The 144,179-nt window shown below is 41.0% G+C and overlaps 1 protein-coding gene across 1 annotated transcript; it reads right to left on the reverse strand.

Annotated features, from left to right (window-relative positions):
- Positions 1 to 2,222: 2,222 nt before the first annotated feature.
- LOC124775624 (brachyurin-like) lies at positions 2,223 to 100,048 on the reverse strand. Its single transcript, XM_047250453.1, has 6 exons — positions 99,979 to 100,048; positions 56,570 to 56,738; positions 51,344 to 51,489; positions 35,898 to 35,996; positions 11,960 to 12,096; positions 2,223 to 2,395 (listed from the first exon to the last, which is right to left on the reverse strand). Exons 1-6 carry the CDS (start codon positions 100,046 to 100,048, stop codon positions 2,225 to 2,227), a joined length of 792 nt encoding a protein of 263 aa, XP_047106409.1. The 3' UTR covers positions 2,223 to 2,224.
- Between the last annotated feature and the right edge of the window lie 44,131 nt (positions 100,049 to 144,179).

Below are 144,179 nucleotides of genomic sequence, written 5' to 3' on the forward strand. Positions count from 1 at the left end.
TCAGTGTAACGATAAAGTATATTGCTTAGAACTGAGTGCGGAATAGGTTGCTTGTCTGACCGCACGTTTCGCGTCACTTGTAATAATTAGATAAGTCTAATAGTCTACATGTTTCTAATTAATGCTTATTTTCATTTCAATTGATTTTTCAGAATTTTTGTTTCACAGCTTTTTATTTTATTATTTTTATTTTTAGCTATAGCATGCAGCGATTTTCGAAGAGCTGATGATGATTTCTTTTTGTGGTAGCTGGTGGTCACCATGAAACAGTGTGTGATACTAGTGAAGAAAATGCTTTACTGGAAGCAGAGCCGGTTTGGTCCTGTGCCACAGAAATTATTTACAGCAAACACAGTCTTTCATAACAAAGAAAATCTCAAGTGGGTACGTTAAAAGTCCATTAGAGCAACAACAACGCCTCAAGACAACATTTTTAAAGGAGGAATGCTTGGACTAAAAGCAATAATCGAATTTTGGTGCAAGCGCCTACCGAATCTCGAATGCAGGAGAATTATTTGATGACGACATGTTAGAGGTATACCAACTGACAGAATGGAAAAGAGCAAGACGTGTATGAAGTGTCCTGCGTCAGAAAGAATGGCTCTGAGCACTATGGGACTCTACTTCTGAGGTCATTAGTCCCCTAGAACTTAGAACCAGTTAAACCTAACTAACCCAAGGACATCACACACATCCATGCCCGAGGCAGGATTCGAACCTGCGACCGTAGCGGTCTCGCAGTTCCAGACTGCAGCGCCTAGAACCGCACGACCACTTCGGCCGGCAGAAACAATGGAAAGGGCGTATAAGCAGTGGCATATGTTCGCCAAATGTGGTCAGCCAATTTGCCTGAAACGTGGTAGGGAGATGTGCGTCGAGCATGCAAACATTCTGCGAACTAATATTCTCAGTTCATTTTATTACTGCGTTTGTTTACTTTTCTGCAACTTTTTTAATTTATACTCAAACACTCATAAGCATCGTGACTGGTGTTCATTTTAAATATCGTAATCAATGAAGTCTGCAGAAGCGCTGAATAGTATTTCATATGCTTATAGTATGAAATAGTTCACTATTCACTTCACTTTTATCAGCTGATGTCGAATCATGTGATAAAAAATATTAAGATGTTTACAAGACCGCACGTTTCTAGTTACACATACACTATGTGATCAAAAGTATCCAGACACTCTCCAAAACATACGTTTTTCATATTAGGTGCATTGTGCTGCCACCTACTGCCAGGTAATCCATATCAGCGACTTCAGTAGTCACTAGACATCGTGAGAGAGAGCAGAGTGGGGCGCTCCGCGGAACTCAGGAACTTCGAACGTGGTCAGGTGACTTGGTGTCACTTGTGTCATAGGGCTGTACGTGAGATTTCCACACTCCTAAACATCCCTAAGGCCACTGTTTCCGACTGTTTATTTAACCAATATGCTTACGTAAAAACACAGGGTATTTTAATAAAAGCATTTTGGATATTTATGCTTTCAAATTTTGATTTTTAATTTTACATAGAATATTTATTCTGTTTGTTTCTTGTGTTGACTGTAAGACAAGCACTGCGACGTCAGACACTGAAGCGCTCTACACTGCACTGTATAGAACTTCATAGGATAACTTATTTAGCACACAGTCTTAAGTTTTCTAATCAATTTTGGTAAAAGTTATTTGCAATACAATTATACAGTTTCAGACGGATTTGACGACTCCTTTTATCAAAAAGCGTTTACATAAACATTGTTCAGGTTTACCTTAAAACAAAGACACACACGAAAGTTAAGGAACAGGGAAACAGTTTACATATACAACAGCAACCAACAAAACAATTACGCAGTACGTACATCATTTGCGAAACTAGCAGGGAAGTATTCCATCGAGTTGCTTCTGCCTGTTTCCAAGATTAGCTGTGTGTGATTAGTAATGACGAATAGCGTAAGGACTTTTTTTGGCGTAATTTGCGGCTTCAAAACAACATGGCTGCCTTCTTAAGTGCCGTTGTCTATATGTTTCGTACATGGAACTGAAATTATGGAACTCATAAAGAAGTTTCCAGATGAACTGTGTGCGTAATTGACGCATTCATACTCTGGCTAATTAACGAGCAATAAATTAATAAATAAGACACTTCATATACTGAATTATTTATTTGGGGCTCTGTATTGTTCACAGTTTCTTCTCTCGAGGAATCTGGAAATAGCCGGTGATGAATGTGCTGCCTTTACGGAATGGTGATGCCGGCGGTACTTGCGATCCAGTCGAGGACGTAGGTGACCCTGGTGAAGCCGGATGGGTCTCCGCTCGCACAGCCATTGCCCGAAGCCCAGCTGACGATCCCGATCTGCGTGTAGCTTCCCTGTGAGCCGACCACCAGCGCGCCGCCGCTGTCGCCCTGAAACGTGACCACAGTATTATCTCTGGCTGGTGGGAGCCCCAATCAGGTATTCCCCAACACAGTAAAGTGTCACTCACTCAAGATGTAGCGCTGAAGGTAAACACATACATTCTAAAGTAGCACCTCCATAAGTTCTTGAAATAGTTTCCCTGGAATGCAACTGCCATTGTGGCGGATATTCACTATCTGTCCAAACGTACCCGTGCGTGTCCGCCATGTTCCTTTACTGTGCTAGGTCACTTTCAGTCAGGTGTCTGAACGTATGTGGAGGAATGCTAGCCCAAAACTAGAGGAGGTTGTGCTGTATGACGCTGCAGTTTGAAGTAATGGAAGTCGACCAAAAAGTGTTCCATTGTGTTCAGGTCAGGACTCTGCAGGCTAATCCATTTCAGGAATGTTATTGACCACAATCTATTGCCCTACTGCAGCACCTTTATTATAAGGTGCATTGTCGTGCTGAGACATTCATCGTCTGCTAACTGTTCTTCTACTCTATGAAGTACACGATGCTATAAAATACACTGACGAAAAAATACTGCAACACCAAGGTGTCCTGCGTCATGCACGAAAACTGGTAGTCGTGTTTCTACATCTGAAAAACGATGTCTACTCAAATTTCGAGCTATTCGTATGAGAGTGCCGCTAGTAGCGTCACTGTGAGCATGCAATTCAGTTTTGCTTTAATTACACGCTGTAAAGGTCGTGAGACTTAGTTACCTTTCAGATTGAATGTGAGTTGATTGCAGTCAGGGATGCCTTTAAGGCGATAAAGACGCCAATATCATCACCTCACTGAAATTGAACGGGGTCGTGTAATAGGGCTGCGATAAGCTGAATGTTGCTTCTGCGATGCTGTAGAAAGACTTGGTAAGAGTGTAGCCACTGTGCATGATTACTGCCAGCGGTGATCAGGAGAATGTACAGTCGCGAGAAGAGCGGACTTGGGACGGCCACGTGGCACTACCGGGAGGGAAGACCATCGTCTTCGGGGTATGGCTCAGGCGCATCGTACTGCACATACAGCAGCAAACTGAGCAGCAGTTGGCGCCACAATGACACATTAAAGAACATTCGTCTGTCATTGCTTCTCTACTGACAAAACACAGAAGAGGATATTTAAGAATATTCGCTTCTTTGTGCAACAAAATGACGTGTGCACAGAATCTGGGAGAGCCCAAATTTTTATTATCGTCAGCAGACCGTGATTGGCAAAATGAAATTTGGCATTTATACTTACGCCTTTTTCGTTACTTGTTTCCGTACCAAAGTCCAATACCTGAAATTAATACATTTCCCTTTCTGTACCACGGCTAACAGTATGCATCCTCATCACAGAAATACCCTGTAGAGAACCTTCCCTATCGTCAACCCTAGATGAACTTACTTTCGTGGTTCGTTCACATTATGGAAGATCTGCAGTACGTTTAGCTTCACACACAGTGTAGCCCATAAGGCAGGGTAAACTCCTACTGGGAGTAACATCAGCTCGGCATCGTGCGAACAAAGGTATATCAGATTCGGAAATATTTTTCATATCTTTGGACACCGAGGTTGCAGCATCAGCTTTTCATGAACGATGAATGTTGTGAAGTATTTCGAGGATCTTTAGTAATTCGGTATTGTGGATCATTCGGTGGAGAGGAACGATCTTCATGATTTCAGACCATGAATATAATACAGATACGCAGTGCACTGTCTCCACTACTGTTCATCACTTTTATGGGTGATGGAATAAAAAACAACCAGAAAAGTTTTATTGAAATTAATGCAATTGGATTTGCATATGATATGATCTGAGGCAAATCAGAGGAAGGAGTTCAGAACAGATTCAACGTGTGGAAATCAGCTCCTAGAATACCTTCATATCAGCGATACCAAGGCAGAGGCGACGGCATTCAATATAGACGAGCATCACGCAATTGTGAGACTAGGACATCATCAGCTACAGTTCTACAGTTTGTGGACTGTTTTTCGCACCTCTATAGCATAATCTCCAGGGATAATTCGATGGATGGAAGACAACGAACAAAGTTCAAAACGGTGCTGAGTTTTACCAACAATAAATATTTTGACATTGAACCATGCGCCCTCACAAAGAGAGGCATCGAGGTTCCTGGCATCACAAATGAAACTCCTGAAATCCACCAACCTGAAGACCAAGATGGACAAGAAATGAGACGAAGAAAGGCAAGGTCAAGATATCCCTTTTAGACCGTATCAGCACATCGAGACTACGGTTGTACAGGATGTAATGAGAGTGGAGGCTGCACGAATAGCTGGAATAAATTCGGGCAGACAAGTGGAAGGGGAACATCCTGTAGGAAGAAGCAGAACTCATTGGTTGGCCATGATCAAGCATGACAGGTGTCAGAGGAAGGTCAGACGATGATATTCTCCGCTACAGGTCTTATAGGGACAGAAGGAAGCAGAAGTGGCTCATTAACAGCACTCGATAAACGGGTATTGAGCTTTGATGATGACGATGACGACGACGACGATGATATAGCAGAACAAACTGAGAAGTACTAAGAGTCCACGATGATGGATAAGTGTCAACTGGCGAGACGCAGTTGAGCTTTTCCTAATGCGGCTGTCTCATGTGTTTCCAAATCGACAATTAAAACCAGTGACCTCAAAGGTTCATCGAAAAAAGAGACAGCAGTGTGGGCATGCGAGACACCTCAGCGTCACTGAATAATGACAGGGTATCTTACCAGACTAATATCGAGCTGTGCTGCAACGAGCCGACCGGTGGTATCTAATGAGCTGCACAGCTTGCAACTTCACCAGACTTAAACAAGGTTTAAAGGAACACTGGCACTATTACAGTATGGCGGCGACTGATGCCAATATAAAAGCATCAGCCTTCGTTTTGGATACTCAGCGATCCCGACATCTAACAATTTTCTCAAATTTTTTCTAACTATAGTGGCGTACTATGGAAATTAAAATTACTACAGGGTACCCATAAAAATAAGTGGAAGACAGCAAGAATGTTATCGAAAGGCTGAAGATCAGCAAATGATAGGTTTGTACAAGAAGTGGCAACCGTCAATGAGCCTTGTTACTATGGTATCACAGCCAGCTGACACTACACAAGGGGCAATCACGCTGTGTTCAAGGACTGGCACCAGAGATCGCGCTGTTGCCCGACTGCGACAGCGACGCAACCTTCGCCTCCCAGTCACCGGACGCACGAGTGCCACGCACCCTGAGCTTAGGCGCCACCGTCGCCAAAGATCACCTTGGTAAGAGACTGCCCGACCGTAGCTCTCATGGAGGTATAAGGAGGGGAGATGCCATGACGTCACAAACTTGAAGCCGACAGACACCGAGCTCCGCCATTGCAGTTTGGTCAGAGGACTCGTTTCCGATTGTGCTACTGTGTAGAGCTGCGGAAGTTTTTTCATTTTATAATGCCGGTTTGTGTTGTTTACGGGTGTACTAACCGTTGGAATAGTGATACCAAGTTAAAAGGAATCACGTTCCATGCGTAAGTGGCCCCCTTCGTAAAATATTTGTCGTTTATATTCGTAAGATGTGCGGCCTTTTTTACGTTTCATGAAACTGTTTCCTTCTTATTTTATTTCAGATTTCCGATCAGTGAAGCTCGTAGAGCTCTGTGAGTTCATATGGTAAGAAGGAAAGACTGGATACCTAACAAATGGAGCAAAATATGTTCCCAGCATTTTCGAGAAGAAGATATTGACCGAACTTCAGTTTCGAGTGTTCGGATCAGGGAAAATGCTGTACCATCAATTTTTCCTGCCTTTCCACCTCACTTACAAAAGGTAGTCTATGTGAAATCAGCATATTGATTCTGAATTCCTGTAAAACTAGGAAATAAACGTACAATGCCAGAAAGTATGAATGTTTTAATTAGGCCTCTAATTTCAGTTGTGTTTTTGCCTATAACCAGTAACATGTGCGGATTACAGTGGAGTTAATCCATGTAACAATATTTTCATAGTTTTATCACATTTTCGGGCGTACATTTCTATTTTTTCATGAGAGTTTGTGTGTTTTGTGTAATTTTATTTCTGCGTAATAAGACTTCAGGCATTAAGTCAAGTTATAATTGTCATAATCTGCTCTTCCTCTTTGTCATATTTAATTTTACTTCTTTCGGTCGTTAATTACTTAGTCATCCATTTTGGAAAATTCAACAAGTTGAATCAGTATTCTTTGATAATAGTTTCACACCTGTAAGCACTGGTGTCTGTAGTGGAAGAACACTACTTAAATGCCCCAGTAACAGCATTGCATTTACTCTTGCTATGGGCAGTGACAAATTATCATATTGGAAAAAAGTGCTTAATTGTGTAAGATAATTTGTCTACTATATCATATGTTCAAGTGTATATTGTTACAATTTCAAAACATACAGTGGATCCAAAACCACCTAATTGGCACTTTCTTACTGCACTGAGAATACATCGACCCCCCCCCCCCCCATGCAGCTTTTCATAAAGACAGGTTTCTTACCCCCTCACATCCACAGGTGTTTCTGTACTGTCATTGTAGTGCAAATAAATGGTAACAAGTCCAATCAGAATCTACAAATATTGTAAATGCATTATGGAATGCAAATAATTATAAGTAGGCTGTAAGATGTAATTGAACAGTTTTGTTTTCAATCTTTGTTTTCTGTAAGAACAGAAAAAGAGACGACCACCAACACAAAGGCAGCAGACATCAAAATGTACAGTTAATTTAACTTCTACATGCAGAACTCAAGATGAAGCCACTACCAGTGGCTTTCAGGTTGAAGCTTCTCATCCTGCTAATCCCACCACACCATTGGATGTAAATCCTGAAGAAACACCAATAATGAGGAACCTTAAGATGGATGTGTCTGTGCTGCTGACAAAAAATGAAAATTATAGGAAGAAAGTCAAAGTTCTTCAGCAATCCAAGCGCCGTTTAATAAAAAAGTGGCATGTTTGAGTACAGTGATGGAAGAACTGAGAAAAAAACATTTTGTGGATGAAGACAGTCTAAGTGTTTTTGCAAGCATACCTGGAATGCACAAGCAGCTGTTGCAACGACAGGCAGCAAAGACAAACTGTAAGAGTGTTCCTAGAACTTACAGCCCTGAGCTACGTTCGTTTGCTCTTACATTAAGCTTTTATTGCCCACAAGCATATAAATATGTTAGACGCTGCTACGACACGTGTCTGCCACATCCAAGAACATTAGCAAGGTGGTACCACGGTGTGGATGGTGCTCCTGGCTTTACCACGGAGGCATTTGCCATTATTAAAGCAAAAGCTTCTCATCAGGACCAGACTAATAAAATTCTATGCAGTTTGTTAATGGATGAAATTGCAGTCAGGCAACACATAGAATATTATGGGTACATAGATATGGGGTCCTCTGTTGCTATGGATAGTTTACCTGTAGCTAAAGAGGCCTTTGTATTAATGTTAGTCGCAATTAATGGGTCATGGAAGTTACCAGTAGGGTATTTTTTGACATGTGGATTGACTGGGGAGCAGAAAGCTCATTTAGTTAAACAATGCATTAGCCTTGCCAGTGCCAGTGGCATTCAAGTAGTGTCTCTCTCGTGTGACGGTTGTGCCTCCAATATGTCTATGGCCAAATGCTTGGGGTGCAATACTGACGTTGACGGATTAAAGACCACCTTTTTTGTTCAGGGTAACAATTTTGAAGTTGCATTTCTGTTAGATCCACCCCATATGCTAAAACTTGTAAGAAATGCATTAGGGGGGAGAAAACATTTTTGGGATGGGCAAGGTAATGTAATTTCATGGTACCTATTTGAACTACTGCATAAGTTACAAGTGAAAGAAGGTCTCCACTTAGGCAACATCATTATGAGTAGCCACATCAATTTTGTGAATAACAAAATGAAAGTTAGGTTAGCAGCCCAGCTGCTCAGCACTTCCGTGGCAGACGCAATGCAGTACTGCTGCGATATGAAGATACCAGGCTTTGAAGATGCTTCTGCTACAATAAAATTTATAAGGATATTCAAGTGCCTGTTTGAAATATTAAATTCCAGAAGCCTTCTGCAGAATAAGTGGAAGCAGCCTTTGAACGTTCATAATTTCAAGGTTGTTGAAGAATTTTTAATGGAGGCTCAGACATACTTCAAAACACTTACTGTGTGCCAAGGACAAAGAGTTGTGGACAGTAACAGGAAAACAGGTTTCATTGGCTTCCTAGTGTGTATTTCTAGTGTCTTGCACCTCTATACAAAGCTTGGACCACAATCCTCTGCACCTTCGTTGAAGTTCCTCCCCATTTATAAGTGCTCCAAAGATCATTTGGAGATGTTTTTTAGTGCAATCCGTAGTCGTGGTGGGTGGAATAACAATCCAACAGCTCGACAGTTCATATCTGCCTATAAGAGACTCCTGATTCACAATGAAATTCGTGAATCAGACAGAGGAAATTGTATAGCCGTGGAAGAGATCCCTATTTTGATGTACAGTGGTCAGACTATAGAACAACAAATCAGTTTCACCACTGAACGTAGGCAATTATTAGATATGGAAACCCATTTGGTGAGCCATGATCATGATTACGTTGAAGCTGAAATGATTCTCTCTGAACTGGCAACCCATATTGTTGTTTATATTTCAGGATTTGTGGTTCGTCACTTAGAGAGAACTTTACAGTGTGAAACATGCTTGTCAGTGTTGCGAGGGGAAGGGAGTCATACTGCCTATTCTCTTATACACAGAAAGAGTAGAGGTGGTTTGATTTCACCATCTGACGATGTTGTGGACATTTGTATGTGTTCTGAAAAAGTATTTAGAAAATACAGTGCTGGAAATAGGAGGGTTCCTTTGAAGAATCTTAATACTAAATGTGTGTCAGAGGTACTTGGCACTTTTCCGTTCAAGCCTGTGTTTGAGGAATTGGGAGAGCACATGAAGGATTAGCACCCATTAGATAATCACTTGGTACTGCTGATCAAAGCTATTGCAAAAAGGTACCTGCTGACACGTCAGAAACATGCTGCGAAATGTGTAACAGATTCACTCCATGAAAAAAAATTGAGAACAGCATACACCAAATTAGTTCTTTTTAAAGGTCAATGAATTTGTGAACTTTGCTTTCCACACATCTTTCCTATGTTATTTAATTTTCCCTTTTAAAGCTGTGTTTGAGGGTACATATGAAAGCTTTACCCCCTTTTGGAAACATTTCTGAAGTATTTTAATGAGGTAGTGTGTGCTTCTGGTGGCAGTGCATTAAACAGTTTCTTCTCCAGGGTATATATAGCCGTTGTGAATTTTGTAAAGGGCTGGCCAGTTTTTATTCGTGGTTTTTTTATGGTGAAATGATTACCTTAATTTGTAGCTACATGTAGTTTAAAGAGTACTGCATTTAGTAACGGAGTTCATTGTAATGAGAGTTTACTGGTTTCAGAAGGAAAATTGTGTTTCTTGACTTACACCACTAAGGCTTTCAAGGGCTCATTTGTAGATTGATCCAGGAAATTGGACCACTCCTATGATACACAGCTGTGATCTGAAAGTGTTTTTTTTTTCACATTGTTCTGTGGGATTTTTTATCACCAATTCTAGCCATACTACTTCATGTTCTGATAGATACATAATATTAAAAAGCCCATTCCATACTTACTTATTTTTACATTTGTTATAACACTGTCCAGATATAATTGTCTTGTTGGCTTGTTATTGGCACAAAACATATTGTGTAACCTGAGGACATTGAACACATGTAAGTGCTTTGTTGTAACCCAAATGTCAATATTAATATTGTACTATATCGCAAGAGATTAAAATGTTTCTCAAAACTACATTGTTTATAACTTTCCCTAAAATTTTGTTAGTCCCACACTTCACATATGATTATATGGAATGTTAGTGGATAAGCTATAATGAGATTGAAACACTGACGATTCGATAATGCAAGAACAGAGCTTGATAATTTGTACTTTAAAATGTGTTTTAGTGAGATGAAATGTACAAAACATCATAGTATGCCATGGAAGTCTGTGGTATGTTACAGTAATTGTAAACAGTAAGTGATAAAACATTGTTGTGTAAATGTAATGCTAGTTTAAATGCTATGTGCAAGAAATGGTTCCAAGTGTAGCACTGGTTTAAGATATTTTGCTTGATCCAACATTGAAGCAAATAGAAAAAGAGGTAGGTTAAATCAGTCAAGGTGCCTCACTCTTTTCCATTATGTTTTATACATTGCAGTGAAATTTCAGACTATTGCACATAAGTACCTATCATCAGCAAGTGTTTAGCTTGACTTGCAGGTTGAAATTTAAGCAAGCATGTTTGCAGGGCATCATAATTTAAGTATTGGTGATTTTAATAGCAGTGTTGTCCTTTACACAAATTTGTGTAATTGAGATTTGTTTAACAGTTCATGATTAGCATCAAAACTGCTACTTAATGACATGTATTGACTTATACACTAAAGGAAGGTTTCCTAATTATCATCTGACATGTAGGCCTATTGTGCTGTTAATAATCACACAGAGGAACAGTTGTGATTTCATAGTGTTCAGATGTTTAAACTACAATGGTACTGAAAATCCCATTGTGTGTACTTGTACAAGTTTGCTGTGTTAAATTCACAAAAGCACTATCATATGCTTATTTTTCTTGACAAAACACAAAACGATGTTTGTATTTACAAATGAAATTTTCTATAAGTGTGTAAAAGAGTAAGAAATATCATCCGGTATGTAAACTAGCGTAGCTTTCGGGTTCTGCTTTCAGTTTACATCGACACAAATACAGTGAAAGGTGATCTGAGTTTGAAAAGAGCTTTGTACACTATTATTTTTCATCATTCGAAGTTCGTATCCAAAATAAATACTTAAGTTAACGAGACCAAATCAGTTGTATTGCTGGGGCAAAAACGCATTAAAAACAAAACGAAAACGCCTGGAAAAGCTATTCTGACGTTGTGTTACGCATGTAAACATTGTAACACTCAACATCATCTGAAATTATTTCGCAGACATAACGTTAAATATGAAGAACACGCAATTCTAACAAGAGCCCTGTCACTGTTTTGACCAATCAAACATGGCGGCCGACCACGCCCACCGCCTTCAAACAGACGTACAGCACACGGCCGTAGTGCCATCTCCCCTCCTTATACCTCCATGGTAGCTCTAGCCAGTTCCTGCTGAGTTGTAGTCCAGTTCTGGCATAGTTGTTACCCAGTTGTCGAATAGCTCGGGTTAGCAGCAGTCGAGGATAGTTACAGTGCAGTCGTAACTTGCTCCACGAAAGTAGTGCATCAAACTGGCATCAAGACTTTAAGTACGTATATTTCTATGTAGTCAACTATGAACGTGATAACTTGTCCCTGTTTTGCTAAAGACTTTTATATGGATTTCAACAAGGAAACTTTGTACCAAAGTGTCATACGATATTACGCTGAGTGATGGTGTTCACTAGTTCTTTTGACTTCTATCCCAGAATCCACGTACCGTCCCGACTGGACATGGTACTCTTGGTGGTCAGACTACTCCGGCACTTCAGTTACCGTGTGGAATCAATATCCGTTGCAGTGAAAATGACGGTAGGTACTTACGCCGCAGATGCTCTGTCCGCTGGAACCGACGGCGCAGAGTGTGAAGTCGTAGATGGGACCGCCGAAGTATTGGCTGCACTGCGTGTTGGACATGACGTTCAGTGTCGTGTACTGCAGCGTGTCTGGGATGACACCGTCTGAAAACAAACAACACGGCCTCGTGTACCCCTAAATGCTTCCATGACTGACAGCTTCACTAGATGTGCGAATGTTCAGTTTCCAAGAATGTTCATTATCATGTAACGTTACGGAATTACACAGATAATGTGTAATGGAACTAGTAGGCCGAACATTAAACATATTCTATGTATTTTGTATTACATGTTTCTCTTCACATATATAACTTCATTGTAAACTTTTATTAGGGTAACAAGTGCCACATTATATGTGCTTTTATTGAGGCATGTACAGGGTGACAATTATTGAACTATGTGAGAAAAAACCATGAAACATTGACCTTCCCGTTGGTAGGGTGGCTTGCGTGCCTCAGTGATACAGATAGCTGTACCGTAGGTTCAACCACAACGGAGGGTTATTCGTTGAGATGCCATACAAACGTGTGGTTCCTGAAGAGGGGCAGCAACCTTTTCAGTAGTTGCACAGTCTGGATGATTGACTCATCTGGCCTTGTAACACTAACCAAAACGGCCTTGCTGTACTGGTACTGCGAACGGATGAAAGCAAGGAGAAAGTACAGCCGTAATTTTTCCCGAGGGCATGCAGCTTTACTGTGTGGTTAAATGATGATGGCGTCCTCTTAGGTAAAATATTCCGGAGTTAAAATAGTCCCCTATACGGAACTCCGGGCGGGGACGACTCGGGAGGACGTTGTTATCAGGAAAAGGAAAGTGGCGTTCTACGGATCGGAGCGTGGAATGTCAGATCCCTTAATCGGGCAGGTAGGTTACAAAATTAAAAAAGGGAAATGGATAGGTTAAAGTTAGATATAGTGGGAATTAGTGAAGATCGGTGGCAGGAGGAACAAGACTTCTGGTCAGGTGAATACAGGGTTATAAACAGAAAATGAAATAGGGGAAATGCAGGAGTATGTTTAATAATGAATAGGAAAATAGGTATGCGGGTAAACTACTACTGACAGCAAGGTGAATGCACTATTGTGCCCAAGATAGATACGAAGCCCACGCCTACCACAGTAGTACAAGTTTATACGCCACCTAGTTCCGCAAATGACGAAGAGATTGATGAAATGTATGATGAAATAAAGGAACTTATTCAGATAGTGAAGGAAGACGAAAGTTTAATAGTCATGGGTGACTGGAACTAGATAGTAGGAAATGGAAGAGAAGGAAACGTAGTAGATGAATATGGAATGGGATTAAGGAATGAAAAAGAAATCCGCCTGGTAGAATTTTGCACAGAGCGTAACTTAATTATAGCTAACACTTGGTTCAAGAATCATATAGAAGGTTGTATACAAGGAAGAAACCTGCATATGCTAGAAGGTGTCAGATAGATTATACAGGGTGAGTCACTTAAAATTACCGCTGGATATATTTCGTAAACCACATCAAATACTGACGAATCGATTCCAGGAGAGGGGCTAGTGTAATTGGTTAATACAAACCATAAAATGCACGGAAGTGTGTTTTTTAACACAAACCTACATTTTTTTAAAAAATGGAACCCCGTTAGTTTTGTTAGGACATCTGAACTTATAAACAAATACGTAATCAGTGCCGTTTGTTGCATTGTAAAATGTTAATTACTAGCGGAGATATTGTAACCTAAAGTTGACGCTTGAGTACCACTCCTCCGCTGTTCGATCGTGTGTGTCGGAGAGCACCGAATTACGTAGGGATCCACAGGAAACGGTGATGGACCTTAGGTACAGAAGAGACTGGAACAGCACATTACGTCCACGTGCTAACACCTTTTTATTGGACTTTTTCACAGACGCACATGTACATTACCATGAGGGGTGAGGTACACGTACACACGTGGTTTCCGTTTTCAATTACGGAGTGGAGTATTGTGTGTCCCGATATGTCAGGCCAATAGATGTTCAATGTGGTGGCCATCTTTTGCTGCACACAATTGCAATCTCTGGCGTAATGAATGTCGTACACGCCGCAGTACATCTGGTGTAATGTCGCCGCAGGCTGCCACAATACGTTGTTTCATATCCTCTGGCACATCACGGTACACATTCTCCTTTAACGTACCCCACAGAAAGAAGTCCAGAGGTGTAAGATCAGGAGAACGGGCTGGCCAATTTATGCGTCCTCCACGTCCTATGAAACGCCCGTCGAACATCCTGTCAAGGGTCAGCCTAGTGTAAATTTCGGAACGTGCAGGTGCACCATCATGCTGATACCACATGCGTCGACGCGTTTCCAGTGGTGGTGGTGGTGGTGGTGGGTAATGTTTAACGTCCCGTCGACAACGAGGTCATTAGAGACGGAGCGGAAGCTCGGGTTAGGGAAGGATTTTGAAGGAAATCGGCCGTGCCCTTTCAAAGGAACCATCCCGGCATTTGCCTGAAACGATTTAGGGAAATCACGGAAAACCTAAATCAGGATGGCTGGAGACGGGATTGAACCGTCGTCCTCCCGAATGCGAGTCCAGTGTGCTAACCACTGCGCCACCTCGCTCGGTCATTTCCAGCGGGACATTTTTGAGTAACGTTGGCAGATCATTCTTTAGAAACGCGACGTATGTTGCAGCTGTTTGGGCCCCTGCATTGAAGTGAGGACCAATGAGGTGGTCGCCAATGATTCCGCACCGTACATTTACAGTCCACGGTCGCTGTCGCTCTACCTGTCTGAGCCAGCGAGGATTGTCCACGGACCAGTAATGCATGTTCCGTTGATTCACTGCCCCGTGGTTTGTGAAACCCGCTTCATCGGTAAACAGATAGAACTGCAACGCATTCTCTGTTAATGCCCATTGACAGAATTGCACTCGATGATTAAAGTCATCACCATGTAATTGCTGACGTAGCGACACATGAAACGGGTGTAAGCGGTGACGATGCAGTATGCGCATGACACTACTTTGACTCAGTCCACCGGCTCTCGCAATGTCCCGTGTACTCATGTGTGGATTCATGGCAACAGCAGCTAACACACCAATTGCACCCGCTTCTCCTATGACGGGCTTGTTACGGACCCGTTTGCGTGCTACGACCATACCTGTTGCATACAGTTGGCGGTAGATGTTTTGCAATATGCGGCACGTTGGATGCTCTCTGTCCGGGTACCGTTCTGCATACACCCTGCAGGCTTCAGCTGCATTTCGTCGACACTCGCCATAGATGAGTATCATCTCCGCCTTTTCAGAGTTCGAATACACCATGATCACAGTTCCTACAACACTACACTATCACAGACGTCTGGTAACACGGTGTACTACAGTTGGTCTGCGTGCGGAGACGAATGCAGAATAACAACAGCAGCAAGCGCTACACGCGGACACTACGACAGCTAGACCAAACGACAACAGTGCACTACAGCCATACTCGTAAACACGGTCGTCATCGTAAACATGTCCCTGCAGATGCTGCTCGCCGACCGTGGTCCGTGTTTGTTACAACACGCAACTGAACGTCGGAGGTTTCAAGCGTCAACTTTAGGTTACAATATCTCCGGATGTAATTAACATTTTACAATGCAACAAACGGCACTGATTCCGTATTTGTTTATATGTTCAGATGTGCTAATAAAACTAACGTGGTTCCATTTAAAAAAACGTAGGTTTGTGTTAAAAAACATACTTCCGTGCATTTTTGTATGGTTTGTATTAAACAATTACACTAGCCCCTCTCCTCACGTTCGGTCTGTGGAATCGGTTCGTCAGTATTTGATGTGGTTTACGAAATATATCCAGCGGTAACGTTAGGTGACTCACCCTGTATAATGGTAAGACAGAGATTCAGGAACCAGATAAAAATTGTAAGACATTTCCAGGGGCAGATGTGGACTCTGACCACAATCTACTGGTTGTGAACTGTAGATTAAATTGAAGAAACTGCAAAACGGTGGTAAGTTAAGGTTATGGGACCTGGATAAACTGAAAGAACCAGAGGTTGCAGAGAGCTTCAGGGAGAGCATAAGGGAACGATTGACAGGAATGGGGGCAAGAAATACAGCAGAAGAAGAATGGGTAGCTTTGAGACATGAAATAGTGAAGGTAGCAGAGGACCAAGTTGGTAAAAAGACGAGGGCTAATAGAAATCCTTGGGTAACAGATAAGATAATGAATTTAATTGATGAAAGGAAAAAATATAAAAATTCAGTAAATGAAGTAGGCAAAAAGGAATACAAACGTCTAAAAAATGAGATCGACAGGAAGTGCAAAATGGCTAAGCAGGGATGGCTAGATGACAAATGTAAGGATGTAGAGGCGCATATCACTTGGGTAAGATAGATACTGCCTACAGGAAAATTAAAGAGACCTTTGGAGAAAACCACTTGCATGAATATCAGGAGCTCAGGTGGAAGACCAGTTGTAAGCAAACAAAGGAAAGCAGAGAGGTGGAAGGAGTATGTAGTGGGTCTATACAACGGCGATGTTCTTGAGGACAATATTATAGAAATTGAAGAGAATGTGGATGAAGATGAAATAGGAGATATGATACTGCATGTAGAGTTTGACAGAACACTGAAAGACCTAAATCGAAACAAGGCCCCGGGAGTAGACAACATTCCATGAGAACTAATGACAGCCTTGGGAGAGCCAGGCCTAACAAAACTCTACCATCTAATGAACAAAATGTATGAGACATGCGAAATACCCTCAGATTTCAAGAAGAATATAATAATTCCAATACCAAAGAAAGCAGGTGTTGACAGATGTGAAAATTACCCAACTATCAGTTTAGTAAGCCACAACTGCAAAATACTAGCAGGAATTCTTTACAGACGAATGTAAAACTGGTAGAAGCCGACCTCGGGGTAGATCAGTTTGGATTCCGTAGAAATGTTGGGACACGTGAGGCAATACTGACCCTACGACTTATCTTAGAAAACAGATTAAGGAAAGGTAAACCTACGTTTTTAGCTTATGCAGACTTAGAGGAAGCTTTTGACAATGTTGACTGGAATACTCTCTTTCAAATTCAGAAGGTGTCAGGGGTAATATACATGGAGCGAAAGGCTATTTACACTTTGTACAGAAACCGATTCTTGAGTTTCTCCCGGCGTATTTGATAGTCAAAATATCCACGGGTGTGCTGCCGGTCTATAGTGTCCAACGGGCACAATATTTCGGCGATCATACATGTCGCCATCATCAGGTGAACTGACGGACTGAACTCCTGTGAGCGTACCGGCACGGAGATCCGTACGCTATGGCTGCTCAGAGGGAACTGGGTTCGGTCGCGGCGGCGGCCGATTTAAATACCCTCCGCCCGCGGCGCGCTCCCTCCGCCGTCCGCGCCCCGCGCCACGGTCGCGCGGTGGAACAGATTGCGACGGCGTCTGAGATGACGTCGGAGTGATGGCTCTGTCCGCCGTGGTCGTCACAACTATACGTTTGCTCGATTTACTCTTTATTAACCCGATCGCTGGTTCCCAAGCCTTGCTAAGATTATAGCCACAGTCACGGTTTATGAGGTCGTCATTGGTGCGAATTTCGATGGCCTCTCTAACAATGCTGTCCCAGTATCTCGACGTCTGTACCAGAATCCTCGTGCGGTCATATTCCATGGCGTGATTTTCCGACAAACAATGTTCAGCGACCGCCGACTTGCTCGGATACATCAGGCGAGTGTGCCTCTGGTGTTCACGGCATCGATCCTCGACGGTACGCATCGTCTGACCAATATACGACTTGCCACATTGACACGGAATCTGGTACACGCCGGCCTTCCTCAAACCGAGGTCATCTTTGGCGCTCCCCACCAGTGCACGAGTTTTATTTGGAGGACAAAACACAGTTCCGACCCGGTGTTTCTTCAGAATGCGAGCGATTTTCCCCGAGAGTGCGCCTGTGTATGGAATAAATGCAGTGCCTACCTCCTCCCTCGTGACTTCATCCATCTCAAGAGGTTGTGCTGCAGTGGTTGGGCGGAGAGCAGGTTGAATCTGCCACTCTGAGTACCCATTTTTTCGAAGTACAGTTCTCAGATGTTCCAATTCCTGGGGTAGACTCTCTGCGTCAGAGATAGTGCGCGCCCTATGTACTAGAGTTTTAAGTACCCCATTCCTCTGTGAAGGGTGGTGGCAGCTGTCTGCGTGCAAATACAGATCAGTGTGCGTAGTCTCCCGATACACCCCATGACCTAGGGTGCCGTCAGCCCTTCTCTTGACCAAGACGTCAAGGAAAGGTAATTTACCCTCCGTTTCAGTCTCCATAGTGAATTTGGTGTAGGGGTGTATGGAGTTTAGATTTGTAAGGAAGTCAAGGAGTTTATCCATACCATGTGGCCAGATGACGAACGTGTCGTCCACGTAACGGCAAAAACAAGTAGGTTTCCATACGGATGACGACAGGGCTTCCTCCTCGAAGTTCTCCATATACAAATTCGCTACCACCGGTGAGAGTGGGCTACCCATGGCGACTCCCTCCGTTTGTTCGTAGTATTCTCCATTTAAAAAGAAAATACGTGGAAGTCAAGACATGCCTAAAAAGTTCAGTGGTATTCTCGTCAAACTTCTGACTAATCAATTCTAGTGACTCTCGCAGGGGTACCCTCGTAAACAAGGAAACGACGTCAAAACTCACCATGATATCTGACTCATCCAACCTGAAGCTGTCAAGGCGTTTAACAAAATCCACGGAATTACGGACGTGATGAGGGCATTTACTCACATAAGGACTTAATTTTCCCGTCAGGTATTTGGCCAACAAATATGTAGGTGCCCTGATGTTGCTGACAATGGGGCGTAATGGTATCCCCTCTTTGTGAACCTTCGGGAGTCCATATAGTCTAGGCGGTACCAGACCTTGGGGTAACAATTTCTTAGCGTCACCCTCCGGTAAATCTGCGTCCTTGAGAAGCGCCCTCGTCTTGTTCTCCACCTTCTTTGTAGGGTCAACGCTGATCTTCCGGTAGGAATCGTCATTTAGCAGGCTCTGCATCTTATCAGTGTAGTCCTTATGGGAGACAACAACTGTAGCATTGCCTTTGTCAGCCGGTAAGACAACAATTTCAGAGCGCTCCCTCAGATCACGAATGGCCGCCCTCTCTTTACTGCTGATATTTGACTTCATCGGCTTGGATTTCGTCAACGCACGACAAGTTTCACGACGTATTTCCTCGGCTGATTCTGGCGGAAGTCGAGCTGCAACCTGTTCAACAGCACTAACAATTTCTGCGACTGGAGTGAACTTGGGGGTGGGAGCGAAGTTGAGACCTTTCTGCAAAACCGAGACTGCATCATCACTCAACACCATGCCACTCAAATTGATGACAGTCTTGCACGGAACCTGCAGAGATGGTTTGTCAAAGAGACGTGAGAACTTAGCTGTTTGACGTCCCGTAGCCTTCTTATGGGCGGAATCAGCTGACACCCAGGTGACACCATCAATCCAATCCCAGGAACAAGAAGTAAACTTACTAGCCAGTTGCAAATGTAGTTTGAGTAATTCCTGTGAGATAAACTCAAGTCTCCGGCGGGTGAATTGCACTCTCTCACGTACCAATGCGAGGCTGGCTCGTTTCTTGATTCTCTTAGCTGCTGCAGAATCGATGTGATGCATAACCTTAGCAAAATTTGGAACAACATTCTCGGAACGACATCTCTTTAGAAAGGCAAGAGTACTTAGCAAACGACATCTACGGTGGCGCAACTTTTCAAATTTCTTCATGCTGCGATACATCTCCTCCCCGTAAAGGCGTATGATGTGATTCTTGAGTTTCTCCCGGCGTATTTGATAGTCAAAATATCCACGGGTGTGCTGCCGGTCTATAGTGTCCAACGGGCACAATATTTCGGCGATCATACATGTCGCCATCATCAGGTGAACTGGTGGACTGAGCTCCTGTGAACGTGCCGGCACGGAGATCCGTACGCTATGGCTGCTCAGAGGGAACTGGGTTCGGTCGCGGCGGCGGCCGATTTAAATACCCTCCGCCCGCGGCGCGATCCCTCCGCCGTCCGCGCCCCGCGCCACAGTCGCGCGGTGGAACTCCATACACCCCAACATCAAATTCACTATGGAGACTGAAAGGGAGGGTAAATTACCTTTCCTTGACGTCTTGGTCAAGAGAAGGGCTGACGGCACCCTAGGTCATGGGGTGTATCGGGAGACTACGCACACTGATCTGTATTTGCACGCAGACAGCTGCCACCACCCTTCACAGAGGAATGGGGTACTTAAAACTCTAGTACATAGGGCGCGCACTATCTCTGACGCAGAGAGTCTACCCCAGGAATTGGAACATCTGAGAACTGTACTTCGAAAAAATGGGTACTCAGAGTGGCAGATTCAACCTGCTCTCCGCCCAACCACTGCAGCACAACCTCTTGAGATGGATGAAGTCACGAGGGAGGAGGTAGGCACTGCATTTATTCCATACACAGGCGCACTCTCGGGGAAAATCGCTCGCATTCTGAAGAAACACCGGGTCGGAACTGTGTTTTGTCCTCCAAATAAAACTCGTACACTGGTGGGGAGCGCCAAAGATGACCTCGGTTTGAGGAAGGCCGGCGTGTACCAGATTCCGTGTCAATGTGGCAAGTCGTATATTGGTCAGACGATGCGTACCGTCGAGGATCGATGCCGTGAACACCAGAGGCACACTCGCCTGATGTATCCGAGCAAGTCGGCGGTCGCTGAACATTGTTTGTCGGAAAATCACGCCATGGAATATGACCGCACGAGGATTCTGGTACAGACGTCGAGATACTGGGATAGCGTTGTTAGAGAGGCCATCGAAATTCGCACCAATGACGACCTCATAAACCGTGACTGTGGCTATAATCTTAGCAAGGCTTGAGAACCAGCGATCGGGTTAATAAAGAGTAAATCGAGCAAACGTATAGTTGTGACGACCACGGCGGACAGAGCCATCACTCCGACGTCATCTCAGACGCCGTCGCAATCTGTTCCACCGCGCGACCGTGGCGCGGGGCGCGGACGGCGGAGGGAGCGCGCCGCGACCGAACCCAGTTCCCTCTGAGCAGCCATAGCGTACGGATCTCCGTGCCGGCACGTTCACAGGAGCTCAGTCCGTCAGTTCACCTGATGATGGCGACATGTATGATCGCCGAAGTATTGTGCCCGTTGGACACTATAGACCGGCAGCACACCCGTGGATATTTTGACTATGTACAGAAACCAGTTGGCAGTTATAAAAATCGAGGGGCATGAAACGGAAGCGGTGATTGGGAAGGGAGTGAGACAGGTTTGTAGTCTATCCCCGATGTTATTCAATCTGTATATTGAGCAAGCGGTAAAGGAAACAAGAGAAAAATTCGGACTAGGGATTAAAATCCAGGGAGAAGAAATAAAAACTTTGGGGTTCGCCGATAGCATTTAAATTCTGTCAGACAGCAAGGGACTTAGAAGAGCAGTTGAACGGAATGGACAGTGTCTTGAAAGGAGGATAATGGAAAGGCGGATAACGGAATGTAGTCGAATTAAATCTGGTGATGCTGCGGGAATTAGATTAGGAAATGAGGCTTAAAGTAGTAAATGAGTTTTTCAATTTGGTTAGCAAAATAACTGATGATGGTCGAAGCAGAGAGGATATAAAATGTAGACTGGCAATGGCAAGGAAAGCGTTTCTGAAGAAGAGCAGTTTGTTAACATCGAGCATAGATTTGAGAGCCAGAAAGTCGTTTCTGGAAGTATTTGTGTGGAGTGTAGCCATGTATGGCAGTGAAACATGGACAATAAATAGTGTAGACAAGAAGAGAATAGAAGCTTTCGAAATGTGGTCCTACAGAAGAATGTTTGAGATTAGATGGGTAGAGGAGCTACTGAGCAGGATAGGGAAGAAGAGGAATTTGTGGAAAACTTGACTAGAAAAAGGAATCGGTTGATAGGACATGTTGTGAGGCATCACGGGATCACCAATTTAGACCTGGAAGGAAATGTGGAGGATAAGAATCGTAGAAAGTCGTCAAGAGATGAATACAGTAACCAAATGAAGAAAGATGTAGCTTGCGGTAGTCTTTCGGAGATGAAAAGGCTTTCAAAGAATAGAGTAGCATGGAGAGCTGCATCAAACCAGTCTCTGGATGGAAGACCACAATAACAACAACAGACTGCTGCTCCCATTCTGACAGACACTCAACTCTACATCCAAACGTGCGAACAGAAGGTACAGATTGCTCAGTGATCACGCACTGATAAACGAAGAGAACCAAAGAAACCCTTAAAGCGTGGATTTGCTTTGGAACCAGCTGGAGGGTGAAATACAAGGGACCTCAACTCGCAGTTTTAGTTTCAACACGCAAACTGGGAAGGAACGACAGTTTCGGAATATGACTGGCTACTATCCTGTTCACAATAGAACTGACGGTTGTGATGCGTTTGGCCTTATACTTGTGTCTACTGTTTTCAAAAGACATTCCCAAAAAAAAGAAAATTTGGCGCTCTCCACAAAAATATTTAGGTGAATTTCAACTGGACTACGTCGCAATATCTAAATGCGATGTTAAGGAAATAGAGAATGTAGAAGTGAGGAAATGTGGCATTTTTAACCTATCACTTTCTGCCGCGCGGTGTAGCTGTGTGGTCTAAAGCTCCTTGCCAGTGTTTGCGCGCCTCCCCCCATTGGAGGTTCGAGTTCTCCCTCGGGCATGAGTGTGTGTGTTGTCCTTAGCGTAAGTTACTCGAAGTTAGATTAAGTAGTGTGTATGCCTAGGGACCGATGACCTTAGTTTGGTCCCAAAGGAACTTCAAATTTCCTGCTGAAGCAGACAGCAGAACTCCTCCGTAAAGCCCAAAGTTCAGGAGGGCAATGTTAATGTGGCAGTGAAGAATTAAGAAAAGTGAAAGACGTTGGCTGTGTAGTGATCTTGTGGATGTTGCAGTTCTTATTTGGGTGCTGGAAGAAAAACTCGAGACGAATTCCGCGTTATTCAAGACACTGCTTTATAGTTTTCTTACCCAAAAATGTTTCAGCACTTTTGTGCTATCTTCAGTGGATTATTGTTTATTTTCTTTCTGAAAAACTGTTGTTTCATATTAACCTCTCAGGTGGATTATTTGAACTTCTGGTACAAATGTATTTGGATTTGTAAAAGGAACGATTGTTAAGTGTCAATTGTTTTTCATTAGTTTACATACAGCACAGAGTTGAGACATACACACATCAAAATAAGTTTTTCATCGACCCGGTTCCTAGATCTCCTGAAGACAGACGTTAACTGTGGATATTGTATCACAGACACAGTCCCTTGAACTATTCAGAGACGTCTCTAAACCCGCGCAAATATGTAAACAACCATGCATGAGCAGCACCTATTAGACGGAGGAGGTTCGACAGCCGATAAGTTCCAGTCATTCCAACAGGAAGGAGGTACACGGCTCGTATTGTCTGTAGTTCAGTCACGCCTAGACAGTCAATACCGTGCGTGGTTCGATCACGTCCGCATAGTTGCTTTGTGCTAGGAAGGGGTCTCAATAAGCGAAGTGTCCAGGCGTCTCGGGGCGAACCAAAGCGATGTTGTTCGGACATGGAGGAGATACAGAGAGACAGGAACTGTTGATGACATGCCTCGCTCAGGTCGCCCAAGGCCTACTACTGCAGTGGATGACCGCTACCTACGGATTATGGCTTTGAGAAACCCTGACAGCAACGCCACCTAGTTGAATTATGCTTTTTGTGCAGCCACAGGACGTAATGTTAGACTCAAACTTTGCGCAATAGGCTGCATGATGCACAGCTTCACTCCCGACGTCCATGGTGAGGTCCATCTTTGTAACCACGACACCATACAGCACGGTACAGATGGGCTCAGCAACATGCCGAATGGACCGCTCAGGATAAGCATCACGTTCTCTTCATCGATGACTGTCGCAAATGCCTTCAGCCAGACAATCGTTGGAGACGCGTTTGGAGACAACGCGGTCAGGCTGAATGCCTTAGACACACTGTCTAGCGAGTGCAGCAAGGTGGAATTTCGCTGCTGTTTTGGGGTGGCTTTATGTGGGGTGGACGTACGCCGCTGGTGGCCATGGAAGGTGCTGTAACGGTTTGTACGTTACGTGAATGCCATCCTCAAAGAGTGCAACCACATCGGCAGCATACTGGCAAGGCATTCGTCTTCATGGACGACAACTGGCGCCCGCATCACGCACATCTTGTGAATAACTTCCTTCGCGATAACGACATCGCTCGAGTACAGTGACCAGCATGTTCTCCAGGTATGAAACCTATCGAACGTGCCAGGTATAGATTGAAATTGCTTTTTATGGACGACGTGACGACCAACCGCTCTAAGGGATCTACGCCGAATCGCCGTTGAGGAGTGGGACAATCTGGACCAACAGTGCCTTGATGAACATGTCGATAGTATGCCATAACGAATACAGGCACGCATCAACGCAAGTGGTCGTGATACTGGGTATTGTAGGTGCTGGTGTGTACAGGAATCTGGACCACCACATCTGGAGGTCGCGCTGCACGGTGGTACAACATGCACTGTGTGGTTTTCATGAGCAATAACAAGGGCGGAAATGTTGTTTATGTTGAGCTCTATTCCAATTTTCCGTACAGGTTCTGGAACTCTCGGAACCGAGGTGGTGCAAAACTTTTTTTGATGTGTGTATATCACAGAGTTGAGACTTTAGGAGTAGTTTATTTACCGTATGCCTAAAGATTTTAGTTTTATAGTAAATTTGGAAATGACATAAATATGTACATGTGTTCACATACCTCACGCGAAGCTGTTAATTGCGTATGGTGGTAGCTTCAAATCTGCTATACAATCTACAACTTTCATCTGCAAACATGTGAGCACGCGCATGCGAAACAGAGAGCGAGCGAGTGGGACAGAGACAGACAGATAGAGAGAGATAGAGAAGGGAGAGAGAGAGAGAGAGAGAGATGGAGGAGGGGGGAGAGACAGATAGAGGAGGGGGGGAGGGTGAGATAGAGGAGGGGAGAGAGAGAGAGATAGATTAGGGGAGAGAGAGAGAGAGATAGAGGAGGGTGGAGAGGGATAGATAGAGGAGGGGTGAGAGGGAGAGATAGAGGAGGGGGAGAGGGAGAGATAGAGGAGGGGGGAAGGGGAGAGATAGAGGAGGGGGAAGGGAGAGATAGAAGAGGAGGGGAGAGGGAGAGATAGAGAAGGGGGAGAGGCAAAGATAGAGAGGGAGAGATAGAGGGGGAGAGGGAGAGATAGAGGGGGAGAGGGAGAGATAGAGGAGGAGAGGGAGAGATAGAGGGGGAGAGGGAGAGATAGAGGGGAGAGGGAGAGATAGAGAGAGAGAAAGAGAGAGAGAGAGAGGTGGAAGTGAGAGAGTTATGGGTAGCTAGTAGAGTGAATGGTGTTGAGTATAGGGAAGAGAATTTATTTTTACAGGGTGAGCGTATATATATGATATAATTTGCCTAAAAGATGAGTCACACTTTCGTATGAAAGAACTTTAGAATAACTTAAACACTACCCACCCACAAATACGAATCACCATTGAAAGATAAACAAATCAAATGCTTAATGTCTTAAACCTCTCCATACACAAGAGAAACAGTAAGGCTGAGGTCGAAATTTATATGATATCTATAAGCAGCAGCGCAAGCCTTCAAAACCAATCTAATCACTCCATAACTTACAAAGAAGCCAGTTTCAAATATTTATTACACAGACTGAACAGTACATCTATGAACAAACGTGACTACACAGAAGAACTGAACGTGATAAAATGAACTGCACAGGAGAATCGGTACGATGCAAAGCCAGCAGACAAAATAAACAAGAAAATACAAAAACGGCGAACACGTAACACAATAGACAGAAACACACACACACACACACACACACACACACACACACACACACACACACAGGAAGAGATGGAGAGAGAGAGAGAGAGATGGTGTGGGGGAAGGGAGTGAAGGAGATAGGCGACATTACTCACATACTGTCAGCAGATAGTAAGTAACAAAAGGCACTTAATGACTTGCAGCAACTGAGTAGGCAATATGCTACAGATACCGAAAAAACAACACAATACAGAGGAGACTTGGAAGGCATAATACCGACGCTGATAAATATAGTCGGTCTGGTATGTATCGATTAACATGCAATTACAATCAATCTGCACATGTTGGTCAAACGTGCAGGAAGTTTGGAACCAGATATACAGAACATGATTGCATTTGCAATTGTAGTGATGTTTTGGTGCCTTTTGGTTATTGATTACACCTTCTCTCCCATCGCCCACAAGCGCAATGACCATTTGGCATCCGTGCACGGCTTGTGCTGCAGTCAATAAGTATGGAGCATGTACAACCACAAATCCAGGATTTTAACCGATTGCCACCATGGTTACTGCAGAGGCCCACAACAATATTAGATTTAGTGCCATACAGGACTGTTTGCATTACTGCGTATGTTTTTAACCACATTATTTTATGACATTGCAACTGGGCAACACAACTCTACAGCTGTCTTTGCGGATTCGTCGAAACAGGACTCCGTTGGTTGCCCTGTTGATCGAGTTCTCTAGGGCCAGCAGCCTCGGAACTTAACTGCCTTCGACGGGGAATTTCATACGTTCTTGCGGGCACTGGAGCAGATACGATGCTGCTTCAAGTGCAAAATTCCTTGTCTATTCAGTTTCTCTGAGCGACCGTCATTCTATATAATGCTTGTACCCAGAAGTGAAAGTGGGACAGAATATACAAGACACCTCCATTAAGTACAATGGCTGTGGAGGGAGGTCTTTTTTCTTGGTACCAAGGCACATGAATATTGCGGGGAACGAAAGCGCAGATGTAGCAGCGAAGGAGGCATGTCGTGATCCTCAGTTATTTCACTGTGCCGTCCCCTTGCACACTGTCGCCTCGCTGTTGACGTACAGAGTCATGCCGCAATGGGAGTAACTGGATGTGACAGCTAACATGGTGCATCTAGTAAAGCGCACTACGCGGCGGTGTTTCAGCCACGAAGATGGGGTGAGCTTCTCCTTGTTCGTCTTCGCGTAGGCCACAGTCCTCTCACGCCTGGCTTCTTGCCCCAGCACGGCGACCCTCCAGCGTGTGGTACTTACGGTGCACAGATCACTGTACGCCACATTCTGTTAGACTGTGTTTTATCTTCGGGCCAGAGGGCGACGGAAAATTTACCAGCAGTTCTGCCCTCCGTTTTAAGTGTCAATGAAACGAATGTGGTTAGAGTTGTAACGTTTTGTGATCTGTCCACCTTGTGTCCCAAATTTTAGGGAGATGTTCTTAATGTGTTAACAGTTTGGTACTTTATTGTGGCGCTGTTCGTATTGAGAAGATTTCATTTACGTTCGTGCACTAGAGACACACTTGTGCTCCTGGCCAGTGTAGGCAATCAGACTGCAGAGTCTCGTAAACGTCTGCGATAACTGAGTATCTTCAATCATAGGAGTTTTCCGACTCAATAATACGTCTATAGTGTAGCCGTATCTATTTTCTGGACGTCACACTGAATCTCCACGGCGCCGCCAGTCTTCTACGACGGGGAAGATCGACACTTTTCTGATCACTTGGGTGATGTATGCTAATCGAAGAAATATAGGGAAGAGTAAATTCACATAAGTGCAGTCTCACTAATTTGTATCTGAGTTTTTCGTTGTCTACTCCAGCTTAGGTGGTGGTCAGAGCTTACAAAAGGGTTACAACATTAACCTTTGCAGTGTTCTTAACGAACTTAAGAGGGGAAGCATTTTGACCGCTAGGTGTTGTGCCAGTCTTGGATAGGGTGTATACTAGGATTTATGATTGTATATTTGTTAGGATTCCATGTTGTGTGTTTTGCACTTTCATTCTTCTTTTATAGTTAAATATTCATTAATAGAATTCTCTTTTCTCGTTTAACTATGTTTTGTCCCTATTCTCACTCTGAATACATTAGATAAGGATTAGAAATAGAAGGAAGGATCAGAGCAAGGAATGTCAGAGCGCTGAATCGGACAGGTATGTTAGATAATTTACAAAGGAAAATGGATTGGTTGAAGTTAGATATACCGGGAATGAGTGAAGTACGGTGACAGGAGGCACAAGAATTCTGGTGCATTGAATACGGGGCTATAAATAAAAAAGTGACATAAGGGTAATGCAGGAGTGTGTGTCACAGTGAATAAGATAGTATTAATTCGGGTAAGTTACTATGAGCAGCATAGTGGACGCATTATTGTATCCAAGATACAATGGTTCAAATGGCTCTGAGCGCTGTGGGACTTAACGTCTGAGGTCATCAGTCCTCTAGAACTTACAATTACTTAAGCCTAACTAACCTAAGGACATCACACACATCCATGCCCGAGGCAGGATTCGAACCTGCGACTGTAGCGGTCGCGCGGTTCCAGACTGTAGGGCCTAGAAACGCTCGGCGGGTATCCAAGATAGACACGAAGTCCACACCCACCATTGTAGAACTTGTTTACATATCAACTAGCTCAGCAGAAGATGGAGAAATTGAAGAAGTGTATGACGACATAAAAGAAGTTATTCAGACGAAAATTTAATACTGATGGGGTACTTGAATTCGTAAGCAGGAAGAGTAGGAAAAACGTCAGGTGACTATGGACTGGGGAAAAGGAATGAAAGAGGAAGCCGTTTGGTAGAGTTTTGTACAGACCATAATTTAATCGTCGCTAACACTTGGTTTAAGAATCACAAACGAAGATTATTTACGTTGAAGAGACCTGGAGACACCGGAAGTTTTCAGATTGAGTATGTAATGACAAGACAGAGTTAGGAATCAGGTTTTAATCTGTAAAGCATTTCCAGGTGCAGACGCAGACTCTTACCACAATTTATTGGCTACGAACTGTAGATTAAAACTGAAGGTATTGGAAAAAGGTAGGAAATTAAGGAGATGGGACCTGTAGAAGTTGAAAAAACCAAAGGTTGCTGAGAGTTTCAGAGGGAGTATTAGGCGACGGGTAACTAGATCATGGGGAAAGGAATACAGTAGAAGACGAATGGATAACTTTGAGAGGTGAAATAGCAGCAGAGAATCAAATACGTAAAAAAACAATCCCTAGTGAAATCCATGAATAACACAAGAGATATTGAATATAATTGATGAAGAAGAAAATATAAAAATTCAGCAAATGAAGAAGGCGCAAGGGAATACAAAACACTAAAATATCAGATTGTCAGGAAGTGCAACAAGGCTAAGCAGGAATGGCTAGAGGACAGATGTAAGTATTTAGAAGCGTATTTTATTACGGGAAAAATAGATACCGTCTACAGGAAAGTTAAAGAGGCCAATACAGATAAAAAGAAGCAGCTGTTCGAATATCAAGAGCTTCTGTTCGAATATCAAGAGCTTAGATGGGAAACCAGTGGTAAGCATAAAAGGGAAAGCTGGAAGATTGGTGGGGTACATAGAAGGTCTGTACAAGGGAGATAAACGTGAAGGCAATGTTACAGAAATGGAAGTGGATGTAGTTGAAGATGAGATGTGAGATATGATACTGCGAGAACTTGACACAGCTCTGAAAGCCCTAAAACGAAACAAGACCCCGGGAGTAGACGATATTCCGTCAGAACTTCTGATAGCCTTGGGATAGTCATCCATTAAAAAACTCTTCCATCTAGTGTTAAAGACGCATGAGACAGATGAAATACCTTCAGACTTCAAGAAGAATGTAATAATTTGAGAGAAAGCAGCTACTGACAGGTGTGAAAATAATCGAACTATCAGTTTCATGTCATGGGTGCAAAATACTAACACAAATTCTTTACACAATAATGGAAAAACTAGTAGAAGCCGACCTTGGGAAAGATCAGTTTGGATCCCGGAGAACGTAGGACCACGCGAGGCAATACTGACCCCATGACTTACAAGAAAGATTAAGGAAAGACGTACCTACGATTATAGTATTTGTAGACTGAGACAAAGCTTTTGACAACACTGACTGTAATACTCTCTTTGAAATTCTGAAGGTAGCAGGGATAATATACTGGGAGCGAAAGGCTATTTACAAAAGAAAACAGAAGGCAGTAATAAGAGTCGAGGGGCATGAAAGGGTAGCAGTGGTTGAGAAGGAAGTGAGACAGTTTTTTAGCCTATCCCCGACGGTATTCAATCAGTATACTGAGAAAGCAGTAAAGGAAATAAAAGAAAAATTTGGAGTAGTAATTAATATCCAGGCAGATGAAATACAAACCTTAAAGATTGCCAATAACATTGTAATTCTATCAGAGACAGCAAATTACTTGACCAGTTGAACGGAGTGGACATTGTCTTGAAAGGAGAATATGAAATGTACATCAAGAAAAGCAAAACAAGGTTAATGAAATGTTGTCGAATTAAACCATGTGATGCTAAGGAAATTAGACTAGTAGATGAGTTTTGCTATTTGGGAAGCAAAATAACTGAGGTATGCGGAAGTAGAGAGGATACAAAGTATAGACTGGAAATTCCAATGACAGGATTTCTGAAGAAGAGAAGTTTATTAACATCGAGTATAGATTTAAACATCAGGAAGCCTTTTCTGAAAGTATTTGCCTTGAGTGTTACCATGTGTGGAAGTGAATCATGGACGATAAGCAGTTTAGACAAAGAAAGAATAGAAGTTTTCTAAATGTGGCGCTACAGAAAATTATTGGATATTGGATGGGTAGATAACGTAACTAATGAGTAGGTACTGAATATAATTGGGGAGACAAGAAATTTTTGACTTAACTTGACCAAAAGACGAGATCGGTTGAGAGTACAGGTTTTGAGACATCAAGGGATCACCAGTTTAGTATTGCAGGGGAGTGTGGAGGATAAAAATCGTAGAGGGAGACCAAATGATGAATAGAGTAAGTAGATTCAGAAGGATGTAGGTTGCAGTAGTTATTCGGAGAAGAAGATTCTTGCAGAGTATGGAGCAGCATGGAGAGCTGCATCAAAGCAGTGTTGCCACTGAAGATTACAACAACAATAAGTGGAATTTTCTCGAAGCGTTTCGAAGTTAAGCATTACATGTCAATTTTGCCTAGTGCCACCCCTAGCTCTAGGAGTCAACTGTCACTGGAAGTGTCACCATTCGGAAATCCCGGAAACTATGGACGAGATATTAATATAGATCATTTTCGGGCTTTTTTTCTTTTTTAATGTCCTTCGCTTAACCACCTATGGCTCTGCCCTAGATTAGATTAGATTAGATTAATACTAGTTCCATGGATCATGAATACGATATTTCGTAATGATGTGGAACGAGTCGAATTTTCCAATACATGACATAATTAGGTTAATTTAACAACATACTTAAGTTAATAAAACAATTTTTTTGTGTTTTTTGTTTTTCTTTATTTTTTATTTTTATTTTTTTATTTTTTTATTATTTTTTTTAATATTTTGTTTTTTTTCTTTTTTTCTTAATTTATATCTAAAAATTCCTCTATGGAGTAGAAGGAGTTGTCATTCAGAAATTATTTTAATTTCTTCTTAAATACTTGTTGGTTATCTGTCAGACTTTTGATACTATTTGGTAAGTGACCAAAGACTTTAGTGCCAGTATAATTCACCCTTTTCTGTGCCAAAGTTAGATTTAATCTTGAATAGTGAAGATCGTCCTTTCTCCTAGTATTGTAGTTATGCACACTGCTATTACTTTTGAATTGGGTTTGGTTGTTAATAACAAATTTCATAAGAGAGTATATATACTGAGAAGCTACTGTGAATATCCCTAGATCCTTAAATAAATGTCTGTAGGATGATCTTGTTTGGACTCCAGCTATTATTCTGATTACACGCTTTTTTGCAATAAATACTTTATTCCTCAGTGATGAATTACCCCAAAATATGATGCCATATGAAAGCAATGAGTGAAAATAGGCGTAGTAAGCTAATTTACTAAGATGTTTATCACCAAAATTTGCAATTACCCTTATTGCATAAGTAGCTGAACTCAAACGTTTCAGCAGATCATCAATGTGTTTCTTCCAATTTAATCTCTCATCAATGGACATACCTAAAAATTTGGAATATTCTACCTTAGCTATATGCTTCTGATTAAGGTCTATATTTATTAATGGCGTCATACCATTCACTGTACGGAACTGTATGTACTGTGTCTTATCAAAATTCAGTGAGAGTCCGTTTACAAGTAACCACTTAGTAATTTTCTGAAAGACAGTATTGACAATTTCATCAGTTAATTCTTGTTTCTCAGGTGTGATTACTATACTTGTATCATCAGTGAAGAGAACTAACTTTGCCTCTTCATGAATATAGAATGGCAAGTCATTAATATATAATAAGAACAACAAAGGACCCAAGACTGACCCTTGTGGAACCCCATTCTTGATAGTTCCCCAGTTTGAGGAATGTGCTGATCTTTGCATGTTACGAGAACTACTTATTTCAACTTTCTGCACTCTTCCAGTTAGGTATGAATTAAACCATTTGTGCACTGTCCCACTCATGCCACAATACTTGAGCTTGTCTAGCAGAATTTCATGATTTACACAATCAAAAGCCTTTGAGAGATCACAAAAAATCCCAATGGGTGGTGTTCGGTTATTCAGATCATTCAAAATTTGACTGGTGAAAGCATATATGGCATTTTCTGTTGAAAAACCTTTCTGGAAACCAAACTGACATTTTGTTAGTACTTCATTTTTACAGATATGTGAAGCTACTCTTGAATACATTACTTTCTCAAAAATTTTGGATAAAGCTGTTAGAAGGGAGATTGGACGGTAATTGTTGACATCAGATCTATCCCCCTTTTTATGCAAAGGTATAACAATAGCATATTTCAGTCTATCAGGGAAAAATGCCCTGTTCCAGAGAGCTATTACACAGGTGGCTGAGAATCTTACTTATCTGTTGAGAACAAGCTTTTAGTATTTTGCTGGAAATGCCATCAATTCCATGTGAGTTTTTGCTTTTAAGCAAGTTTATTATTTTCCTAATTTCAGAGGGAGAAGTGGGTGAGATTTCAATTGTATCAAATTGCATAGGTATGGTCTCTTCCATTAACAGCCTAGCATCTTCTAATGAACACCTGGATCCTACTATATCCACAACATTTAGAAAATGATTATTAAAAATATTTTCAACTTCTGACTTTTTGTTCATAAAGTTTTCATTCAATTTGATGGTAATACTGTCTACCTCTGCTCTTGGTTGACCTGTTTCTCTTTTAATAATATTCCAAATTGTTTTAATTTTATTATCAGAGTTGCTGATTTCAGACATGATACACATACTCCTGGATTTTTTAATAACTTTTCTTAATATAACACAGTAGTTTTTATAATTTTTGATAGTTTCTGGGTCACCACTCTTTCTTGCTGTCAGATACATTTCCCTTTTCCGGTTACAAGATATTTTTATACCCTTAGTAAGCCATGGTTTGTTACAAGGTTTCTTATGAGTATATTTAACTATTTTCTTGGGGAAGCAGTTTTCAAATGCATTTACAAAAATGTCATGAAATAAATTATATTTTAAATTGGTATCAGGTTCATGGTACACCTCATCCCAGTCTAACTGCTGTAGGCTTTCCCTGAAATTTGCAATTGTTAAATCGTTGACTGAACGTACTACTTTGGAGGACTGTTTAGTATTGCTGAATGGAGCTATGTCATATATTGTAACTAGCTGTGCACCATGATCAGAAATACCATTTTCAACAGGCTGAGCATTTATCTAGTTAAACTTATCTTGGTCTATAAAGAAGTTATCTATCAGTGAGCTGCTATCCTTTACCACCCGAGTAGGAAAATCAATAACGAGTGTCAAATTGAAAGAACCGAGTAATACTTCAAGGTCATTTTTCCTATTACCCTCTTTCAGAGAATCTACATTGAAGTCCCCACAAATAATAATTTGCTTCCCCCTGTCTGACAGATAGCACAACAAGGAGTCCAAGTTTTTCAGAAATAGATGAAAATTTCCTGATGGGGACCTATATACAGTTACAATTATAAATGTGCCTTTATTTAATTTAAGCTCACAGGCACATGCTTCTATATGTTTCTCTACACAAAACTTTTTTGTTTCTATACTTTTTGCACAATGATAACGTTTGACATATATGGCAACTCCTCCTTTCTCCATATTTTCTCTCATTACATGTGCAGAGAGCTTATAACCACTTACATTTACCTTATTCATATCAGTAACAATGTGATGCTCAGACAGGCATAGTATATCTATTTCATTCTCAGCTTCTAAATCTTCTAAACAAACCTGAAGCTCATCTACTTTATTCTTTAAACTCCCAATATTTTGATGAAATATACTTACATTATTTTTAATTATACTTTTATGAGAACCTTTCCTTATTCTAACATTTGCAGCACTCTCCTGTCTGAGTTTCTCATTGTGCTTAGGCCTAGTTCCTATACCAGTGGTCACATGGTGTTCAGAGAGGCAGATTATGTCAATTGGGTTGGGTGACTTTAATTCATCAATGCAATTACCTAGGACTGAGATACAACTTGGTGGAGAAAAAATTTCTCGTGATTGTTGAAAATTTATAATTGATAGCTGTGTTTGGTGATCCAATGTGCTAGAATTGTGCTGTTTAATTTCTTTCCTAAACTGAAGATTTGTTTCAATCCTGACCTCTCGTAGAACTTGACATCTTTCTGTCTTACCTGTCCTAAAAAAGGTGCTGCTCCTACACCTGTAACCACTGGTATTTTACCATTCATGGCAGTGCCTCCACCCCTTAAATTTCCTGCTATTACCCCAGCCAGTTTCCCCTTCCCTTTCCTGTTGAGATGTAGGCCGTGCCTGGTATAGTCCCACCTACTGAGATAATCAACAGGAACCACACCAATATGAGCCCCCGCACCCGACCCAAGCAGCCGTTCCAACTCCAAATTAACTCTCCCAACAGAAGAGTTCAAATGAGGCCGGTCATGGCGTCTCAGGACAGATACAAATTCAACATTGGTGTCTTACCCCACAGCAAACTCTTCTAAATGATAAATCACATTTAGCCAATCTGGTTCGAACTTTTTGCAGACGATCCAGTGCTAAGGATGTGTATTCATATTCAGACGGTAGTTGTCACGTTGTACTAACTCATATGTATCAAGTGTTTATAAAGCACTGCAGGCCTTCCAGAGCTATGCTCGAACAGGACACTTACGCAGTACGTAAAATATCTCGTAGGACAAGACTGTCATCCACGAACCTCATAAATGACACCTATATATTCTTAATTGGAACTTGCATTGAGGTTCGTCTTTCCCTTATCCACAAAAAATTTATGCTGCAATGTTAATGAGCTGTAGCACTCTTTTACAAACTAACTTCAGTTAGCTTTATGCGGTTTCGATAGATATTACACTAAAGCATCTCTCCTGTATTACATTAGGTTATCTACATTATTCTGAATATCTTATTCAAGCTGACACATATGACGATTTTTTAAAGATAGATATTCAAATGTAAATTTCGAATAGCTCGTGATTTTCTATCAGTACCTGATGGATATTCTTTTCTATTCTCCTCTGGATGCATCCAGTCAGCAACTTATGAAATTGCCATGCCTTGTTGATCATGTGGTAGGTATTAGCATTATCTGCTTTTAATTTCTGCCGCAGTACGAGTACATTGCTTTCCTGGAAACCTGATGGCGCGTTTCATATCTCATACGCCACTGATTTTAGTGATCCAGAAGATACTTCCATGAAACTTGTTGCGTTGAGAACATTACTCAGTTTACATTAAATTTACTCAGATCGTGCAAAATTTGACGTATTGTATGACATGAGACAACCTATACAATAAATGCAAACTCACATTTTCAAACGTATTACCACTAACAACATTCGATTCTTTTACACCAACTTTCAGGACGAGACGGAATCAATAAAAAGCATAAAAAGTAGTCACCACCTACGTAGAACGCGTGTACTTACTGTCGGTATTGAGGCCCCAGCCGCTGACCGTAGCGGTCTGGCCTTCGAAGCTGTTGCCCGCCTGTGAGCGAGAAGGCAGGTTCACCAGTCCGATGTAATCTGTAAAAATAGAAACATATTTTTATATTTCTCGTTATACGCCTGGAACAACCAAGACGGAGGACTCTCTCGAAGAATGAAGTCACAGAAGCAGTGAAACTACTCTCTGAACTACGATTCTAGTAATCAAGATACATATGGACGCATTTAGTACGTAAATGAACGGACGTCTCTATAACGTAGTTGATCGGGATAATTACGATGACTTCGAAAATGTGAGCACTCGACCTACGGTTTCTGAGAAACCAAGTGTACTTGGCGATAAAATTAAGACAGTTATGTGCGTACCACCGTGTGCGGTCCCTATCTTATTGTGGAGAACTGCTTTTGCCGAAAATTTACCATGGCATTTACTCAGATATCAGTGAATCACAGAATATTATCAACATAGACAAATGATGCCCCCAACAGACATTCGTTTTGGTATTCCTTGTGACCGATCTTACTGCTCAAAAAAGAACATGAATATCCTGTTCTAAAAAGTAGCTTCATGTTTAGAGATATTTTGTATAATTGACTTGGCTCAGTCAAATAATTCAGAAATCTATGCATAGAAAAGCATTCCAATAAGCAAGACATTATGCTAAAAATGACCGTGGAAGAAGTTCTCAAGTGCGGAAGTCGAAACTAATCGTACTGTTAAATTATACTGAAAACGAGCCATTAAAATCGACTGAAATGTACATTATGATCTCTGTAACTGTAGGTAATAATTATCAGAATACGATGAATGAGAAATCCACGACATTGGTGCAATATTCCGCAAGATTGTACTGAAATCGATTTTCGGCTGTTACTCTATCGCCAGGAACATGCGTAAATACATGTGGTTGTGATATTACTGCGCGGTCAAATATGTGAAGCTTGGTGTATCTAGCGAGTATCTAAGTTTGTTTTCAGAGCTGACAGTTGGTAGTATGTGCTTTAGCACTAAAAAAAAAAGAAGAGTTTTTCAGTGAAATGCGATGTAAAACTATTTAACTTAGGTAAACTATGTGACAAATGAAATGACAAACTACATAACAAATTATAACAATTGTTTTAAGAAAAATAATTAGTTGCACAAAATATATAATCCGTAATTGCTTTATTCTTCATAATACGACCGACCGACCACCAACCAAAGTCGTCCCCACTCCAATCATGTGTGTTGGCAAATGTCGGTCGAGTCCTGGCGGTCCGGACCTCACTGCTGCCGCGCCCCGACTGAACTTGTGCCGCGTGCCAACTCAAACACTGCCATGTCCGAACTAACTCCAAACAGACGACGACCGGGAAGTAATAGCAGCCCAGCAAAGATAATACGGCAGGGCCTCTATCGATAAGTGCTACTGCTGCCGCTCACGGGCAAGCAAGACAGCACCTCGTTGACACTAGTAATTGAAAATTAACATAACGAGGTGGCAGTACGGAAAAAACAAGATGTAAAATAAGAAACGGCACGAACACCAGCTACGCACGGCTCAGTGCCTTATCGTGGCGATCTTCTACAGTGGCGCCTTACGACAGCGTCTAGGTCGTGGATGAAGTTACCTCTTAATTCTCTGAAGTGAAACTTCTCCCCTGAAACAGTTGCAATTTGCCATAGTGTTACTATTTATCTCCGGAAACCTAAATGCTACCACTTTTGCTTGCTCTCCACTTTGTGTCTCTGATTTCCTATCTTAGAATGCCCTTGATTGCTCCAAACAGCCTTAAGCGTAACAGCGTAGAAGTCATTATGTCGTCAATATATGACAAAATAGTCTACCAAGAACAATGAACGGTCAGTTAATGCAATTTCTCAGAAACTATAAATGTAGTTCAAGCCAATGCATTATCAGACCATCAAAAATAAAAGGATTATACCTCAAACGTTGCATTTCACTGGTTATACAGAACGACGGGAACAGAGATGCCAGAATTTTTCTTAAAAAAAGTGCTTTTTGGAATTTTTACACAGTAAAAACACAATAACCTCTGTCTTTAACAATCTTCACGTTTTAAACACTGGGAAATTATACACGAAAGCTATATGTCCTGCTGCTACTTACAAAACGGAAATGGGAGTACGCTTAAGTTTCATCCAACTATGCACCCTGCCAGTTGTGTTAACGTTCGAGAAAGGGAGACGTGGATGTGTAAATCGTATGTGCTCCGGTACAGGCAAACGATTAACGCCGAAAAGGGCGAATCGAGAAGTGAGCGCCGATGTGACTGCCTGACTGCTGTAAAAATTCAAAATAGCCTTTTCTTCTCTTTGCTGCTCACTTAGTAGCCATTTTCTGTAAGATGTCACGCTTTTAGTCACCTTGAAATATGTATCTGTCTGCAGTCAACCGAGCACCAGTTACTTTTGTGATTATCTTTCAGACATGAGCCACTTTTTGTTTATGAAATCGTTGTTTTGTCATCAGTCAGAGTTTGCATTATCCAGCAACAGTCTCACAATAATAAAATTTACCGCTATAGACTTGACACAGCGCCATTAAAAGCACACAGCGTCGCTGGTAGTGTTGTGACTATGAAAAATTATTTGGAAGACTGCAAATACGATCAGCTGCATTTCGCAATAGTGTGACTGTATTTGAAGAGTTCAGATACAATGATGCGAAAATGCTTAAACCGGAAAATCAGCTTAGCATAAACTAATACTGAGTTGGCGACAAATTACGAAATAATTTCATACATTCTCTTAACTCGAAAAGTTAAATTTTTATGATATGCTGGCAGACTGTCTTCCTGCAATCATGAGACCCAAATTAATTGACTCTTAAAATAAAGATGGGGCTGCTTAAGGCAGTTGACGAAGAACGGAATTCGAAAACGTCTTGTTAAGGCAGTTATCAGCTTGTAAAAACTTAATAAAATGCATGACACACAAATGTTGGCTTTATTTATATTTTACTCCAACGGCTTTGGACATAAACTACATTCACAGTCGTCGAAAAATTATTCTGCAGTTTTTATATGTAATATTGACTACAGATTAATTTTTCGACGACCATGAACAAGGTTTTTTCCCGGTTGAGCGCACAATTTCGAGTCAGAGACATGTATGAAGTGTAGACTGCGTTGCTTGTTGGTTCAAATAAGCTAGGTCGCAGAATGCTCCTGTACCAGGATCGTTTTGAGTGGAAAAACTGTTGAACTGGAGAAAAACAAATGGATATCGAATTTTCCGCATATAAAGGCTGATTATAACGTTCATGAAAACGAACAGCATAGAGTTGAAAATTTCTGGAGTGATGCTAACCAAGGTTTATCGACTACGACTACAGATATGACGCGGCAGATGTTTTCAACGCCAACGAAACTACGTCAATTTGCGCCTGCATACCCAATAAAACTGTATCGCTTAGGGGTAAATCGTTTTCAGGGAGGCTAACCTCTAAGGAAAGATTTACGTCATTGGTAACATACATGTCAGATGGATCTCTCAAACGATCCTTATTTGTCATCGGGACAAGTTTAAAGCGATTATGTTTTAAAAATATACGGCCACGAATTAAACGTGGGTGCTGACTGATATGTTTACCGTCTGGATTCTCAAATTCGGTTTACGAGAAAAGCATTATGCGTAGATGTTCTTGATAATTTTCTGCAACCCCGCAATAATAAATTAAAATCTATAAAGCATACAAACTTCCCTACGAACACCACAAATGTATTACAACCGTGAGATTGAAGTATCACACAAAGCTTGAAATTTCACTATCAAAAGAACTTACTTGCAATCGTAGCAAATAGGAGCACGCGGGGATTTCTCCCCAGTCTTTTAGATGCATTACATATGTTGCGATTACGGACGTTGCGATCTGTATGGAAGTTAGTGACGCCAGAGCCATTTAATGAAATGTTTGGGAAAGTTTTTACATTATTGGGTGGTTTTACACCATCACTATTACACTCACCTACACTATAAATACACGACACACCTCCCACATTTCCGCAAGAGAAGGGGGCAAAGTGAGCCGAAGAACAACACCCTTTCCGACAACCAGAAATGCCATACGATACTTATTTTACCGGGCGAATTTGTTGCAGTCCATGAGGACCTTGTTTTCCTACTTTTAGTCGCGGAAATACGACGCTAGTCATGCATACATCCCCAGCCCTCTCACTCCTAATACTAACCAGCGTTACATTAGAACCGACAAAATGTAAGAAACTTGACCTCGGCAGTCTCATGACATCTTCAAAAATTTCAACACATTGAAATACCCACCGCTCAGCTAAATCATTCTACGCCCTAAGAAAGATCGCTACCATGCCACCAAAACAATTCTTATTTTAGTATTCTTTAAGTATTTTATAATACAACGCGGCGGTGTGACAAAATGGATTTTAAATGGACGACGACGAATATGACGATTGAATAAACACTGCAGTTTCTGTCCCTAGTACATAAAGATGCGAAACACCATTCAAAACACTCGCAGCTATTGAAATGCTCATTCGAGTGGTGACGTGAAAAAATGGTGGACGATATCGAGCAGTTTGTCGAAAATTATTTATATAGAAAGACATTTTAAATTACAACAACAGATTTTTTCCGAAAAAAACGAAAACATATTGCTTACGGACTTCCGGTCTTCAGTTTTTGCGTACAAGGGTAAATGTCAGCAGGAGATCGAATTCTCTAACAAAATTTGACGAGATCGAAACTACAGCATTATTGGACTCTTCAGCGTACACCATTAACACGGAATTCTACTAACACTAAAAACAATTTCGGTCCCCTCAGTTTCGTGGTATGAATTTTTCATCATACTCTTCTTAGAAAATGTCCTTGTCCTTTCTAAAATGCACAGAACTAGCTACATTTATCATACGTTGCCTGGCACAAGTAAATAATTTTACTTTACCGACACTCATTCAGCGCATAATGTGTATTGCGTGAATGCATATTTCAACCGAGAAATGCATTTTTGGTTTGAAGTTTAATTTTTTGTTTTATTCATAAAAGTTCAGTTTATCAGTTACTATCTGTTTTCAGCACTTGGTCACAGCTGTATTTTCGCACCATTTAAAACATTAGCTCACTGGGAAAATAATTTTTGTGTGTACTATTGAGGGCGCAAGCTTTTATTGTGATGGCAAGTGCGAAAATAAAACTTTTTTTTCTTTTTTCTTAGTCATCAGTCTTCTGTTTGGTAGCATGTAAGATCTGACTATTCTCAATTAGTTTCAGCGTACATCACACGAACTGAACAGTTGCTTCTATTTGCCAGACCATAACAAAACATGGTGTCTGCCATTCCCTGTGTGTAGTAATTAGCTTACATTGTGATGGCAAGTGCGAAAATAAAACTTTTTTTCTTTTTTCTTAGTCATCAGTCTTTTGACTGGTTTGATGGTGCCCGCAACGAATTCCTCTCCTGTCCCAAACTATTCATCTCAGCGTAGCACCTGCAACCTACGTTCTCAATGATTTGCTGCATGTTTCCAATCTCTGTCTTCCTCTACAGTTTTTGCCCTCTACAGCTTCCTCTAGTACCATGGAAGTCATTCCCAGATGTCTTAATAGATGTCCTATTATTCCTTTCCTCTCCGATTCTGCGCAGAATCTCTTCATTCCTCATTTCATCGGTCCACCTAATTACCAACATTCGTCGGTAGCATCACATCTCAAATGCTTCGATTTTCTTCTGTTCCAATTTTCCTATAGCCCACGTTTCACTACCACACAATGCTGTGCTCCAAATGTACATTCTCACAAATTTCTTCCTAAAAGTAAGGCTAATGTTAGATGTTGGCCAGGAATGCTCTTTTCGCCATTGTAACTCTGCTTTGATGTTCTCCTTGCTCCGTCCGTCATGGGCTGTTTTGCTGCCTAGGTAGCAGAATTCCTTTACCGCATCTACTTCGTGACCATCAATCCTCATGTTTAGTTTCTTGCAGTTCTTATTTTTGCTACTTACTTCGATTTACTCACAATCCATATTCTGTACTCATTAAACTGTCATTCCATTCAGCAGATCATGAAATTCTTCTTCACTTTCATATAGGATTACAATGTCATCAGCGAATCGTATCATCATATCCTTTCACCTTGAATTTCAATTCCACTCTTGAAACTATCTTTCCTCTCCATCACTGCTTCTTCGATGTATAGATTGAACAGTAGGGGGAAAGACTAGATCCCCAGGACACACCCTTTTTAATCCGAGCACTTCGTTCTTGGTCCTCAATTCTGTTTATTCTTTCTTGGCTGTTGTACAAGTTGTACATTACTCGTTTTTCTCTATAGCTTATCCTTATATTTTTCATAATTTCGAACATCTTGCACCATTTGATATTGTCGAAAGATTTTTACAGATCGACAAATCATATGAACGTTTCTTGATTTTTCTTTAGTCTTGCTTTCATGATCAACCGCAACGACAGAACTGCTTCTCTCATGCCTTTATCTTTCCTAAAGCCAAACTGATCGTCATCTAACACATCCTCGCCGGCCGCGGTGGTCTCGCGGTTCTAGGCGCGCAGTCCGGAACCGTGCGACTGCTACGGTCGCAGGTTCGAATCCTGCCTCGAGCATGGATGTGTGTGATGTCCTTAGGTTAGTTAGGTTTAAGTAGTTCTAAGTCCTAGGGGACTAATGACCACAGCAGTTGAGTCCCATAGTGCTCAGAGCCATTTCAACCATTTTTAACACGTCCTCAGGTTTCATCACTGACACGTAAGTCGTCCCATATGATAATATACAGAACGATTGAAAAGAAAATTAAAGGTAAAACTGCAATGTAATAAAAATATTTGACAGTCTAATCACAACACAGCCTGGTTCCAGCAGAACTAATGTATGCTCTGCACTTACCCAGAACTGTGAATACCGTTTACAGTAACAACACTAACAAATGTTTACTGCACGCTGTATCCACAGACAGTAATAAAGGAGTGTGTTCTTATTTGCTCACTGCATTCCATACGTTATTCGTAGTAACCAAGAGCTTGTAGAGAAGTGTTTCACCCTAGCGAAGATAAACAAACATTCATAGCTCTGAAGGTACGCATTTTGGAGGCTGTATTTAGTGGACGTTTTGTCTTGTTTTTGGTTCTTATACCTCCTCTCATTTATACTATATTCCAGTGACACACAATTAGCGCACAAGGCGTTATTTTGGCAATGTCATACAGTCCAGGGTGTAAAGTTAAGTTCTAATGTGTTAATTTGTAAATATTCCCTATTCAAACCCCCCAACCCCTAACCCCCCCCCCCCCCCCCCCCACAATCCCTCCTCGTATGATGACGTTAGTCGGAACACAAGCTCCGATATGTCAGAAAACCTGCAATGGCTTTGTCAATGATTCATAACATTCCCAAGTTAGCGTTTAATGATTTAAGGATTATGCTTAGATCCTCGCTCCTCTCGAATCCCAGACCATTGCCTCCATAGGAGGAACTTGCTCGTCCATTGCCTCCATATGAGAAACTACCTCGCTGAAAGATGGATGCACAAATCAACATTCCTGTATTCCATTAGTGAAGTACAAGAACCGCCAATAGCTTCTTCAGATCAGTAACCGTAAATTTTTTGACTGGAATGCGTTAAAATTTTTCGAATGTTATATTTATTGTTGCTTTTCTGGTCCTCAGTCCAGAGATTGCAATCAAGAACAGCTGCCAAGATGAGAAACATAGAAGAAGATATCCTCGGTGTAGAAAAACAGCTTTAATCACTTAATAAAGGCACGGCCTCCGGTCCAAATTGTATACCAGTCAGGTTCCTTTCAGAGTATGCTGATGCAATAGCTCCATATTTAGGAATTAAGTACAACCGCTGGCTCACGGAAAAATCCGTATCTAAAGACTGGAAAATTTCCCAAGTCACACCAATACGAAAAAAGGACCATATCACTAACGTCGATTCGCAGTAGGATTTTAGAACATATACTGTGTTCGAACGTCATGAAGTATCTCGAAGAAAACGATTTATTGACACAAAGCACGGATTCAGAAAATATCGTTCTTGTGAAACACAACTAGCTCTTCATACTCATGAAGTAATGAGTGCTATCGACAGGGGATGTCAAATTGATTCTATATTTTTAGATTTCCATAAGGCTTCCGACACCGTTCCTCACAAGCGTCTTCTAACCAAACTGCGTGCCTATGGAATAATGCCTCTTGTGCGACTGGATTCGTGGTTTCCTGTCAGGAAGGTCACAGTTCGTAGTAATAGACGGAAAGTCATCAAGTAAAAGAGAAGTAATATCCGGCTTTCATCACGGAAGTGTTATAGGCGCTCTGTTGTTCCTGATCTATGTTAACGACATAGGAAACAATCAGAGTAGCTGTCTTATATTGTTTACACATGTTGCTGTCATTTACCGTCTTGTGAAGTCATCAGATGAACAAAACGATTTAGATAAGATGTTTTTATGGTGCGAAGAGTACTAAAAGAAATCAGCTAAATTCGATTCCGCGATAAGCCACACAAATCTGAAGGCTGTAAATTCAGTTAAAGTCTTAGGGATTACAATTACAAATAACCTAAATTGGAACGATCACATAGATAATGTTGTGGGTAGAGCAAACCAAAGACTGCGATTCAATGGCAGAACACTTACAAGGTGCAACAGGTCTACTAAAGAGACTGTTTACACCATGCTTGTTCGCCTTATTCTGGAATATGCTGTACAGTGTGGGATCCGCATCAGGTGGGACTGACGGATGACATCGAAAAACCTCAAAGAAGGGCAGCTCGTTTTGTATTATCGCGAAATAGGGGAGGCACAGACATGATTCGTGAATTTGAGTCGCAGTCACTATTTTTATCGTACATCTTTCACTTCCATACGTGGATGCACTCCATACAAGTACTTGCACAAAAGACCTCCTCACACTTAAATCTGTACTCGATGTTTACAAATTTCTCTTCTTCAGAAACGCTTAACTTGCCATCACTAGTCTACGTTTTGTACTCTCTCTACTTCGACCATCATCAATTATTTTGCTGCCCAAATAGCAACACTCATCTACTATTTTAAATGTGTCTCATTTCTTAATCTAATTCCCTCTAATCTTCGTCTTGCTTTTGTTGATCTTCGTCTTGTATCCTACTTTCAAGACACTGTCCATTCTGTTCAACTGCTCTTCCAGGTCCTTCGCTGTCTCTGACAGAACAACAGTGTCGTCAGCAAATCTCAAAATTTTTATTTATTCTGCCTGGATTTTAATTCCCACTTTGTTTCCTTTACTGCTTGCTCAGTATGTAACGCCGGAAACGCATATCCTCCAATTTCCATCTATTGTACTATAAATTTTTTCCTTATTTTGTTACCTGAAGATTTGACATTTCTGTATCTTAACATATTGTAATTGTTTTACAATTTGTATATATATATATATATATATATATATATATATATATATATATATATATACACAAATTGTAAAACAATATATATATATGCATTTATGTCAATGTATAATTGGTTTGTTTGGAAATATTATTTGTATTTTTACACTGGGTCTTGCCTAGGGAAAACTATGCTATCGAATGACTACATCGATAGGTCGGGTGGAGAACCAAAGTGTTTAGGATCATGGGGAGTGTTATCTCTGGCGTGTGGAGCGCGGGCAGAAGGAAGCTGGAGTAGGGCGGTGGAGCAGGTGTGTTGAGTGACGCTCACGCGAGTTCCCGCGCTTTCGGGGTTTGGCAGCATGTAATTGAGCTCGACTTGCTGTGATAGTTTCTGGCACGGTGTCGCGGACGGGAAACATTAGCTGGCACACATCAAGAGCCCGTTTCGCCTGGTTACCATGTCAAGAAGAAGGCGCGCCAACATCCAGCTTGTGCAACAGCGACGGCCGAAAATAAGTGATCGTCGCCACCTCCTCGATTGACGACTTCAAACCTTCAATCACTCAAGAAGGACGACTGAAAGCACGTGAAGGTTTAGAACTGTATGGCAGACCTCAGCTTTTCAAACTGTTCCATTTGCAACACTAAAATACAGCAACTTAGCATGAACCTTTGTTGCTCACTGTCCCAATTGCATTACCAAGCAGGGTCCCTTCCTTTTCCGAAATAGACCCGAGTGTCATTGGAATTCAAACGCCAGCATTAAAGTAATATCATTCCATTTCACTGCTTTAATTTCAAAGTTCAGTTAAGGTATTCATAGCTGGCTACAATAACCAAACAGAACTATATTTAGATTACACAAGCACAAATTAAGAGCGCGAATTTTGTTACCATGTTTTAGCTTACCTGTGACTGCAGCTCAGCTTGGTACATACTAAATGTTACTATTGTTAATTGTTCAAAATCATTTGATTCAAGTTCACAGTTAAATCTCTTATTTCTAAATTGTGTAGATTCAGGTAGCTTTTGAGATGATTGTTGAGGTAGCCCAAGACTAACCTTATTTTATTTAATTTCGTAGTGCTTCAGAGAAAAAGTTCACTATTAATTTTGGACACTAAATTAACTTTTAATTTATTAATTCTTTTGCTAAATTAAGTCAGAGTGTAGCGAAATTTATTACTTCTGACAAACATTCAGTTTTCACACAACACGTGTGAACCTTCAGTTGCCACACTTTTAGTGCTAATTATGTGTGCCGTAACCTTTCTTTTTCAGTTATTATAGTAGTTGTCCATAGGACTGGCGACAGTAACTTTCCCCAAATCTCAAATATCTCATTAACGCCAGTTAAATGTTAACGTAACGACCGCACATTTACTTTCTTTATTAACTTTACCCTTTTTCAAAATTAATTTCCACCAATTTCATTCGCATTTTTCCTTTCATTTAGATGTAACCCTTCCTTCCTCTTTACCGACAGATTAACTTTGGTGACGATTGCTTTTCCCAAATTTCCATTAGGTACACACAGTTTAATTTTTCACTGTCGTTAAGGTCAATAAGTGACGTGGGAGGTTACAAGTATACAGACTGAGTAACATTCAGGGATAGGCTACAACCCTGTCTCACTCCCTTCTCAGCCACTGCTTCCCTTTCGTGCCCCTCAACTCTTATAACTGGCATATGGTTCCTGTACAAATAGTAAATAGCCTTTCACTCCCTATATTTTACCCCAGCCACCTTCAGAATTTGAAAGGGAGTATTCCAGCAACATTGTCAAAAACCTTCTGTAAGTCTACAAATGCTAGAAACGTAGGTTTACCTTTCCTTAATCTATCTTCTAAGATAAGTCGTAGGGTAAGTATTGCCTCACATGTTCCAGCATTTCTACAGAATCCAAACTGATTTTCCCTTCTACCAATTTTACCATTATTCTGTAAAGAATTCGTGTTAGTATTTTGCAACCGTGACTTATTAAACTAATACTTCCCTAATTTCACACCTGTCAGCACCTCCTTTCTATGGAATTGGAATTATTATATTTTTATTGATTTATGATGGTATTTTGCCTGCCTCATACATCTTGCTCACCATATGGAAGAGTTTTCTCTTGCTCTCCTGTGGCTATCAGTAGTTCTAACAGAATGTTGTCTCCTCCCATGGCTTTCTTTTGACTCAGGTTTTTCAGTGCTATATCAAATTCTTCATGCAGTGTCATATGTCCCATCTCATCAATATCTACATCCTCTTCTATTTCTGTATTATTGCCATCACTTACAGGGAGCCGGTACAATGCATCTCCTCCATGTTAAATTTAGCAAATAGAAGGAACATTTTTTCTAAAACCATTAAACATATTGCTCTGAAATTTGGACTACGTGTTCAGTGACTAATTCTCTACAAAGTTATAATGCCATGTTAAGAAATATTTATTGGTTTCTGTTTTACAATTTTATAAGCAGATGCTTATTTTTTTCTGTAAAATTTTACACTTTCTCTTCAATAACTCTTGAATTATACAATATTTTTTTACAATTTGATATAAAAATGAAGGAAAGGAAGCAAACAATATTGTTATAAATTTCATTGATATACTGTTTGCAGTTTTTGAGAAAATGTTCCCCAAAGATGAAAATTTTAAAGTTACAGGAAATGGCTTCCAAAATTTTTTTAATACATTCCTGGCCCATATGATGGATTATTAGTATCCTCGTCTTTTTCCAGTGTTAATTTCCTTTCACTGGTCTTTTCTTCCCTTTTGCTTCATGTTGTAGGCTTTTGTCTCTTCTTCCTGTACCTCTTAGCCTTTCTTCATCAATTAGGCGCATTGTGGAAATGGTGTTGTGTCCTGGTTGGAAATCTTAACGTTTCAGCACATCGCATTTGACAATGTTTCCTTCATTGTATGTTGCCACTGCATCATACACTCCAAAAGGCAATGTTTTTATCTGAACAAACACTCTTTTGTAAGTCCAAATAGAAATTAAATTACTTACACTTTCATTTGGATTTTGTGTTTTCCCTTGCAAACACTTTTCCAATAAACTTGGCTGTGATAAATTGCTGAATATCGGCTTAATTACATCAATTACAGCATTTGTCAAACTGTTTTTATTGGCATATTCCTTTCCTGATGGTACTTACACCATGAGTCATCACCTGTGGGGCACAGTGCTTGTTGTGGTTGCTCATTTGTTGATGCAGTATGCAAAAATAATGCCCATACTGTTCTCCTCATATGCTCAACGCTTCTTGTATTTTGCCTAATAGCACACTCATACTACCTCTGCAATCTATTAATTGCTTCATCTGTCAATCTTCCTCTTCCTCCAAGGGTCTTACTATCACTATGCTTTTGGGATCCTAATGTCTGCTTTAGTTGGCACAAGCAAACCCGCATGCGCTTCTGCATCTACATCTACATCTACGTCCATACTCCGCAAGCCACCTGACGGTGTGTGGCGGAGGGTACCTTCAGTACCTCTATCGGTTCTCCCTTCTATTCCAGTCTCGTATTGTTCGTGGAAAGAAGGACTGTCGGTATGCCTCTGTGTGGGCTCTAATCTCTCTGGTTTTATCCTCATGGTCTCTTCGCGAGATATACGTAGGAGGGAGCAATATACTGCTTGACTCTTTGGTGAAGGTATGTTCTCGAAACTTCAATAGAAGCCCGTACCGAGCTACTGAGCGTCTCTCCTGCAGAGTCTTCCACTGGAGTTTATCTATCATCTCCGTAACACTTTCGCGATTACTAAATGATCCTGTAACGAAGCGCGCTGCTCTCCGTGCACTCCTGTTTTTTAATGTGAATTTCATTGCCATAATGTTTGAGTTCCTCTACAGCTTTATCTCCTAGATAGTTATGTGTATCATACATTATACCACTCCTGTGATCTGGAAAAAATTGCTTTCACTCTCTCTACTTCCATCGCACCACTTGTGCCGTGAAAATTTGCTTCACAACTTTCACTCTGTTCGGCCTTGGTATTGCCCTTTCATCTACAATGTTTTGAGATAACAGCAACATCTATTACTTTGCAACTGTCTCCACTGATAGATGTCACAACTCCATTTAGAAATTTATGAACTCTACGTTGCCATGAACGATCTAAAGCAACAGTTAAATCTCTACAATTCCCATTATATGTCACAGCTTCTTCAACTGCTTTCTTCATTGTTGCTTGAGAAATATGTTCAGCAGAAGATCCCATCAGTTCATTGTAAAATCCAAACTTGGTTGGTGATTTTGGCAAGTTCATAACTCCACATAACATTGTACCTGCAGCTCTGCCCTTGCAAATGCAACGCAGGCCATGCACTAGCTTAACATTTATATCATACACCTTCTTTCCACTGTGAAATTATTTTCAATTCCAGTCCTCTTTCTTTGCATACTTGTCATAATATGTTATGTTTAAAAAAATTAGAGAGCAAGAAATTGTAAATTATTTCATTCACATCATTACTGTCACTTTCACAGTGTTCCAATTTTTCTTTGCAGCCACAAAGTTTTTTGCTGGAAGAAGGTATATCACATTCATTTGGAGTAGTCGGTGAAGCAGTCTGAGCAGCATCTCCCTACGAAACAACAAAATATTTCTTCTTCCACCCATTTTCTTAAACACTCGGTTGCTGAAACGGGGCATATTGATATCCACAAACCAAATACGTAAAACAGGTAAGAGCAAAATTCGTCCAATACGCAAAATTGAACAGCTAAACAACTCGAAGCAAACTCCACAAGTCAACGCACACGGTATAGTGTTTATGTATAGTGATATGAACAGTCACTTGTCACAGAGACAAATCCATACAACGTTGGAAAACGAAACACTGTCCAATTCCTCAAAGAAACCCAGCTTGCAGCCAGCGGGCGGCGCCGACAGAGGTGACACACCAAGTCGCTACAACCGTTTAAGCGGCGCGTCAACTGTGCAGCGATAAAAAACACATTTAGAATTCACTTAGAAGGGTGAAACTTGATTTGTTTTATTCAGAAAACTCCAAATCATTTTATAATGAAAAAACCAAGAAACCCCGATTCTGTCATATTCATCGTTCCGGCTCCACTTACGTCTCCCTTGTGTAGACCTTCTACATACTCCTTCCACCTTTCTGCTTTCCCTTCTTTACTTAGGACTTGTTTTCCATCTGATCTCTAGATATTCATATAGGTGGTTCTCTTTTCTCGAAAGGTCTCTTTAATTTCCCTGTATGCAGTATCTACCTTATCCCTATGATATATGCTCCTATATTCTTAAATTTGTCCTCTAAGCATTGCTGCATATCCATTTTGCACTTCATGCCGATCTCATTTTTTAGGCGTTTGTGTTTCTTTTCGCCTGTTCATTTACAGAATTTTTATATTTTCTCCTTTCGTCAATTAAATTGAATATCTCTTCTGTTACCGAAGGTTTTCTACTAGCTTTCGTCTTTTTACCTACTTCATCCTCTGCTGTCTTCACTATTTAATCTCTCAGAGCTACCCATTCTTCTTTTACTGTATTCCTTTCCCCTGTTCTTGTCGATCATTCCCTCATGCTTCCTCTGAACCTCCTTACAATCTCTGCTTCTTTCAGTTTATCTAGGTCCGATCTCCTTGAATTCCTACCTTTTTGCAGTTTCTTCATTTTTAATCAACAGTTGATGACCAATAAATTGTGGTCAGAATGCACATCTGTCCCTGGGAATGTCTTACAATTTAAAACCTGCTTCCTAAATCTCTGTCTAACCATTATATATTCTATCTGAAACCTTCCGTTGTCTACAGGTCACTTCCACGTATACAGCCTTCTTTCATGATTATTAAACCAATTGTTAGCTATGATTCAGTTATGCTCTGCGCAAAATTCTACCAGGTGGCTTCCTATTTCATTCCTTACCTCCAGTCCATATACACCTACTATTCTTCCTTGTCTTCCTATTCCTAATGTCGAATTCAAGTCCGCCACGACTATTCTATTTATGCAGTGTATACAGTGGTAAATTTTTGGGTAGTGTTGGAAACTATTTGTCTATATGATAATGTATCCACATATGTGTTGGACTTACTGTTTAGCGGGACGTTGGTACCCAGGAAGAGGACGGCGACGTCGTTTTCAGGGTGCACCGTCGCCGACGTGGTGTAGATGGTCACGCGGCTAGGCTCAATAATGCTGAGACTGGTGAGTCCAAGTCTCACCTCCCACGTGCTGAACCTGTCGCAGCAAAAGAAGGTTACAGCACAGGTTAGCGTGACGAAGTAAGAATATGTTGACTTAATAGTATTCAGGAGAATTTTCTTCCTTCTTCTTCTTTTAGACAGCGTTAATCTATACCATTGTAGGCTCTGCTGTACTCAAACTTTGGCAACTTTATGTCTGTTTTACTTTTGTGGCCAGATACTCTTCCTGTCGCCGAAGTTGTTTGTTACCTCAGGGAGGGAAGACGTGTGCCCAACTAGTCTATGGATCATGTATTTTGTATCTGCACAGGGCGTAAAAACGCAGCGAACCGTCACTGTCGGCACAAATGTAAACTGTGCTAGCTGGCGGTGGCTCGACTACATATCCGGGGAGCTGAACCTCGGAAGAGGGAAAGGAAACTCGGCATTCGAATCGATCTACCGGTAATGCAAAGAGTCTGAACAATGCGTAGAGATAAGCATAGAGAAAAATACAAAACGTGTCCAGCGCGAGGAACTGAACAACCAAGCACCAGAAACAAAGCACGGTGAAAGGTGAACGCCCCAGCCAAGGAAGTGTAAATCAGCTTAAAAACGCAGCACCCGTCTGTCGCTGCCGACAGGTAAACTCCTGGGTCAGTGACTCTCCCTACAAAATGCTTTGAGCGCGCCTTCAGTGGCAGCATGGTCCACTATTTTGCAGTGAAACCTATGCCATATCTGCGTCCACATCGATGTCCACAGGCGGGATTGCTAATTCTGTCACCCTTGTAAAGGCCACGGAGCGGCGGGAGATGGTGCACCCTGGAGTAATGGATGGTACGTCTGCATCATTGGGCATGAGAAGAAATCCACAGGCGGGTGGCAAAAAGAAGGCGCTGGTTCCAATTCCATGTAGTCCGAAGTGGGAGTCGCGGGATCAACACCACACTGCCCTATTCTGTTGGTGAAAGGATGGCAATGGAAACGGTGAGGGCGGTATGCACGCAGTATCAATTTATTCTACGGGTAGAAATATGCCATGACCGACACTGTCGCCCTGCTGACACGTAAACTCATTTATACGAAGCAAGTGCTGTTGAGGGCTCTGTGGAGGGGGCGGGCACGGGTAGAGGGGACGCTTCTCTCTAGGCACTTGGCCCGCCTTCAGAGCAGAGTGTGAGAGCAGAGCTACTCGGCATTCTGTTTGAACAGGTTCTGCTTCTGCTCGTGCTGCAGCTTTTGCCGCCGTTCCTGGAGGCGCAACTGTTCCTACTAGCACTGGAAAAACGCCATCTCCGTGATGGTCACCAATTTAAACTACAAAAGAAACAAAAGTAAAAGCGTCACACGCATAACAATATCCTACCTCGCCACTTTTCCACCAGCACAGAGGTGACACCTCCGCAAAACCGCCACACTCGGCACAAATTGTTGCAAACTTTACTAGCCGACTACTAATCCCGTGACCTGAACCCTCAGAAGAAGGAATGAAAATTCGATATGTGAGCTGATCTATCGGGGGAACAGAGTCTGAACACTGCGTATAGACAAGGGTGGAGGAAAACACAAAACGCGCGGTGTAAATAGCACTGAACATACAAGTAAACGGAAATAATGGAGGACAGGTCCGAGGTAGTTTAAATCACTGCAAGAACTGACGGACGTGGCTTATTGCCACCGACAGGAAAACACATGGATCAGTGGATCTGTAAAATTGTGAACTTTGGATGATGTGTATCGCTGAAGCGCAATTTCATCTTACAGGCGGCAAGGGTAGTAAACATGGGACATTTCGATACCAGGACATAAAGTCTTTGTGAATTTCATTCCGTGTACTCAATTGGACCGTAAATACGCCTCGCACACAGACATGAGAACATCATATCCACATGTCTGCATTTGAGGAAGGGCGCGTAGGTGGGCTCAAAGAAGACAGTTGGAGTAATCGAAGCATTCATCAGGTTGCCCTCCATGGGGTGGGTGCACGCAACGACTGTGGTTATATTGTGTTAGATAGAGCAGCAATCAGTCGTGGAATTAAGTTGTTTTAATATGACATTTATAGTCACAACGCAGATCAGATTTCGACCTGTGTCAGGTCACTATCAATGCAGTGCGGAATTGTAGCAGTTGTTCGTGCTCAAGTGAATGCTTACACAGTTCAACCATGTGTTCAACTGTGTAAGAATTCACTTGAGCACGAACAACTGCTACAATTCCGCACTGCATTGATAATGACCTGACATAGGTCGAAATCTGATCTGCGTTGTGACTATAAATGTCATATTAAAACAACTTAATTCCACGACTGATTGCTGCTCTATCTAACCCAATCGAAGCATTGTTCGACATTTGAGTAGGAGCGATGCTATTATTCGATGATGGTAACAGGAATTGGTGAACCAAGGTTGAACTGCATGCTAGGTGGGTAACCTTAAGTCTGTAAGTTGTCTTAGTGTCCTGTGGTTAAGTACAGAAACTATAAAACTACAGTGCCGTGTATTGTAATTATTATTGTGTCTCCCAGATTGATTTATGTTTGTTTGTGTCGAAATCATTTAATTGTTAATTTCTTGTTTGAGCTCTGCTTGTAGAACTAAATTGGGTTAAAAACTAAGTTCTGTTTAACTGATCTTGACCTATTGCAAGAAATTTTATGTATATTTGTTAAGCTGAACTCACGAATGCACAACCCCCAGTCCTAATCCAATGACACTGAAATGCTATGTATCCATATATAAATAGTGGCAACTAGAATAGCAACACCGGGAAGGATAGAAAATAATGAAACTTCCGACAGGTTTTTGAGTATGAGATAGTAGGGGACTGGATGTAGAGCTATGGGCTGGTAGTCCAAGAAGCCTGCTGCCAGCGCCGCTCTGTCGAGGCAGTTCTTGCCGAATGACTGTGGGAAACCTGGATGAAAACTGTTGTCTCGCTTGACAAGAGCGTTCTAGTTATTGTGGTCTTCAGTCCTGAGACTGGTTTGATGCAGCTCTCCATGCTACTCTATCCTGTGAAAGCTTATTCATCTCCCAGTACCTACTGCAACCTACATCCTTCTGAATCTGCTTAGTGTATTCATGTCTTGGTCTGCCTCTAATATTTTTACCCTCTACGCTGCCCTCCAATACTAAATTCGTGATTATCTGTCGTTATTTCCACCGCCTCTTTGATCACAGACTCTCAGATCCCTTTGGCACTGTACTGCACTATGACCTGTTCGAAGTTGTCATAAGGTGTGTCCGTCATTGTTTCTCTGTTCTGCAAATTTCATTTAAAGGAACTCTTTTTGTACGTTGCACCCAGTGCCGCATGATAATGCAGAGTGTTTGGTCTATCTTCAACTGACACTGCAACGCCTAGTCGGTTTTAATGGACGGCACCGTAATTTTAATTCTGCTATTATTCGGAAAAACACAGTTCATTTACCCCTCTAGATAGCCTTTTTTTCCGGAGGTATCGAGCAGGAGTTATAGTTCGGTAGTTCAATAGATAGGCTGTTTCTCTCAGATACTCGACCTGTACATCAGGATGGGTAGCACGAAGCTTTAATTTGGCAAAGTCCTACAGCTCCAGAATTACTCTGTGGTGTGATAATTTGGAAATAAACGTTATATACGTTACCCCAAGTTCCACCCCTCCCAAAATGCGAGATACATAGAAACAAATACGAAGTAGGTAGACTAGACATCTCGTCTATGGCGATGTCGTCAGAGTCTGAACACAAGTTTTGATGAGACAGTAAATGTGTAATGGCATTGTCAAGGAACGATTTAATTCCAGAATTCACATGTAATGGCTTAAGGATAAAGACCAGACCCTTACTCCTGCCAAATTGTTGTCCAGTGTCTCCGTATGAGGTACTTTCTCGTTCAGGGATGTGTGTAGCGCACAACATTCCTCGACTTCAGGAATGGAGTAAAACATCTACCAGAAGCTTGTTCAGAATAGTAATGTGTTGATTTCAGTGGAGAGTTCTAGGAATTTGCTACAGTTTCTCGCACGTTCTTATACGGTGTCGAAAACGATTTGTTTTTATAAGTGAACTAGCGACACATTCCGGCTTCATACGGTTATTTACGATGGACGAGTTGTCGGGGTTAGCGGTAATGCCGCCACCGCGCGTGACAATGAATAATAATCAGAGAACAACTTAGACCATTTAAGCAGTGTACGCCAGGGAAGTTCTCAGGAGGCCTGAATATTGTCTGTTCCGTAGTTAATGGCGTTTGGAGTGATTTATCAGGGAAATGAAGGGAGAACATCATGGTTTGTTTGAAATGTTTATAACCAATGTAATAGGATCTACCTGAAAGAGAGAGACAGAGAGAGAGAGAGAGAGAGAGAGAGAGAGAGAGAGAGAGAGAGAGAGATCGTCAGAGACTTACATCTCTTTTTCTTTCTCTTATTGCGTGAATGCACATCCACACTAAGCATTCTGCGCTAATCTCTCCGCATGGTGGTACATCAAAGAGAGGGGAACGCATGCACTCTGTTTGAGTGCAGTGCTTCGCACTTTGCAGAACTGTGCTTCCAAAGAGTTCTTCCATTCACCACTAGATGTCAATGACATTCAACATGCTTTTCACAGCAGCGGAGGTATTTAATTCGTCGTAGTTGAATGAAGTATTTAAAAATTATATACGCATTCCTTCCTCATAAGTCAGTCTATCCATCAGTGAAAACCATATCAATATCCTCCCCTACAGTAGATCCTGATAGAACAGCGACTAAGCACTTCATTTTGTATGTCGATAGGTAGATGATAGAAGAGAGAGAGAAGATAGAACGCAGAAGACGGATAAATGATAAGTAGGCTAATACGGTAGATCGTGTTGCGCTGTGTCAGATGAGGACAACTGCCGGTCCCTCAAGGCAGGAAGAGTGCAATTAATAGTATATTGAAGATGACTTCATACAGGATACCAGTCCCTGTCCTGAAGTTGATAAGTAGGAAGCTTGTCGAAACATTGCTTCAAGGCAGTATTGTTTTTTAGATAATAACACAGGAATATTTCGTCAGTGCAATTCGACTTCAAGTCTTACAATAGCAAATAAACGTAGTCTTTTTTCGAATAAGCATGAGACCACCTTTTGGATCTTGGCGTTGGTACATTGGTTTTACTCACCCGGAGGCGCAGTGCCCCGCTGTTAGGACGACAGAGGCGGAGATCAGCGACCCACCACACATGGCGCCGTAGTCAATGATCAAGGACGCCTGGTGTGGGAACTGGCCGAGTGAGGCTGGGGCGCCATTTACAATGCGGCCAGCAGCCTTTTCAGCCTTTGGGTGTCCAGCTGAAACAGGCGGAAACTGGTCATGGGTTGGCAGTTTAGTTACACACTGAAGGAGGGGTTTGGGAATATGACAAGTTTTTGTTCTGGTTGTATCTATATAATCAGATAAAACTTGCACAAGTCACACAAAATGTACACTGCCCAACTTAAAAAATGAAATATCACGAAGAGGTGCTGGGATGACAATATAGCTTCATACACATAGAAACTATCGGCATGTATGTAAATGACAAGTGGAATGGCCACCAAAGTGAATTAGTATTCTTCGTGTTTGGTATTGTTGGTAGGGTATACAAGAAGCGGGATCAGCATCAGATGCTGAGTGATCACTAAGAAGAACACTGAGATGCTGTATACTCGCGTGAGACACCGTTATGAACAGCTGAAAGAGTTTGAAAGGGATCCTCATTGTTGGTCTCCATTTGGCCGGCTGGTCGAATCGTGTAATGTCTAAATTTGTGGGGCATTGAGGTATGACAGTGACCCGAAATTGGCCTGCAAAGGGTAGGCATACTTGTCTTCAACCCTCTGGTCGACGACTTCTGACCATCTCAAGCGAGGACCAACTTGTGAACCGAGCTGATTGTAACGCCTTCATATCAGCGCCTCCCATCCGAGCACAGGTAATAGACCCCCTCCAACATTCTGTGTCATCCCAGAGGTTTGGTCAGTGACCAGCGATGACCACAACATAGTCATTTGCGTCTGGAGGGGAACCATGCCCAGGAACACCACTTCGTTCAAAATGGTTCAAATGGCTCTGAGCACTATGGGACTTAAATTCTGAGGTCATCAGTCCCCTAGAACTTAGAACTACTTAAACCTAACTAACCTAAGGACATCACACACACCATGCCCGAGGCAGGATTCGAACCTGCGAGCGTAGTGGTCGCGCAGTTCAAGACTGTAGCGCCTAGAACCGCTCGGCCACTCCGGCCACACCACTTCGTCGTCATGGGTTATCTCTCAGGCGACAGTTGCTTGGTGCCAGCTTTCAACAAGACAATGCTCGTTTAAATATGTCATGTGTCACTGTGAACTGTCTGCCTGATGTTGACGTACTACCGTGGCCAGCAGGACCCCCAGATCTGCCCCTGACAGGACATTTGTGGGATTTGCGTGGATGTGCGGACCAGCTTGTCTCTCGGAGAGGATGCAATGGCTTTATGACAACCTTCCCAACAGACTCACTGCTTGCATGCAGGCGAGAGGGGGTGCACCGTCACACTGATACGTGGGCCATACTGACAAGTTCTTTATAAATCGCTCCAACAACATCACAAACCCTCTCAACACATGAAGTTTGAGCTTCTGTCATTTTTTCACGCAGTGTAATTCACTGTTACCGACTTTAGGATCAATGTTTTTCGTGGGTCCAGGACTTATTTGCGGTACATTTTTGTTTGATGTTTTCCCACCGTGCCTAATTGATTGTAATTTCCAGCGCTAACCTGTTTTTCCAATGAATAATTTATTCTCAGTCTGTAAAACAGAAATAGAGACAGTTCGTTATTCATTATAAAATGTAGCAAAAGTAAAAGCTACTTATTCTTTTTTTATTGGTACCTGCAGAAGAATCTCTCTTCCTTTATTTTGTTCTCATTTTCCGTCTCTTATATTCTATGTAATGGATCTTCATCTTCATCGTCTTCTTCCTCATTTGGGGAAAAATAGGGATCCACATGACTGTAATCGGAATCCCAATGTTTTACAACCCCGTCTTGCTTTTCTTCTTGTACTTCCCTCATTCTCAAATACTCTAACACGAATTCATTGACAATCTGACGCATACTGTCTTCTTCATCATTGATTGGTCCTTTCCATCATTCTGAAAATACGATAACGCTTAGGCCACTGGTACTCAAGGCTTACAAAAATAGTTTGCCACGTTCATAGAGCAAACGTATACAGTGAAATGTTTCCCATATATTTTCAGTGCACGAAAATGCTAAAGCATCTAAGCAATGCATATAATCTCTAACACCCGTTGATACTGATGATCCATATTCTTTGCGTAGACAGATTTCTTTAAACTCTAACCATACGCTTATTTGGAGCAGTTCCCTTGCTTTCAACTGCGTTGTTGACTCCAACGAGTATCCACGTCCGTTCCCTCTGGATTCCACTTCCTTGCTGCAATCTTGAAGCTCTTTGTGCGACCCTAACATTCAGTGCCGCCGGATATGGAACAATAATTTGCAACTTGCCACTACAGTATATATTACATATCATTAGTGTTTTAGTTACCAGCCATCAATGTTTTTGTTAATCATCCTTTCGCTATGTAGCTTTTATTTAAGAAAACGTCTACGGTCGCCGTGCACCTAAACGCCACTTGGACTCCGATTGTCGAGCTGTTAACACGTACTGTGGAAATGGCTGACACCGCTTCCCGCTCCCTAACGAGAAACTAGTTGTTCTCCCCATTTTTCACAACATTACAGAAAAAAAATCGGCTATTAAGTTTCTGGAGAACTTGTATTTACTGACATTAAGGGCTTGAGATAAGTGAGATGTTTGGCTTATACGGTGGCGCGGGACAACGGTAACTGGATATTGTACAGACCTTTGGTTCCAGTTGCGGTGGTCTCCTTTTCTTTTTCTTTCTTTTTTGTTTAGTTCGAATATCTACATCTTTTAAATATAAAATGCGTCAAATGTATACTACCTACAACATATCTAATCATCATTTTTTAGAAGTAATGCAAATCTTCTTCTTTCTAATTACCTATCACACGCAAAATTCCAGTTTTCATTGCAAATGTAATTTCTTAACCATCGACATTTTATAAAGAATTGTTAACAATTAAATTTTTGCGAAAAACGTAAATATACTCTTTATCTAGACTACCTTCATTGTTTTATATCACAAATGTGGTCTCACATGAGCCATTAGTTCTAGTACGCCTGGCAGCTTAAATGCATTGTTATTTCTCGCAACAAATCCCTTAATTAGGTTTCAGATCCATTCTATCTGGCTTAAACTGCAGTTTTACGACAGAAACTGTAAAAAAGCAGCATTTGTACGGTGTGCTCGATGCCACGAAAAATATTTTCCATGTTTCTGATGGAAACTAGAACGATATATCATAAAAGACCAGGAGAAAATGTGGCACTTGGGTGGCTTTGAGGATTTTGTTGTTGCTCGCCTCGTTATCAACGTAGCAGATGTCCGTTCCAGCACTGAAATGTATACGCCCGATCATAAATAATACCGTCTGCGGCTTCAATATTCAACGTTTCTGTGAAATCCCTGCGATTTGCTTTTACGTCACAGCTCACTCAGAAAGACTGCTCCTAGTTTAGATTAGCAATTTTCATCACTCTTGTTTTTAATTACAGTACTATGCCAGTTCAAAACGAGGTCATGTTATGTTTTCAGTCTGCAATTGGTCACATCACATTAGGTTTGTGGGACCAACTGGCTAGCCAGTGCTGTAGAAGTTAAATGTACAGGCTAAACTGTCGTCCCATATTATCGCTGAGTCGATGTGCGCATAATGTACAGCATAAAACGTACATATCCTTATTATCGTGTCTGACTGCAGACAGCTTGGCTTCCCCTCCACGTGAAATGAAATCTAATGAGGTGCCAGCAAACTCGGAAGAATACATATTGTAAAGTTTGCATCGGGTTCAATCAAGGTGAACGCATTATAGGCGTGAGCACAACAGACGTTACTGTCGGTTACAAATGTCCTATTTATTGGCTTCGCGAGGGGAATCTTTCCAAGGCGGGAGATATTACTGGACGATAAATAACAACCAGCTAGTGCTAAAATTAGGTAAAGTGCATGAGCGGCAATGAGAGTGGGACAGTACCACAACACGTCCCAGATTATATGATGTATTTTCAGAAATAGAGGAATGGATGCTCGTAACTCATACATAATCTTTTTTTAAGTTCCGTCTATTGACCCGCCTTTTAAATTAATTTATAGTGGCGTACGCCATAATTTTTAAAATACAGTAAAATTTAAAATATCCTCCAGCATCATGTTGTAATTATAAATATTGTCATTGCCATATTTTGTATTACTTGTATTCAGCCGCTTTTGGTAAACATCCGACGTTCTTTTTATCCGAGGTTGTCACTTCCCGGATTATTTCACGGTTTCTTTATATTCAGGACTTCACCTGATGATGTAACTAACGTTACCTGTCGTGCATTTGAAATAAGGCAACCATGCAACTGCAGATGTGCTTTTATTCGTCAAACAAATCCAATACAGACATGATTCTCTATCCGACACAACTAACAAATGGTACAAATGGCTCTGAGCACTATGGGACTTAACTTCTAAGGTCATCAGTCCCCTATAACTTAGAACTACTTAAACCTAACTAACCTAAGGACATGACACACATCCATGCCCGAGGCAGGATTCGAACCTGCGACCGTAGCGGCCACGACACAACTAACAAGCATTCGTACATTAAGTGACATTGTTAGAGAAAAACACAAATGGAACCTGGTGAATTAAGTAGCGATTAAAGTATCCTGGAGGGAACTTAGGTAATATTTAGGTAGTGCAAAAATTGAAATGGCTCCAAGCACTATGGGACTTAACATCTGAGGTCATCAGTCCCCTAGACTTAGAACTACTTAAACCTAACTAACCTAAGGACATCACACACATCCATGCCCGAGGCAGGATTCGAACCTGCGACCGTAGCGGCCACGACACAACTAACAGGCATTCGTACATTAAGTGACATTGTTAGAGAAAAACACAAATGGAACCTGGTGAATTAAGTAGCGATTACAGTACCCTGGAGGGAACTTAGGTAATATTTAGGTAGTGCAAAAATTGAAATGGCTCCAAGCACTATGGGACTTAACATCTGAGGTCATCAGTCCCCTAGACTTAGAACTACTTAAACCTAACTAACCTAAGGACAACACACACATCCATGCCAGAGGCAGGATTCGAACCTGCGACCGTAGCAGCAGCGCGGTTCTGCATTGAAGCGCTTACAACCACTCGGCCATTAGGAAGTGCAGCGAGGTGATACAAGTCATGCGACAGCGATGTGCACATATATACAGATGGCGGTAGTACAACGTGCAGAAGGTATTGGGGGAGATGTCATTTACACTCAAGCGATTCATGTGAAAAGGCTTCCGACGTGATTATGGCCGCATGACAGAAGTAACAAATTTCGAAAGCGGAATGTTAGTTGCAGCTAGACGCATCGGACGTTCCATTCCTGAAATCGTCAGGGAAGTAAATATTCCGAGATCCACAGTGTTAAAGTGTGACGAGAATACCAAACTTCAGGCTTTGGCTCTCACCATGGACAGCGCAGTGGCTGACGGCCTTCACTTAAGGACCGAGAACAGTAGCGTTTGCATAGAGTGGTCAGTGCTAGCAGACAAGCAACAATGTGTGAAATTTGCGCAGAAATTAATGTGGGACACACGACGAACGTTTTTGTTAGGGCAGTGCGGCGAAATGTGGCGTTGTTGGGTTATGGCAGCAGTCGACTGATTCGAGAGCCTTCTACAACAGTGTGACATCGCCTGCAGCGCCTCTCCTGGGCTCGTCATCATATAGGTTGGTGCGGTTCGAGTATGGTACAGGCTCGACGAAACCATGGACCCAGGTTGTCAGTAAGGCACAGTGGAAGCGATGGTGGTTCCACAGTAGTATAGGCTGTGTTTGCATGGAGTGGACTGCGTCCTCTGCCGCAACTCAATCTATCATTGACTATAAACGGTTATATTCCCCTACTTGGAGACCACTTGCAGCCATACATAGACTTCACATACCCAAAGAACGATGGAATTTTCATGGATGACAATGCCCTACGTCACCAGGCCACAGTTGTTCGCGACTGGTGTGAAGAACATTCTGGACAACTCGGGCGAATGATTTGGCGACTTAGAATTCCCGACATGAACCCCATAGAATATTTATAGCATAATAGAGAGATCAGTACGTGGACAAAATCCTGCACTGTCAACTCTTTCGCAATTATGAATGGCTATGGAGGCAGTATAGCTCAATATTTATTCATTGGACTTACAACGATTTGTTGCTTCACTACGCTGGGCAACACGATATTAGGAGGTACCGAATGAGTCACCTCACTGTAGAGACACATTAAGAGAATGTCCAAGTGTTGTACGTGCAAGTGCTGATTCATCGACGCAATAATTAATTCCTGCTCAGAAGACGACCAGAAACCGCGATATGTAGTAACAACGTGGCATCTATGGCAGACCGAGCAGAATGAATGATAGCTTTGAGAACAATGTGAGTCTCCGACCAAGAGCAAGCTGTGGGACTGGGCTGGCGGATCCGTTAAATCCCGCTGGTTAATCTCAGAGGGGTTGCTGATGATGGCGCTAGCTCGCCCGTCATCCATTCTAATGGCTGACGCACGTGGATGCGGAATAGTTAGGGGCTGCTATGGGTTGCCTAGAACTCCGGTCCTAGAGAAGTGGCGGTGTTGCGCTTCACTACCGTAGGTCATAGACATATAATTCTGCGACAGGGCCAGCCAGAAGTACGTAACTTCCTTAACCCTGAGCTGCCCTAGTGGTAAAGATCAAAAACTGCCAGTTACTCATGTAATGCTAGACTAGTGGAGATGTTCAACAAATGAAGGACCAGTCTGTAAGAGTTTTGGGTGTTTTTCTTTCTTATATGACATTCAATTTAAGCAGTTACATATCTTGAGGCGAATACTTAGTTCCAGTTGTATACAACTTCCTGTTGCTTTGTGGAAATACGACCCGCAGAGCATTCCAAGTGGCATATACTCCTTCTCAATCCTATGTGATATTGATCCGACACACATGAGTGATATAGCAGAATCGGTTGCATTACGAGTGTTCTGTAAGTAATATACTTCGAAGGCTAACTGCAGTTTCCCTATATTCTATCAATGAACTGAAGTCTAACACCTGTTTTACTTACAACTGAGCCTATACGACGATTTTTTTTAACAACTCGCAAACTGTTACGCCCATATATTTGTATGAGTTTATTGGTTCCGATCATGAGTCATTGATAGTGCACAGGATCTGGTAAAAAGTCCTCCCGTATTTCAAATATGGATACAAACAAAGATAGAAAGATACGGAGTTTTATTTGTGAACAACAAATACTATGCCATTTTAAGTTAGTACGTGTCGTCTTCCATTGCTGACACATTAAGGAAGCCATAAGGAGCTGTCCATTTTCGTGTCATTTCCTGTGTAATGGCAGCTATTTCCTGGGTGATTGCCTCCTTCCGTGCTTGCAGAGTTGTGGGTATATGTCTGTGCACTTCAGCCTCCAAGTGTCCACAAAGGAAAAAAAGAATTAGAAAGTAATAAATCAGGTGACGTAGGGGGCAGGCGATTTCTCCTCAAGAAGAGAGAAGGCGCCTGCTGAAAATGGCATGTACGCTACTGATCGATACCTCGTCCACATCAGTAACCCCATGAAAACTCACACAGTGGCCTCTGCAAAAACAAGAGGTCTTTTTGCCGCACCATATTTTTATACTACCTGTTCCCATTTTGTGAAATTCCCAATTTCAACGTTCTGAACATTTAAGGTTCCGATTTTAGCACAGCTTTGAAATCTTATTAATATCTGACATGATTTTGTGCGGCATTTTCCACACTGTACTTTATTAAAGGTAAGTATATCATCTACATAAATCTGAGATAACTATTAAATTTGACTGCCAGGTAATTAATATAACAATATTAACACTAATGGTTTCCAAGCACTTCCCTGCGGCATGCTTGGAGTTCTACGTCTGTAGATGACTGTCCTGTTAAGGTAACATGATGTGCCCTCCATACTAACAAATTCTCAAAAAATGTTCAAATGTGTGTGAAATCTTATGGGACTAAAATGCGTAGGTCATCAGTCCCTAAGCTTACACACTACTTAACCTAAATTATCCTAAGGACAAACACACACAGTCATGCTCGAGGGAGGACTCGAATCTCCGCCTTGACCAGCTGCACAGTCCATGACTGCCGCGCCTTAGACCAACAAATTCTCAAACAAGACACGAGTTTCACTTTATATCCTATACAATCGCAATTTCGTTATTAACTGCTTGTGTAGTAATGAGAAAGAAGCATTTCTGAATTCAAGAAACACTGCATTTGCCTTCATCCATGGCTATCCGTATGTTATGTAAGAAGGGCGCATTCCGAGTTGACGAAGATGCCACCTGTATTAATCGGTAACTAAAAGAAACATTTAACCTAACAGCCAAATAAGCACAGAGTTTTCAGTTGATGGTGGACAAGAGATCAATCGTCTCGGGGAGATCTTACGATGTAGTTCCTGAAGGAGATGAATTTTTTCCGTTCTCAATGACCGAACGCGCTTACGACGTCATACCGCAGCGTCAAGTACGTAGTAAAACAATAGTACGACTTATCCATTCCCCACACTTCTTATATTATCATTTTGTAAGCGTTGTCCAGAGTTTGTTTGTTTTTTGTCAGTTTCTTCTTACATATGTCGCAGAAAATCCTTGCTCCACATTGTGTTCACTGTTGTACTTTTGTTTCTATCAAGGGCCTGTCATCATAGCACATGTCTCTAGTTGTGAGGATAGAGCCCCCAGCTTTTACTTATAGTACTATAGGCACCAGGATACTACACATGTGCCGCAGAGGCATGACACACTGTATTTTCCGCTCAGAGGACCTGGCGGAAATAACAACTGATCGATAATGTAGGGAGGCAGGTAGCAGCGTGCGAAGATTCTACAGTTATTTCATGGGTACTTTGTATGAGACCTTGGACATGAAAAACACGTATGCAAAGAACGTTTGCTAGAATGACCACGCAGAAAAGACTTAAAGGAGATTTTATGTACTGAACTAGTGTATATGCAGATAATTTTAAAATTTATGTTAGTTTCAACAAATATGATTTAGAACATCGTATCATTTCTGAACAGATAGATGTACAATAGCTAAATAATGATAGGCACAATATGGAGTTAAGCAATGACACACAATTTGCGACGTATGACTCTGCTGCTACGAGAAATACGTATTCTATGATACGCGGATTTAAAGGTCGCCAATAAGTAAGCAACCAGTTATAAAATGTCACGGATTCGAGGATTAAGTAAGAGTGAATTAAATACTGCTATGAAACATAATTTTTCTCTGGTACTCGTACATTATAGAGATACTTACGCAAAAGTGGCTTTGTCTTCACCATAGGTGTAAGATTGCGCTGTAGCGTCGCATACTGGGGCAGCGCCTGTCAACAAAGGAGTGTTATACATTTTTGTTGATATCGTGTTCAGCAAAACCACACGTCGAAAATACGTCATCATCTATATCTGTATCTATACTAATAATGATGCTGTAAACCCGTTGTGGCTGTCTCTTTATTTTAAAGACAAATTTTAGTGGTGTTTTCACAGGTAACTTGAGCGTGGACTGCGGCTACATACAGGTTATGTTCTGTCAAATCAGATCAAGAAAAAATATCGTAATTTAATATCTGTAACTATACTAATAATGATGCTGTAAAACCGTTGTGGCTGTCTCTCTATTTTAAAGACGAATTTTAGTGGGGCTTTCACTGGTAGCTTGAGCTTAGACTGCGGCTACATACAGGCAATGTTCTGTCAAATCGGATCAAGAAAAAATATCGTTATTTAAGGTGCAGTAAATGCAAAAGGGTGTTTGTCTGTTACTTTTCCACGACTTAAGCGCTGATTCGATTTTGATTATATTTGGTACAGAGATAGCTTGAACGCCATGGAAGAACGCAGGATACTATAAAAAAAGTGTGTAATTTAAGAAATTTATTGATTTGAGGAATATTAAGTGAATTAGGAGAAAATATTTGCTCTTTGAAAAAGCTGTTGAATCTTTGACTTGTGAACTTTATCGTACTTGAGAAAATGCTTTTTTTGGTTGGTTCAATGTAACGTAGACAATGCTTGCACAATCTTCAATGTTTTTAATCCGTGCTGTACCATAATATGCGCGAAAGTATCTGAGTTATGGTTTCACGACTAAACTGCTGAACCATAAAATGTGATATAGAGACAGCTTTAATCTCGAGGAAGAGCACAGGATATTTTAGAAAATAAAAAAAGCCTGCACCTAAAATGATGAAATAACGGATGGAACATGCCTGCACCACTCAGCAACAATGCTGTATGCGTGCAGCCTTGTTGTGAACTGGAGTAGCGGATGTGATGGAGGGAGGGGGATTGGGGACGGCGTGTATGGCACACATCCTGAGCTAAACTTACCCAAACAAGCAGACACGTGAGGGCAGCTGAGGTTATTTCATGTACAGTAGCTTACTCACCATCACTCATCCTAACAAAACTACTGATATGCAAGCACAGGCAGAGGAAACAGCTAGTTTTCAAGTAATCAACTAAGGCAAAAAAAATGGTTCAAATCGCTCTGAGCACTATGGGACTCAACTGCTGAGGTCATTAGTCCCCTAGAACTTAGAACTAGTTAAACCTAACTAACCTAAGGACATCACAAACATCCATGCCCGAGGTAGGATTCGAACCTGCGACTGTAGCGGTCTTGCGGTTCCAGACTGCAGCGCCTTTAACTGCACGGCCACTTCGGCCGGCCAACTAAGGCAGCAAATTATTTCATGTATTAATACTGAACTAGAATCGACCAAGATCCGGTCTGTGGTGACAAATTATTTTACAATTTGTTGCGAGTTACATGCATTACCAATCTACATGTCCATAAACAACCAGAATTAATGAAGTTAAAACAGTAATCACTATGAGTAAATTGTCCACACAAAATCATTGAAATTGATGTGGTTGGTTCTTCACTTTGTATTACCAGATAAATCTTCAAAGGATGTGAAGCTCCACACAAACATGAGGGAGCCTAAAGTAACTGAAATTAATACGGTACTGAAGCTGTCATGAAGTAATAATAGCAGATCTAATGTACAAAACGTATTAACAAGTGCGGAATGGCAGTGATTGTGGATACCCAGTCGAAACTGCGTCTTTTAGGGGAGCAAAGGGCCTGCAATGCTCAGAACATTTCCTTCAGGCTCTTGATTGATGGAAATCATGAAATGTAATTAAACAGAATTACTCAATTATAAAATGGGAGAGCGGGGATTGCACCTTTGCCTGCATGAAAGATGCAATATGATTAGTTAGGACATATGCTTAAAAACATTCAATAGAAACAAAGCATTCATGAAATAGGTGTTATGTTGTGAAAATTATGACAACATATGAAATGGTTTACATTACAAATGTTGTTAGTGTGCATATAAAGTCTGTAAGCTCTCATTCAGTTCTCTTAGCACTGATGTGCTTCTAAAGTTATTCAACTACCTGAATCACTACATTCTAACAAATCATTTGCGATAGAATTCATAGTTTATTCACACAATTTGCTGCTAAGAAACAGTGAAATTTATTGGAGAAGTTTGAAAAATTAAAATAATAAGAGCAATAAAATTTTCGGAAATTATTGAACGTGTTAAAAATTGTACCACATTCAGAAATACTCGATAATTACATATTACATTGTCGCTGTAGATTCACGCATGTTTCCATTCTTTATCATAGACATTGATTCTGGACTTTGTACACAAAAAAGCCTGCTCTCTTCATATGATGTGGTATTTTAATATTTAGAATGTGAATTACTTCAGGAAGTTGGAGAAAAAAGATAAAAAAATTGCATTATATGTGACCGAACTAGAAAAAGGATAATACTTCCTTAAGCTAAGCTACATTTTCTCTTACTTAAGACTTTTAAATTAAATTCGTAAAGTATAGATCAGTATTTGCAGTTCTGGCTTAGATGAACAAAATTCTATAGTCATAGATGTTTCCTAGCAAGCACATTAGCTCTTTGAGAAATTTATATTATTTGACAAACTGCCTATTGGCTTCTGTCTCGGGTTCTTTGGCCGACGTTCATCTAATAATTTTTCTGACGTTTCGCCAGCACGAGTGGCTGGCAGTGTCAAAGCTTCACCCTCCATTGCCGGCAATGGAGGGTGAAGCTTTGACAATGCCAGCCACTCGTGCTGGCGAAACGTCAGAAAAATCATTAGATGAACGTCGGCCGAAGAACCCGAGACAGAAGTCAATAGGCAGTTTGTCAACAAGTGGCCACGAAAGCCTTAACAAGTTTTATATCATTTGATGCACTGTGTATCTTTGAACTCTATGTTTTTATGGAACTGCGTATTTTGCATATTTTGACAGATTCTTATTATTATGATTATCACGTAAGTATGATTTATGTGACATTAACCAGTGAATCTCAATGTAGTTCATTCAAAATTCCACGAATCTTATTGCGAAGTTACGTTGATTATGAGATTATCAGTTAGGATAGCTAATAAATAACTTGGGAGTATAAATCAAACCCTGTTATAAAAAATATACCAGGTATAACCTTAACCATTGTCAAATCGACGTATTTCAGCACAGCTGATCAGTACACAACTGGCTTTTCGACTACAGTGTAATCTTCTATTGTCTAATTGTTTCAACCAGTCTACATAAGCTCTGATGTAAGTTTGGTGGTAAGATTGCTTAAAAGCAGTAAATGCATTGACGGTAGCCTCAGAACAATCTACACAATGTTCAAAATCGCCATTGAATGACTCAGTCCGTTTGCTGCACTTATAGTATATGTGCTAACGTGACTGCAACACATTTTACCTGGACGGCAGCGGCCACTGCAAAAAGCAATATAGCCAACGCGTTCATTGTGGTCTTCCACCCACACCTATGAGTATCAGACGCATCGCTCCGTTTTATACTCGATATTGTGCAGACTTGTTGACAAATGAGTTATCAAATTCAGATTCAGATTTCAAGATAAAGCTAACAAAACGGACTTTGAAACTCTCAGAGGGCTCTGATATCTGTAAAATTGGAAAGATAACAGTGATTTCCAAATAACAGGTCGTGGTACAGGATCGAAAGAACAAGGTGTGATTTACTGGTTTAGCACACAGTCGACAGCATTGTTATTTGATATGCATTTGCTATGATTGAGAGAAACCGTGGAGCATCCTGATTGGGGCAGCCCGACGGGGATTTGAAACCGGCTCCTCCCTAATAAGCAAACAATGCATTAAGCAGCCTAATCTACGTGCAGAAACAATTTATATTACCTACCAAATAATTTAAGCAACCAGAGTGGCAGGAGCATAGGAATAAGGGTATGTGACAGAGTATGTGATGTTATGTTGTAAGAAGTGTGTATTTCTATTGTCTATTGTCAAATCACAAGTAATGAAAGATGTTTATATTTTTATTATTAGGATTAAGTAGGAATAATTAATATTTGTCATGTTGGAAATAATTGTGGTTGCAGGGAATGTCTGCACCAAAGTATTGTTAACATAATTTTAAAAAGGACGGAGAAACCGCATATGGATACATTTTAACAAAAGAGCGGGAAAGACCGCGCATTGATACATTTTGTAATGGTAGCAGGGATTGTCTGCACCAGAAAGCGTTGTTGGCAGGTGAGACCGCACTTTAGCGTTCGTACGAAGTCAGTAGTAAGCGAGAAGTGAAGCGAGTCAGTAGCAGGTCTGAAGCGAGAGGTTGAGAGGAGCAGTGTGGCTGCCAGCCACTAGCTATGATTTACAAGAGGTTGTAAACGGATGTACAGTGACATCAGCTAACTATTATAATAAGAGGAACTAATATTATTGAATTAATTTTTTGAGAAACTCAAGACTACTGAAGGTATGTTTGCGCATTGCTAGTTGTAAGATTATTGTAAAAAGTAAGTCCCATTTGAACGTCTGTAAAATCATTTCATGCAGAATATACGAGGGCAGTTCAATAAGTAATGCAACACATTTTTTTTCTCGGCCAGTTTTGGTTGAAAAAACCGGAAATTTCTTGTGGAATATTTTCAAACATTCCCGCTTCGTCTCGTATAGTTTCATTGACTTCCGACAGGTGGCAGCGCTGTACGGAGCTGTTAAAATGGCGTCTGTAACGGATGTGCGTTGCAAACAATGGGCAGTGATCGAGTTTCTTTTGGCGGAAAACCAGGGCATCTCAGATATTCATAGGCGCTTGCAGAATGTCTACGGTGATCTGGCAGTGGACAAAAGCGCGGTGAGTCGTTGGGCAAAGCGTGTGTCATCATCGCCGCAAGGTCAAGCAAGACTGTCTGATCTCCCGCGTGCGGGCCGGCCGTGCACAGCTGTGACTCCTGCAATGGCGGAGCGTGCGAACACACCCGTTCGAGATGATCGACGGATCACCATCAAACAACTCAGTGCTCAACTTGACATCTCTGTTGGTAGTGCTGTCACAATTGTTCACCAGTTGGGATATTCAAAGGTTTGTTCCCGCTGGGTCCCTCGTTGTCTAACCGAACACCATAAAGAGCAAAGGAGAACCATCTGTGCGGAATTGCTTGCTCGTCATGTGGCTGAGGGTGACAATTTCTTGTCAAAGATTGTTACAGGCGATGAAACATGGGTTCATCACTTCGAACCTGAAACAAAACGGCAATCAATGGAGTGGCGCCACACCCACTCCCCTACCAAGAAAAAGTTTAAAGCCATACCCTCAGCCGGTAAAGTCATGGTTACAGTCTTCTGGGACGCTGAAGGGGTTATTCTGATCGATGTCCTTCCCCATGGTCAAACGATCAACTCTGAAGTGTATTATGCTACTCTTCAGAAATTGAAGAAACGACTTCAGCGTGTTTGTAGGCACAAAAATCTGAACGAACTTCTCCTTCTTCATGACAACGCAAGACCTCACACAAGTCTTCGCACCCGAGAGGAGCTCACAAAACTTCAGTGGACTGTTCTTCCTCATGCACCCTACAGCCCCGATCTCGCACCGTCGGATTTCCATATGTTTGGCCCAATGAAGGACGCAATCCGTGGGAGGCACTACGCGGATGATGAAGAAGTTATTGATGCAGTACGACGTTGGCTCCGACATCGACCAGTGGAATGGTACCGTGCAGGCATTCAGGCCCTCATTTCAAGGCGGCGTAAGGCCGTAGCATTGAATGAAGATTACGTTGAAAAATAGTGTTGTGTAGCTATAAGATTGGGGAATAACCTGGTGTATTTCAATGCTGAATAAAACAACCCATGTTTCAGAAAAAAAATGTGTTGCATTACTTATTGAACTGCCCTCGTAATTAACTTTTGCCAGCAATATTGCATTTCTAATTATAATCCATCCCAAAAACCATCAACATAAAACTTTGCAAAATTTTATTGTTGTCAAGAAAAAGTTTAACTATGAATTACGTAACTTCAGTCAAATTAATTAAAGAATAACGTCAGCTTTGCTATTAAAGAATAACGTCAGCTTTGGTGATAAATATAGCCACTTATTATGAAAGCCCACCAGCAAATAATAGAGTATAGTAAAACAGAGTAAGTATATTCATGTCGCAGTTCGATGTAGTGGTCAGATGGCGATCCAGTAACAGTAAAAAAGGTAAGGAACAGTTTTGGGTTATTGCAGATAACGACTGAGGGCCACACGACGACGACACATTCTATGTTTTGTCGAAATAATCCGAAAACCACTTTTAAAAAGCAGCAATTAAATTTGTATGCGTAGATTGAGAAAGAGAATAAATTTCAAAGGGAAGATTTCATTTGTTATTATTAAGCAAGAGATAGAAATCCTAAGGAAAGGTTTCATAGTATATTGTAAAAGGGAAGGTTATCAATAACAAAATAGATATAGAGGAGACTGGAAGGTTTCACTTGGCGACATCCTATCGGTAAGACTCATTAATTCTCAGCCTATCGGCAATTCTGTTTGCTCTATTGATTCTTCGTTGAAAAGTGTTTGTTAAGTGTTGAATCCGCTTTAAACAGTGATATATTTTTCTGCGTGTGCTTATTATAGACCATGCCTCACAGAATAATTACTCGTTCTCAAAGTGATAAAATTGTAGAAAATACTGACGAGAATTTCTTTTCAGGAATAGACAGAATTAATACGTGTGAAAAACCCCGATAGTGAAACATTAGGTGAACAGACATTCGAGAGTAGTAATAATATGGAATCTTTTGACGAACAATCAACTTCAGATATGCCAACTGATAATACGACATTAGTGCAAAATAATTTCTTTTTAAATACAACAGACGCTACACAGCCACAAATTTCAGTAACGAAACCACTATAATGCAATCAGTGTGACTCCACTACGTGCCGAAACCGATTCAAACGGTACACAGCTACACAATATGCGTAACAGATACCACAGTTTTATTGACAAAAATTCCGAAGCCACAGAAGAGGTGACACGATTACAATCGTCTGAGGATGTTCAAATGAACACAGATGTACAACCTTTAACAACGAATACAAATACACACAGAAGTCAATCCGAAACGGATCCAATAATGGCATTTTTGCTACAAATGAGACAAGACATGAATTAAAACTTTAACAGAAGGGCACAAGAATCAGCAGACCTAAAAAACGAAATCAAGGCAGAACGCACACACACAGATCAGAAATTAGACAAAATGTACCAAAATCTAAAACACGAAATCAAAGCAGAAATTCAAGCAGTCGCTGAAAAATCAAACCAAGAATTACACGTCAAGATTCAAGAAATACCAGATAAACAAGAAGCATTCGCGGTAAGCATACGAGAAACAATGACAGAGAACTTTTATAAACAAAACGCTCACATTGATGAACGTTTTAACAATCACACAGAAAACTGTTTGACAATAAACAGCGACAGGACGACAAAAAGAAAGTGTTTGCTCAGGGAAAAACTTACGTGGACAATTACATACACTCGATTTCGGAAGAAATCTAAACGGTTAAGGAGACAAATATTCAAATATAAGAGAGGCTCACGAAAATCCAATCACATACAACTGAGTCGAAAATTTCTACACACACTGAAATCCAGAATATTAGGGATAAATTAACAGGAGAAGTTCTGACACTAACTGACAAAATGGAACACATAGAAATCAATCAAGACTCAGAAAATTTGAAAGCAGATTTTAAGAAAGTAACCAAAAGTAATCGTAAATTACGAAACGAATTGACAGAAAAGGTCAACGAACTCACTACAAGAATCGACCTGTTAGGTACTACCAATGACAGTAAATCAGATGACACTACACCAGTCTCAGGTCAATAGATTTCTGATAGTAAAGATACGCAAATTACAAATGTGCAACAAACAATCGCAGACCTAGAATCACGTAATAATTTGTTACATCCGAAAATCAATTCTTTACAGCAAAGGATAGCTGACACACAAGAAACAACTGCAAACAATCAATTCCAACATAACACACACGATTACGACATGCTTCAGATGCACAATACATATAATGTCGGTAGGCTTCAGAGAGTAAGAGACCTTAACCAGGCAGAAAGACACACGAATTCATATTCACAACATTATGAAAATAATTACAAACAAAGACATGACGGTTTCGACCACAAGCATTTCCTTTCAGTGAGAAAGTTTAAAACATTTAAAAACGACAGGACGCAAATACATCCACTGGACTGGATCCAACAATTCAATGCGGCACTCCCACCATGATGGCCAGTTCAACATAAGCTAGAATTTATTATTAGTTTTCCTGAAGGGGTATCAGCGAGAAGAATGCGGCCAATTGCTAGACGGTGTTTTTCAGTAGAAGCATTCCAGGAAGCATTTCTAGCAGCATATTGGTCAGATATCACACAGAGTAGCATTAAATATCTGCCAAATTTCGAGAATTCTACTTTCCCAACAATCACACAATTTTTCGAGAATATGGTTGAACAAAACCAATACCTCAATGAGCCATACGGTCAAGCCACATTAATACAGCTGTGTATTTCAAAACTCCCCAGAGCATTAAAAGTGTCATTATTAACAGGCCAGCAAAAGGACAGCGTGTACTCATTTAGAGACATCCTGCAATTGCTAGAGGTACACCAGGCAGATTATGCGTTTGTTAATAAGAACTCTTCATGACATAACGCAAACCAGACAAGCAATACTAATTTTGAACAAACACGATTTGGCAATAACAATCATAATAAACGCTTTCTCAGTGAAAATGAAAACCTTAATCGAGAATACACACAGGGATTCAATGAACAGCAGTATAATAACAATGTACATTACAATTCAAGACAACAACAAAGCCATCCAAATAACACGCCACATATACGACAGGAAATGCCGAACCGGTCAAACTTTCACATGACTCACCTCCAAGAAAATGCAACAGGTGCAAACAATTACATGGGTCAGCCGCAAAATACACAAAACGAACGAAGACAGCCTTTTCAGAGAAACACTCGTGCCTTACCGTATAATCACAGTTATGACGACAGAAGGAGAGAAAACGAACATTGACCGCAAAGGGCATTTTACAATGATAATTTTCATAGAAATTAAAAAAGTGCACAACAACCAAGTTATCGTATGAATGTACCAGACACAAGATTTCATCCGTCACCTACCGCTAATAATCAAAACGGTAGAACAGTACAGCTCATAGAAAACACACAACACTCCCCGACAGAAAATGAAGTGTCAGAACATTTATGACTAGAGATAGCCTGTGATGAATCTCTAAATGACGACACTATGGATAAGGACAGAGAAAAGATAACGATAGAGAATGCCATTACATTCGATGATGTGCGAGACACATTGTTACACGAAAAACCGATCATGCAGAAAACTATATGCCACCCAATAAGCCAGATAAATTTAAAGCCACAAAATATTTTAGCAATAATTGATTCAGGTTCACCAATGTGCGTAATTAACGAAGACACATTTAACAGATGTAATAGCAATAATGATATTACCCAGTATTCTCATTACACAAAACTTAAGTTAAGGGAGCATTTCGAGGAAAAATCATTGAAGTCAAAACACAGACAAAATTAACGTTTGTTTTTGCAGGGCAAACTTCCCACAGTTGGATAGTTCCACATTTAACAACTGATATAATATTAGGAATGAATTTTCTCGTACAGTACAATGCTGAGATTGACTTTAAATTGTCATGCCTAACATTGCAGAAGGAAGACAGTGAAGTGGTAGTGAGATTTCAAAACACAATATCCTCAGAAGAACAAAATTTGCACAGGATCGAGATTATTGCAGATTCTAAGGATAACGATTGTTACCTCACACTATACACGAATACACATAATAACGATGTGGCAGAGGAACAGGAGTATAATGTACTAGAGAGGGTAAAATTGAACCAGCAGCAAGCCAATATATAAATCCATTACACATCGTTGAAAAGAAGGATGGACCACTCCGTTTGGTTTTAGATTCACGTGAGGTTAATAAAATAATCATTACACAAACTGACCGACCACAGACGTTAGAAGAGTTAATGCAAAAGTTTCATGGCACCTCTATATATACCACCCTTGATCTCAAATCAGGTTTATGGCAAATCCAGTTGCATCCAAATTGCCGAAAGTATACGGCATTCCTTTGCTTTGGTGAATGTTACCAATTTTGTAAACTTCCGTTTGGACTAACTATTTCGTCTGCAGCCCTTATCCGAGGCATGAATACAATTCTCCCACAGGATCTTAAAAACAAAATTACTGCGTATGTAGATGACATTCTAATTGCAGCAGAAAACTGGGGACAGCACGACCACACCCTTCAACAATTACTGAATACATTCGAGCAGAACAGTGTAACTATAAACCTCCATAAATCTGAATTTCGAAAAGCCTCAATAAAATTTCTAGGTCATATCATTTCACAAACAAGTATTGCACCAGACTCCGACAAATTGCAAGCATTGAAAGATATCAACGTGCCAACAAATAAGAAGGAACTTCGGAGCTTTTGAGGCCTTATTAATTATTTTAGAAAATTCATTCATTATAAAGCATTAGACGCACCCTTGCTATACCAGCTCACAAGTAAAAACACAATTTGGTCATGGAATGAAGATACTGAAGCTGAACTCAAGAATTTGAAAGAAGCGTTACTAAGAGCACGTTTGTTATTGCATCCTGACCCAACACATAACTTTTCCATTCCAACAGATAGTTCAACTACAGCACTAGGAGTACATATTTTCCGGGTAGTAGAGGAGGACGATAAGACAATCGTTAAACATATATTGTTTGCAAGCAGGATACTTTCTCCAGCAGAGCGCAATTACTCTTTAACAGAATTAGAGACGCTATGTGTAGTATGGGCATTTAAGAGATTACGTCATTATCTATATGGAAAAGACACCACAGTATATACCGATCACCGAGCAATCCAGTTTTTATTACCAGTAAAACTTACGCATGATAGATTAAGCCGTTGGAAATTATATCCACAAGAGTTCGACTTCACTATTTTACACATTCCAGGCACGCAGAATATTGTTGCCGACGCACTGTCGAGACCTATTCAGCATAAACGACTAGAGAAAGAAAATACCTTCTGCCACAACAACCATAGTATTATGCATATCAAACAAGTAGCTTTCGAAAACTTTGTATCATCAGTATTACAGGACATAGAGAGAGAACAGCAGAAAGTTGAAACACTAAAAGAGATTGTAACGCTTTGGCGAGACAAGAGCAACGCAAAATCAGACATAATTACGCTATACATCAAAATATTCTGTTTATTCGCTCGTACCCAGACGGCAACAATTGGCTTTTATGCATTCCAGAAGGGATCAGAAACAAATTGATATGGTATACGCACCTAAGCTATGCACATTACGGAGGTAGGAAATGCTTTCTAATTCTTCGACAAAATTGTCACTTCAACAATATGGAAAAACACATTCGTTAAGTTATAGCATCCTGCAAGATATGTCAGAAAGCTAAATCATCTACAGTATCACATGTTCCACCACTGTATCCCATGATACCGGTTAACTTAAGACACATGGCAGCAGTAGATCTTTTCGGTCAAATCCCCAGAACAAGTAAAGGTTATAGTTATATTCTAGTAACCGTAGAACTGACATCCAAATTTGTAACATTTTCTCCACTAAGGAAAGCAACAGCTAGATCAGTATCAAGAGCATTTGTAAGAGATTTTCTATCAATAGTAGGACATGTACATAAGGTTATTTCAGATAATGGACCACAGTTTTGGTCAGACATATGGAAACAAATGTTAGAGAGTAAGAACATAACACCAATTTACATATCAAGATATCACAGTTCTTCTAACCCGTCAGAAAGAATAATGAAAGATATCGGGATACTTTGTAGAATTTATTGCCACAGAAAGCATGCAATATGGGACGAATACATTTCACAGTTTCAGGAAGTAATAAATGCAATACCTAATGAGTCAACGACGCTCTCACCAACTGTAATACTGACGAATAAAGACCCACCCAATAAATTTACTGAAATGATTACTTTTCCAAAGAATCGTAGACTTCGTCATTGTGAGATAATAGACATGGCACTAGCGAACATTAAACGAGCTGCAGCTCGTCGGAAGAGACAGCAGAAGCAGGTAAGTAGATTATGCAAGTACGAGATTGGCGATAAGGTACTAGTTCGTACCCATTATCTGTCACATAAAGGGAAGAAACAATGCAAAAAATTTGAACTTCTATACGCAGGACCATACAGAATTCGAAATATTCAGCACGCTAATGTAGTACACATTGAGACATTCAGAACAAAAAAATCGAGAGGAAACCATCATATGTCAAACATAAAGAAATTCTTAAAATAGAAAAACCTTCTTACAGGGATACATATTGACAGAGTACAACAATGAGCTTTTTGACACATTCCAGCAAGCCCGAATACAGTGAGCTACTAATGGGTTCGCAGGAGAGCTTCTGTAAAGTTTGGAAGGTAAGAGACGAGGTACTGGCAGAAGTAAAGCTGTGAGTACCGGGCGTGAGTCGTGCTTCGGTAGCTCAGATGGTTGAGCACCTGCCCGCGAAAGGCAAAGGTCCCGAGTTCGAGTCTCGGTCGGGCACACAGTTTTAATCTGCCAGGAAGTTTCGTTACTAATGGGTTATTCACGTTCTCAACAGGTCACTTCGATTCGACCGCAGGTAAATACACTGAACACTAATAGCAGTCTTAGAAGCGTTCTCGCAGGACATTTATTTCACATTATGTAAGGTAAGAGAAGCAATTAACAGGACTACTTTAAATGTAAATTTATAACACATACAAATAATTTTCATACAGTAGTAGCAATTAGATGTATTCTTTAACCTGTGCATGCAGCATTGTTGTCATAGTTCACCAAAATAATCGTAGTTTTAATTATAATATAAGTATTGAATATGGAGAAATGTGGATAAATGCTTTACATGTCATGCCGAGAGCTGACGAGATATTCCAGATGCAGAGAGATTATTAACCATGAATATTTTGTTATAGGTAATACAGAGAGATATTGAAGTCATCCGTGCGCTGATGATTATTAACAATGAATATTTTATTATAGGCTATGGAGAGAGATGACACGAGGTACAAAGGAGAGAGGAGAATGAAGATGTTAGTATGTAAGGAATATAATTTAGTAATGGTTTATTTTGATAACAGGTGACACAGCGCAACGCAGCACTACGGTTGGAGAAACCACATTAAATTGCTTTCTATATGTACTTTGCTATTCGAAACATTTTTCAGCATTGAACATAATATCTTTTACATCAGATACATACACAGGAAAAACAGATCCCCCCCAATGGCAGCATACCGATTCGCACTCTACGTAAAATACTAATGTTTTCTCTTAATTAACAATGACGATGTGTGCTACACAACTCAAACATAATATATAGTCGACTGACAATATGACTCGTAACTGACGAACACATTACCGAACATACTGAAGTCACAGAAAGTGATATATTTTGTCAAAATGTACTTTCATATTTCAAAAACTGTGAATTCACAACCTGGGAAGTAATATAACAGTATCTTTATGTAATTATTTATATGAGCACCAGATTATGATTTATTTAGAGTCACAGAAAGTGACATAGTTTGTATAAAGGTACATGTCTATTTTATTTAAAATATTGATGCCTAAATGTACTACTAAATTCCACTTACAGGAATATTTGTTTATGTTATTGACTGTCACGTAATGTAATATGTATTGTAGGCTGAATTCACTACAGATGGAAAATGTGTTTTATATGTAATTGTTTAAAACTATAAACTTTCTCTACAGTCACACAAGGTGACATATTTTGTCCTTTTAAACGTAAGATAAATAATTTTTATGAGCACAGAGGAATGAGATGATGTAAAATTTGGTAATAACGGTATCAACCATATCCATGAACCTTTTGACAAAATGATTATACCTGTACCTTAATTCCTGCGCATCCCCATAGTTATGGAGCACAAACAAAGTGAATAGTGACCCACGTTACTTCAATCTACAATGTTTTCTATGAGGTGTCGGCATACCAAGATGCACGCCACAGTCATGATGTACGTCAATAAGTGCTTGCATACCAAGATGCACACCATCACTACTAATGGACAATTGGAGTTGGAACTTGTACCTCGTGTAGCTGCGGCAACTCAGACAATTCGATGGTTAACTTAGTGCTTGGTTACACTAAAACTATGGATCAAAAAGACGACGGAATCACATGGCGAAACCTGGTGTTGTGCTATGTGAGGAAAAGAAACGGACTTTTGAGTGCATTCACAGACAGTTGCCAGTGCTTTGACCATGCTACCCAATTCCTTTTTTTTTTCCTTCCTTGAATATGGTACTAATAGATGCCAATTTTACAAAAAAAAATTATAATGAAACATAAACTATGTTCAAATTTTTGCCATGAATTACTATTAGAGATATAAATAACTTTTACTACCTGATGTACACTTCCAACTTACTGACTCATATTATTTGTATATGTTGGTGTATACTCTTTTGAACATTCTCTTTGTTAGACTTAGGAAAACAAATTCTTATGGCAGTATATGTATGTGCTTTGTTGAAAGAAATATTATATCATTAACTTACTTATTTCTATAATCAATTTTTCTCCTTACGCCTAGTAACAGTAAAAAAGGTAAGGAACAGTTTTGGGTTATTGCAGATAACGACTGAGGGCCACACGACGACGACACATTCTATGTTTCGTCGAAATAATCCGAAAATCACTTTTAAAAAGCAGCAATTAAATTTATATGCGAAGATTGAGAAAGAGAATAAATTTCAAAGGGAATATTTCATTTGTTATTACTAAGGAAGAGATAGAAATCCTAAGGAAAGGTTTCATAGTATATTGTGAAAGGGAAGGTTATCATTAACAAAAGAGGTATAGAGGAAACGGGAAGGTTTCAATGTTAGTGATTACAATTGCTAGTGAAGTTTACAAAACATGTGGGAGTGTGAGACTAATAATCAGCATGACACTGGACCTCTCTCTTGCCTGGATGTAAGCAAAAGATTCGATTAGGAAAGGTGTCATAAAGCCTTTCTATCCTTTCCTGCCCACAACTGTCGTAACGTCTTCTTAATATGGAGATTACTGGCACTAGGACAATGTTGATTTGCGAGCCGGTCTCACACATGTTCTATCGGGGACAGATTTTGGGAACTCGCTGGCCGTGGTAGTATCTCAGCAACACACAGATAGTTCAAAGAGACACATGACACTGTAAGCGTATTGCCATATTGCTGGCTTAGTTGCGGAGTATCTTTGCGGGCAGCGCGATTGCAGAGTCGAGCACGGGACACGGAACTGTTATGTTGTGTTGTGGGTAGCTCTTCATGTGAGAAGCATAGTTATTATGGAAGTTCAAGTGTTACTACAAGTACTATTACAGTAAGGTGATGAAATATGGAAGTGATTCATAGGAAAGTGCGTAATGACGTAATAAAAAATGAGCAGTGCCGCCGATAACGTATTTGTGTATCCTTCCGTTGCGTGTCGCTCAGCATCAATCAACCGCGCTGTGTTCTGGCTCTCAGAATGAACTAATGTGAATCAGTAATGTGCTGGCCAGGGCAGCGGTCGAGCAATTTCTGTATCCAGAAAGGCCCGTCCAGGACCTGCAACATGCGGTCGTGCATTATCCTGCTGAAATGTAGGGTTTCGCAGGGATCGAATGAAGGGTAGAGCCACGGGTCGTAACACATCTGAAATGTAACGTCCAGTGTTCAAAGTACCGTCAATGGGAACAAGAGGGGACCGGGACGTGTAACCAATGGCACTCCATACCATCACGCCTGGTGATACACCAGCATGGAGATGACGAATACACGCTTCCAATGTGCGTTCACCGCGATGTCGCACAAACACGGATGCGACCATCACGATGCTGTAAACAGAACCTGGATTCATGCGAAAAAATAACGTTTTGCCATTCGTGCACCCAGGTTCGTCGTTGAGTACACCATCGCAGGCGCTCCTGTCTGTCATGTAGCGTCAAGGGTAACCGCAGCCATGGTCTCCGAGCTGTTAGCGATGCTGCTACAAACGCCTTCGAATTGTTCGTGCAGATGGTTGCTGTCTTGCAAATGTCCTCATCTGTTGACTCAGGGATCGAGATGTGGCTGCACGATCCGTTACAGCCATGCGGATAAGATGACTGTCATCTCGACTGTTAGTGATAAGAGGCCGATGGGATCCAGCACGGTGTTCCGTATTACCCTACTGAACCCGACGATTCCATATTCTGCTAACAGTCATTGTATCTCGACCAACGCGATCAGCAATGTCGCGATATGATAAGCCGCAATCGCGATAGGTTACAATCCGACCTTAATGAAAGTCGGAAACGTGATGGTACGCAATTCTCATCCTTACACGAGGCATGACAACAACGTTTCACCAGGCAACGCCGGTCAACTGCTGTTTTGTGCATGAGAAATCGGTTGGAAGCTTTCCTCTTGTCAGCACGTTGTAGGTGTCGCCACCGGCGCGAACCTTGTGTGAATGCTCTGAAACGCAAATCATTTGCATATCACAGCACCTTCTTCCTGTCGGTTAAATTTCGCGTCTTTAGCACGTCATCTTCATGGTGTAGAAATTTTAATGGCCAGCAGTGTAGATGTTCATACCAGACGTAGGACAGTGTTGTGCTTAACGTTGAGTGGCTCTCCTAAATCCGCTTGCATATTTAAATACATAATTTCAGGCAAGCCAGCGGCAGTGTGGAGCAGAACAATACGACCGCCACGGGATTATCAGGTACGTGATGTAGACAGGGCTCGCGGTCACGAAACGAAAAGCGACTACTAGGTAAGGAGACCCCCCGCCATTTGTACCCACGGGCGTGTTATAACATGTGTGGACGAGCATTGTCGAATTAAAAAATTGTGTGGCAGTACTATTGCGTGGGAGGTAACACCTGAGGGCGCAGTATGTCCGTGTGACATACTATTTTGTCTTCAGAGTTCTCTCAATCAATACCAGCTGCAACCTGAAGTCATACCCGATGCCTCCCCACACCGTGACACCAGGTGTAACACCGCTGTCCCTTTCCAAAGCATCGCAAGAATGGGACCTCCTCGAATGTTCGTCCACGGAAGTGCAGAGCCGTGATTCATCGCCGAACGCATTGGAGCCGCGCAATGCAGTTGCGCCAGTCATTAGCAGTCCATTCTTTCCGATCGCGGCACTGCAATCAGGTCCCTTTCAGTCTCTGTCAGGTGCTGTTAACTTTGTCTCAAATGAGCACGCTTCACCTCCTCGTTCTTCGCAGTTGTCAACCAACGTCTGACTCTGTTCACGCCCCTTACGTGCGCTACCAGGCCTGGCTACAACGCTAAACTCATACAACACTCCTTCTGGCAGCAGTTCTCCTGTCCGAAGAGTTGCAGCTCTAATTATTTACATATGAGCAGACGGTGTGCAAATGTAAAATAATTACACTCTTTGACCTTGTCTTCGAAGTGCGTCATTGTTTTTCTCAGGTAATGTAATCAGCAAGTAAATAAATAGCTGTCAGCCGCTTCACTGCTTTTCTTTACAACAAATTTATTTCAATCTCACAGATAAACTGATTAGTCTGAAAATGTAATCTAATCTAAAGTGGACGACACCTGTAGCTAAAGACGTTATCTGTCTTGCTGCTGGCTCCCACCGTGGGATAAGCAAGCCGTTTAAGTAATTCACACTGACGCCGGCGGCTCTCCTCCATCACCAGACTCTAATCTCTTGTCATAAACAGTTGTTTACTACTTGCCACAAATGAACGCTCAGCTGAGTGGCTATCTGATGATTTCTCGATCTTCATGTTCAGTCGTCTGTCTAAGTCGATTGCTTCCTTCTTGCCACTGTGTTCGGCCATGGTTTACCAACTGCTTCCAACATCATCGAATAGTGGCATCGCTCCCATTCATATGTCGAGCGATTCGCTGATTACTCCACCTGGCTTCTAAGAGACCAACTACAAGTCCTCTCTCAAACTGAAATCAGATCTTCTACGAGGCATAGTTACTGACCAACCGAGTACGAGGAACGATGTTTACCGAGACTTTATGGCCTGGTATCGACATGTCCCCTGTTTACTATCTTTGCTATCTGCGAGGTGAAATGGAGCTGCAGCGTCACACATTCATCCATCGACCACCAAAGTTTACAACATACGTGCATGAACATCAGTTTGTGAGCAATTTGCATAACTACTTTGCAGTGCCTCTATTCTTTTCGTCTTGGATTGTATTTATGAGTGCTTTTCGCGGTCAAACTAAGAGCTCCTTCTGTCTCAGTTCCCAAGAACCCTGCGTTCCGCGAGCAACGTTGCAGCTCAATATTGGATTATATGAGGTGAAAGAGACCCTGATTCCGATATTAAGAAAATTTGTGGGTTCTTTATTAGCTCTCTAGATCAATCTCATTTAGATTAGAAAACGGGTCGGCAAATGAAACAGAAAGAATTGCGTTGCTGTAGTCCTGAGGGATACCGAGAGAGAAATGTAGAACTGGGGCCACAGCCACAGCATGTTTAATTCAACCTTGAACTCTACTTGTGCGCTATATTGTGCATGAGAGAGTTCGAGCAGCGTCGTTACGATCAGGCAGGATTTGTAATAGAGTCTCCACCCTTTCTCTGAATGTTATCTGTGTTTTTAGGGCTGTGAACCTAGTGACGAGAGGAACTCACTCTGGCCAGCAACGTCTGCCTACAAACGTAGACCTGAAGCGCATGCTTTTACTTCTCTCCTGTTACAGACATAAGTAGACCACATTCTTGAAACAAGACACAGGAACATTCGTGAGGCACATTGGAATGGAGAATGGACATATTCACCTGAGATAGCTGCAATTACAGGAGCCCACTAGGGAGACAAAAATATTATAGAAAATAAAGATTTGAGATTCTATAAAGAAACGAAGTGACAGATTTTTGTACGTAGAAAAGAATGTGACTCACGGGGTCAATCAAGCAACTTCATTCCTATTAAGGTTATGGCCCCCACTATACTGTTTACCCACCTGCGAGACCAAGAGAGTGATCACCAACTTTGGTAGGACTCGACCTTTTAGCAAACTTAATTTATAGTTATTTCTTTACTCCTATGAAATCACATTGCACCAGCCTCGAAGCAGTTCTGTTGTGAATGCTATTCTCAGTCAAGGGATGAGTTAGAGTTTGTAGATAGCTGAATATCGCTCTGATTGCTGTCAACCGATCGGCATACACAGTGACAGGGCTTGATGGGACAGCTAGCGACATACGTGTACCAAAGATACTCCAAGTACTATCCTCTCCCGAGGGTACTGTATTCTCTACATGAAGTGCAACATCTGTCAGCACTCGTCCGTTAGACTGTGAGTGGAGTATCAGTGGGGTAGGTCTAAGGAATTTGTACGGGAACTCGACATGGAAAGGTGTACCAACTGTTTAAAGTTTTTGTAAATAAGGGGACGCAAGAAAACACTACTTTAAGGTATAAAAAACACCTTGTAGTATAACCTAGCGTACCTTACACGACATATACGTAAAACTCTACGTTTTATAATTTTAACATGTTTTCCAAGGAATGCTTACACATTTCCCGTTCTTCCTATAACCACTCGCTATTTATCCGGTCTTACTTTAAACTAAAATTTATTCGAACTGACATGAACAATTCCCAAATTACATACAAAATCATGAATTCCAGTTTTAACATAGAGAAAATTGAACAAACGAATAATAAGAGCCAGTTGAATAGAGTGTTATACGCAAAGTATCATGGGGCCCCATTCAAAGTGTTTCTTATGAACGTCCCTTTGGTTTTACAACTACTATATAAAAATGGCTCTGAGCACTATGGGACTTCACATCTATGGTCATCAGTCTACTATATAAACCCAGCGCACGTATCGTTAACGTCTTTAGCGTCTGGGAGTCTTAAGTGTCTGAGGATCTTTAGCGTTTGGGGGTCTTTAAAATCTGAGATCTCTTTGTATTCGAGGTTTTAGTGTCCGAGCTTCTAGCATTTGAGTCCTGAGTGTTCGTGTCTCTCATGTTCGTGCGCCACTGTGTGAGATAGCTAACTTTATTGAAGGTCGGGCTAATTAAAAGTAAATATCTATTCGTTTAATTTAATGTCAAAGGTTGGAAAACTGACAGAAATGAGATAAAGCTAACATACAGCGATCATCTCAGTCGATAAAAGATCGATATCATTAATTTCAATTTAAGAACAGCAGTTGTTGGCGAAGCTAATATTCAAACAGCGCGTCGAAACTTGACTTTCGACTATCCACCCTGTTTGGACATTTATTATCGAAATAAAGTGTGACCATTCATAGTAGCGAATCATATCGAAGGAATATAATTAATAAAAACCAAGTTTAGGAAAAACTACAGTCTGCTACGATTTCGAACAGAGTATCCAGAGAATCGATCCATGTATTGGATTATCTCTGGACGGTGATAATAATAATAATAATAATAATAATAATAATAATAATAACAATAGTTTACTCCACATTCATATAAAACGGAATAACTTTCAACGGATAAAACATTGTGCTTTGTTAAATTAAACTTGTGTCTTTCGAAGGAATTAATTCGGTGTACATCTGCTACGCTAATCGAAGATATCATTTTATCTGGAAACGTGAATCGGGCGCTTAGTAACTGTTAATGAGGATACGTGGTGGCAACCGCTAAAAAACATAGCTAGGCGACAGTAATTAATTAGAATCTAAGTTCATCAGCCAAAGAGTCATTAAAAGATTTTGTGAAACTCCGGTTAGCGCAAAGATCGGACATTATCAACAAATATTGACTGCAGTAACAGATAGTGTTGTATCACCTGGCTGAAGAATACTGGCTGGGCGTAGAAGAAGGACGTTATGCTTCCGATGGTCGTGGAAGCGCCAGTAGGCAGCAATAGGAGACGTCACAAATGGCGCGCAACGTGGGTTTTGAAGGTAATAAATTAACAATATATACTTCATACATGCTAATTTGTGAATTATTTACTGACTGTATACGAATGAAATAACCCCTCGTGTTAACTTGCTCGTGTTACACGTTCACTGTCTTCGACAAACTGCGCCCGGAGTGACAGGAAGGAAGTACTACAACAAACTGAACGCGATAGACGTTGTGCATGAGGGAGGCGCACATACAGGTATTATAAAAAACAAAAAACCGAAGTACGTATCGAAATAATTGATACGACGATATTTAAAGTTTGAGTCATAGCTCATTGTGCTTCAATTAAATATATTGTAGCTGGCCAACCACTACGGCAAGTTCGCGCGTTGTTGAATTGATATTGTAGCTTAGACAGTATTTGTGTGTTGTGTGTAGTTGTGTTAGTGTTGGTTGATTGTAATCTGTATTATTTGACAATGTCATAGAAGTCCTAAGGTTGAGATCTAATGTAGAGGATGTGAACGAAGGAAGACATGACTAGGGAGCAGGGAACAGAAATGGATGATAGTAGGGCAGGAGAATTGGAATCATCGTATGTGACCGGAATGGACAGGTTGTCTGCGACGGAAACGACTGAAAGTAATAATGTCGGAATGTCGATACCCAATAGTGATTCAACTGTAGGACCTCGTAGAATGGTTAAACCTACAAATGAAATGATTGTGGGTGTTTTGTTTGAGTTTTTAATTAAATTATAGGAGGAAATATTAGAAGCTAATCGTCGACGGCATCAAAAAACCGAGATTACAGGGAAGAAAGGAATCACGAAGACCTAGAATTTAAGGAGAAAATCAAACAAGCGATTGAATCGTTGGAGGTTCAAACTAAGGAAAGAGAAGATAGACTGGCTAAGGAGATCTAGAAACTGAGGCTGGACTTAAATTCAGCAAGTAGTAAATTTTCTACTTTACAAGGATCGATACGTACTTTACAGAAGGATGTGTAATAGATAAGTTAAAAGCGGTCTACCGTGTCGGATGAATAGATGATCTGTCAATCAAAGTAAGAAGCCTACATTTAAGAAGTTAAAAGTATATTGACGATTATTTAATGGGTCAGACGAAAACGATTGAGGCAGGAGGACATATTCCAGTAACAGACATAGAGTAAATATTTAACTTGTGTCTAGTATCTAAAATGAAATTTTACTAGCTACCTTTGAACTGACGTATTCAGTATGAACATTAAATGAATGAAATATTTAATTAATATTAGGAAAAATAGAAATATCTGAGATTGAGATAATACTTTGAAATACTTTGGTCCGTAATGAAGAACCTTGTACTTGTGACGTCTCCCGTTGCTACCTGCTAGCCCTTCCACTATCAGCGGAAGTGAATGTCCATTTTCTATGCCCAGCCATTATTCTTCACCTCATCGAGATACGTGAAAGCGAGGTGACATAATACTATCTGTTATTGCAGTTAATATTTGTTGGTAACGTCCGCTTTTTGTACTAGCTGGAATCCGTATTCGGGGTTGCACAAATCTTTTAAAGTCTCTTTCGTTAATAAACTTAGATTCTAATTGTTACTGTCGTCTAGCTACGTTGTTTAGCGGTTATCACCAAAGATGCACATTAACAGTTATTAGGCGGCCGATTCGCGTTTCCAGATGAACTGATATCTTTGATTAGCTTAGCAGATGTACACCGAATTAATTCCTACGAAAGACACAGATTTCATTTAACAAAGCACGATGTTTTATCCGTCGAAAGCATTTCCTTTAATATTAATGTGGAATAAAGTATTATTATTATTGTCCAGAGATAATCCAATACAGGAATCAATTCTGTTGATACTATGTTCGAAATCGTAGCAGACTGTAGTTTTTCCTTAACTTGGCTTTTATTAACATAGTTCCCTCGATGTGACAAACAGACGTTTACTTTTAATTAACCTGGCTTCCAATAATGTTAGCTATCTCACACAGTGGCGCATGAACATAAGATACACGAATACTCATGACTCAAATGCTATAAGATCGGACACTAAAATCTTGAACACAAAGACTCTCAGATTCTAAAGGCCCCAAAATTCTAAAGATCCTCAGACGCTTAAGACTCCCAGATGCTGCAGACGTTAACAGTAAGTGCGTGGGGTTTATGTAGTAGTTGTGAAACAAAAGGGACGTTCATTAGAAACTCTTTGAATAGAGCCCCTTGCTACTCTGCGTGTAATACTCTGTTCAGTTGGATCTTATTGTTCTTTTCTTTAATTTTTCCTACGTTAATACTGGAATTCATTATTTTGAATGAAATTTGGGAATTTTTCATGCCAGTTCGTATAAAGTTTAATTTAAAAAAAGACCAGATATGTAACGACGGGCTACATGCTCCACTTACAGGACAGAGTGGGATAAGGAAATTTTTGGTTAAATTGTATCGTAAACATCGAAAATACTGCATAAACGTTGAAATTACGAGCTTTAACTGTCTCAAAGGTTTTTTCTCGTCTGACTTCCCTGTCCTGGTATTTTTGACCTCTTTTCGCCTTCTTTATTTCTTTTTCGTGCTTTATTCTCGTGACGAGAATGTGTTAATACGTCATATAGTCTGCACTATACACATTTTTGTGTTTAGCTTGATCATTAAGCTCTAATTTTCTCAAAGAGTTCTTTGTAGGTGATTTCTTAGTATTGGAATTTTTGATCTTTTATGCATATTCTTTCTTTCTTTTCTGTGTTTGCAACAGCATTCTGTAGTTCATTCTTATAACGAGAATCTGTGCATAAGACATTTCTTCTGCAGTGAACTAAAAGCTAAATTCCGTCCGAACAGGATTCGGGAGGCTCAACACTACCGACCGACTGCCGAGTCGTAGGCATCACAGGATGCAGATTTGGAGGGCCATGTGGTCGCATACCGCTCTGCTGGCCGTTGCCAGCTTTTGTGACCAGTTCTGCAGTCTACAGTGAACACATTTTTCAATTTATCATCTGATTAGTTAGGTCTGTAGTCAGGATTATTCTTAACTTTAAGAACAAATCTTTCCACCACAGATTTGGTTATGTCAACAAACTCCTTAGATCGTTCTAAAAATTCCATTTCAGAAGATAAAATAGCTGAATCTGACATTTCCATTAATCTAACATCCCATTGCTGTATATAGGTTTTCCTAATGTAAGTTCGCATCTTCTGGAAAAACAAGAAGAAGAAGAAGAAGAAAAAGAAATATATAGTTTGAAATCTATTTGGATGCAAGAGCTAAGGAGCGGAACAGGACACTGTTTACAGTTGATACTGTTTCAGTGGTTTATCGACTACAACGTTATGGTACAGTAACTGCACACACGCAAACAAAGGTGACACTCGGCGCGGTGCCTTATGGGAGCGACCGTAAGGTCATTTCCCATTTACAGTTGCTCCCATCAGCCACTGCGCCAAGTGTCTACTTCGTTTGCGCGATTCTCCTCTTTGCGCGCAACACGTTACTTTTATTTACGTCCACGATCGACGGCCAGTCTGTGCACCGGTCGTCGGTCCCCCGAAAGTCTTTATGAAATCTGCTACCGTTTTGCGGCATTTTAGTATTCACGTGAGCTATAGCGTCACCTGCGAACAGCCACATGCAACTTCCAACGTTACACACGAGATTGTATGAGTAGGGTGTCTCTCCTAAGAGCCGTCAGGAGCACTTTCACTGGTGTTTCGGCAGATATTTGCCATTTTGTTTTTTCAAAGTGCAGCTGGAGTCAGCCCAAAGAAGTGCTGCCCATCACGCATTTCATGTAACGTCCAGCGTTGACGGAAAGCGTCTGTTTGTTTCCAGTGACAAACAAAGCGATTTTTAAACTGGAATTTTACGTGCTCATTCGATAGTGCGCTATTGCATTAGTCTAGTGCTATATTTGTTTTACTGGTAAGTATTAACAAGAACAGTTCTACACAAAGAACAACCAGAACTCTAGCAGCAACTGCACCGCAGTCCGGAACCGCGCGACTGCTACCGTCGCAGGTTCGAATCCTGCCTGGGGCATGGATGTGTGTGATGTCTTTAGGTTAGTTAGGGGACTGATGACCTCAGAAGTTAAGTCCCGTAGTGCTCAGAGCCATTTGAACCATTTGAACTGCACCGCCCTGGCCGGCGCTGGTTACCACGGCCATGCAGAAGCGCGCTGCTCAGTTGCTGCTGCAGTACTGGCTATTCTTCGTGTAGAACTGTTCCTGTTAATACTTACCGGTAAAACAAATATATCACTAGACTAATCTAGTAGCGCACTATCGAATGAGCACGTAAAACTCCAGTTCAAAAAGCCCGACGCATTCCGATGAAGCTGGGCGTCGTATGAGAGACGTGATGAGCAGCGTTTGTTTGGGCTCACTCCAGTTAGACGTTGTAAAAAACGAAATTGCAGATATCTGGCGAAACACGAGAGCAAGCAAACAACTCTTAGGACAGATACCATGTATATACAGGGTGGTCCCTTGATAGTGACCAGGCCAAATATCTCACGAAATAAGCATCAAATGAAAAAACTACAAAGAACGAAACTCGTCTAGCTTGAAGGGGAAAATCTGATGGTGATATGGTCGGCCCACTAGATGGTGCTGCCATATATCAAACGGATATCAAGTGCGTTTTTTTTAATAGGAACCCCCATTTTTAATTACATATTCGTGTAGTAAGTAAAGAAATATGAATGTTTTAGTTGTACCACTTTTTTCGCTTTGTGGCAGATGGCGCTGTAATCGTCACAAACGTATAAGTGCGTCGTCTCACGTAAGATTCCGCCAGTGCAGACGGTATTTGCTTCGTGATACGTTACCCGTGTTAAAATGGACCTTTTACCAATTGCGGAAAAGGTCGATATCGTGTTGATGTATGGCTATTGTGATCAAAATGCCCAACTGGCGTGTGCTATGTATGCTGCTCGGTATCCTGCACATCATCCAAGTGTCCGGACCGTTCGCCGGATAGTTACATTATTTCACCAACAGCGGTAATGTAAACGGGCATCATATGCACTATTGGGCAACGGAAAATCCACGATGGCTGCGACAAGTGGAATATCGGCGACCTTGGCGGGTTAATGTATGGTTCGGCATTATGGGAGGAAGGATAATTGGCCCCCATTTTATCGGTGGCATTCTGAATGGTGCAATGTATGCTGATTTCCTACGTAATATTCTACCGATGTTACTACAAGATGTTTCACTGCATGAGAGAATGGCGATGTACTTCCAACATGATGGATGTCCGCCACATAGCTCGCGTGCGGTTGAAGCGGTATTGAACAGCATATTTCATGACAGGTGGATTGGTCGTCGAAGCACCATACCATGGCCCGCACGTTCACCGTATCTGACGTCCCCGGATTTCTTTCTGTGGGGAAAGTTGAAGGATATTTACTATCGTGATCCACCGACAACGCCTGACAACATGCGTCAGGGCATTGTCAATGCGTGTGCGAACATTACAGAAGGCGAACTACTCGCTGTTGAGAGGAATGTCGTTACACGTACTGCCAAATGCACTGAGGTTGACGGACATCATTTTGAGCATCTATTGCATTAATGTGGTATTTACAGGTAATCACGCTGTAACAGCATGAGTTATCAGAAATGATAAGTTCACAAAGATACGTGTATCACATTGGAACAACCGTAATAAAATGTTCAAACGTACCTGCGTTCTGTATTCTTATTTAAAAAAACGTACGTTTTACCAACTGTTCGTCTAAAATTGTGAGCCATATGTTTGTGACTATTACAGCGCCGTCTATCACAAAGCGAAAAAAGTGGTCCAACTAAAACATTCATATTTCTTTACGTACTACACGAATATGTAATGAAAAGTAGGGGTTCCTATTTAAGACAACGCAGTTGATATCCGTTTGAACTATGGCAGCGCCATCTGGCCGGCCAACCATAGCGCCATCTGGTTTCCGTCTTCAAGCTAGACAAGTTTCGTTCTTTGTAGTTTTTTCGTTTCACGCTTGTTTCGTGAGATATTTGGCCTGGTCACGATCAATGGTCACCCTCACTTTGCTCCTGAGCGTTTGCCTCGTGGTCTATCCTTACTACCGCTTGTGGCGTTTTATTTGTGTCGGCTTGATGGTGATGGTTGTCCCAGTTTGGTTGACATAGAACAGTGTCCGTAGATCGCGACGACTCCGATCTGTAACTGTTAAAAACAAACTCCTCGCTTGGTTGATTAGTTTCAGACACTATCTTCCTTAGACTGATATCAGCGTATCGATGTAGCGGCACGCCGGAATGTGTAGGCAGCCCTTGTTTAAAATTGAGGCTCTGGTGTTCGAAGTCTGTCGGTCTTCTTTACTTCGAACCCACAGCGACTGCAGCACTAGGTACAGCAACAACTCCCTTGATCTGAAACAATTAACCAAATATGCTTCGCGTGTTCGCGACAGGATGATAAGCTTACGCGAACTTGTAAACTGTAGTTGTAGTTGTTATGCCCGGTTTGCGAATGAGCTTTCAAACGCAGATATTAGGATATCTTGAATTATAAAGTCCATCACTCAAGCCGATTACACATCAGAGTTTTGCGAGGATGTTGATTTATTAATTAATATAGCGTAGTCGGGGCGTCGCTACGGTTTAATTCAACAACTAATACGACGTAATTGCAGAGATATAATACTCTTCTGACATCGCACGGAAAGCATCGTATTTCGGCGTGAACTTGCTGTTCACTGTTAATGAAATCACTAAATCACCTTTATCTTTTGCGTTCTCTCAGAAAATAGTTAGTTTCACAATTACACAGTAAATTTCCATTAAATGACATAGCCGACAAGAAGCATTAAGGTTATGCTGGAGTTTACTGAACATCGTAGTTATTTAAACCTGCACTGAAAACACACCGATATATCATTCAGGGTCTTGAATCTATTTGCATCAGCGATTCTGACATTGACTACAGCTTCCGAAAACACCGTGTAACTGTAAATTCTTCGTGATCGCGTGTAGGTGTTTCCTACTCAAGACTAATAATAGATTTAATGTCGGCGGTTGATATACTGCTGTGTCCTTTGATGTTCGTGACAATCACAGATCACGAAGGGTAAGTCCAAGCATTAATCAGGTATCACAGGTATCACATATAATGACTGCTCCATTGTCTGACTAAACCGTAAATGTTATTTTACTTCAGTTCGAATTTCTGGCTAGTACGTCAAGTCGATACAGGAAAACTTTTAAAACTTCAGATTGGTTTGAAACAATCTAGTATCGTTCAATAGGCTTACTACTATTGCGACGTCTACACGAGAGACTAAATTAACATCTGCGTTACAATGTTACAGTGTAGTCGCAGCGAACTTACAGCTCTACGCGGCTCCAACTCTGTTCTTAGATAAATGTTATCTCTGATCTATTTATGGTCTGGGCTTTAACCATCGTAAAGAATATATTTTGAATTATTTATAAGTTTCAGCCTTCGTATCATCTGATAGTCTTTCATTTAGTCCTTTCATTATAATAAACGTTATTAGTTACATAGTATTCTTGTTAGTCAAACTAGCAATTGTGTTAATTTTGTTGTCAGTAGCTCCCGTCAATGTAGGGTAACTAATTTTGCTATTTCTTTTACTACCAAAGGGCTTTCATTAGGGGTTCGATATTTGGGGTGTTACACGCTCCATGTCCAATTTTTGGTCCGATCTCTTGATCGATTGTAGGAAACCAAATGACCACATTTGACGACACAGTCTCTGGCGCACCGCTTGAATTTTCATGCGCAACGTAATGATTGGTCAGTTTCGATGCTAATCAAATCGCAAACAGCACAATGCATCAGATTTCTTCTTAACTATTATTTCTCAGCAAAACCTACCCTGTAACACTCTTACAAGCCTTCCAGGTTGGTTCTAACCACCCTTTATGTAGGTCTTCTGTAGGCTTCGGTGAGAGAGTTTGCGAGTATCAAAATAATATGTGACATAAATGGCCGTATCTGTTGATTGCATTGACATGGAAGCATAAACTTTTTACACTGCCAAGGAACCTTAGACTTTAGTACCCTACATAAATTTCAGCTAGTTACATTCACCTTTTCCTGAGAAGAAGGAGTTTTAACAGTCAGACAAACACAAAACATAGTTCGTATTTTGCTTAAGCGTATTGCTCTAATGACTTGCTAGTCCGTTTTTGTCTTGTAAAACTGTATTGTACGTTAGGGTATAGGCTCTGTCTGGTTTAAAGTGTCTGTCCTTCAGTCTCTGTTTTTTATGCTAGTACACTGGTTACTATTTTCGTTCACGGTTGGCAACCTATTTTTAACTCTTTGTACAATTGATACGTATGATTTTACGTTGTAACATAGCATGGTGAGTGCAAGGACGGTGTTCTTTTTCACAATTTTCTTAATTTTATTGCACTTTAAGATGGCAACTCCGCTTTTTGTTGTTTTATAAGACGTGGTTCCATGCTGAACACATCTGCCTTTTTGAAGCTGTCGATCTTTTACCGATATTTTGTAATTAGCTTGATCCTATATTTTACTTTTTACCTCCTTGTACAAATGTTGTGTATTAGTTCACGCGTAAATATAGCTGTTTATGACACTGTCAATGTGTAAAGATATTCTAAACTGTCAGTTATATCGGCGATTGCTTATTTGGGTTCTGTACAGATGTTCCCCTACCTTCATGTGCCGTACTGTAGTTAATTTCTCGGCTGGATTTGGTTTTACAATTGCCTCGCGTGTTTGCGGCTACCGGGATGCTACGCCGGTCTTTCAGTTCCGCGCATGCTCGCATCGGACATAACGCGTGTATCCAGTACGTGATGCTTTGCCTGCGGACGTAATCTGTATTTTATGGGCAATGGGTGCGTATTTAATATAGCAGTATCAAGCAGAAAGATAAGTGATTCGTCTCTCTTCCGCTTACATTCTTTGCTTACTACTTCAAGTTCCCGCAACACCACCAGGTGGCTCTCAGACTCGCGGTGGCCACTGGTCATAATGTTTTGGCTCATCTGTGTAATCAAACTGAGTTCTGATTGTAAACTTTGTATCTTCTTTTCGACAAAACTGAGCTAAATTATTTGTCAACTCTTTTCTATCTGAGCGTATGGTCCGATAACGAATATTTGCGCAATGCTTATCCATTTCAGCAAACGCTAAGAATACGCAGAAGTAGTAATGAACTACGACTATCACGTGACTTTAAAATGTCGAACCGCTGGCGACAGTCGTGTACGTCGACTATTGTCGGAAGCCTTTGGTCCCATCTGTACATAAACAAAGTTCAGTTCTGCGTTCTGCCGCCGGCAATTGTAAAATGGACAAGTTACAGTCAACTTGAAAACTAAACAAGTAAACACCGAGAAATCAACAGCGCGACTGGTGCTAGTTTAGGCGCTTTATGTTCCCTGCAACTGGGGATTCCAGACACACGCTCCTCGGTCCGTCGCCGCGGGAAAGGCACCTCTTCTTACTTCTATGCTCTGTGCCGGCCGTCTCCCTATCAGCACGGGTCTTCTGCTAGCCACCCCAGAGATGCGAAAGCAGCGACCGGTTACCGTAATGCCCCTCGCACTGCACCTGCACGTAACTTCTGAACAGTATGCGTTTACGACGTTCAAACTGCACGGTTGGCTGCAGGGTATGGTGGGATTTAGTATGCGTATGCGCATGGCTTGGTTTAGCAACGAAACCCACTTTCATAAGCAAAATCGGCTCATTTGCGAGACTGAGAATCTGCATTTCGCGGTCGAGAAGTCTCTTCGCCCTCAACTGGTGACTGTGTGGCGTGGAATGTCCAGTCACTGAATGATATTCCTTGCTTGCACGGTGGCTACCGAACGGTACGTGAAGGTTATAGAAATTCATTTCATCCTCATTATCCAAAGTGACCCTTATTTCGATAAGACGTGGTTCATGCAAGACGGAGCTCGACCCCGTCGAAGCAGGAGAGTGTTTGATGTTCTGGAGGAGCACTTTGGGGACCACATTCAGGCTATGGCGTACCCAGAGGCCACTGGCATTGACCTCGATTGGCCGCCATATTCTCCAGATCTGAGCACATTCGATTTCTATTTGTGTGTTGATATTAAAGGCAACGCGTACAGCAATAACCCCAAAACCGTTGCTGAGCTAAAACAGTCACTCAGAAGGTCATCGACAGCAACGATGTTCCTACACTTCAGCGGGTCATGCAAAATTTTGCTATTTGCCTGCGCATCATCGTCAATGATGGCAGGCATATTGAACACGATATACCCTAAATCTGAATATCTTTAGTGAAGCTTACGTGTTGAATAAAATGTGTGCACGCCATAGTGTGCAACTAATCTACATTTTTTCATATAGTTCAATAATTGTCACCCTGAAGTTATTCGTACATTCAGTGCGTACGAACTAATGACAGAAGTCCATAAAAAGGAAAGGAGGGAAGCCTTTATGACTTGCTGTCTTTCAGTCTTCCCTGGTTTCGGCTGTTGAGGAAGAATGGGCTGCCATTCCTGCACAGACATTCAGACACCACCTGAAAGTGATCCCAGCTGAGCTGAAGCCGTCATAAAGGCGTAGGGTGTTCACTAATAGGGGCATGGATACCTTTGATCTGATAGCATAGATACAGGTTTCTGCAAGTTCCAAAGATTATATCTGCCATAACTCGCTATGATGCTAAATGTATTGGTAGGTTTACAATTAAGGTACCTTACACATGTCTACATGCTGACCATTTATAAGTATTATCCAAAAACACCACGCATACTGAAATTTTCACACTGCAGCGCTGTGTCTGCTGATATGAATCTTCCTGACAGATTAAAACCGGGTGCCGGATCGAGACTCGAACTCGGGACCTTTGCCCTTCGCGGGCAAGTGCTCTACCATCTGAGCTACCCAAGCACGACTCACGCACCGTCCTCACAGCCTTACTTCCGCCAATAGCTTGTCTCCTACCTTCCAAAGCCAAAGCCAAAGGTCCCGATTTCGATTCTGGTTCCGGCGCACAGTTTTAATCTGCCACGAAGTTTCACCACGCAGATTAATTACGCAATGCAGTCACTATTATCTTTCTCTTTCAACTTCGAACCTTCATACCACACACAGTCCTTTATAGGCACCGAGCGAGGTGGCGCAGTGGTTAGCACACTGGATTCACATTCGGGAGGACGACAGTTCAATACCGTGTCCGGCCATCCTGATTTATGTATCCCGTGGTTTCCCTAAGTCGCTTCAGGCAAATGGCGGGATGGTTCTTTTGAAAGAGCACGTCCGACATCCTTCCCAATCCTTCCCTAATCCGACGAGACCGAAGACCTCGCTCTCTGGTCTCCTCGACAAACAACCCAACCTAACCACTCTATAGGCTTTCTGATGGCGGTAGCGTCCCCTCGCAATCTATATTTTGGAGCCAAAAAATGGCTACAGGGAAGCGATATGTGAAGAAATAAAATAGGTTGTTGCGACGCTTTATCCAGTATGTTGAGCCGCGCGTGGTAGCCGCGCGGGCTGAGGCGTATTACCACGGTCCCCACGGCTCACCCCGTCTGAGGTTCGAGTCCCCCCTTGGGCATTAATGTGTGTGTTGTCCTTCGTTTTACCGCAAATTTCTAAATTTCCAGTATGTTGATTACCTTTGACAGATAATGATTACAGTCAGAATTTAAGACATTGTTGGTTAGATAAATTAAAAATGTATTATAGGGAAAGTAAAAACGCAGTTAAATGAATAAAGCCGCTCAGCTTGGAATTGTAGTAACTCACAGCTGCTCAGCAAACCCCATAACCCCTTTTGACAATAAATTAATTTCATTTTGATGTGACATTTAGCTCGTGCCTAAATACGAAACAAGACAAGTGTGTGAAGTTCTGAGAAATAATACGACGGGAAAGCCTGTTACTATTTGGACGGTTTATTTCGATAAATGATAGATATTACCCTTACGCTCTTAACTTAAAAATTACTTTTGTTGTATTAATGTAATATCTTTCATGCTTAGAAGCAATAATAGCTTATGGTACCTATATCAGTTTCGTAGCACTAATGTTAACGTGTTGTTGTTGATGTGCCATTTGTTCTCAACGACAGGTTATAATATGCAGAGATTTTTTTTAAATTGTAGTATTCCCCAAAGATTTCCGCACATCACTTGCGACTGTTGACAGCCACCGTATATTTTCACCAGTGACGAGCAGCTTGTACTTTGAATGATATTTCTAACACCGTATCTAAGTTTATTGAGCTTTCCACCTGGATTGTTAAGCTGCATCTCCCACCGCAAATCGTGTTGAATTATATGCACTCACATTTGAGGCAATTTCTTCCTCAACGATAACAGGATCTGCAGGATGGAGGTTTTGTGTGGTGCGGAAGTTAAGTGTCATAATTTTTTTTCGAAAATGGCTCTAAGCACTATGGGTCTTAACTTCTGAGGTCATCAGTCCCCTACAACTTAGAACTACTTAAACTCAACTAACCTAAGGACATCACACACATCCATGCCCGAAGCAGAATTCGAACCTGCAACCGTAGCGTCACGCGCTTCCAGACTGTAGCAACTAGAACCGCTCGGCCACCCCGGCCGGCTTTTTCAGAATTTGTGATGAGCCCGTTGGGTCTGAGCTAAACTATGCTTTACCGATGCTGAAATTTCCTGCAGATTTCCTTCGCTGTTTGATCTAATTTGATAATTAGTGTCATCTGCAAGTAGTACCTTGGTTCCGTCAATTAGTTTTTCGCACAACTCCTTTACACATAGTAAAAATGGCAGACATCAGAAGTGACACTTACGGACCGCCACACTTTTTTTTCTCATTATTGTATATCTAGAAATTCTGTGTTTCACTGTCTTTGTATTTTACTTCTGTGACCTGTTGGCGCCCGTCAAGGTATATGCAGGTCAACCCTTTTCGTTGGGCTCTATTCTATATTTATTTAACTTACGCAAGTGAACGTCATGATAAATAAGCCCGAAGGCTTTACTAACATCGGGTGTACATATACTGGTCCATCAATCCTTGCTGCTCCAGATCTGTGCTAGAGAGTCCATGTCTCATGGTGACCGGCGAGTGGAGGCATGCCGCTCTGTCGGCGATGTACACTGACGAGACAGAAGTCGTGGGACAGCGATACGCGCTTCTACAGATGGCGGCGGTATCGCGTACACAAGGTATAAAAGGGCAGCATTGGTGGAGCTGTTATTTGTACACAGGTGATTCACGTGAAAAGGTTTCCGACGTGATTATACACTTACGACAGGAATTAACTGACTTCAACCGCGGAAAGGTAGTTGGGGCTAGACGCATTAGGGAATTCAATATTCCGAGATCCACAGCCTCAAGAGTGTGCCGAGAGTACCAAACCTCAGACATTACTTCTCACCACGGGCAATCGCGTGGCCGACGGCCATCAATTAACGACCGAGAGCAGCGGTGTTTGCGTAGAGTTATCAGAGCTATCGGACATGGAAAACTGTATGAAATAACCACAAAAATTAATGTGGCACGTAAGAGGAACGTATCCTTTAGGGCAGAGCGGCGAAATTTGCGTTAATGGGCTACGGCAGCAGACGACCGGCGCGAGGGCCTTTGCTAACAGCACGACATCGCATGCAGCGTATCTCTTGGGCTCGTCACGATATTGGTTTGACCCTACACCACTGGGAAACCGTGGTGTGATCAGATGAGTCCCAGTTTCAGTTGGTAGGAGTTGATGGTAGCGTCTGAGTGTGGTGCAAACCCCTCGAAGCTATGGACCCAAGTTGTCAACAGGGCAGTGTACAAGCTGATGGTGGTGGCTCCATAATGGTGTGGGCTGTGTTTGCGTGGAATGGAATGGGTCTTCTGGAATACCGACCCGATCATTGACTCGAAAAGATTATGTTTGACTACTTGGAAACCATCTGCAGCCAAACAACGATGGAATTTTTATGGATGACAATACACCATGTCACCGGGCCACAATTATTTGTCGTTGGTTTGAAGAACGTTCTGGGTAGTTCGAGCGAATTATTTGGCCACGCGGATCGACCGACATGTCTCCCATCGAACATTCACGGGACATAATTGAGAGGTCAGTTCCTGCCCAAAACCCTGCACTGGCAACACATATGCAATTGTGAAAGGATACAGAGTCAGCATGGCTCAGTATTTCCGTAGGGGACTTGTCGAGTCCACGCCACGTCGATTTGTTGCACTACGCCAACAAAAGGAGGTCCGACACGATACTGCGAGGTATCCCACGACTTCCATCACCTCAGTGTATGACATGATGTTTCCAATCGATGAGAGATGTTGCAGCCTCCCTTCGCCTATGGATTTTACTCTTGCTTCATTTCAGCAGTTGTTTGTGGCGATCGGACATGAGTAATGGATTGTGGGGAAATGCGTCATAACTAATTGATCATTACTTCATTATGTTATAATGAAAAGACTGTGTCAGCTTTCCACCAAACTTCGCCATCCACAAGAGCCTTAGACTATTTTTGATGCAGCTAGAAAGCGATGGAGAACATACTGACCATAATTTCCACTCTGGAATTCCACATTACTCTTTGTGCTCACCGAAAGAAAATGTTCCTACTAGCTATTTACTATGCAGGATCAAGAATGATGAATATAAATAAAAGTTTAGCTTTAACTTATTAATGTATATAATCTGCAAAAGTTCACACGGACAAAAAAGTCTTAGTATTATAACTAATATTCCTATCAGAAACAGCATTATTAACAATTCAGAGGTGACCTCTCCAGGTAAAATGGTCTATCGCAATAACTTCTAATCGCCAAAAGTTTAACGCTCTCTGTACTTCCCACTCAGTTTTGTCAACAATACGGACGGCACACAGACAATTACTGCCGTGAAATCTAAGCGATCCAGGACGGTGTACAGTCCTCATGAGTGTTTTACACAAAACACATTCAAATCTACCCAGCTCTGACATCATCTGACGCACAATGCACATAGGCATTCGACTGATTCGGACAGTCTGATATATCAGTGCGAATAGTGTCTCTCTATCTAGGGTGGCTTGTTTACGTAGGGGTGCAGCGGACCGCCAAATGGAACATCTGCTATTAACCACCCTAGGCACAGGCAGCATTATTTAAATGGCCCCTTTCTCGGACACATTAGTTAATAGCTCTGTCATTTAACAATTTACAGTCTTCTTAATTTTTATGTAAATGGTGCTAAGTTTGCCCTAGTTACTGAAAACGGTTTTGCTCGACATCATTGCCGACTAGAATTTTTAGGATGGAAACGGTAATAGAACATGACCTCTGAACTGCCCGTTTAACGTTCCTTGTAACCGTTGTTATTTACAATACAGTCTTGAACCTTGGTGCAGCTGTATTATTGCATGAATGTAATCGACTGCTGTACTTAGAACTTTCTATTACAGATGCAAATGCTAACTAATCTACCCATGACCAACCTCTTCTTCATTCCAAGTTTGGTTTTTAGTAAATAACTTGAAAACTAATAGAGATAGCTCATTGGTGTCACATATTTAATGGCTTTATATGAAACTGAGGCTACATACCAATTTTCAGCTTTCCAGGTTTAATATACAGGGTGATTTTTTCCACAAACTCTAGGGGTTGATCGATGAAAGGTTACGGAACAAAAAACGTCTAATGAACTTATGACTGGAAATGCACAGTTTCCATGCTAGAGACCATTTATTCAGTCATACTTTGTTACACAGACTGCGGTCTAATATGCACTGTGCCATGCACCCGCAGTTATAGTATGCACGGTTTCCTTCTAGAGGGCGGTACTGTTCATCATTCGTCATGCCCTAGCGCCCTCTCCTGCTTAGTAATTAGCAATTTTCTACATCTACATATATACTCCGCTAGCCACCAAGCGGTGCGTGTAGTGATACAAAGGGGTTTGTAATATATTCTTAGACTCGTCATTCAAAAAAGGTTCCTGAAAATTTGTAAGCAGGCATTCTAGGGAAAGTTTACGTTTGTCTGAAAGATTCGCCTTGTCCATTTTCTTCAGCATTTCTGTGACACTCTCCCACGTGCCAAACAAACCTGTAACCATTTGTGCTGCCCTCCTCTGTACACGTTCGACATCCCCTGTTAGTCCTATTTGGTATGGGTGTGACTCACCTGTGCAGTATACTAGAATGGGTCGGACGAGTGATTTTTAAGCAATTATGTTTGTAGACTGATTGCTTTTCCTGAGTATTCCATCAATAAAACGAAGTCTACCACCTACTTAGCCTATGTAATCGCTCCATTTCGCATCTCTGCAAAGTGTTAGAACCAGGTATTTGTATGAGTTGAATGATTCCAACAGTGACTCCTTCAAGTTTTTCTCGTTTTTTGAAGTCTGCAGCTACTCATTTCAGAACGTTACAGCAAGTTGCCAATCTTTGCACAACTTTTAAATCTTATGAATATGCGATTGAATAGCTATGCAGACTCTGTGGTATAGTACTTCATTACAAATAGCTGCATCATCCGCAAAAAAGGTCATTATTATGCAACATGAACATCAAGGAGCCCAACACACTACGGTCAAAACGAATTTTTTATCCAATAATTGTTAACTGTTGTCGAGATACCATGGTTTAATGTCGAGTTAAGTGTAGCAGGGAAAATTCGTTGTTAAGTGAACTGAATGCGCGGAGACGCTTGAAAGTCAATCAAATAAATAAAAAATGAATCATTACGATGAAATTGGAAACTCGCTTTCAAAAATCAAGCTTCATTCGGGTTCTGCGTGTTTAAAACACGCTTTTGTGAGGTTTCACACACGCGACTTCCGTGTTTCAAACAGTGCGAATCGGTTCAAATTTTGCAAGAAGGTAGACAAATGCGTGTAATTAATGGTCTTCTGTTGTTTTGTGAAAGCTTTATCCGTTGCCACGATATAAGCAACATGGTTCGAAAGACAATAAAAAGACCTATACAGTACCAGTCGTTGCTCGAATGAGCAAAAATCTATGTAGTTCCCCAAGTTATGGCGTTCTAATGTCAAAACAATGGTAGAGTAAACGTTGGAAACAAGAATGAAATATGGTCCTATGGTAGCACAAAAAAGGCGAATGTGTTCTGGGCAGAGTCAGGGGTGTAGAAGAAGGGAAATAGCTTTTTGACTTACCTAGTAGTTTCAAAGGCATTTCAATCAAGACGTCTTGACGTATTCACGCTTTTTTGCGAGTTAACCATACTTCCCACCACAGAGAGCTTACGTAGATGCACCCTCTGTTACATATATAGCGAGGGGTTAAGTCCAAATAGAGAGAAACTTGTATGCTTCTAAAGAGTGGGATGCATCTAGAACAGGGAGTATTGCAGAGTTGGGATGCATGCAGCCTAAACTTTAACGACACATAGTGTCATACTATGCTTCATGACAGATGCCATGTTGATTGACGTAATGGCATGTACCACGTTGTACGAAATGAGATCGTGTATCATGTTTCTTTACTTGAAGAAATGTATTATATTACAGGACATGTGTACTAATACTAACAAGTAAAAAAGCGCGATTACGTCAAGATGTTTTAATTTAAATGTCTTTGTAGCCTCCAGAAAAGTCGAAAGGATTGATACCTTCCTTTACATCCCCAACTCTGCCCAGGACATACTCGCCTATTTTTGTGCTACGATAGGAGCATTTTTCATTCGGGTTAGAATTGTGCAGTTGTGTGGAAAGATATGCATCATAGAAGGCAACAAATAGTGCTGAATCGTAGCTTGAAACTTGGTGACCCTACTTGAAACATTGCTTAGTCTGCTCATAACGGTACCGCAGAAATTGAAATTTATTTGCAAGCTAAATCTTATGAACCATGTCACATCAGAAAATGTTCAATGTTAACACTCGTTTGCGACTATTCAGTGTACATATAGATGCATCATTATCTCTTTTCCTTGCTGAAGTCGACTTATCTCTAGTTGCACCGTTGTAGGGACGGCTGGTAACTGCCAGATCTGTGACAGAAATTCTTTACACCATTGTGGGTAGGATGACGTGATGTCAGAGAACTTCCATCCTTGTTAGAGGATTGAACAGAATCGGTTGTATGAGTTACTTTTGGGCTGAACTTGCGTTGATGCCGGTCATAAGAGAGCACAAAGCAGTCAGCATCGGAAAGGGCACAGGAACGAATCCCAGAAGAAAAAATCCAGAGGTGTCAAGTTTGGCGAAGCCTGCCACGACTCATCTCCTCCGCGTCCAATCCAACGATTTGGGAACTGTCTCTGCAACTCATTTCTAGCCATCAGCGAAAAATGTGCCGTGCACCCATCGTGTTGATACCACATTCTGTTTCTTGTTGCGAAAGGTATTTCTTCCAATAACAGACCTAATATTTCTTGCAGGAATGTGGTGTACTTCCTACCATTAAGATTTCTTTCGATGAAATAGGGGCCTATAATTCCGTCCTCCGCCGGCCGGTGTGGCCGTGCGGTTAAAGGCGCTTCAGTCTGGAACCGTGTGACCGCTACGGTCGCAGGTTCGAATCCTGCCTCGGGCATGGATGTGTGTGATGTCCTTAGGTTAGTTAGGTTTAATTAGTTCTAAGTTCTAGGCGACTGATGACCTCAGAAGTTAAGTCGCATAGTGCTCAGAGCCAATTCCGTCCTCCAGAATCCCACACCATACATTCAACAACCACGGTTTCTGGTGTGCAACTTGCCGCAGTTGCCCAGTAATGCATGTTATGCAAATTAACATTTCCTTGGTGCGTGAATGTAGCCTCGCCAGTAAATAAAATCAAATTATTAAATGTGTCATCTCTCTGAATCTGAAGTTGAGCTCATCGGCAGAATTCAATGCGACGCATACAATCCGTAGCAGTTAATTTTTGGTGGACACTGATATGGTAAGGATTATATTTATGTCGGTGCAGAACACGAACAACACTACTCTGGCTCATGCCAGATTGCCTTGACATTTGACGTGAACTAACACAAGGATCTCGAACCACAGTGGCAAGAGTACCAATTTCCTTTTCCTCGGTAGTAACTTTTCTTTGCCGGACATGTTTCCGGTGCGTTAAAGGTCCAGTTGTTCTCATTTTATCATACACATATTTAAATGTACGACGTGTGGGGTGAGTACGTTGAGGATATCTTTCAGAGTAGAAGTCTCTAGCTCTCACTGCATTTCGTTGGCATTCTCCGTAAATGAGAAGCATATTGACTTGTTCTTCGAAGGAATACATCATTCACATTCGCTTGATTCGACGATACTAGTCCTACCGTTCCTATTAGTGTTCTATTGCGAAACCGTCGAATGGTGTTTACATGTCAATGGAACGTTAGATGGATACGCCGTATTCGGCGAATATTTACTATTTACACGATATACGAGCGAGAATTGTCAGAGCATGTGCTTCGGTAAGTGCCGAAATGGTAAGGAATACTACTTAATCCATGATAAGAAGATTGCAGCATTGCATTGTACCAATGGTCATCACTTAGAAGACCTTCCGTAAATGGACGTTCATGCCACCATTTTGACCTCCATTGCCCTTCAAAGACCATACTGTTACACGTCTTTGGATTCGTCTCGATAGCCGCTGTAAGAAAATAAGTACCAAACTACAGCATCCCATTTGAAAAAGCAAAGTTGATCTTCATATCTCTGATGCTACCCCACCTAGCAACAAAAAACCAACGTCATATTATGGCCTCCGTTGTCCCATGGAACATTTGTCCCACAAATTTTTCAGCTACTATCATACTTTCGGAGTTATTCTAGGTGGCAATAGTTAATGACTCACACTATATAACTGCAGGACTGATTGTTTGTTCCTTCAGCTGTTCCTGCTGACGCAGGGTGATGAACAAGTGTACTTATAATTACAGTGTTTCGTCATCTACTGATCTCATCCTTTTTTATTTTTGTATTTTTATCACATTCATGACAACTGGTGTTCCGAATATATCCATGCTTTTAACTAATTGGCCGCCTAGAACTGGTGTGAGAAGACCTGAATTTGTTGTACTGCTGAACACTAACGGACCAAGGACTCAGGGCGCGCCGCGGCAGTTTCGGATTCCGGATAGGTGACCGGTAAGAGCGAGTCTAGGTACGAAAACTAGCTGCGTCCGTGGAAATGGGGATAATCCTGAATCTGGGAATTTGGACGGTTGTTACTCGCATGGCCTCAGCGAAGGAGATGCTCCAAGAAATGGTGGAGTAACAGACAATCTTCAAGATCGCTAAGTTACATCTCTTTGAGAGTCGACAATAACTTCCAGTCAAATATTAATGCAAATCTGAATAAATCTGTGATCTCAGAAAAATGAGGCACAGTAAATGATACGACAATAATTCAATATCTTTAAAGCTATAGAAATAACTTTTAATCACTTCATGTGACTTCAACAAACGAACTATAGCTATCGTCTCTGAAAGTCATTTATTTGCATCTATGTTATTTCTTGATTAATTACGTCTTTTGTACATCTTTTTATCCTACAAATGTTATCAGAATATCGTATTCCCCACATTTACACAGCAAAGGAACACAACATCAGAACCTCATATGTTGCCATACTTATGTATTTATTTATCGAACCGTTTACTATTTTACCAGTAACTTTATTCAAAGGCTCACTCAAGCACTATTAAAAAACTGTGCTAATTTAAAAGTGGTCAGCCGTATGTGTTACCGGATACTACAGTTGAGCAGAGAACCAAATAACTCTGAATAATTGTTTAAAAATGTCTGTACCATTTCTTTACTAAAATAATGTTGTAATATATTAGTTTAGTCCTGAAAGTGGTCAAGTCGAGTCAAATCATGTCTGTAGCACATAAGAACGGTGTATTTTTGGCGAGGACGGCCTTCAGTCAATGGAAAAGCAGACAGTAGGGGAACACTACGGGAGTCAAGTGGAGACTGGGCCTTCACGAATGAAGAGCTCAAGGGAGCAATTCTGGACACTTTAAGGTCGAGTTCTTGAAGAAGGCACACCTGCCTGAAGTAACATGCGTGTTTTGGTCATATAGGAGATTGATTCTGGGTGGTAAACAGTGCTAATGTACTTTAACTTCTGAAGGGAGTTTATATTTCAACAAATCTGAGGGTGCTCCAGAGTAGGACTGTAACTTTTGTTGCTTGATTTAAGGAACTGAGAACAGACAGAGTATGACCTACTATTCTTTGTATCGTTGTCTTAATTGTGAATCGTCAAGCTGAACTCTGAACACTTTTCAGCAGGTTACTGCTCGTAATTGAGATTACGAAATGGACTTAGTTTTCGTGTATCCTTGATCATTATTTAATTTGAGGATTTTGCTACCATTCTCGTAATGCTCTTAGAGTAACTTTACTATCGTAGGACCACTTCTCATTTTCTGAGATGTCCTTTCTAAAACACGCATTACTTGCTTTAATTCTTTGTCGTCTACGTCAATTACAGACTTTAAAATAGAAGCCTTGTTATTATATCATTCGTTTAATTTTTATTTTGTACTTCTGTGTATTCTATTAACTCTCAGTTCTCGCCAATGCATCCACTATTAGGCTGCACGGTCTAAGCTACAGGATATTATTTGCAGCGAATTAACTGTGGGGCGTGAAAGCAGACGTGCGGGGCTCGACCCTATGACTACATCAACCTATTCTTTTTAAACAGCCGTGCGTAGCCCAAGTATCTAAGGTACGAGCAATATCAGGCAAAGTCACAACTAGTTTTCTCATGTTGAATGCTACTACAAAGAGCAACTTCTCAATAGCAGTAAGAGATACCGTAGCAAGGTAAACATATTATGGCATGAAGATGCAGCTATCTTAGATCAGAGATTTCTAATTTGAAGTTCTAGTTATCATCTTGCAGTTAAGTATTGGATTTTGCATACTTGAAAATCATGAACTACGGTTAAGCATTGTAAAATTGAGTCGCAAGTGGAAAAAGGTGTAACATCTGCAACACAACGTTTACTTTTGGTATAACAGAGGGGTGAATGCAGAGGAGGCAACTAGAAAGATTTGAAATGTGTGTGGAGCGAGTGCTTTTGGGAAAAATACGCCAGAAAAAGATATTCTTCTTTCAACAAAGATCGTTCTGGCATTAATGATTTTCCACATTAACGAAGTCTCGACTACTGATATCTGTGATAGACTACCATTTTACCATCATGCGACATTTGCAGTCAACAGGCAAAGTTCAGAAGTCTGGCGTAGGAGTACTGCATGCTCTAATTCGAAACAACAAAAATCATGGAGTCACTATTCTTGAACGTCATCAGGTCACTCATTTAGCATTCCTATGCAGTACTGTTACTGGTGACGTGTTATGATGCCTTTATCGTTAACTTCCTAAGAGGAAATGAAAGGCTGAGCCCCAACAAAAGACGTAAACTCGAGCAAACAGTAGTGTGAACATAATATTTTAATCTGATAGCTCCAAAAGTGTGTTTTGGGCTACGAATTCTGCCCCAAAGGGTGTGTGCAGCACAGCTGGAATTTGTTGCCAACAACTGAGACACCTTTCGGTCGCAGTGTAAGAAAATCGAGCAATAAAACTACATCACCTGTGTTACTGCATGATAATGCACTCTGTTGATCTGAGAAACAAAACTATCCAGGAGATTGATAAGAAAGTCGTCTCTCAGGCACTTGTATTGATAGGGAAGTCCTCTCTCAAGCACTTGTCCCTCTCGACATATATTCGTAAAATTTTACCTTTTCCGCTCTTGATCGATCAACCGTCAAGGCAACTCATTTCTAGACGAAAATACTCGTAAAAGTACACTGGTGTAGTGACATCGTTAGAACCAGTGGGTTTCTACGGGCGTAGAATTTGTAAACAACATTAGCATTGTCAGATTGTTTTTGATATCGTGTAAGAAAATTCTGCTGCTGATTAATTTCTTTTTGATGATTACTGTTGCCTTTAGTAAACTACTGGAAAATGCAATTAAAGTATTCACTGTACTAATTCAAATTAAATAGTTTACTACAGAAACATCACGACGGCAGTCTATCTTAATAAAGCAATAAGTTCAAAAATGGTTCAAATGGCGCTGAGCACTATGAGACTTAACTTCTGAGATCATCAGTCCCCTAGAACTTAGAACTAGTTAAACCTAACCAACCTAAGGACATCACACACATTCATGCCCGAGGCAGGATGCGAACCTGCAACCGTAGTGGTCGCGCGGTTCCAGACTGTAGCGAAGCATTAGGTGTCTGTAAGACGATTGAGCCTATTTTAACACGAATTAGTAAGATGTTACCGACTTTTGACTTCGAAAAGATCTGTATTTACTTCACTTCCTGTATCATTCGCAAGTATTATAAAATGTGGCTTTTCATAGATAAAATTATGTATTCGCAACAACAAAAAATATGTCGGCAGAAAACAAAAGTCGCATTATGAAATTGGCAGTACCGTAAGGTTTTCGCTCTGACACTAAAGGTTACTGAAAGTAGCGAGACGAATTTTGCTCGAGCGTTGTCTTACGATTCCCTTATCGAGTTTGTATCTGCCTGCTACAAAACAATTAAAAATCTGGCTTTCAGCGAGTCTCGAAAGGCGAACGAAAGCAGCTTGCACCTGATAGCCAAGCATGTTACCTGGGAACTTGTTTTTTCCTAAAGTGGGAAGACATCCTTTTGAGGCTGAATTGTTGGCAAATGTCAGTCAGACGTGTGCCGTTGGTCTAAGCGTTTCGGTGTGTTGAATTTGTACCAATGATTTTTCTACAGGTTTTTCTGTCCCAAATAGAGAGTTGAAGTCTCCCATTAGTATTTTCACGTCATCTTGGTGAATTTTGCTCATAGTATTTTCGAGTGTGTTAAAGAATTATTCGACATTTTCGGTGCTTTTATTATTTTCGATGTTGGTGGGGGTACGTGCATGAGTGTATATTTTTTACTAGGGTTCTGAATGAGCATAGTCATAAGTCGGTTGTTGATGGGCCGGCCGCGGTGGTCAAGCGGTCCTAGGCGATTCAGTCCGGAACCGCGCGATTACTACGGTCGAAGGTTCGAATCCTGCCTCGGGCATGGGTGTGTGTGATTCCTTAGGTTAGTTAGGTTTAAGTAGTTCTAAGTTATAGGGGACTGATGACCACAGATGTTAAGTCCCATAGTGCTTAGAGCCATTTGAACCATTTGATTGTTGATGAGTGTGATTTCTTTGATAGATTTGATGATAGATCTGTGTTCGAGAAATGCAGTGCCGAAGATGGGTACGCCTTTCGCTACCTTTTGCTGTATTTTGCTCTTGAAGATGCAATGGTTTCCGGAATGCAAGGTTTCAATGTCAGTTAGTCGTGGTTCTTGAAGAGCAAGGATGAGAATTTTTGGTTGTCGATTTCTTATGTGAGATTATTTAGTTTGGCCTGGGTGATTCCAGGACCGGACAGGGACAGAGGATGTTGAAGCCTTTGCAACCAAATATTTTCAGCCGAGCTCATTTAGCTAACAGACGGTGACCAGAGTAGCGGTGATTTTCACTCAGACTTGTCTGGATTTTGCGTTCTACGGATTGAGTAGCCGTTCAGGATTGTGTTAGTATTTGGTTCACCCCAAGTAGTTGATTTCCTCGGTACCACCCATATGGGGGAGGGGTTTCCCCTATCCGCCACACGGGATTATTATTATTGTCATTATGTCTTCAGCAAATCCGATATGGTGTGACTTCCCACCACTGAAATAGATGTGTATTGTTCGATTCAGTATTTCTATCACATAAATATGATTTATAATACGTTACATTGCTGCTAGTAGACATATTTCTCACTTTATCTTAGAAAGTTGCTACCTGTTACTCCATCATAGGAATTTATGTGCGCAGCATTGTTGCAATACAGTCGTTCAAATTATCCGATTTCTGTAATTTCATTTCGATAGCAGATCGTTCTAACCGGATTCAGCCAGTCAGACGTAATGTGGATATCCGACTACGACTCTCATGTTATGATAGGCTGGGTAAACCACATTCTTGATCGGACTGTTGAATCTAGATCGTTTATCTATGACAGGGCCTGAATTCTTAAACACTGTGGAATATAATAATCCAATGTGCTTATTACAAACACGTTATTTAAATATAAATATATGAACTAACGAGATAACAGTTTATTTACAGGAGCAGAGCCCCATCCATCATAGCAGAGCAGTGCGAGATTGGTTTCAGGGCCCAGAGAGGATAAAGCTGTTGCCGTTTGTTTCACGATCACCGAACATCAACCAGATAGAGAATATGTGGGCAGAGGTAACAAGGTCATTGCCATGTGGACCTACAAATGCAAGCGACATTAGGACGAATATAGAAAACGTATGGTGGGAAGTAAATCAACAGACTACACTGTCGACGACTTAATGAAATAACTGCCCCTACGCCTTCGAGAAATCTTACGTAATGATCGTTGGTGGGTTGGTTACTAAAAGTATACTCGTCCACAAAACCCGTGTGGACAATTATCTGATAATCGGTCAAGCTTTTCTTTGTCGCAACTCTTTATCATACAAGTCCATTTACTTTCAGTCTCCTCCCTACAAATCTTGCAATGCAAGGTAAATGTAAAATCTCATCCACTCGACGCCAAGTCAGGAATTGACTGGTGCATGTGTTGTTCAACACACAGTAGTTGTCACCCTCACTGGAATAAATGACTGTGTATGTGTGTGTGTGTGTGTGTGTGTGTGTGTGTTTTCGTGTTCACGCACAATCTGAGTCAATACTACTAACATTAGAGAGACAAAGTACAGCGATTAGCAGTGCCCAATGCCGCCGCGATTTGTTTATGTTGGCTGTGCGTGGACACTGCAGCAGACCCTTCGCCATAAACAGAAAGAACGAAATATTATGTCTTGGAAGCGTATATTTCATTTCCTCTTCTCATATTAACGCCCTTGTTTTAGTATGAAGTGAGAAAATAAACACGAAAAACTAAAGTTCCTGAGAAGCGTATAAGTCATTACCTCTTCTCATGTCATAACTTTTGTTTTAGTGTGAAGTACAAAAATAAACAGTTTAGGGTTCTGGAGCATAATATGACACCAGATTCGTATCGTAGGCGCTATCGGAAACGCAAAAACAGGGAGCAGTCCATTCTTTTGTCCAACAGTCTGTTTCCTTTCATGCATTACTCTTGCTAGGAGATTCTAATTTAAGGACTTGTGAGCATCAAGTTTTTCAGCAGAATAAGCCTTATGTTATTGTGCTAATTACGGTATGGAAAAAATGCAACAAAGACGAGTTCCCCTAAAGCAGTGAGGATATTTGCACATTTCTGTATTCAGCAATGACTGCCAGCTGCCACAACACTTCACTAAATCCATGCGGCAGGAAACACAACTGTGCGTGCACTTGAGACTTCATTCAGCAAGACGTCAGGAGATGGATGGAAACGTCAAATTAACGTCGCTTCCCGAGTCGTATTCAGTGCAGAATGAGGTGTTATTAAGGCAGTTGAGCGTTCTAGCAATTACACTTTTATCATTCCAATATAAGTATTAAAAATACCACAAAAGAACCCGTTAGTGTGAAACCATCGGGAACTGCATTAATATCAAACAGCAAGAACTTGAGCCAATACGTGGACTCTTCTCTTCGCTGGGTGACCTATTACTGTTATTAGGATTCTCTCCGTCCTAGTCGTAATGCAAATGGAACTTCAGAGACACTTCCCGCCAGTCTTGACAAACATCAGCAACTTGTAATCACTGCGAGTTACAACTGCTTGATGATAATGGTTCAGGTTGTCAGTAGTTGTGGTGGTGGTGTTATGCTGTCAAACTGCAGACAGTAACGTTAAAGGGGGCGCACATAATTTAGCGCTGACTACCTACTTAAGTAAAGATAGTGTTGTGGCGTCGTCGCTCCTCTTTATTTGGCCTCAGCTTGAGTAATCCGATTTAACGAAAATAGTACTCCATTCGCGAGCTGCTAATGATACAATATGACTACAGAGATCATCGTGCGGGTATTACATTAATTCTGCAAAGAATTGCTTAACAAATATTACCCTCAGCTATGCAGCTGGAATGACTCATTTCACAGGTACTCTATGTTGCACTTGGTTAAGTGATCAGTTCTCTTCAATCCTGCTTCTACTGTTCGTAAATACTTGTATACTTCAAAAATGGTTCAAATGGCTCTGAGCACTATGGGACTAAACTTATGAGGTCATCAGTCCGCTAGAACTTAGAACTACTTAAACCTAACTAACCTAAGGACATCAGACATATCCATGCACGAGACAGGATTCGAACCTGCGTATACTCCTAGCTTACTTATTTGTTACATAGTTTAATTCTTAATTTCTTTGCGTGTTTTTGGGTACTTGCATTGTTTAATTCATAAATTTCGGGCGTATTATAGTATTTGAGAGTTGTAGCATAGCGCTTTAGTGTTTACTTCGTAGATTTTTTCTTAAATTGCGTGTGAGTTTCGTATAGGAGGTGTAATTTCGAGTTTTAGTTCCTGCAATCGTAAATTCAGGCAGATTGTAGCGCAGTCGGTAGGCATTTGTACCGCTTAGTTCAACATTTTTTGCGTGTTTCCCTTGCGTTATCTAGGCACGGACTCGTGCTTCAGTAACTGTTGTTCAACATCGACTAGAATGGACAGGGACTGTGATTGCTGTGTTCGGATGAGGGCTGAGTTGGCATCCCTTCGCTCACAGCTGCAAGCGCCGCTGACTTCGGTCGCGCAGCTTGAGGCTGTTGCCAATGGGCACCACTGTGGGGAGCCGGACTTGGGAATCACGACGATGTCAACCTCGTCCCCTCTGTCCCCAGATCGGTCTGCCGCTGTGGTCTCCCGGATTGCTGCCCGCAGTGTGGCTGAGCCCTCGCCTGTGGTAGATTGGGAGGTCGTTCCAAGGCGTGGCAGGCAACGAAAAACGTCCCCGGAGGCTGATCAGAAAGCCTCCACGGTGCGTCTGACAAACAGGTTTCAGGTACTGTCTCTGACTGAGCCAGATGCACCTGCCTGCCCTGTTTCAGAGGATGATTCTCAGCCTTCAAGGCCCGGGCAATCGCAGAGGGTGGGCTTATTGGTAGTTGGGAGCTCCAATGTTAGGCGCGTAATGGGGCCCCTTAGGGATATGGCGGCTAAGGAGGGGAAGAAATCCAGTGTGCACTCCGTGTGCATTCCGGGTGGAGTCATTCCTGATGTGGAAAGGGTCCTTCCGGATGCCATGAAGAGCACAGGGTGCAGCCAGCTGCAGGTGGTGGCACATGTCGGCACTAATGACGTGTGTCGCTTTGGATCTGAGGAAATTCTCTCTGGATTCCAGCGGCTATCTGATTTGGTGAAGGCTGCTGGTGTTGCTTACGAGATGAAGGCAGAGCTCACCATCTGTAGCATCGTTGACAGAACCGACTGCGGACCTTTGGTGCAGAGCCGGGTGGAGGGTCAGAATCAGAGGCTCAAACGGGTTTGCGACCGTGTTGGTTGCAGATTCCATAACTTGCGCCATAGGGCGGTGGGGTTTCGAGTTCCGCTGGATAGGTCAGGAGTTCACTACACTCAGCTGGCAGCTACACGGGTAGCGGAGGCTGTGTGGCGTGGACTGGGCGGTTTTTTAGGTTAGAAGGCCTTGGGAAAGTACGGGGTGGGCTGCAATCTCAAAGGGTGCGTGGCAAATGCAGGACGCGCTTGGATCAAGGAACAGTCGGAATTGTAGTTGTAAATTGTTGTAGTTGTGCTGGGAAAGTCCCTGAGCTTCAAACGCTAATAGAAAGCACAGAAGCTGAAATCGTTATAGGTACAGAAAGCTGGGTAAAGCCTGAAATAAATTCTGCAGAAATTATTACGAAGTCTCAGACGGTGTTCAGGAAAGATAGATTAGGCAGAATTGGTGGTGGAGTGTTTGTGTCTGTCAGTAGTGGTTTATCTTGTAGTGAAGTCGAAGTAGATACTCCTTGTGAATTGGTATGGGTGGAGGTTATACTTAACAGCCGAACTAAGTTAATAATTGGCTCCTTCTACCGACCCCCAGACTCCGATGACATAGTTGCAGAACAGTTCAGAGAAAATTTGAGTCTCGTAACAAATAAATAACCCACTCATACAGTTATAGTTGGTGGGGACTTCAACCTTCTCTCGATATGTTGGCAAAAGTACTTGTTCAAAACCGGTGGTAGGCAGAAAACATCTTCCGAGATTGTCCTAAATGCTTTCTCCGAAAATTATTTCGAGAAGTTAGTCCACGAACCCACGCGAATTGTAAATGGTTGCGAAAACACACTTGACCTCTTAGCCACAAACAATCCAGACCTAATAGAGAGCATCATGAATGATACAGGGATTGGTGATCACAAGGTCGTTGTAGCTAGGCTCAATACCGTTTCTTCCAAATCCACCAGAAACAAACGCAAAATAATTTTATTTAAAAAAGCGGATAAAGTGTCACTAGAAGCCTTCCTAAGAGACAATCTCCATTCCTTCCGAACGGACTATGCAAATGTAGACGAGATGCGGCTCAAATTCAAAGATGTAGTAGCAACAGCAATTCAGAGATTCATACCTCATAAATTGATAAGAGATGGAACTGATCCCCCATGGTACACAAAACAGGTCCGAACGCTGTTGCAGAGGCAACGGAAAAAGCATGCGAAGTTCAGAAGAACGCGAAATCCCGAAGATCGGCTAAAATTTACAGACGCGCGAAATTTGGCACGGACTTCAATGCGAGATGCCTTTAATAGGTTACACAACGAAACATTGTCTCGAAATTTGGTAGAAAATCCGAAGAAATTCTGGTCGTATGTAAAGTACACAAGCGGCAAGACGCAGTCAATACCTTCGCTGCGCAGTGCCGATGGTACTGTTACCAACGACTGTGCCGCTAAAGCGGAGTTATTGAACGCAGTTTTCCGAAATTCCTTCACCACAGAAGACGAATGGAATATTCCAGAATTTGAAACACGAACAGCTGCTAGCATGAGTTTCTTAGAAGTAGATACCTTAGGGGTTGAGAAGCAACTCAAATCTCTTGATACGGGCAAGTCTTCAGGTTAAGATTGTATACCGATTAGGTTCCTTTCAGATTACGCTGATACAATAGCTCCTACTTAGCAATCATATACAACCGCCCGCTCACCGATAGATCTGTACCTACAAATTGGAAAATAGCGCAGGTCGCACCAGTGCTTAAGAAGGATAGTAGGAGTAATCCATCGAACTACAGACCTATATCATTGACGTCGGTTTGCAGTAGGTTTTGGAGCATATACTGTATTCAAACATTATGAATCACCTCGAATGGAACGATCTATTGATACGTAATCAACATGGTTACAGAAAACATCGTTCTTGTGCAACGCAGCTAGCTCTTTATTCGCACGAAGTAATGGCCGCTATCGACAGGGGATCTCAAGTTGATTCCGTATTTCTAGATTTCCGGAAAGCGTTCCTCACAAGCGACTTCTAATCAAGCTGCGGGCCTATGGGGTATCGTCTCAGTTGCGCGACTGGATTCGTGATTTCCTGTCAGGAAGGTCGCAGTTCGTAGTAATAGACGGAAAATCATCGAGTAAAACTGAAGTGATATCAGGTGTTCCCCAAAAAGCGTCCTGGGACTTCTGCTGTTTATATAAATGACCTGGGTGACAATCTGAGCAGTTCTCTTAGGTTGTTCGCAGATGATGCTGTAATTTACCGTCTAGTAAGGTCATCCGAAGACCAGTATCAGTTGCAAAGCGATTTAGAAAAGATTGTTGTATTGTGTGGCAGGTGGCAGTTGACGCTAAACAACGAAAAGTGTGAGGTGATCCCCTTAAAGTTCCAAAAGAAATCCGTTGGAATTCGATTACTCGATAAATAGTACAATTCTCAAGGCTGTCAATTCAACTAAGTACCTGGGTGTTAAAATTACGAACAACTTCAGTTGGAAAGACCACATAGATAATATTGTGGGGAAGGCTAGCCAAAGGTTAACCTCTGAGGTCATCAGTCCCCTAGAACTTAGAACTACTTAAACCTAACTAACCTAAGGACATCACACACATCCATGCCCGAGGTAGGACTCGAACCTGCGACCGTAGCGGTCGCGCGGTTCCAGACTGTAGCGCCTAGAACGGCTCGGCCATTCATGATCTCCTCGGGAGGTATAAGTAGGGGGAAGCAATACATTCGATACCTCATCCAGATCGCACCCTCTCGAAACCTGGACAGCAAGCTACACCACGATGCAGAGCGCCTCTCTTGCAGAGTCTGCCACTTGAGTTTGCTAAACATCTCCGTAACGCTATCACGCATACCAAATAACCCTGTGACGATATGCACCGCTCTTCTTTGAATCTTCTCTATCTCCTCTGTGAACCCGACCTGGTACGGATCCCACACTGATGAGGAATACTCAAGTATAGGTCGAACGAGTGTTTTGTAAGCTACCTCCTTTGTTGATGGACTAAATTTTCTAAGGACTCTCCCAATGAATCTCAACCCGGCACCCACCTTGCCAACAATTAATTTTATATGATCATTCCACTTCAAATCGCTCCGTACGCATACTCCCAGATATTTTACAGAAGTAACTGCTACCAGTGTTTGTTCCGCTATTTTATAATCGTACAATAAAGGATCCTTCTTTCTATGTATTCGCAATACATTACACATGTCTATGTTAAGGGTCAGTTGCCACTCCCTGCACCAAATGCCTATCCGGTGCAGATCTTCCTGCAATTTCTAATGCTGCAACTTCTCTGCATACTACAGCATCATCCGAGAAAAGCCGCGTGGAACTTCCGACACTATCTGCTAGGTCATTTATATATATTGTGAAAGGCAATGGTCCCGTAACACTCCCCTGTCGCACGCCAGACGTTACTTTAACGTCTGTAGACGTCTCTGCATTGAGAACAACATGCTGTGATCTGTTTGCTAAAACTCTTCAATCCAGCCACACAGCTGGTCTGATATTCCGTAGGCGCTTACTTTGTTTATCAGGCGACAGTGCGAAACTGTCTCAAACGCCTTCCGGAACTCAAGGGAAATGGCATCTACCTGGGAGCCTGTATCTAATATTTTCTGGGTCTCATGAACAAATAAAGCGAGTTGGGTCTCACACAATCGCTGTTTCCGGAATCCATGTTGATTCCTACAGAGTAGATTCTGGGTTTCCAGAAACGACATGATACGGGAGCAAAAAACATGTTCTAAAATTCTACAACAGATCGATGTCAGAGGTATAGGTCTATAGTTTTGCGCATCTGCTCGGCAACCCTTCTTGAAGACTGGGACTACCTGTGCTCTTTTGCCGGCCTGAGTGGCCGAGCGGTTCTAGGCGCTACAGTCTGGAACCGCGCGACCGCTACGGTCGCAGGTTCGAATCCGGCCACGGACATGAATGTGTGTTTGGTCCTTACGTTAGTTAGGTTTAAGTCGTTCTAAGTTCTAGGGGACTGATGACCTCAGAAGTTGTCACATAGTGCTCAGCGCCATTTGAACCAAAGCCTGTGCTCTTTTCCAGTCATTTGGAACCTTACGTTCCTCTAGACACTTGCGGCACACAGCTGTTAGAGAACTGATATCCCGTCAGGTCCAGTGGACTTTCCTCTGTTGAGTGATTTTAATTGCTTTTCTATTCCTTGGACACTTATTTCGATGTCAGCCATTTTTTCGTTTGTGCGAGGATTTAGAGAAGGAACCGCAGTGCGGTCTTCCTCTGTGAAACAGCTTTGGAAAAAGGTGTTTAGTATTTCAGCTTTACGCGTGTAATCCTCTGTTTCAGTGCCATCATCATCCCAGAGTGTCTGGATATGCTGTTTCGATCCACTTACTGATTTAACATAAGACCAGAACTTCCTAGGATTTTCTGTCAAGTCGGTACATAGAATTTTACTTTCGAATTCACTGAACGCTTCACTCATAGCACTCCTTACGCTAACTTTGACATCGTTTATCTTCAGTTTGAGAGGTTTTGGCTGCGTTTAAACTTGCACTTAAATTCTCTTTGCTTTCGCAGTAGTTTTCTAACTTTGTTGTTGAACCACGGTGGGTTTTTCCCGTCCCTCAGAGTTTTACTCGGCACGTACCTGTCTAAAACGCATTTTACGATTGCCTTGAACTTTTTCCATAAACACTCAACATTGTCATTGTCGGAACAGAAATTTCCTTTTTGATCTGTTAGGTAGTCTGAAATCTGCCTTCTATTACTCTTGCTAAACAGATAAACCTTCCTCCCTTTTTTTATATTCCTATTTACTTCCTTATTCAGGGATGCTGTAACGGCCTTATGATCACTGATTCCCTGTTCTGAGCTTACAGAGTCGAAAATTTCGGGTCTGTTTGTTTGCTAGGGAGTGTGGCAAAGTGCAGAGACTGCCCTGCTTTCACAAACAGATGGAAGTAGCAGGACATCCACTCTTGGGATGGATATTATGCTAGACATGCCCCCATTACACCTGTGGCTTAAAATGGAAGCAGCGGCAGGGACATAAAGGCTTAAAATCGAAAATAACTGGATATAGTTAGAATATACGGAATCCCAAATCAGTATGGCGGTGGCTGGTGAAATGGCGACTAAGTATACAATAACTTCTAACTGTTTCAATAAACCTTGCCATTAACAGTTGGAAGCAGGGAGCAGTGGAAGAACGAACCACTAACTACACCGTGCAGAAGACATAATATAGTGATTCCCTGACAGGTCAAAAACAGATGAAACTACCAGGTCTGGTGTACTGACTAGAATCTCTTTAGCGAAGATGGCCACAGTATTACACGGTATCTTCTATCAGCATGTGCACGAAGGAGAATTAGAATATACCCTACAAAAATCGTAGCATCTACTTTTATTCAGGCATCCAAGCAGCTCTGAAATGTCTATGAGCCCCTGCAACTAGATCGAAGTTCGTTGCAGAATGCCATGAAGCATTTTCTTTCGGACATGTCCGAAAAAATAGACACCACACATATATCCATATACAGGGTGTTTCAGGAGGAATAGTAGATGTTTTAGCAGGTGGTAGTACAGACGAGTTGCATTAAAAAAAATCCATGTAAATGCGTCCACTTTTCATTGAGTACAAGGATACAGCTGTTAGTATGTAACCCTAACAAACTCAAAGCTAAGGCAAATGAGGACGTTCAGAGATGATTTTCAAAAATTGCCCCACCAACTTCAATGCACATTTGACTTCTCTTGATAACACCACGTGTAGCTCTTCTGAGGTCGTCTTTGGGTTCTTTTATGAGGGCAGAACTGTTCATAATCCGAACGATCAAATTGGCTCTTGGATTTACTTTTTCTTTGTAGACTTCGCCTTTAACCATCCCCGCAGGCAAGAATCCAAAGAGATAATGTCCAGGGACCTTGAAGGCCAAGAAAAGTGCCCATATCTACTGTCCCATCTTCCGAGAAATGTTATGTTTGGATAATGTGTCACCTGACGACTAGAATATGCAAGTGCCCCGTCATGCTGGAGATATATACGCATTCTTGTAGCCAAATAAACCTCTTCCAATAACGCTGGAAGCACATTTTCAAGGAAGTGTAGACAACTGGGTCCTGTGAGGACCAACATACGAAATGAAAATGCGTTGAACCTAGCTATATGTACTCAATAAAAATTGGACACATGTTATATGATATTTTTATGCAATTTGTCTTTACTACCACCTCCTACAATATTTACTATTCCTCCTGAAACATCCTGTATAATTATTTGGGTCTCGACGGGTCATCGAAAGTTTTCAGTTCTAGACGCACGACATCGTCCGAACTCACGCGGGAATACAGTGTGGCCGCGAGCGAGTGGAATAATTGCCGAGGGGGGGGGGGGGGGGGGGGAGTACCGCGCATGTGGTATGCGGCAAAGATGGGAATTCGTGTCTGACGAGGAGAGTGTGTAGATAGGTGCTGCAGAAAGGTTGGCTGCTGTGTCCCGACAGTGCCCACCGTCGGAGGTCCGAGTCCTCCCTCCGGCATGAGTGTGTGTGTGTTGTCCACAGCGTAATTTAGTTTAAGTTAGATTAAGTAGTGTGTAAGCTTAAGGACCGATGACCTAAGCAGCTTGGTCTCATAGGTTCATACTACAAATTTACAAAATTTTAAATCCAAAATACTGCATCTCGTTTCTTAAAATACTGCAATAGGTGCGCACTGGTTAGATGTAACTGAAGAGAAACACCAACTCGGATTGTGGTTATGGGCAAATCCAGACCGCATGGCTATGAACAACTGGGAGCGGAAACTTAATGTCATCGGAAACTTGTTGAAGGATCATGACATGCGATCGTTAGACCGACTGCAGAAAGTTCAGTTTATAAATACATACATACTTAGCAAAATATATCATGTCTCAGCAGTATTACCGAGACCGCAGGTCACTGCAAATAAAATATTAGCTGTAGCCTCTTGGTATGTGTGGAAACAAAATATCTTCAAAGTATCCTTCCACACGACGACTTTGCAGAGGCAAACCGGAGGACTTGGAATTAAGGACGTGCTTTTAAACTAATGCATTCCACTAACACAGGCATCACGAAACTTCTGTTCCTCTTGTTAGATCCTGGGGATAGGAACGCTCCGATTATTGCATCATGCCAGCCTAGATTACGTCCGAAAGTACTGTGGCGATTGGAGCTGTATAAGACTTCCACCATGAAAGGTCTCTGTTGGATTCCTTTCATGTTAGTTTCTTAAATCTGTTGTCATTTACGTCATAAATTCCTCTTCTAAATTTACTGTGGCGTTTCTGACTATCTGGGAGGAGACTGAGTAGTGGAACATGTTACTTTTACACATAAACAAGAACGATCTGTCACACTACTACACTTTAAAACACAGTTTATATGTAATTCATGTCACACAGTCTCATACGGAACATACATCCGCTTTCTTTTATATACTGTATATGATAAGATACTGTCATCCCCCTTCCTTTCTGTGTGAGAGGATGAATGAGCAAATATATTTCTAGTTGCATGCTTGAGGGTAGCAGACAAGCCTGTCTGCTAGAGAACAGTAGGACCAACGTCGGAACAGGTAGCTACGCTTTCTAAAAGCAAAGAGGTTTCTATCCTTAGTATGGTCCTGTCCGTCCCTTGTCCTGTTGGTATAGGAAGCTGCCCCTCTGGCCACTTCCGTTTGTATTTGTGAGCCACCCTCAGGAAGGGACCAGGGCAGTCTGTCCGTGGCGAGCGTCTGAAGTGGTACGATCTCTGGCTAAGCGCGTGTCTGCTAAGTCCGTAGGACAATGGATTTCTTAAGTTCAGCCTAACTGAAAATTTAATCACCTTTATTTCAGGTTTTAGCTCTAAAATATCTAATGTTATCTTAAACTACAACGCAGTGTAATTCGAGTGTGAGGTTCAGAATATATTCCGGTAGTTGCTTTCTCACTACTTTATGAGTAAAGTGAAACCACGTGTTGATCAGTAACTCTAACTAGCATCATCAATCTTCAATGCGAATGTGCGTGAGATTATAACATCTCGTCTTGACAATATTTTTCAACATAGCAACTTTTCTTTATGTTCAACCCACGTGGGGTGTACTTTGTGAGACCAGTACCACGTGCTTATACATTTGTTTGACCCAACAGGTTAATAGTAAGACGATAGTAACCAGTTCGAGGTTTTTCTTTTGTAAATTGCTTCTCGATCTAATTTATTTTAATTATCAAAATTATTGTGGAGTTACACTCTTTGTGTAAACCAAGTTGACCACGTGAAGCATGTGGTGTAATCATCAAAGTAGCCCTCAGCTATTACTTTCGGGAAGATTTCACAGAGAGTTAGTATGAATTTAGTATATCAATTTGTGGTAATTACATGACGGACAGGATTGTGCTACGAACGTAACTTCTTTGGGTGAAAATTGAATCGGTTGGATGTGGTTAATTTCCTCTTGCATATGTTTCAACGTTCTTCATGTGTTATTTTATGAATGCAGTGTTGTATGCAGTCTCCCAACCTTTGCTCCATATTTGATGTGTTCTGTAAGATTATAAACTCACATTTTCACAGTCCTAAATAAGGCACCAGCTTAGTTGTGACTCATGTTTAATATGCTGAAATTTCAATGATCAATATTAAAATAAATTTCCAAATATAAACTGATTTATTTCTTTTTATTTAAATTCTCTTTTATGTATATATATATATATATATATATATATATATATATATATATATATATATATATACATATCACTGGTTGTCATATGACTATTACAAGATTATATTTAATGTTAGTCTGGTTGGGAATTTGGTAAGCTAGACTGGATACCTGGTGAAACAGTTGCTCAGTAACGCAAGGTTAACATCCCGAGACAGCTCACAGCTTTTAACCCGCTTTTATGGTCTTGAACATCAGCACTGCTTACACCTCAAATTAAAGCAACAACTTTACACATGGCGACCCTGTTCTGTGATTCCGCTAGACGCTGGAATCTCTGAAACGTTAGATTGCGAGCGTTGTATAATCTTAATTTTTTTTCCCCTGCAGCGCTCAAATAACTTCTGCGTTGTTTCTGAGCAGACTTTCAAAAGATTCACGGCGTTGTTGAGCGGCGTTGTGTTGTTTGTCTCGTTTTTTTTCTATATTTGTTTGTTTTATATGTATGTGTTTTTTTCTCGCTTGTAAATTGCACTGACTTCGATCAAAGATATAAATTTGTTTTGCGTGTGAAAAAGTGCGTACTAGGTTGAGTACCTTTCGTGTGACTGTTGTAATTTTTGGGAGATGCGTTTATTTTGTTTAGTGTGTCACGTACCGGGTATAAATTGAACTAATGCAGACACGTAACCAAGATAAAAGTAGGCAGTCCAAAAACTTAAGCAACGTGGACCAAGGGGGTAATTTGATTTGGAATATTAACGCGTCGGACGGTTCCGAAAATGCAACGGGAAATACTTCAGACGAAATGCAAAACAGGATGAACGGGCTCACAGCAGAGCCAGAAATTAATTTGCCTACTACTAACCAAGTTGATTTGGCAGAACTCATGAAAGCCTTATTGCAACAAAATAAAGAAAACGCAGAGAAATCAGAAAAATCGTTCAGAGAACAAAAAAAATCATCTGAAAAATCGATTCGAGAGCTAGGCGAACAAATGACGCAGAAATCTGAAAAATCGATCCGCGAGCTAGGCGAACAAATAGACGAAAAACTAATCCAGCAGACAAATAAAGTCAACAAGTCAATGCAGAGAGTGTCCGATGATATCTCACAAAGAATAAACAATCTGGCAAGTGAAATAAAAAGTGATATTATGAAAGAATTAGACCGTACATTTGAACAAATCGATGATCGTCTGCAAGCCTTAGAACAGGGCAAGCGGAGTCGCGATGTGGAATCGAAGGAGCGCGAAGAACAGCTACTTGGGAATTTCCAAGCGCTGAGAGAAGAATGCCAAAGGGAACGCCAGCAGGTACTCTCAAGGGTCCAGGAAATGGAAACGCATTGTCCCACGTCCGTTAGCAACACAGTAGCGGACAACAGTCAAGCGATTCACGCACTCGAACAGCAAGTAGAACAATTGAAGCAGACTGGGGCGGAGGACAACAGACAAATACATGATAAGATTGCGGCATTAGCGGACATTGTAGGCATGATGAAGGTGACAGAGAGCGATAACAATACTACACCGATAATGGTCGTAGAGACCGAAGAACTGCGTTCGCTTCTTAGATTTCTGAAGGGACAGTTCGAAGTGAACAGGCGGCACAAAGCTGTAACAGGCGAATTACAAGAACGCGTGGCACATCTGGAAAACCGCATGGCGTGTGATTCCGAACTCGCCAATAGCATTAAAAATAGCCGTACGAACCGTGCAGAGAGGGGCTCCGGCCACGAGGGAGATTTTGACGACAGGGAAGAATGTATTTTGAGGGGCAGACATGAGAAAAATAGAAACATTCAAGGGCCTCGCCGGGAGGAAATGCGGGGATTTGATTTCAAACATTTCCTTACGGTGAGAAAGTTTGAGATATTTCGAAATTCGCAAAAAGGAATACATCCACGAGCATGGCTCGAGCAATTTGAGTTTTGTCTTCCCCCCGACTGGGCAAGTTCACATAAGATAGAATATATGTGTGGCTATTTGGAAGGCGAACCGGCGATTCGCATGAGGTCGGCAGTGCGTCACTGCAACTCCATTCGGGAGTTTCGACAAGCCTTTCTGTCCGCCTATTGGTCGGAAGCGGCACAAGATAGGGTCAAGCATGGCGTAATTATGCTGCCAAATTTTAACCAGTCTGGTTTTGGCAGCCCAGCACGCCTATTCGACCACATGCTGCAGGCAAATCAATTTTTATACGATCCATATGGGCCGGCGGAACTAATTAGGATATGCATCACCAAATTGCCGATGCATTTGCGCCACGTCATTCTTGCGGGACGATGCAAAGAGGCCGTGGAAACGTTTAAGACACTTCTCCAAGAGTTGGAATACAATACAGCATAATGCTCGCCTAATCAGGCACAAAGTTATTACGAGGCACAGCAGCGCGATCGCAGTCGTGGCTGTAGTACTAATCAACGGCGTGACTGGTCGTCGCGACGCGAACGGAACAATAATCGGGACCTGCCGTATAGAAACTGGGGTAACAGTCGTGAACACAGGTGGAACAACGGAAATGATCGAGGACGTGGACAGGATCGTGAACGCTACAGGTACGACAACCAGAATTGATACTACGATGAATACGGTGGGAATAGGACTGTAGGCGGAGCACCTCATGATGCTGAAATTCGGCCGGCCAACCCTAGACATAATCCAGCAAATGGAAATGAACAAAACCGGCAATGACAAATGATCAGCGCAGAAGGCGCCCAATCGGAACGAATGAGAGACATAGCAAATGAGTAGAAAGGACAGTGAGAAGTAGAAAGGACGGTGAGGAGAAAGAATTGATTAGTTTAAATTTGTGACGTATGCATTTTGAATAATATGTTGGTAAAAATAATGATAAAGATGTTTCTATGTGATTGATTAAAGTGATGTTTTTAGTTTTTTTTTCCTTGTGCACTTAGGATTTAGGTTGGTTCAAATGTGAAGATAAAAGGTTTCTTTGTGAACAAGTGAAATGCCGTTTATGGTTTTTTTGTGTAAATTGAAAAGAGTCGCTCCTGAGAGAAGCAAGATCTGTGTTGAATTAATGCAAAACTCAGGGGAATATCCGATCTGTGGGTATTATGGGACTGGCAAACCCAGGTCCCCAGCTGTTAGTAGCCTTGTTTCCGATTTTCTGTTTTCAGTGCTACTATCTATCTATTACTATTCTATATCTGTCAGTATAAATGAGGATCTCTTACTATAGTATGCGTGCTGTATGAATATTTTAAGATAGGAGAACTCTGACAAAGGAATGAATAAGTTTGGAATCTTGAAAACAAGATGCGATAATACGATTGTTTAACCAATGGCTTCCCAATATACGCTAATATGTTAATATTGATGATATATGTCTTTTTTTGTTCGTTATAGCTGAGTACATAAAGTGCTGTCTGTGGATTTCGTAACTAGATTGATTCCCTTCAAGGTGGAAGAAGAGTTGTGGTTTGTGTAATTTACGTGGCCCTGAAATAGTATTATGGCAGTCAAATGATGAGCAGTTTTGCAGCAAATGGAGAATGGAACAGAAATATGGATCCTTTCTGTAGTCTTGACTGATGTTGAGCCAAAGCCTGAAAAATTATTCTGCGTTAATACTTGTCCTAGAAAAGCGACGTTTATGGGTTTTGCTGATGCTGTGAGCATTACAGCTTACTGTTTTCGCTGGTGCGGGATGCACTGCAGCCTATATGATTTGTACTGAGGAAATTTCCCTCTTGAAGGTAGAGGAAGATTAAATAATTTTGATTATGAGACCGAAGGAAAGCTTGGTTTAAGGTAATAAGGATGAAGCAAAACATTTGTCATTTAAACTACAGGAGGATTCGGATCTTTTGTGTCGGTTGTAAGTTCAATATGTTAAGATGAAACTGTTTTACAGAATAGAGGAGACCACAATTTTGCCATTCATGGGAAATGAATCCAGAATAACCACCACAAGCGAAATAACTGATTTGGAAGCGAAAGGTAACTTAAAGAAGGAACGAAATGGGTAAGAAAATGTAGTATAACCCGTATAAGGAGAATATTTTTTACCCTTCTCAGAGTCATCTGTGTGATTAATTCTTGTGATAACGTAATTTTAGATGAAATTGTCTCACTGTTTTATGTATAAACGTATGAGTATGATAAATGTATAATTGAGAGTCTCTTATCGCGTGTGTCAACTGGTATAAATGTTTTGGCATGTAAATAACCATTGTTCTTTTTACTGTGTATGTTTAAGGAAAGTTCTCCATATTTATCATGTGACAAGACATATGCGGCGAGCGTCAGGAAGAGGACGAATTAGAACAATGCTGTAGTGGTGTAAACACTTTGTTGAAGTAGCTTGTAGTGGATTGAAGTAAAATTTTGAGTAATGCATGTTTATGGGTAGTTAGTTGTAAGTAGGCTATTTATGTTTTCTTATTGGCAACGTTACGTAGCGGTCTGTGTGAGAATCACTGGCTGTGCTGTGTGCAGTCTGTGGCTGGTTTGCATTGTTGTCTGCCATTGTAGTGTTGGGCAGCGGCAGCTGGATATGAACAGCGCGTAGTGTTGCGCAGTTGGAGGTGAGCCGCCAGCAGTGGTGGACGTGGGGAGAGAGATGGCGGAGTTTTGTAATTTGTCATGAACTGCTATATATATAATGACTATTAAGGTAAATACAGTGTTTGTTCTCTATTAAAATCTTTCATTTGCTAACTATGCCTATCAGTAGTTAGTGCCTTCCGTAGTTTGAATCTTTTGTACAATTGTTCAAAGGGGACGTTTCATATGTCGACCCTTAGCCGAGGATACTTCACTGGAATCTTCTGATTTTTTTCTTGTAGTTTGTGTAATTAGTGTAGATTTTGTTTATTGCTAGCGCGTAATTGTAGAGAGAATCTCCTTTGTAGTTGCAGCCTTTCATTGTTGTACAGTAAAACAGTTGTGGCATGCATGTAGATTTGCACCAAGTATTTCGCAGCTGCGCTTGCAATTAACGAGATATTATTTTCAGTGCTATGTTAATGTGTTCTCTTATTGTTGCTCTTCAAATTGTGTTTTTCTGTGTTATCGTGTGAAATATTGTGACAATAATGGCGTGTGAAAAACGTAATACTAGGCTCCAAAGTAAACTGAGAAATGACAGTGAAGACGAAAGCAGTGTGTTAGCGCCACCGAGTAATGAATTAACTAATGTCCAAAGTAGTAATTTAGTAATTGTGCATAGAGAAATGGAGCGGGCGGCAAATAATGGTGTAGACAGTGAAACAGGTAGTGAACAGGGAAGCATTATCGATCGATCGGTCGGCAACAGCTCGCCTCAGGAATCCGAAATGACAGGACACAATCTCGCAAATACTGTAGATTCAGGTTTTGGGTCCTCACCGTTTTCTCAAATGAGTCAAGACACATTTTCTGCTTGTCAAAATGTGAATGTTGCCGGTGAAAATGCATTGCAAAAAAGCATAGAGAAACAGATTCCAGACACTAATACATTATTATTGCAATTCATGCAACAAATGGAACAAAATCAGAGACAAATGGGACAAAATCTTCAAAAGTTAGACACAATGGAACAAAATCTTCAAAAGTTAGACACAATGGAACAAAATCAGAGACAAACACAGCAAAAGTTAGACACAATGGAACAATATCAGAGACAAACACAGCAAAAGCTTCAAAAGTTAGACACCACACTTGAACAAACACGTGAAGATTTAACTACTGAGTTACATAACATTGAATCGAAATGTCAAAAAGTCTGTAATGACGTAAAAACACAAATTTGTGAGCATTTTCAACCTATTTTTTCGCGGCATGAAAATGCATTACAGAATCACGAAGCAGCCATAAAAGAACTGCAAACTATTGTTCATGAAAATCATGAGACCTTGCAAGCTAAAATTGACTCAGTGGCATCTACCGATTTGGTTATGCAACTTACAAAAACTCAGGAAAACTTAAAGGACACAGTAGATACTCTGAAAATTGGTTCATAAAGACACATGGAGGAAATTAGTTCACTATCGGAGAAAGTAGCCGAGCTTTCGGATCAAGTCACTAATTTATCTACGAAGGTAGATGATAATCTGAACGACACAGAAGAGTGCGAACAAATTAGGAAACTGAAACAAAATCTGAATCAAATTAATACGCAACACCAAAGAGAAATACGGGAAGTACAAGATCAGCTGACACAGGTAATACAAGAATTACGTATTTCAGAGGACACTCGCGCTCCAATACGGGAAGAGGGACATAGAAATACGGAACAGCCACAAAATAATAACACAGGGCACTTCGGAAATTATGAAAGAAATTGGCAAGGTACACCGAATTTTGAGATGGAACCGCCGAAACGACGTAACAATGACCGACATGCGACTCGCCGACATGATGATTTTGACTATAAGCTGTTCATTACTACACGAAAATGAAAACATTTAAGAATTCTGACAACGACATTCATCCACAAGCATGGCTTCATCAATTTTCTCATTGTTTTCCTCCCAACTGGTCATTGGAGCACAGGTTAGAATTCATGTGTGGCTACTTGGAGAATGAACCAGCTGTAAGAATGCGATCCGTCATTCACGATTGTCACAGTGAAGGAGATTTTTATCATACCTTCCTCTCTGCATATTGGTCTCAAACTACACAAGACCGAATAAAACATAGCATCATAATGATGAAACGTTCCGAACAATCTGAATTTTCCAGTCTTATGAAATATTTTGAAGACATGTTGCATATGAATCAGTATCTTTCAAACCCATACAGCCCCTCAGAACTCATCCGCATTTGCTTAATCAAACTGCCTGAACATTTACGACATATTATTTTAGCAGGACGTTGCAAAGACGACATTGAAGCTTTTCAGGGACTGTTACAAGAACTGGAAATTGAGACTGACAATCGCGGAACGCGAAAACAGGAGTACAACAATTACAGGTCACATCTGTCACAATTCCGCGATGACAGAAATAATAAATGGACATGACAAGGCTATTCTTACAACGTAAATCGTGACCAAAACAGACACCACCCGTATGACAACCGTTGGCAGAGTAGTAATAATTACAGGGAAAGATCACCTCTCCGCGGTAATGACTATCACAGAGACAATCAGATAAACAGACAATATGGGAACCAAAACAATTATTATCAAGGGAGACAGAATAACTTTAGACGCAACGCTCCAGCGCGCAGTTACGACTCAGGGAGAAATTCTCCACCACGTGACCGACAAGAAAGAAACTATGGAATCTACCGACATGACGACAGACGGTATGATCGTAACGACAGACCTGAACTGCATCAGAACTGGCGGGATTTAAACAGGGCAGGGCCCTCTCGTCACGGTGAATTTGTAGAAGTTAGGTCTCCAAATCCCAATAACGACGCGCGCCAACAAAGAGACAATAGGCAATGACTCATACCGCTGGCAGCCACAAAACGTACTTATGAAACTGACGACGCAGCTGACGTAGCTAGTAATTACGTAAAAATGGAAGACATTAGGGACATCTTACTCCAGGAACACGACGTAAAACATAACAACATTGCATATCCTGTGATTCACATTACTGTAAATGACGTAAAATTTACGGCAGTACTTGACTCTGGCAGTCCGATTTCAGTAATTAGTGAAACAGCTTTTAGCAAATGCAACAAATCCAACGATTGCCCCACACTTCCGTTACGTAAGATTAAATTACAAGGTGCAATCTTTGGAAAAAGTGTAGATGTACGCCAACAAACCAATTTAGAATTCTTTTGCCAAAGCCACAGCTTCTCTATGAACTTTCTTATTGTTCCATTATTGTCGACGGAAATTATATTGGGAGTAGACTTTTTGAATGAATACAAAGCAATCTTAAACTTTCAAGATGCGGAAATAAGTTTAGAGAAGGAAGGTAAGTCAATAGCTTTGAAACTTGAAGATTGGCTCTCAAACCATGACAAGGAAATTAATCGGCTTTACCTTCTGTTGGACAACAGTTCGGAATTTTCTACGGAACTAGACACTAACAATCACTCTGCAAGTACTGACAGGGATGATATCGATGGCATATTTGATACTAATGAGTTAATTCAGAATAAAATTCAAACAATTGAGAATTGTAATGACACTGATAGACAGGACCTTTTTGAGATTTTACAAGAACATTATCCACAGTTTTTACTCACAAAACAGGAACAATCAAGGGATTTCAATACCAATTTCGTGTTCGTGAGCATACTAAATTTTGTGTTAGACCATACGTAATTCCAGCACATTATAGGGACCGTGTTAGAACAGAAATACAATCTATGGTTGACGAGGGCATTATTGAGCCTGCAGTAAGCTCATACAACAATCCATTACATGTTGTTGAGAAGAAAAATGGATCGATCAGGCTTGTCTTAGATTCGAGACAAATCAATACTATCATTATTCCTGAAACAGACAGGCCGCAAACGTTGGAAGAACTTCTTCGAAATTTTAATGGTATAAAAGTGTTGTCTTCCATTGATCTCAGATCCAGCTTTTATCAGATCGAACTTCATCCAGAATGTAGAAAATACACAGCTTTCCTTTGTTTCGGCGTTTGTTATCAGTTTCGGAAACTTCCTTTTGGTTTGAACATTTCTTCGGCAGCATTCATTCGCGGGCTAAATTCCGTATTAGCTGAGTTCTTAAAACGTCACATCACCTTATATGTGGACGACATTCTAATAGCAGAAGCTTCATGGGAACAACATAATCGCATCCTCAACAGTTTGTTACGTATTTTTGCAGAATCTGGAATTACAGTTAACTTGGAAAAGTCTGAATTCGGTAGGTCAAAGGTGAGGTTTTTGGGACATATTATTTCTTCTGAAGGTATTCAGCCGGATCCTGAAAAGTTAGAAGCAATCAGAGCCATTCCAGTTCCATCCACAAAAAGACAAGTCCGCAGTTTTCTAGGTCTCGTAAATTTTTACCGTCGTTTTCTGAATATGCAAATTCTAGTTACACCAAAACTTTGTTCTCTCACTGGAAAAAATACTATTTGGAACTGGGACGAACAAGCACAGTTGGAATTCAATTCTTTGAAAGAATCGCTACTTAACGCGCCAATACTAGCTCATCCAGATCTGTCACAAGATTTGTGCCTTAGCACGGATTCTTCTAAAGTCAGTCTTGGTGCCCATTTATTTCAAGGAGCCACAGAAAATGACACTACTGTTCAGAAAACCATTGCTTTTGCTAGCCGAGTGCTAACAAAATCTGAAAAAAATTATTCCGTTACTGAATTAGAAGCTTTAGCTATCGTTTGGGCATTTAACAAGTTCCGTTTATTTCTTTCTGGTAAGCATGTAAAAGTATACAGTGATCATCATGCATTACAATTTCTTATGTCTTCAAAATTAAATCATGACAGGTTAAAACGCTGGGCATTGTTTCTGCAAGAATTCCACTTCACAACAGTCTACATTCCCGGCAAGGAGAACATTGTTGCGGACACACTATCACGCGCACCGGCTGGGCTTGAGAAAAGTAACACAGAAGGCAACCTCGAAAAAAATTTCAGTATTCTTTACATTCAGAAAGTCGCCTTTGAAAACTTCATAACCACATCTTTAATGGACATTGCTCATGAACAAGATAAAGATCCGATTTGGAAAGACATCAAGAGCAAATGGCATGGAAAGACACACACAAACAGATTCGGCATTATTATCTGGTTAGAAACAACATACTGTTCAAACGCTGCACTGTTGATGACAAGCTATGGGTACTTTGCATTCCTGACGATTTTGTTAATAAGCTCATTTGGTACATTCATTTCAGCTATGCACATTTTGGTGCACGAAAATGTTATCATATTCTTCGAACGACTTGTTATTTTAACAATATGGAAAAGAGAATTCGAAGAGTTTTGTCTATTTGTAAACTTTGTCAAAAGGCGAAACCATCTACTGTCTCACATTGTGCTCCGTTGTTTCCTATTATTCCTTCTAAATTAAAAGAATTTGCTGCAGTTGATCTCTTGGGACCGCTTGTCAGAACATCTAATTGATTTTCGTACGTTCTAGTCGCTGTTGAACTTACTTCAAAATTTGTTTCTTTCACTCCATTACGTAAAGCCACTGGACGGTCTGTATCCAACGCCTTTGTTAAAAATTTCTTACGTGAAGTTGGACACGTTAGCAAAGTCATTTCAGATAACGGACCTCAATTCAGATCTGCTGTTTGGTCACGCATGCTTCGGAATCATAAAATCAAACCTGTTTTTATTTCATTGTAATCACCACATTGTAAGCCGTCTGAACGGATTATGAAAGATATCAATAAGCTTTGCAGACTTTATTGTCACAGAAAGCATCAGCGTTGGGACAGATATTTACACTTACTTCAAAATGTGCTGAATGAAATGCCTCATGATTCCACTGCTTTACCACCTACTCTTGTACTAAAGAATGAAGAACCACCGAACAGAATCAGAGAGCTTGTACCTTTCCCGAATACACGTAAACTTCGACACAAAGACATAATTCATTTGGCTCTTAAAAATATAAAATCTGCAGCAGACAAAAGGAGAAAACTAAACGGTAAAGCAAATGCAAAGAAATTGTATATTGGTCAGAAAGTTCTCATTAAAGCTCATTCATTGTCACATAAGAAGAAACACTTGAGTCACAAATTCTTTCTAGTTTACAATGGACCTTACAGAATCTGACGTATACCACATGATAATTGCGTTGAAGTTGAAACTCTGTGTACTAGGAAGAGTAAAGGTTTACACCACATTTCACTTGTAAAACCGTTTATTGAAAGATAATCTGCTTTTTAACTTAGTCTTTGCCATAAAATTTTTCGATTCACATTACTAATATGCTTTGTCAGACTTAGAATCTGTTAACATACAACAATCTTTGAAGTTAAATATCCAATCAAGAACCAAGAGAACTTATTTAAACAGAAATGACGAATGCATTGTTATTGTGAACAGACATCACAGTGTTATTGTGTGTGTACATTCTTGCTTGTTAGTTGCACGATTATGGAACGACTATAAGGCTTACATACTTAGAACATTTACCAGTACTGCTAATGAGATTTTAATGCAACATTTTGGTTTACTTGAAAATATATTCTGGATTTAAAGTACTTTCAGTGAGATACCAGATGACACAGTGGTTAGTTTATGTGACAGCTACACGATTTTATCACGACGCTACTAATGAGTGACAATTTACAATGTTGCTTTCACAGCGTTTCTGTTTTATATCTCCACAGTTTTCTGTTTTATTCTGGAAAGTAAAACATGTTTTAGTAGTAACTTTTGTGGTATAGCTACAATGAGACTGCCTTTTCCGTAGCACAACAATACGTTACAGCACAGTACTTTCTTCATCATGGCAATAAGCGTAATAACTAAGATATCTATACGTAAAGCATTTCACTTTTGTTTATCATGAGGTAAGTACATTGACTTCTGCAGAACTTAGCTTTCGGAGGACAATAACTACGACACTTCCACAGAGATTATCTTACAGCAAGACGCACATTTAGCGCTACAGGACACATATTTGAGTGATTAATTTTGCACTTAAATAATTTATTTTAAAGATATTTGTAGTACAATGATACAAAGGTTTTCCGTGACACATTTCATTCCATTGCTGTAATCTGTAACACCTGAGGGTATTATTCATTAATCCTCAGGGGGGTACACGCTTACTTTGTGTATCATGTGTTTGGCAAGCAAAAGGAGCCCTAGCTAATGTGGTATTTGCTTATACAACTCTACACATCGGTACCATATTTCTCTTACACACAAATTACACAGCTATCGGATCATTTAACTGAGAGATAAACATTTTTTTACTACACCAGTGACAGATGTTTATGTAATTACACAGTTGGGTAACTTCACACTTATGAAATTGTATTTTGTCTGTACTTTGTGAAATGCTCATATTTTTCGGAACCATTGTGATATTATGAGAGCTTTGAATGATATATTTGGTATGGGATCATGATTTTAAAGTACGTTTGAGGTAGAGAATTTTTTTAGGTTTTGAAATTATTGCAGAAAGCCACGAAGTTTTTGAGGTTTGGCTGAGGTGTTATGGTATTATTACGATAACTATGTGTATTATGCTGTTGCGGTATGTTTATGATCAGTAAGCTGATGCTATATGAGCTATTTCATTATGCTACATATCTGTTATGATGAAATATTGAAGAAGTGTCGACGAATAAGGTAAGGAATAATGAGTAGTGGTTAGGGACTCTGGTTTGTGAAAAAGGTTGTTGGAAACCAAGAATCGTACTTTAAGAGTTATGAAATGTGTGTATATGCGTGAATGTATCACAATGCTGGCGAAAATTTTTTGGACACTGTTATATTCACAGGATTTTGTTTCTACACATTTGCAACGCAAATTCTTGATCTGTGAAATTTTTTATATGAGACTGCCACTGTAGCGGAAACTGGTGTCGTAAATATTTCGGTAAGAAAGTTAAGTGACCACCTGCACGTAATGCGTTTTGGGCGCCCAGCTGAGAGGTAGTCGTCTGACAAAAGAAAGCCATTAGGTGTAGAAAAAAAAAGAGGCCATTATCCTCGCTATTGACATTCCTTTGTAGAAAGCATCGCAAATACGACACGCTCATTACTTGGAAAGATACTTACATCTGCACACCTGATTATGACAAGCGTCTTTCTCGAGAATTGAAAGAATTTTTTACTACCTTATGAAATGCCATATGGCTAATGAATGATGTTTCATGCCTTCCTTTGTACATATTTTCTCATATTCTTTAATATCTAGTTTCTAGCTGCACTGCAGCATTGGTTAAAATAAAATTTAATATATGTACTAATATAGTTATTTTATGCCTACAGATCCAGTCAATAAGAAATTTATGATCTACTACCAAGAAAACGAGGGCACATAAACAGACATTTCCCTTCGCAGGAATTGCATAAATAATTTCTTTACGATTTGGTAACTTATCTGCTAGTGTAAGTTCTCGTGATGCATCACTCTAATGTTAAGATGTGACATAGGTATTAGACATGGCCATTTTTAGTGTACTATTTTTTCTGCTTGAGCTTTGTCATGTTTAGGTATAAGTTCTTTCATTTTCTGTTGTTGGTTGCCAGGCATAGTGCTACTGAATTTCAATTTGTGTTACTCTGCTAAGCCAGATTTATTTTTCTTGTTTGCTGTGCATTGCCTCATATTAGTTGTAATGTTGAATTGCTTGGTAATTTAGATTTACTGTAGCTTGCTTTGCAAATTTCCATTTTTTTATTGCTGTTTGCGTTAATTGTTTTGTGCTGCTGCATTGCCTCGTTCCTTAGTTTAGCATCTGAGCTCAGTAGATTTAAGTTAGCTTAAAATGGGGTAGGCTATATAAGAGAACGAGTTGTGATGAATTGGAAGAAATGCATTGAGAAGCTGTAAGATACAGATTTGGCAAAAATGAGTATTGTGCACTGAGAAACAATTATTTTGAAAGAAATATGAATAGAATACAGGAAGGAGGTATAGATAGGACTTTTTGGGAATAATGATGAATGAAGGGAGATCTCCAAGAAGTAAAGAAAGTTTTCTTTGCAAAATACTGCAGTAAAACAAACCCTGTCCTTTCCTTGTGTTATCCCACTATGTGTTTGTGTACCCTTGTGTATTTGTCTTTTTCCTGTCTTTATGTGTCTAGCTAATAAGATTTACGTTGTAGAATTCTGTGATAATATGCTATTTACTTTGTAAAGATGCTTAGACATTATTTATTCTATTCTGTTTTAATGTTCATGTGTGAAGTTGATGTTTCAAAAGTTGTTCTGATCTTTTATGTATGTACTAATGTCATAATTCCTGTAACACTGATGTATATGTTATTTCGATTCTTTTGTAAAGCCTGTACTACAAATGTTATCTGTATTGTTATGTTCTTTAATGATGTATTTTGTACCTTTGTTATTGTATTCTCATGTTATAAAATTGTAATTGACACCAGTTCATCAAATTAAGTAACTTGTAAGTTACGTTTCACTGCACACGTTTCTGTTGGTCATAGTCTATGGACAATATGTGAGAAGTAGGGACTGTTAGTGTTTGCACGTGTGTTGATAATTCAGCAAGGGACTGGATAACAGCATTGCTGGTTCTAAGGACATTTCAAGCAAATTTTTTGTGAGTGGACAAGTGGTGGTTTATGGACTTACTATATTATCTGCAAGACTCTTCAATGGTGATTGAGCACCTGCACAGTCACAGCAGATGGCTGCTGGCCATCTCTACAATGACTACAGTGGGTCTGCATCTTTGATGACCCACCAATACCACAATCTCTACCAGGACTACAGTGGGTCTGCTCTGTGATGACCTATCTACCAATATTCTTCAAAACTTCGAATGACTCTGCGGTGGGTTTACTCTGTTGTGGCCCATTACCTGTCGGCATGTCAAGAGTCAGCACTGTCTTTCCGTTGGAAGGACAATACTACTTCTTCAAGACTGCATGGAATTCCACTACTTCCATGTGCAATTTCTTTTACTAATGAGACTTTGTGAAAAAAACTGTAATTACTATTATGATGAATGATCAGGACTATCTTTATGGACTGTGAAAAAATTTTAGCTTTTGACCAACATTGTATCAATAAGTGTGTGCATTTGATTTCTTTGTTATTGTAATTACGATTATGAAAAATTTTATCAAATCATTATTGGCCACTGCCCAAAACAATTCGTAAAATTTTTTGTGGGGAGCATGGGGGCTATGTAAGTAGGCTGTTTATGTTTTCTTATTGGCAACGTTACGTAGCGGTCTGTGTGAGAATCACTGGCTGTGCTGTGTGCAGTCTGTGGCTGGTTTGCATTGTTGTCTGCCATTGTAGTGTTGGGCAGCGGCAGCTGGATGTGAACAGCGCGTAGCGTTGCGCAGTTGGAGGTGAGCCGCCAGCAGTGGTGGATGTGGGGAGAGAGATGGCGGAGTTTTGTAATTTGTCATGAACTGCTATATATATAATGACTATTAAGGTAAATACAGTGTTTGTTCTCTATTAAAATCTTTCATTTGCTAACTATGCCTATCAGTAGTTAGTGCCTTCCGTAGTTTGAATCTTTTATTTAGCTGGCAGTAGTGGCGCTCGTTGTATTGCAGTAGTTCGAGTAACCAAGATTTTTGTGAGGTAGGTGATTTGTGAAACGTATAGGTTAATGTTAGTCAGGGCCATTCTTTCGTAGGGATTTTTTGAAAGTCAGATTGCGTTGCGCTAAAAATAATGTGTGTCAGGTTAAGCACAATCTTGTAGAAATTGTTCAAAGGGGACATTTCATAGTTTGTAGTATAGACAACAGGTGTGCATGTGTGTGTGTGTAAATAACATGTGAACCCTATGCTGTCCTGACCTATACTTCCACAAGGCATAATACTATTCATTTTAGTGAATTAATAAGTAGCATTTGATTTATTAAAACGCAAGTGAACCACATTAGTGAAGTGGATTTAGGTATTATATTGGCAGTTCATTTAATTAAAATTTTTTTACTGTCAAGTCATTTCACTTTTATTTTTTATATTGTCAAGTCATTTAACTTTTATTTTTATATTGTCGATTCATCTAACTTTTTTATATAAAACAAAAATTAAGTCTCACTTTTGTTCTTAAAAATTGTGAAAGACAATACTAAGTGGTATTATGTACGACATTTTGTAATCACATAACTATGATGAACAATTTCTGTGAATGCAGTTGAGAACGTGAAAGCGAACTGGCTACACTCTTACGAGACAGCGGGAGCAGCGAGGAGGAGAGCTAGTTGTAAACTGGCGGGTTTCCCGGCAGGACACGCTGTCAACCGGGCCACTTCGGGAGCACGGTCGACAACAAAAGAAGGGCACGCGACAAACACTTTCCCTTGCACCTGGAGCCAATGGGCGGCTGCCCCAGTGCGACCCTTCGTGGAGGCGATGACCTGAGATGGGCGAGTGGTCCACCGCGCGGAAATCCATCTGCTGGCAATGCACCACACGCACGCGACCGTGGCGAGATGGCCGCGGTGAAACGACAGAAGACAGGGGATAAAGGGGCGTGGAGCCTTTTGACACATACTGTCCAGAGAAACTGGCAGACTTCAACGACGCCTATCAACATTTCCTGACAGATGCCCACTGTCAAGCGACAGTAAATCATAGTTCGATGTTCTCTGGTCGCTAAGGGTGGCACAAAGAAGAGCCATTAAGTGTCATCCTTGCCCAGGAATATCAAACCAGCGAGCCAATTGAGGATAACTCAAGAATGTAACAACACAAGGGGTGTGGAGCCTTTTGACACATACTGTCCAGAGAAACTGGCAGACTTCAACGACGCCTATCAACATTTCCTGGCAGATGCCCACCGTCAAGCGACAGTAAATCATAGTTCGATGTCCGCTGGTAGCTAAGGGTAGCACAAAGAAGAGCCATTAAGTGTCATCCTTGCCCAGGAATATCAACCTGGCGTGTCAAACGAGGATACGGAACGAATATGACAACAGAAATATGGAACCAAATCAAGATGTATGTGACACGGGCCACCAAGAAAAACTTCATGAGAAGGCAGAGACGGCGGGATTGCACGCAACAGATGGACAAAAAAATCCCTACTGACAGCTTCGGTGACGAACCCCCCCCCCCCACCCCTTATATTGTGCCTCGGAACAGTGGAACTACTGAGTGTGTCAGTGAACAGTGATTATATGGTTCTTAGTTCAATGCATATAAGTGTGTTTCTGTCAGAGAAACTTTGAGTTGTGTGTTTTGCAGGGGTTCGATTTATTGGTGTTTAATAGACTGACCCTTGTATTTTGCAGGTGTTCTATTTATTGTTTTTTTATAGACTTTGACTCTTGTATTTTGCAGGTGTTTTATTTATTGGTGTTTTTTTTTTAGATGTTGACTATTGTACTTTCAGAGCTGTTCTATTGATCAATGTTTGTTCTTGTGTGATGTGTTGGATTTGTGATATTTTGTTTCGCAAATTCATTCAAGTGGCATTGCTTCGTTTATCAGTCAGATAGGTATTCATTCTCATTGGACTGTGATCGATTAGCCTTTGCATGGGGCATATTTATTGTGAGGAACCCCTTAAGGGTAACAATCACATAATTAATTGTAGTTTCAGTATAATGACACAGTGGTCATTCGTTGCTAACTAACAGGAATATAGTAGAGTGATGAAATTAGTGCCACAAAGTTATTTTAATTCTACAAATTATTAGTTTTATAAGATACAGAAATTTTTGTGATAACCACTTTGTAAAAACATGTTTTTTTTTTCTTCTATCACTTTTTTTGCTTTTGTGGATTGTGCATTGTAATGTTCTGCTTTATAATACTGATGTTATTTTCATGTTCTTTTTTAATTGCTGTGCCACCTTTGCTATTTTCATAAATTCTACTTGTTAATAAACAGTCGTAAATCTTCCTGTGATCAGTTGGCTCTTGCAATGAGCAAATACTGGTGAACTCCATAAGGATAACAACCAGAAATTGTTTTCATATTAATGACACAGGGACCATTGTTTTTACTTGCTGACCGAATTAGGTCTACACGATCTTTTAAACAGGTGTCACAGATTGTGTTCTTTTTCTGTTTGAAATTGGTAGATTTTAAAGATTTGTTGAAATTATTGTGTTTTCGCAATAGCTGGTGACCTTTTGCCTTTTCTTTACATTTTTGGTGTAAGTAGGGTGTGAGAAGCCTGCTTGGGAATGTCCTAGCATGGCCAGAAAATTCCCTGCACAGTCTTTTCCCGGAGCGTTGGGGTTATGAAAGGTCTCTGTTGGATTCCTTTCATGTTAATTTCTTAAATCTGTTGTCATTTACGTCATAAATTCCTCTTCTAAATTTACTGTGGCGTTTCTGACTATCTGGGAGGAGACTGAGTAGTGGAACATGTTACTTTTACACATAAACAAGAACGATCTGTCACACTACTACAATTTAAAACACAGTTTATATGTAATTCATGTCACGCAGTCTCATACGGAACCTACATCCACTTTCTTTTATATACTGTATATGATAAGATACTGTCATCCCCCTTCCCTTCTGTGTGAGAGGATGAATGAGCAAATATATTTCTAGTTGCATGCTTGAGGGTAGCAGACAAGCCTGTCTGCTAGAGAACAGTAGGACCAACGTCGGAACAGGTAGCTACGCTTTCTAAAAGCAAAGAGGTTTCTATCCTTAGTATGGTCCTGTCCATCCCTTGTCCTGTTGGTATAGGAAGCTGCCCCTCCGGCCACTTCCGTTTGTATTTGTGAGCCACCCTCAGGAAGGGACCAGGGCAGTCTGTCCGTGGTGAGCGTCTGAAGTGGTAAGATCTCTGGCTAAGCGCGTGTCTGCTATGTCCGTAGGACAATGGATTTCTTAAGTTCAGCCTAACTGAAAATTTAATCACCTTCATTTCAGGTTTCAGCTCTAAAATATCTAATGTTATCTTAAATTGCAACGCAGTGTAATTCGAGTGTGAGGTTCAGAATATATACCGGTAGTTGCTTTGTCACTACTTTATGAGTAAAGTGGAACTACATGTTGATCAGTAACTCTAACTAGCATCATCAATCTTCAATGCGAATGTGCGTGAGATTATAACGTCTCGTCTTGATAATATTTTTCAACATAGAAACTTTTCTTTACGTTCAACCCACGTGGGGTGTACTTTGTGAGACCAGTACCACGTGCTTATACATCTGTTTGACCCAACAGGTTAATAGTAAGACGATAGTTTGAGGTTTTCCTATTGTAAATTGCTTTTCGATCTAATTTATTTTAATTATCAAAATTATTGTGGAGTTACACTCTTTGTGTAAACCAAGTTGACCACGTGAAGCATGTGGTGTAATCATCAAAGTAGCCCTCAGCTATTATTTTCGGGAAGATTTCACAGAGAGTTAGTATGAATTTAGTATATCAATTTGTGGTAATTACATGACGGACAGGATTGTGCTACGAACGTAACTTCTTTGGGTGAAAATTGAATCGGTTGGATGTGGTTAATTTCCTCTTGCATATGTTTCAACGTTCTTCGTGTGTTATTTTATGAATGCAGTGTTGTATGCAGTCTCCCAGTCTTGGCTCCATATTTGATGTGTTCTGTAAGATTACAAACTCACATTTTCACAGTCCTAAATAAGGCACCAGCTTAGTTATGACTCACATTTAATATGCTTAAATTTCAATGATCAATGTTAAAATAAATTTCCAAATATAAACTGATTTATTTCTTTTTATTTAAATTCTCTTATATATATATATATATATATATATATATATATATATATATATATATATATCACCGGTTGTCGTATGACTATTACAAGATTATATTTAATGTTAGTCTGGTTATGAATTTGGTAAGCTAGACTGGGTACCTGGTGAAACAGTTGCTCAGTAATGCAAGGTTAACTTCCCCGGACAGCTCACAGCTTTTAACCCGCTTTTATTGTCTATCAGTACCGCTTTCATAGCAAATTAATGCAACAACATACAACCAGCACAAACCAACACTAGAACCATTTATGATTATACAGGGTGATTCAAAAAGAATACCACAACTTTAGGAATTTAAAACTCTGCAACGACAAAAGGCAGAGCTAAGCACTACCTGTCGGCGAATTAAGGGAGCTATAAAGTTTCATTTAGTTGCACATTTGTTCGCCGTTTCAGCCAATAAAGTTTTTGGTCCCTTTTTCTTCGAAGGTGCTATTGTAACTGGACTACAGTATCTGGAGATATTAGAGAATTGGCTGTTCCCTCAGCTCGAACAAGAAGCACAACAATTCATATTTCAGCAGGATGGAGCGCCACAACATTGGCACTTATCTGTCCGTAACTACCTGAACGTCAACTACCCGAGGCGATGGATCGGCAGCCAGGCAGCCCGTGACAGAGCACGTCATCACTGGCCTCCAAGAAGCCCTGATCTTACCCCCTGCGATTTTTTCTTATGGGGGCATGTTAAGGATATGGTGTTTCGGCCACATCTCCCAGCCACCATTGATGATTTGAAACGATAAATAACAGCAGCTATCCAAACTGTTACGCCTGATATGCTACAGAGAGTGTGGAACGAGTTGGAGTATCGGGTTGATATTGCTTGTGTGTCTGGAGGGGGCCATATTGAACATCTCTGAACTTGTTTTTGAGTGAAAAAAAACCTTTTTAAATACTCTT

Source organism: Schistocerca piceifrons, chromosome 2 (assembly GCF_021461385.2).
Source record: "Schistocerca piceifrons isolate TAMUIC-IGC-003096 chromosome 2, iqSchPice1.1, whole genome shotgun sequence".
NCBI classification, from domain to species: Eukaryota; Metazoa; Arthropoda; class Insecta; order Orthoptera; family Acrididae; genus Schistocerca; species Schistocerca piceifrons.

Coding starts and splice junctions, on each gene's coding strand:
- LOC124775624 (XM_047250453.1), bottom strand. CDS start 100,048: ATGAGACATGGACTCTCTAGCACAGATCTGGAGCAGCAAGGATTGATG. Junction 51,490..56,569: donor GCGGGGCACTGCGCCTCCGG/GTGAGTAAAACC, acceptor TTGCTGCGACAG/GTTCAGCACGTGGGAGGTGA. Junction 35,997..51,343: donor TACCAACGTCCCGCTAAACA/GTAAGTCCAACA, acceptor CTATTTTTACAG/ATTACATCGGACTGGTGAAC.